This window comes from Perca fluviatilis, chromosome 15 (genome assembly GCF_010015445.1).
Source record: "Perca fluviatilis chromosome 15, GENO_Pfluv_1.0, whole genome shotgun sequence".
Taxonomy (NCBI): domain Eukaryota; kingdom Metazoa; phylum Chordata; class Actinopteri; order Perciformes; family Percidae; genus Perca; species Perca fluviatilis.
The window spans coordinates 22107990-22241753 of record NC_053126.1 but is presented as its reverse complement, the minus strand read 5'-3'; the positions used below and the strand labels follow the sequence as shown (position 1 = coordinate 22241753).

The 133764-nt window shown below is 40.2% G+C and overlaps 5 protein-coding genes across 12 annotated transcripts; 2 read left to right on the top strand and 3 right to left on the bottom strand.

Moving 5' to 3' along the window:
• Positions 1 to 2859: 2859 nt before the first annotated feature.
• On the bottom strand, positions 2860 to 12207 carry tbc1d17 (TBC1 domain family, member 17). Its single transcript, XM_039824329.1, has 17 exons — positions 12102 to 12207; positions 11052 to 11147; positions 10901 to 10978; positions 10698 to 10809; positions 10427 to 10610; positions 10136 to 10247; positions 9700 to 9870; positions 9465 to 9590; positions 9242 to 9345; positions 8375 to 8469; positions 8158 to 8274; positions 7598 to 7698; positions 6768 to 6867; positions 5693 to 5790; positions 4882 to 4998; positions 4712 to 4798; positions 2860 to 3677 (listed from the first exon to the last, which is right to left on the bottom strand). The coding sequence occupies exons 1-17, from the start codon at positions 12126 to 12128 to the stop codon at positions 3513 to 3515; spliced, it is 1890 nt and encodes a 629-aa protein (XP_039680263.1). The 5' UTR covers positions 12129 to 12207; the 3' UTR covers positions 2860 to 3512.
• Positions 12208 to 15439: 3232 nt separating this feature from the next.
• Positions 15440 to 20381, top strand: akt1s1 (AKT1 substrate 1 (proline-rich)). The gene is made up of 6 exons (XM_039824330.1): positions 15440 to 15593; positions 16192 to 16964; positions 17063 to 17345; positions 17551 to 17634; positions 17733 to 17908; positions 18598 to 20381. The coding sequence occupies exons 2-6, from the start codon at positions 16572 to 16574 to the stop codon at positions 18733 to 18735; spliced, it is 1074 nt and encodes a 357-aa protein (XP_039680264.1). The 5' UTR covers positions 15440 to 15593; positions 16192 to 16571; the 3' UTR covers positions 18736 to 20381.
• A 446-nt stretch (positions 20382 to 20827) lies between these two features.
• Positions 20828 to 29421, bottom strand: zgc:195001 (uncharacterized protein LOC567531 homolog). Its single transcript, XM_039824332.1, has 5 exons — positions 29267 to 29421; positions 23587 to 23613; positions 23423 to 23485; positions 22334 to 22473; positions 20828 to 21606 (listed from the first exon to the last, which is right to left on the bottom strand). The coding sequence occupies exons 1-5, from the start codon at positions 29412 to 29414 to the stop codon at positions 21196 to 21198; spliced, it is 789 nt and encodes a 262-aa protein (XP_039680266.1). The 5' UTR covers positions 29415 to 29421; the 3' UTR covers positions 20828 to 21195.
• A 15568-nt stretch (positions 29422 to 44989) lies between these two features.
• Positions 44990 to 49048, bottom strand: emc10 (ER membrane protein complex subunit 10). 2 transcript variants are annotated; one of them, XM_039825927.1, is made up of 8 exons: positions 48889 to 49048; positions 48681 to 48747; positions 48209 to 48321; positions 47743 to 47856; positions 47261 to 47445; positions 46847 to 46940; positions 45813 to 45910; positions 44990 to 45318 (listed from the first exon to the last, which is right to left on the bottom strand). In XM_039825927.1, the coding sequence occupies exons 1-7, from the start codon at positions 48979 to 48981 to the stop codon at positions 45824 to 45826; spliced, it is 753 nt and encodes a 250-aa protein (XP_039681861.1). In that variant the 5' UTR covers positions 48982 to 49048; the 3' UTR covers positions 44990 to 45318; positions 45813 to 45823. The 2 variants fall into 2 exon arrangements, with proteins under 2 accessions (XP_039681861.1, XP_039681860.1); XM_039825926.1 differs by lacking the exon at positions 45813 to 45910.
• A 12071-nt stretch (positions 49049 to 61119) lies between these two features.
• mybpc2a (myosin binding protein Ca) lies at positions 61120 to 118311 on the top strand. Of its 7 annotated transcripts, none has more exons than XM_039825471.1 (33): positions 61120 to 61270; positions 75154 to 75186; positions 75386 to 75394; positions 75535 to 75555; positions 79408 to 79425; positions 79722 to 79742; positions 83963 to 83977; positions 84578 to 84661; positions 84804 to 84952; positions 86087 to 86204; positions 86441 to 86489; positions 90512 to 90568; positions 90655 to 90830; positions 91121 to 91253; positions 94602 to 94726; positions 97914 to 98019; positions 98429 to 98598; positions 99908 to 100073; positions 100610 to 100716; positions 100804 to 100833; positions 102682 to 102821; positions 103087 to 103246; positions 104465 to 104569; positions 104720 to 104908; positions 105048 to 105182; positions 106522 to 106689; positions 106997 to 107085; positions 109932 to 110127; positions 111237 to 111376; positions 112925 to 113084; positions 115512 to 115648; positions 117435 to 117621; positions 117926 to 118311. In XM_039825471.1, the coding sequence occupies exons 1-33, from the start codon at positions 61249 to 61251 to the stop codon at positions 117958 to 117960; spliced, it is 3450 nt and encodes a 1149-aa protein (XP_039681405.1). In that variant the 5' UTR covers positions 61120 to 61248; the 3' UTR covers positions 117961 to 118311. The 7 variants fall into 7 exon arrangements, with proteins under 7 accessions (XP_039681405.1, XP_039681404.1, XP_039681407.1 ...); XM_039825470.1 differs by having other exon boundaries at positions 75151 to 75186; XM_039825473.1 differs by lacking the exon at positions 75535 to 75555 and having other exon boundaries at positions 75151 to 75186.
• Positions 118312 to 133764: the final 15453 nt, after the last annotated feature.

Here is a 133764-nt window from a genome sequence, read left to right as displayed (position 1 = left end):
AACACTGAATAACAAAACAGACAGCCATATGGGCACACTTTGTGATGCATAGCTGGAATTCCTGCTTGATTTCCAAACACTTAGGTTCAGTATGTCTAAAACAAAAGCATAAAGACAAATTCCAACAAGTGCCACCTAAAGACATTATGAATTCATGTCTTAATGGTCTGATCTAATGTTTATGTGCAGATATTGACTTAACAGCAGTAGTTCAGTTTAATCCAGTCTTTATTGTCCCACATGGTAAATTTGGCTTGCAGCATCAACAGACTCATCTATCAGCATAACACAACATAACAATAAATACCATAAAAAACTAAAACAGGTAAAAGCAGTAAATAAAAAAAAAATTAATACAATTAGACAAGGACACAGTCTTTTGGTAACTACAAAGGGTACACAATTAGGGGTGGATATGCAAATTAAGATATTTTATTGTTAATGTTTAAACTTATTTATCCTGGTTTATACTTGTCGCCCTAAAGGAAGCAGCTCAACTCTTTATTAAAGACGTGGCAGGTATCAGTTTACCTTCTGCAAGAAATGTTATTTGTCTGACCGTGCTGAGAAGCTGATCACCGATAATCTCACTGCAGAGCTAAATGTTTCTCCTTTAAAATACTCTTATAAAGGTGTAAATCTACCTGAAAAGGTGAACTGCACATAAAAAAGGTGTGGAAACACAGCATGTCATTTATAATACTTGTCTTCATACCTCTTGTGAGAGTTTTTAAGTTCATTTAAATAAAAGACAGTGTGAAGCATGAGTGAAACTAGTGACTAAATAATAACAAAACCTGTAAAATCCCACACATAATAACACACCACGAGAAATATAAAGTGTCATACATATTTTTCTAAACAAACCCATGGGGCAGGGCTTCAGCCACATCATTTACTGCAGATAACAGCTTTTCTAAGACACCCAGCATAATGACAACATGAAGAGGCCCTAATCCTCTAACACTTAGTCGATTGTAGCGTTAGTGAGAGAATATTGGGTTTAAAGCTGTGGACAAGGCCGTCGCCTATAAAACAGGCTTTGAGAGGGGCTGAAAGCAGATTGAGTTTGAATGAAGGGCTGAGTAAGTTTGGCTCTGCCAGTCAAGTGAGGTCAGGTTGGGGTGGACGGAGGGAGTGAGGGGGCCAGGAGACACAGGGTGACAGATCGGCGGCCTGTTTAAGCACCCTGCTAAATTCATACGTCCCAGCTGTATTCAAACAACACGGACGGAGGGGGAAAGAGACAGCGGCGAGCAGAAAGAGGTCCTGAGAAAGGGGTGTGGTTCCCCGCCCCTCATTTTCCAGCTCATTTCCCGGGACAGTGGAGAACAGAGGTCCTATTTTCCCCTCAGCCATTCACCTCGCACAGACACCTGCTGGCCAGTGGGGGAGGAGGGGGGAGAGGCCAAAGTTTAACCAGTTCACAAGTTAAGACACTACATAAACAAACAGTTGGTCTGTTACACTGGAATCATAATTTTTCAGAATCTTCATCATCTAAGCAGTATATATATATATATTTTTTTTTAAACACATTATAATGTAGTTATAAGCCGATATAAGGACATTGTAAGTGATTATTAATGTACAATATTTTCAACAATGATATACAGTAAACCTTATAGCTGCTTACGACTACAATATAGTGTTATTATTAAAACTTTGCTTAAAAGGGAAGGTAAAATTAAGTGTTTCCCTTTTGATCATTTCATTAAACGTTGCTTATATTAAACTCATACATTCATGTTTTAATACCCAGGCTCCTTCAGTGCTCAGTGACATGCTGCTACCTCTCAGGGTTTCTGGCTTAGGCCCATTTGGACGACTTTCTCAGTTCGGAGGAATGATACGAGGACTCTTTATCCACCTCGAAATGGACCATTACTGGGATAATTTTAAATTCATTAGTCATGGATGATCTGGTGCTCGTCATTGAGTTTCATGGTCATTTTCTTGAATCATTGTTTACAGTATGTTTTATGCGTATTTTCAAGTCGACTTGTGCAGTTTGTCTTGTTTCTTGCATTTTTTTTTTCTTTTTAAAGATTTTTTTTGGCGCTTTTCCATTTATTAGTAGTAGAGACTGTGGATAGACATGAAAGGGGAGAGAGATGGGGGACGACACGCACCAAAGGGCAGCAGGCCGGACCCGAACCCGCGCCGGCACAGGACCCAGCCAACATGGGGCGAACGTCCCCACCGGGCCACGTTTCTTGCATTTTCTTGAGTTTTGTGTTAAAATTAGATTAGATAAGATAAGATATACTTTATTGTCCCCGAAGGGAAATTTGTTTTGTCCGATCCGCAGCTTTACAAGGACAACACAAAATACAGAAAAATAGCATCTCTCAACACATACTTTCATGCAGCACAAAACATGCTTTCATATACATTTGACAGGTTTATGGCTGTTATGTAGGGGTTTCCTTGTTGATTTTTGTGTTTTTCTTTTGAATGCTCCCCATTTTTGTTTGATGCGGTTTTGTAAGTGTTTCTTGACTTTGTGTTGTTTTCTATGTATTTTCTTGGTGAGTTGCATGTTTTTGTATAAGGGATCATAGGGATGGGCGTTGCAAACTAGGTTTAACTAATGTTCAGTTTAAAAACCGGTGTTGATTCAACTTCATGGTAGTTTTGAAAGATGTGGTTTGTGGTGTTGTTGAACTGTATTGCATTACACAGAGAGCTGATTCTAATATTTTGTTCACCTCATTGATCAATGAGGGTAGATTGGCGAGTTTAAATGTAGTGGTATGTGACACTGGTCTGTGCTATGTACTTGTACATAAAGACATCAGATCCTGGCGGTGAGATTAACTACAAAAAAGGAAAAAATATAAAGTCTGAATACCCTGCTTCGTTAAGATTTAAACATTTATTTGGAAATAATCAGCGGATGAAAATGTTATGACATTGTGTCGATAATAACAAGGATTAAAATATTACCACATGTGGAAAATATAAGGCATGCAATAGAGTTTGCATAGGGCTGGAATGGGATCATACAGTAATAACAAGGTGCTGCCAGTGAGTTTATCCTTCATCTTCTTCCCTTCTTACAGAACAGTGGCGAGGGGACGCAAGACAAAATGCACTGAAAGTACACTGTTTCACAAGTGGCAAGCACAGATAGATATTAAATAACTTGGGAAAAGGTAAAAGAGGAGGATGGAGAGTAGAAAGGGGGGCAATACTCTGCAGCAAAGACACAGGACATGTAAACAAATGACAAGCTGTCATGGAAAGGGAGGAGGACAACATACACAAAGAAAAGGAGCACTGCAAGTAGGCTGCTATAGTGTTTAAACATCTTCAATTGTAACATTCATGGGTACTTTAAAAGAAAAACAAGCCTCAACAACGCCCCCTGCCTCTGACAAATAATAACAACAGTCTTCATTCCTTCTCATTGGATCATATAGAGTTCATATATCTCTTTTGTTTTGTTCATATATAAAGTTTGTCCATACATTTCCTGGTGACTAACAGTCCAGAGCAATAGCGCAGATTTAAGGATAGGTGGGAGCGCACGCTGAGTTAGATGAAGCAGCCGCTCCTGCCTGGGACTGGCTGAGGAGGCGTTGGGTCTCGCTGGCCTGGGAGTCTGGGCTGTCCTCCTCAGAACTGGAGGGGGTGTAGAGACCCAGAACCTGCTGCACCTTCATGGGAATCTCCTGAAAGGGGGAGAGGGGGACGACGACAGGAGGTTAGGAACCACCAGTGTTTGGGAGTAACTAGTTACATGTAACGGTGTTACATAATTTAATTACATTAAAATAAAGGTAACTGTAATCCGTTACAGTTACTGGGGAAATAGTTTTAATTACGTACAGTTACCTCTGAAAACATTCATGATTACATTGGGGGTTACATCTGAATTTTATTTGTAAAAAGCTAGGCTGTATGTTAAATAATATTAATGTTGTTGCTTTGCATGTTTTTCATATGCACAATGTCTTCTTTTGCCAATTCCAGCCACAGATTGATGCTATTCAGATGCTTTCAATTGGTTCTCCTGCTTGAATTTGCAGTGCAGCCCAACTGACAGTTAAATTGCCTCTCAAGCTGACTGAGAGATGTCGCTATGGCTACCGATAAAAGTGCTGGAAATATAAAAAACATTTCATACAAAAATCTGAGAAGGGTTCATGACATGCCTACCTCCCGTGTGACACACCGGGCTTCTTATGTGTACTGAAGACGTATTTAAGCACCATATTTTGCTTGGTACATTAAAAAGAGGTGCTGAAGTCTGACTTTGTGGTGGCTGTTCTTCAAAATTAAATTATTATAATCCTAACTCATGTGATAAAGGGTCTTAAAAGAAGTGTTGAGTACTGCTGTAAGGTTAACGCCAGCAGGTTTAACAGTAGAAATTTTGAAAAGTAATCAAAGAGTAATGAAATGTGATAAGTTACATTACTTTGATGAAGTAATGTAAATAGTTACACTGCTATTACATTTTAAATAGGGTAACTTGTAATCGGTAACCTGTTACATTTCCAAAGTAACCTTCCCAACACTGGGAACCACTGGTGTAGAGGTGTCACTGACCCTACAGCTTCTAGAAAAGCTTCTTTTTTTTTTAGATTTAGCTTTTTAAAATACAGGTATAGTTCTAAGCATTTGCTCTTCATTATAACCACTGAGACTGAGACACTCCATGGACTCCAGGCTGATTCTTATTGGCTTATGAAGCACGTCTCACCTTGCACGCAGTCAGCTGTAGGTAGATGGCCTCCGCTCCTTGGAGAACAGTCTGCAGGTCCAACTTCATCGTCAGCTCATTAATGTGCTGAAGAGTTGCACAGATGAGTGTATAGTTACAGGCAAAGTAACTCAAATGCTGTCTCAAATACACACGTATACAGTACCCACTTTTAGAATAGTGTTAAAGTCGTGGTCTGAGCCAATCAGCTCTCCTCTCTGGGACTTGAGGATTGAACAGGCGATCAGCAGGTGGAAGTTGTCACATGGCAGACGAGTCCAGAGGACCTGAGGAAGGAAAAAAGGAAGTTATAAAACATTATTTGTGAACTCATGTAGCTAGATAAGACACACTGTCACACTATGTTTGATCTGTCTCAGTGTGACGAATTGCCTCTGGCAATCTAACGTTAACGTATCTAACGTTACACGTCGTAGTGACACGCAGGAAAAACTACGTTACGCACAGAGGCGTAGTATGAGCTGAAAAATAAATACAAACATTTGTAAGATTTGATGTTGTAATTTATTTTTGTCTTTTGAAGGGAAAACCTACTGGTTCTTGTGCTTTATTGGATCTTGTGGATTCATTTATTTAACTTACGATTTTCGATGTTGGTTTGCTAGTTAAGTTTGTTTTGTTGTGTTTTCCGGTGTCTTTTTATTGCACTGATAGATAGAGGAGTAGCGCTCTTAAGGCTTTCTATTATATTCTATCTATGTTTTCAATAGTATGATATCTAAAAACAGAGCTCTTCTTTTCTTCAGACATGTTGCAGCTAGGTTTAAGTTTCACAAAAAAAAAAAAACACTTTTAAAATCAAGAAGACACCTGTAATGCCCCTGTGGTGTCATTTGAGTGTTTTTACTATTGACACGGAGTACGTTTACATGCACGCCATTATTCCAGTATTATTCCGAATATGACAATATTCGGAATAATATATATAGTATATAGTAAATGCAGCTGTAGTGCACTCACCTCCCACATGATTAGGATGTCCTCGAAGGAAAACTCTCTTTTGAACCAGATGAGAAGCCAACGGAAACAGAAGCAAAGAGAGCCGCTGTCCTGAGAGTCTGATGGACACAAGAAATATTTCTTTTTTTATATTTAGTTTAGTGACCAAGAGAAAAAGAATGAGCTGCTTTTAAATAATTAATATCGAGAGTTACTTCTTAAAGGCCCTGAACACCCACATGGTGTGTATTAAGTGAATCTGGCTGATTAGACCCCTTCCCGGGACTGTTTGGTAGAAAAGATATGTGACCTAATGAGTTCCCATCTAATGGTCCGTTCATGCCACCTGGGAATATCAGGGACCGCCCCCGTTATTGAATTTTTTTTTTACCGACTGCCAGCTTCTTCTTCATTTGCTTCATTGTCTATGCGTGTTCTTCTTCTGTTATATTGGCGTTTGGCATAACAACTTGTTGCATGACTGCCACCAACTGTTGGGCATAGCCTAGAGCATCAGGTGTGTGAAAACATGGAGGCCACAATAACAACCTAAAACGATAGCACATTGTGGACGTTTGCAAAATATATTACATGCATGCGTGAATTTTCTATATTTAGGAAAGGTTTCTCACCCTTCAACACAGTTCAACGATCGTCGGCCATGCTTCTGTACGTCAGTTGTCAACAACGCGTCACCAACTGGGAAACTGTTAGCAAAATCAAGCCCCAGTTTCCCACCTCCGATTCCCACATGAAGTGACGTGAATGATGACGTTTTGACTGGGGAAAATGTTTTTCCGATGCCCATGAACGCACGGTAAGCTCATTTAGCATACATTTGCATGCTTATCATGCATATCTACCTGATGTACACCCCATCTGCAGAAGCTATAAATGTGTAAACTTCTATACATCATCATTAATAGATTTTAATGTATGTCCTTGAGGCTACATCATGTGAAATATCTCATTTGCTTTATTTTCGTTTCTGCCCTACTTTTTGTTGCATTATCCTCACTGAATTGTGCGTAGTTTTGCCTCAGGACTTTTATTTGAATCTAATCCAGTCGGACTGTGTGAGCATTAGCTGACTAACCCAGGAAGTCACACAGCTCCGGGTCCAGAGCCTTCAGCAGGATACTGAGCTGAAGGAGCTGCTGCTTCATGGCCTCCTGAGACTCTTCAAAGTTCTGGTGCTGCAGAGGAAAACAGGAAAGACTTGTAAAGTCACTGTGCACATCAAACATCTGAGTCAAACCTTTTTGTTTTGGTTTGTGTCACTGCTGAGCTGTAACCAGCTGGACGTGTCCACAGTAAAGCTTGGTTTGTGGTCCTGCAGAGGCTCCACGCAGAGCTTTCGCAGTAGCTTACGTATGTGGCCTGAAGTTTATACTTGTACGTTGGTGTGTGTAGATCTCTTTAAGAGAATAGCAGGGCCGGCATGACTGTGTGTGTGGGGAGTGTGTGGTAGAGCGAGTGAGAAAGTGACGACGATTACCTTCGGAGCAAGTGCTGACTCTAGAGGCATAGTGAGAGAAACAGTGTCTCCCCTGTGCTTTTTTGTGGTAATTATTGTAGCAGGAAAAGTTAACCCTCCTCTTGATTTCATGTTGTTTATGGAGAAGGAGAACCAGGACATGAGTAGGGGAAATGAGTAGGGGAAATGAGTAGGGGAAATGCAACGCTACCAAGCCGAGCCACGAGTAGTTACATTTTTCGAGAGGTGCACCTCAGGCTACAGCGTAGGGTCTGAGTCTCCACGTACCTACGCACAAAGCCATGGCGTAGATTTAATGCAGAAGCATGAATCACGCTTATCACAGCTGTACAGCCTGAATGTACATAGGTAGAGGAAGGAGCAACCAAAACTAAACTTGTTTCTGACTGAAATTCAAAGATCCTTAGAAATAGAGCATTTCTACTCACCACCAGCTCCATGAAGCCGGTCAGACACCAGAAGGACTCCACCTCGTTCTGGGTGACGAACAGGAGAGGAGAAAGGAGATCACTCATCCCCTGGACATAACCTGGACGGACGGAAAGAAACAGATGCGTCAGGGTGACATGGCTATATCTGCTTGAATGATCTCGGCCAAAGCATGCGACTATTTCACAATGTAAATGCTGTGTGAATATTTTTCCAGTCAGAAAAGCGCTTTTCCGATAATTCACACACACACACACACACACACACACACACACACACACACACACACACACACACACACACACACACACACACACACACACACACACACACACACACACACACACACACACACACACACACACACACACACACACACACACACACACACACACACACACACACACACACACACACACACACACACACACACACACACACACACACACACACACACACACACACACACACACACGCCCGGGACCCCCATGACACAGACTCTTACTTATTGTTTTTCAGTACTGGTGCACCTGTTTGCCAACAGTTCAGACATACATACCAAGATCAAAGTTGTACATGCAGTATGTCATCAGCACATCATGCAGCAGAGTCAGTCCTGGATTGTCGTTCCCAGAGAAGAACGTATTGTGTCTGTCTGTCCTGCTGACGTCTCTCTCTGTCACAACAGAACAAAGACACTTTAAAGTTCAACATCTATAGCAGCTGTCTGATACCATGAACACATCTTCGGTTTTATGACGGATTGCGGGGCTGACCTATCAGGCTTCTGTATCCTCTGAGGAGGGAGTTCCTCATCTCCTGCTCTTCACTGACGGACTTCCACTGCACCTTCATTCTAAAGTACTCGTCCCTGCAGACACAGAAAGGAGTTTAAGTAGCTGACTGCCTTAAAGGTCCCATGACATGGTGCTCTTTGGATGCTTTTATATAGACCTTAGTGGTCCCCTAATACTGTATCTGAAGTCTCTTTTCTATAGACCTTAGTGGTCCCCTAATACTGTATCTGAAGTCTCTTTTCTATAGACCTTAGTGGTCCCCTAATACTGTATCTGAAGTCTCTTTCCCGAAATTCAGCCTTGGTGCAGAATTACAGCCACTAGAGCCAGTCCCACAATGAGCTTTCCTTAGTATGTGCCATTTCTGTGTCTGTAGCTATTGAGGAGGAGAGGGGGGGGGGCAAGGTGGAGGGTGGGGGTGTGGCCTTGACCAACTGCCACTTTGCTCGTTTGAAAGCCATGATGTCTCTCTCTCATGGGTGGGCCAAATTCTCTGGGCGGGCAAAGCAGAGAAAGGCGAGGTAACCTTCCAGATCGGCCCATCTGAGCTTTCATTTTCTCAAAAGGCAGAGCAGGATACCCAGGGCTCGGTTTAGACCTATCGCCATTTCTAGCCACCGGGGGACCACAGGCAGGCTGGGGGAACGCAGATTAATGTTAAAAAACCTCATAAAGTGACATTTTCATGCCATGGGACATTTAAAGGAATAGTTGGGACATTATACAGAGTTAGAGGAGAAGATCGATACCACTCTCAGACAAATAAGCACATTTCCCAAAATGTCAGCCTATTCCTTTAACCATCAAAAAGCATAGAAGGAGCTGTGCAGTAATAAAATCACTAACGTCTTGGCCCGCAGAATGTCCTCTCTTTCCTTGAAAGTGCTGTTCCATGGATAAAAGCCAAGGAGGAACTTCCATACCTCCTTCCTCAAGGATGGTATGACACCCTGCAATGAACAAGAATGGCATAAAAGCACACATACATCAGGTAGATAGAGGGTTGAAAAAGGAAACAAAGTATGTCTTTCACATAGGAGGTATACTGTCACTGTATTTACTGTCTCACCCCTCTGAATATGAGCTCTTTGATGCTCTCTGGGTTTTTCACTCGCCCCTCTGGGTCCAGAAACTCTTCCCATTTGTCCAGCGGTTCTCCCCTGGTTACGTCTGGTCTGGGACCAAGCTCTACCCCCTTAATGAAAAATTATCACGTCTCTTAACATTATGACAATCTGTAGTCTTTATGTATTAGACACGACTGTGTGCTTTAAATTGTTCTTTTTTGTTTCCTTTTTCCTTACACAGTTGATGAGTTCAAAGCCGGGCTCTTCATCAGACTGCGGGGGCAAACTAGGATCCTGAGCAGTTCGCAGGTGAGTGGGGGACCCTGGAGGCCGAAGTGCCGCCCTGAAGAAATTGGTGACTTTGGAGAATCCACCAAATGTAGTGGCATATGGGTCCTGGATAAATCTCTGTGCAGGTAGAGAGAGGACAGGATCACAAACAAGAAAAAAAAAATTTTTTCACATTGAGTGAGAATAGTAACAAGCTTGATAGAGTTCATATACTCCCAGTGATTGTGAGTGGAGGTTAGGAGTGGCAACTTCAGTGAATAGATTGTACATTTGCAATCCAATACAGAGTATGGGCTGGAGTGGGACTTTGATCAGTGAGTCATTGGTATTGATCAACAAGCTAATAATAAAGATTTGATGATCAAAAATAAAAGAAAATTACCGAAACAAGATCCGAGCCTCCGTCATCGAAGAGCTGCAGCTTATCGAAGGACTGAGACAGAGCTCCAGAGTCATGAGGGTAAGCGAGGAAGAGCCGCCCTTCAACCGGCGACCTGGCGATACCAACAGAAACCGCGTGATATTTTCCATGCTCATGTGATTTGTCAATAAAGATGTAAACAGCTCTGTCGGAGATTGTACATCAGCTGCTTCAACAACAGCCATTGGATAAATTCTAACATGTTACAACAAGACAGAAACTGCTGCTAGAAATTAGGGTGATGATACATACTGGTCCAGGATGATGTAACGTTGCAGGGCCCTAAACAGCTCCCTGGTTCCTCCTCTGTGGAAGTGCAGAGCGGGCAGCGGGTGGCCCCCTCTACTAGTCAGCACCAGGAAGTTTCGGCCCAAGGAGAACCGAGCCCTCCGAAGAGAGTATAACTCTGACAGAGGCAGAGAGAACGACCACTGACCTGCAGGCGAAATAGGCGACATTTGGTTCCATGCACCCTTTGTGGAGGTTAACTATTTGCCCAAAGTGACAGATATGTAAACGGCACCTGAGTCTTTGACTGGGACGTGTTCTCGATCTTTCTTCACCGTGCTGATGACTGCCCAGTCCGGCTCATACCCAGGATCAAAGTTTGTATCGTCCTCCCCTCCTTCTCCATCCTAATTAGGATGAAGTGGTTTCATGGAAATTATATTTAAGGTAGAAAGAAAATACTCTTATTGTTTTCATGTGTAGCAGATGATGACTGACCTTTTTGGTGTAGAGTACAGCGGGGGCACTGCGACCCTCATCCTCAAGTGGGCTCCACTCTAAAGCTGGCACACCAACCTAAAACAAGCGCATGGTTAATATGGTTTGATTTCCCTCTTTGTATCTGAACAACTCACACAGATTTGCTTACCCGCTCTACAATTCGGATGAACCCTGGGATGGTAGTGTCCTGGTTGCTCCTCTTGGCATTTGTGTGGAGGTACACTCCCTCCTTCTCAAATATCAGCTGAGGGAGGAGAAAGAAAACCCCACATAAATGCATCCAAGTCAATCAGAAAATTAAATAAAGATGTAAAGATAAATAAATATCTTCAAGAGAATCTTCAAGAGTTCCAGTAAATAAAATAAAGCTAGGATGGCTCACATGTTTGGTAAGTGATAATTACAGTATTTTCATCAACTATTAATCTGCTGCTGACTTTCTTAAATCCTATTTTTTCCACTGCACAGCTTTAGATGAGATCTTCAAATCGCTTGTTTTGTCCGACCAAATATATTCAGTATACTATATGACAAAGAAAAGCAACAAATCCTCACGTGTGTGAAGCTCATATATGGGATGGTCTCTGGCAAGATGGACTCTGGCTTGTGTTACAATTATGTTATATGGCTTAACTACCATCTGAATATGGTGAAAATAAATCAGGTCATCTGTATGATATATAACATTACTGATCACATAAAAACAAAAGAATAAGCCTAGGCCTAAAGTGGCACATCAGCTATAACCTGTGGCAGGCTAGTGAAATCACATAACAAAGAGCTTGTAAATGCCTGAAGCATATCATGTGATTTCGGTGTGTCAGATCAATCCTCGGTGAAGACAAGACAAGCAGATACGAAAACAGGTATGATGACCCAGTATCGACTCACTTTGCTGGCTGGCAAGTTGTAATATCTGTATGGTTATAGATACCGCTATCGTCGAGCTACACAACAGAGTCCGACATCTTGTATCCAGCCAGATGAAAACACATAGCTGACAGTGTGCTTTACTTTATCGAGCGTTATTCGAGAACCGATAGCTAGCTTCAAGTATTTACAATAAGCTATCACTGACAGCAAGCTCGAGTGGTTTCACCCACAATGTCCCAGTCGAGATATAGGAGAAAATGTCAACATCCACAAATTAAAATACTGACAGTTAGACATTGTTAGAAAAACAACAACCTGTGAATACCTTGTATTCCTCAACGGTTTCCTCCATTATTCCCGTCACCTCTGTCTCGACTTCGTTTTACCAAAATAAATTACGTCAGACTTCCTGCTTCTGGATAGCCCCGCCCCTACAAGAGACGCCAAGGCAGGACCGCGAGCCAATCAGACTGCGTAAACTGCTTTGTTTTTGTTATTATAATACGATTTTAACAGACACTCAAACCCGCTTTATGTCAACATAGTATATTTACATGTATAGTAATATAGTTTCTAAAAAAAGGAATATTAGTTTCTGTTGCTTCAGTTTAGCCACATTTATTTTGACAGAAGCATATCACAAGATTACAGCGTGCATACATTTGATATACTATACAGGAAATGGTGCACATCAGAATTTTTTTTATACATATAATACATTTGCCTTGGTGTTTTGGTGAATAACAATAAACAGAGTCTAAATGTGTTTACAATGTATCTATAATTGAATCTTCCTGATGGTCTTGACTATATCTTCATTATGCTTGTTATTCGGTGGTTCTGAGGTTTTCCTTATCTGAATCGAGGGTCAAATGACAGAGGGTGTAATATGCTGTACAGATTTTCCCACAGCACTGTGGAGATAGGTCTGGCAATGCGAGACTATACACACACACACACACACACACACACACACACACACACACACACACACACACACACACACACACACACACACACACACACACACACACACACACACATATACATAGATTGTAACCCACTTGAAACAAATGTGTGAATTTTGATGAGGGGCTATATAAATAAGAGTGACTTGACTTGACTTGAGAAAATAAAAAAGCAAGCACTGCAAAAGTAAAAAAATAGAAATAGAAAAAGAATACAATAAAATATGTCAAAAATACTATAAAAAAATATGTCTAGGCTACATCTGTTTTAAAATCAAAAAGCTGTATAGTTGTGTGCAGGAATGTGCGAAATATTGACCAGGGGATGTGCAAACGTCCGCAGTATGAAGTAGGATATGAAGGATATGTGCAAATCATGTACAGACATAATACAATAGATAACAGAGATTATACAATAGGGGCCAGTATGATGGATAAAAAGATAAATACTACATGACATTGCGAAATGCTTTATCGCTGGATTTTTAGTTATTAGAATATAGCTAAAGATGTCAATGGTGTTTTGAATGAGGTTTTCTCACCACTGCAATAGAATTAGTGAAAAACTTTCAAAATAAGAGCCGAATGAAGCATATATCATTGACAAAATGTTGTATGTACAAATGTACAAAGTTATAAGGTAAAAATAAAGAAACATACGAAGCAATACAAACGAGGAGATCACAGAATCATTAGATAGAAAAAAATAAATAAAAAGAGGTACATGAAAACATACATTTACAATTAGTCAGAGGTTTCAGGGGAAAACAGTTTACAGTTTCTACAATTTTAATACTTTTTTTGTTATCCAACGATCTAAGTGACTTCATTAGAAATTTAAATTCTGTGAGAAAAGGTACACAATTAGGAGATGAATTAGAACATTTCTGCTTGTGAATATAACATTTGGCATACAGAATGATACTCGAGAGCACCATTTCCTGAGTTATTGTAGAAACAGATGATATCTTTAAGGTTAAAGGTGTAGACAAAGTTGGTGGGTTAAAAAAAGAAAAACTTTCACAATAATAAAAAGGTGAGATATTGTTTCAAAATTCTGTTTACAAAATGTAATGGAAGAGTCAATGTCGTCAAATTTAGCAACAATTAGAAGGGTATATTTTATGTAACATTTTGAGGTGTACTTCCTTAGCTTTGTTAGAAACACAATACATATACGGTAGAAGCCAAGCCCTTCTCCAATTTATGTTTTCAATTTTAGATCTCCACAAAAAGTTGCCCCTTGGCACAACTGTATTCTTTCTCTGAAAAATTCTGCGAATATTGTTACACTTTATGTGCGTTAGTTCAATGGCTGTGATATAACAGTGTGCGTGTAGTGCGTGTACGACGTGCGTCCGATTGGAAGTCAGTAACATGTGACGTCAGAGCTGCAACCGGATAAGAATAGATCTCATTAGCCTTCAAATTTAAATAATACAACAATTTAATCAATTTGGTTCTAATTAAATGGAACACAGGACTTTTCTTGCCAAAAAAGCTAATTTAAACCCAAATAAAAAACTTTACTGGATTGTATGGTTGTTTGAAGATATTTTACAATTGCATATCAGCTGACCTGCTGTGCTCTAGATTACTCCAGCAGCTAACTGGAAAACAATAATTGAATGTGTACCAATTGATTCCTGCTCACATTATTACAAAAATATTAGTCAACTACATAATTCTTTCAAGAAAACTTTTTGGAAGTTTTTAGAAAATAAATCAGAAATTATATATATATATATATATATATATATATATATATATATATATATATATATATATATATCAGACTGCGTAAACTGCTTTGTTTTTGTTATTATAATACGATTTTAACAGACACTCAAACCCGCTTTATGTCAACATAGTATATTTACATGTATAGTAATATAGTTTCTAAAAAAAGGAATATTAGTTTCTGTTGCTTCAGTTTAGCCACATTTATTTTGACAGAAGCATATCACAAGATTACAGCGTGCATACATTTGATATACTATACAGGAAATGGTGCACATCAGAATTTTTTTTATACATATAATACATTTGCCTTGGTGTTTTGGTGAATAACAATAAACAGAGTCTAAATGTGTTTACAATGTATCTATAATTGAATCTTCCTGATGGTCTTGACTATATCTTCATTATGCTTGTTATTCGGTGGTTCTGAGGTTTTCCTTATCTGAATCGAGGGTCAAATGACAGAGGGTGTAATATGCTGTACAGATTTTCCCACAGCACTGTGGAGATAGGTCTGGCAATGCGAGACTATACACACACACACACACACACACACACACACACACACACACACACACACACACACACACACACACACACACACACACACACACACACAATACGATATATATATACGATATACGATATACGATATACGATATACGATATATATATATATATATATATATATTATTACCTAATGTTTTATAGATTCCTCCTGAGCTGAGAGCAGAACATATTATCATCATATTTAACTGTTGTTTCAGACATAAAACAATCTTAATTTATATTCAATTAACTACCACATAATTCTCATTTGAATGTCATACTTTTCTTCAATTATAGCTTTGCCCTACAGTTTGTGTTACTCCACATCACTGTGGAGACATACTTCGTGCAACACAAAAACGCGTTTATGGACACGGCTTTTATTTTGAAATTCCTAGCCGGAAAAACAGCCGTCATTAATCCTTGCTAGCTTGCTGTGCTGTGTCGAGTTTAGCTAGGGGAGAGAAACCGTGGGAGAATGTAGATTACGTTATGACAAAAAAGAAGTAAAGTTTAGGATTGATAAACATCCGGCAACGTGGAAGAAAGAAACTGAAAAGGTAGGTGAAAGTCTTTCCTCGTTTCTGTAATTTATACTTGCGCGTCTCGGCTCCTGCTAAAGCCTGAAAAATGGAGGTGAAATGTGGTTCCATCATGAGGAGGTTGCACACAACACTGACTAAACAACAAGATCAACAAACACCAGCTGCAGCAGCGACAGCAACCGTGCAGGGAAGTCCGTAGAATGCAGTTAAAAACGAGACAGAAACGATTGCAAAGATGTCAGTAAAGGGGATTAATAGAGAGCAGAGTCATTCTAAAGCTACAGCAGCTAACGTTACAGAAACGTTAGCATTATTTAGCATAGATTGGTGTCAAGCAGCTCATGAAGGTGGTGAAGGCTAAGTAAGACGATCTTGATCGATCAGTTTCAGCAGGTTGATTTTATATGTTTATCTGCAAATATTTAAATTTGCAATGTCTCTCAACTCATATTTTATATATATATATATATATATATATATATATATATATATATATATATATATATTTTTTTTTTTCACCCATTTGCACCCATTTACAATAAGTGATATGTTGTGCCATTTTCAAAATGTCTACAGCTAATTCAGATTTTGTTTTATTTTCAATGTTTTACAGGTATCACCAGCATCTTGGCAACATCTCTTCTCTCCCCTGGCTCTCCAGTGTGTAAGGACACCGTTCAGTGTATCATATCTTAAAGTCACCCAGTGCCTCTCCACCCGATGGATCGTTATTTTAACCTGTATCTTCACCAGTGCTAAAACTAACACCAGCAGGACAGAGGAATCACAAGTTAAGAGATTTTTCAACATTTTGAGCAAAGTCAGGTACACCGCAGCTACCAAAGTTACCTGTTAATACTGTATTAAGTTTGGTGCCCCCAAAATCCAACAAAGCTTCTTAAAAGTCTAAACCTCAAAACGCTTCATCATTCATCAGCATTTCTCAGTCCTCTCATCAGGTCGGTCCATATTGGAACACTACTTTGCACCATTATGGCCTCCATCATCAAGTCGTCCGAGCCTGAGATCCCAGACAACCACAAAGAGAGCTGGCTGGCGCTACTTTCTGCCGCGGAAAAGTATTGCCAAAAGTCTGGCTGCGACCTGGCCATACTAACGGCGTGTAAGAAGTTCCGGTCATCGGCTGGAGGCGGAGACGGGATGAGGAAATTGGAGAGCAGCAGTGCCTTTCCAAAGGAGTGTGATTTCTCCTACAATGTATGGGGCCAAGGGTTTCTGGCCGAGTCGGCGCGTCGCTACATGGACGACATTGGCGTGCTGCACTCCACCACCATGCTAACAGCCCAAAAGCACACACGCCAGGCGGGGGGAGAGGGAGGAACCAAGCTGGTGGGTGACCTCACCTCTGACACTGGAAACAGGGGGGTGAGTGGCCTGCGCATGCTGCATACTGCTCATTTTCATCATACTCATTAAAAATGTCCACATCCATAACATGGTGGATTTTGTTGTTTTTGTTCCAGAGCTTTACAGGAGACGGCGGGGTGGGCGGAGTCAGTCCCAATAGCAGACTGTATTCCCAAAGCTACCCGTCAATCTACAGCTCAGGAGCTGTGACCGGGCAGGGCGGCGGGCAGAACGACAACGGAGAGAGGGAACGGGAGAAGTGTGCACTAGAGGCCGAGCAGGAGAGACAGAGGTCTAGGATTGAGGACTTGGAAGAAGAGTGTGAGGAAGAGGAGGAGGAGGAGGAGGAGGAGGAGGAGGACATGGATGAGAGGAGACCTTATGGGAATGAAAGTGCTGGTGAGGGGCGACGCAGTTAATCTGTGTATCTAAATCGAAAAGCAGAAATATCATGACATTTTTATTTTTATTTACTTCTGATTCTCTTTTTTGTTTAGTATACTTATAAATTGAATAAATTGTGGCCTTTGACTGTTGGTTGGAAAATAAATGCTTTTGATGTGCGAGCGATTCATTCAGAATATTTCTCATCATTGTGCCTCAGGTGTATTCTCCATGGACGAGGACTCTCTGTCTCGGGACTGCGAGCCGTTCTTTGAGTCCGACGGGGAGGAGGAGAGTACTGATGGTAAGAGTTTGCTATGCTGACTGAAAGTAGTCGCATATGAGCACTCATCCACATTAGTGCATCAGCCACATAGATTTTCTTTTCTCTACCTGTTCTAGGCTCTTTAAGCGAGGATGCCCCTCCGCCAACGCGTGGCATGGCTATGGGCCAGGCTGCGTACTCGGCTCGTCACGCCCACCCCCACCCCATGGCTCTGGCCCGCTCGCTACCTGTATCTGTGCCTGTGTGGGGCTGCAGAGGAAACAGAGCTCAAGACAGCAACAGTGGAGAGCGGGTGAGCACACATCATTGTACAATAGGACAGAGCTGCTGGTTTGTTTGCAGAGATTAAAATGTTCTTGAAGATTTGTGGGTTAGCCAGCTATCTTTGGGGTCAACTCAAGTTTTCAGATAGCATGAAGCTGGCTTACTTTAAACGATTGTAGAACACCATGGTAACCTGTTCTGCGTGGCTAACCTATTCTGGAGCAGGGTAACTTTAGAAGTTCACAGCCTGACTATTGACCAATCAGATCACTGGAAGATTTTATAATATATACCGTAACCAGGTGCCATCAGCTTGATTTAAATTCAAAAGCAGACATCCTGAAAGTTAAAAAAAAAAAAAAAAGCTGTTGTTTTTTTGTTTTTGGACGTGAGTTGACATATTTCATGCTGTCTGAAGACCAAGACAAAGGAACTATTCAAGTCTCAGTATCCTGATGCGCCAACTAATGACCACAACGGCTCCATCAGTTCATGTGACCGTGAAAGTGTGTGTGACAATTGTGTGAGGTTGTGCCAGGCAAATATTTTACAAATAACTTTTTCAGAATGTCAAACACCATTTTCTTAGAGAATGAAAAACAATCCTACAAGAAGTTAGCATCAATTTCCATTTTTGTCCAGATTTCGGATGTAAACAATACCAGGGCTTGTGTTTTCCCTCCTGTGCAATGCTAACATTGTGTGCTTGTTCTTCAGGTGGGCTGTGCTGACCTGGAGCACATCGCTGCCAGTATGAAGGCCCTGCTGGCCCCCGGAGCCAATGATGGGACGGAAATGTTTGGGGCCCTGCCTCGGCCCCGTCTCAACACGGGGGACTTCTCTCTCAAGCACTGAGAGAGAGTGAGGCGAGTGGAGAGTAAGAGAAAGAGATAAAGGTTGTCCTGATGAAAGGAGACCTGGACTGGCTGGCAGATGTGGCGTGCAGTATGTGAAACAGTGTAAAAGCTAGTACCTCCATTTATTTCTCACTAACGGAAATTAACGGCACATGCTTTGAGGAGAAAACAAAAGTTGTTATGAACACTAACATTTTCAACACTACACACACACACACACACACACACACACACACACACACACACACACACACACACAACTTGTCACTACACATGTCACAATAACAGCTACTACACATCACAGAACACTACGTTAGATTTGGACCTCAAGATGTGTGTGTGTGTGTGTGTGTAGTGCCCTGCTGCACTGCACTGACCAACAAGGAAACTAAAACAGGGTGTATAGTAGTCGAACTGGCACGGCTAATTGTTACGCACCTTGTGTGCTGCTGATAAATGTTTTTGGGGAGTTTGCCCTTTGGTAAAATTACCGAGAAGTGATGAGAACTTGGGGAGCAGCCATCTGTACCTGGTTGATTGTTTGCTCCTGTGCTGCATGCTAATGCCTTAGCAGACACCGTTTTGATCAACCTTAATGTTTAGTAGCTCTAAAGCTAAATGCTAAGTTACCCTAGACGATATATGGCTAAGAGTGGAAGTTTGGTCCCTAATCTGAAACATGGTATAAAAACAGCTTAACAGAAATAGTTTAACCTTTTACTCTCTTATGTCTGCGTGTGAAGTTTGGAGCTCGACCTGGGAGATGGTTAGCTTAGCTAAGCATAGAATGGAGGCAGAGGGAAACGGATATCCTGGCTCTCTCTGAAGCTCAAAAATACACCTGCCAACAACTCTAAAGCTCACCAATTAACATGTTGCATCATGTTTTGGCAAACGAGCAGAAATGTAAAATAACAAGTTAAACTGTAACTCTTTCTTGACAAAGGGCAGTGTATCCACCCAGCATCTCCTGCTACACGCTGCATTCATAAAATGTTGGACAAACTGGTAAGAACAAGTAAAACCACCCGTTATTCTGACTTCGAAATGGCTGCCCCAACTGATAGCCTCATAGTCACATCATTTAAATACCCCAGAGAAGCTACTATTGCGAAGTTACATACTTTTTAACAAGTTAAATTAGATACAAACAAACGGTGTGTAGCTCCTTTTTAAAAAAAGAAAAGAAATACAACTTAATTAGTGAGCTTTAAAAATGTGGGTAGGTGTATTTCTGAACTTCAGAGAGAGCTAGGCCGGCTGTTTTTCCTCTTGCTTACAGTCTTTATGCTAAGCTAAGCTAACCATCACTAAGCTATAGCTCATTGCCCTGCCGTCATTTAGCTCAGTACATGCTTAACGTTTTAGCATGAAGAACAAGAGCCAGCCATCTCCCAGGACCAGATTGGATGTTTTCCCTGCATGCTCCTATCGTTTACAGGCTAAGATGACCAACAAGCCAGTTGTTGACGTTGTCCACCCCTCGCAAAAAAACACACCAATCTATTCCTTAATGGGGTAGAAACCACAGAAATGGTTGACTTAACATGAAGCTTGTGGCTTTTCAAAATGTGAGCAGAGGACACCAGCACCTCCTCACAATCTGCCTACTTTTACTTTTGCCAATGAATGATTGTAAATCAATACTGAGTTATAGTGTTTTCTTCTTTTTGCTTTAGATATCTTGTTGAAATGTGTGTGTGTGTGTGTGTGTGTGTGTGTGTGTGTGTGTGTGTGTGTGTGTGTGTGTGTGTGTGTGTGTGTGTGTGTGTGTGTGTGTGTGTGTGTGTGTGTGTGTGTGTGTGTGTGTGTGTGTGTGTGAGAGAGAGAGAGAGAAATGGGTTGATTTAAAAGAAACAAATGTCCATCTCTGACATTTAAAAAACAGATACATATTCCGTTAAGTACTTTTGTTTCAAATAAAGGAGCAACACCAAGAGAAAAAAAGACCTGTGTATTTGTGTGATATTTGTGTCTGAGGATGTACTATAATGAAGGCCTCTGGAGGGCCTCAGCACTCTACTGAAGTGGAGATCTGATTTCTGCTCAGCCCTTGTATGCAGCATTGCAAAACAATAATGCGACGTCAGTGTTATTACACAATAGTTGAATTTATTGACTACATTCAGCACATAAAAAAAGATGCAGGCTCTTAAGTTAAACAAGCACTCTGGTACATGCAAAGCCCTGCGTGTTACAAAAACATACACAAGACTGCGCCTAAAATTCTAAGTTAAATAAAATACATAAATAGATACACCATAAATAAAATAAGTAGCCATCGTTGGATACAATATGATATGAATATGTGCAATTCATGCAACCAGAGAAAGCAAACACAATCTACAAAGATGTCACAACAACTCCCAACACTTGTTCCCCAAACATCACAAGCTCTCCAACTCCCTCCCTAACACCTTAGATTTACACTACCCCCCATGCTCAACCCTCCACTTTGTCACAGATCCTTTTTCCGAAGAATGCAATAGGAATTTGTGCCAACCCAGAACCCGGGGAAAATCTTCTCCTGGATGTTTGCTTTGAACTTGTGAATCAGCCGCACCTCCTTCGTGCCCTCTCCCTCCACCGCGAGGAACTTGATGATGCCGGCGGGCTGGTCCACGTAGATGCCCATAGTGGAGGACAGGGGGAGCTGGACGTCCACGTTCTCGCTGTTGTGCCAGACTTGGTAGCAGGAGCCAGACCAGCCAGCGCCCCAGGAGCCGCTGTTCTCCCCGAGGCCGCAGGGTCCGCACCCTTCGTTCCCCTTCCTGGGTGCGCTCTCAAAGACCACCCCGACCACCACCCAGCCATCGTAGTCCACCTCCCAGTACCCCCGGTAGCCCATCACAGCCTCCTTACACAGCACCTAAAGAAGGGAGGAGGCACACAAGTGGATTTATTGATCACTTGATCGACATGAAAATAATCTGCAGCTAAAATGACTGATTGATTATTATTGACTTTTACTTGTAATAGAGTATTTTTACAGTGTGGTATAAGTAAAGGATCTGAATATACTTCTTCCACCACTGGTAATGGGATGCCAAATATCTGCATGATGTAATGCAGATTAGTGAAAATGTATTCTCAAATAACTGCAGGAAACAACCCAGAATACCCAAAAGTATTTATTAGGAGACCAGTGGTGGAAAGTACTGTAATTAAGTACCATTTTGAGATCCTTAACTTGAGTATTTCCATTTTACGATACTTTTTACTTCTACTCCAATATTTCTACTCCAGTACATATCAAAGGGAAATACTTATTTAACAGGTGTAGTTACTATTGTAATGGGAGTATTTCTACATGATTGTATTGGTACTTTAAGGACCTGAGTACTTCTTCCACCACTGAAGGAGTTCCTCATGCTTGAATAGCCCAACATAACTTTTTGAACTGAGGATGTAATAACAGCAAAAAGAACATGCAAGTCTATTGTGTAGCTAAATTTAAAGTACAATTAATTGTGCTTTTTTTGTTTTGTGTGACTTAAAAGAAATCACATACAACAAAGATAACTTTATTTCTACGACCAAGACAGTGACAGCAACACTGTAGTTGTGATTACTCCCCAAACTCAGGCCAGGCCTACCTGTGGTGAGTGTTCATATCTCTCGGGCCTGTTGGGATATGGGCAGACAGCGTCTGATGTACGGGCCACTTTGGACCCACCTTCTGAAATCCACAACAGTTTCTGTGCAGTTTTATCATCCAGAGTGAGTGGGAGCCAATCTAAGAGAAAAGCAAGCAGAAAGTGGGAGACTAAAAGTGAAGAAATTGTTTACATGAGGATGGGATCTGAAGAGTAGAAAGCCGAAAGGATGGGAATGATCAAGTAAAAAAGGAATACATTGAAAATTCAGTGTAGTAGTCTCGCATTGCCAGACTTATCTTCATAGCGCTGTATGACCAAACTGATTGAAGACAGATTAATTAGTGGTATTGGTGACGTTTGCCTTGTAACAGGTGTCACATGTACTGTACTAATCATCCTGCAGGCTATTTTATTCTGCCCTAATATATTTATTCTAAAAAGAAAAGAAGTTTAAGCAAATAATTATTATGGAAGATCTTTTGTCCAAAACACACTTCTGTAGCGTGTCATCTAATTATCATACAGTTATTGGTAAATGTATGATATGATATGATATGGTGTGGCCAGTCCCACACGGAATTACATGACACCTCTGCAAAAGACCAAATCATCCAAAGCTTCCAGTCCAATGTCCACAAACAACATGCTCTACTTTGCACAAAAGAAAGAATAAAGAATACATTTTACAGCAGCAACACCATAGTGTAACCCATACATTGTCCAGCTAGAACTAAACGTTTCATAAAACAAAACTACAGCTACAGAAAGAAAATAAGTACAATAAATGTAAATAAATGTGTGAAAAAATAATTTAATTTCATTATTTTCATTAGTTCTCGATTGGTATTTTAATGTTCTATTAATCTTTTTATTAATTGTGGCTTTAAACCTGAATTTAAATGTTTACTTTCTAAATAGTTTTAATGAATTTTGCATAATGTATATTTATCTTTGCACAACTAAAAGACTCCACTCTCAAGTTTCCATTTATAGATTGAATTTATATATCGTGTTGCATTAATTAGTGTCAAAACCGGTTTCTTTTTCTTTTACATGAGACATTTAAACAAATGAAAAAAGCCTCACATTTCATGAAGTCTGCTCTGGTGGTGGGTTCAGGGATATTTGGCTCATATGGCGGTGGCTTCACTGAGGTGACAAACGGGAGAGATAACCAGAGAATTAGCACCATGTATTTAATTTAATGAATGAGACTTCCCAACAGTAATACAGCATGTATAGGTCTTTACCTTCCCCAGCACTGCTGCTTTTTCTTCCTGCAAAAGAAAAAGGTAGTATGTCATTTCACTGCAATAATATAATGTATAAGACAAAGACATACTATATATATATATATACAGTGGTGAAAAGCAACTTAGTATGTTTACTCAAGTACTGTGCTTAAGCACAATTTTGAGATATTTTTTTCAAACAGGGAGTATGTTCTGAGTATATGGGTACATTTTCTGTTTCAGAACAGAGAACAATTCAATTTAAATCGATAGAATAAATATATGGGTATAAAAAGAAAAAACATTCTGTGGGTCCTCAAGGATGTGAGTATGTCTTCCACCACTGTATATATAGAATATGTTTTATGGCCTCTTCTTACAGGTTCTTCTCAATGCACAACACTGTTCAGGGTGGCATCGACAAAAGAAACTGCAGCCAGCTACTTTAAACCTTCACATTTTCCTCTGTAGCCTCTCCCTTCATCAATAAGGCTTCTGTCAGGCATTGACAGTAAATCACCTGCTACTCTCAATATACACAGACGTATGTGTGCTATGTCGGCTCAGCGCTGATTCATTTAGGTGTTAGATTTCAACATAAGGAATCCGAAGGCCAGCGCATACGTCTGAAGACACACATCACGGCCACTGACAGCATGGTGTCTCATTCTGAGAATGATGCTGTTACTTCACACCGCCGAGGGCATGTTTGTCATGGTGTGGGCTGGTGTATAATCTCTGTTCGTTTGTTCTTCCTTCAGTGTGTGAGTCTTTTGACATTAGGAGAAAACTGCTATCCAATCCTGGCCAGTCAGGTCAGGATTGTGTGTACGTAAGTCATCCGCGCTCATGTAACTGTTCCTCACATTTCACACAGACAACTAATGCCTCATCGTTCTTACTCACATATCAGACCGTTACATCATCACATTAGCACATATGAAGTGTCCTTTGCCAAGATTAGACAGAACAGCCTCAATTTTCCTTATTCCATATAAGGGCGTTTCAAAGTATAATTTTCACATAGCTCATGGCTGTGTAGTAACAGGCTTTCTATTCTTAATATGTGACATATTTACTTCCAGTGTTTCCCATATGTTTTCCCTTTAATGTTAAAAATAGCATTTTCCCACTAAGTTTGAGAACATTCCACATATATATTCTGTATCAGCATGTTCAAACTCATTGAAGTCTCATTGAAGATATGTGTCGATTCAATTGAGAGAAATATTTGAACCAAAGATTGCATATTTTTATGGCTACATCACAACAGCAAATGGAAATATTCTACATTTGCTTGCCATTTTATACACTTCTCTCTACTTCAGTTGGACAGAATTGATATATTTATGAACTATGAAATGTATATGGTAACGATTTGGGGGTTTAAACAGTGTTTGGGCCATTTGCTGGCGCAATGCTGGACTGCCACATGGTTCAGGGTTGTTTATGTTTTTTTCTCCCATCCCGGAATGCTGTGTGGACTTGCCAGACCCTCCATCACAGCGCTGTGGAGGAAGGTCTGGCAATGCGAGACTAGTGATTTGGTAACTACAGTTTGAGCAGAATGGAAGCAAATGATAATCAGGATAAAATATCATAAAATAAAGAGCTTTTCGTCTTCTCAGGAAGAGCAGATGGGAAGAATTTAGCTTAAAAATCACAGACTTTAAAAAGCTATATGACCTGCGATAACCCTGCAACACCAATCACTACATGACATTTACACATTTGTGAAAATCCATATTATTGTACAGTCCAAAAAAAAGCAGTTACATGCTGCAGAGAACTGGCAATAATATGGACCCCTACAGAAAACAATATCCCCAACAGAAGGGAAATAAAGAAATAGACATTAAAGTTGAACAGATCAACATAATGGAGAGAAGATATTTTTTACTGCGTTCTTGTAAAACACCAAAAGACATCTTGCAGTTTATACTGAACACATCACAGTAACTTTAAAGCTTTAGAAGCAAGCCAAGTGTATTAATGGGCATGTCTACTCTATTTACCTTCATCTGACTGTGGAGGAAGTATTCAGATAATTTACTTCAGTAAATCTGAACTACCACATTGTAAAAATAATCTGTTACAAGTAAAAGCCGTGTATTGTAAATGTTACATAAGTAAACGTAAAAGTGTTATTAGTAAAATATACTAAAACATGTTATTACAATTTAATTATCATTACTTTTTGCATTCATGTGAAAGCAGCATTTCACTGTTTTAGTAGCTGTGGAGCTGGTTTAACTATTTTACACACTGTTGGGTATTTTAATCAATGCATGATATTTTAAAAACTCATCATGTATTTCATATGTAAAGTCTGAATTTGTTATGTAACTAGTAACCATATACTATGGAGTACAATATTTCCCTCTGAAATTAAATGGAGCAGAAGTATAAAGTAGCATGAAATGGAAATACCAAAGTACAAGTGTCTCAATTGAGTACTTTATGTATAGTACTTGAGTAGAGGTACTTAATCCATATTATATTACATGTCTCATGCTTCAGCTTTAAGGAGAACACCTTGTTTGTCTGATATATTTTGTATTTATTGTGTTTCGGCATTTTTGAGTGTTATGTGACATCTTTATGTTAAGGTGTTTACATGCAGTATGTAAAGTGTGGCCTTTATGTGGTGCTATTGGATTATTAATATGGATGTAAATGCACTGAATGCACTTTTTAAACGTGACGGCTGGCCTTTGATCACAGCGCTGCTTGTGCTCATGTGCCTGTAGAGGAAAGTTGGATAGTTTATCCCGGAACATGTCTGAGCCTGAGGAAACATAACCTCCCCGACCTGCATGGCCCCTCCGCAGGGGACGCCAGCAGCATTACAACCAGGAGGGTAAACTTGGAGTCTGGTATAACATCTGCAGTCATCGGATGCGATTGATGGGGTGGCATTGCTTTCCCTGAATTGTGTTGGCCTGCGGTTCTTCTAAGTGTGGCTAATGTGTTGTGAGAGGGACAACTTTCAAACTGTTGGCTTTGAAGGCAGAGCCTCGGCTCCTCCTTTAGAGTCTTAAATACTGTGCTGTGATTGAAAATCTAAATATATACAGTATTACTATTGTGCAGGAGACCATTATGTCAAACACAATTACCTGACTGAAGCCACTAAGACCGGACAATTTGATAATTGACTGGGCATGCAGGAATATTAATTGGACCCTACTGAGGCTTAGGGTCTGATTACAGAGCAGATTTGAGTTTGGATATTGTCCAAGAGGAGGACAGATTTGGCAGGACAGAGAGGGGTAGAGTGAAGGTCACGTGGTCGTCTTTGAAATTGGTGGAGCAAAAAGACACTGGTGACAGATCACTTCATTCGTCTTTCTTCCCCTTCCTTCTCTGAGCATGTGCATTAAGGAGCACAGCGGGTGAGACGCGATGAAAGAAAAGCCTTGTGGAATAGTGCTGGGTTCAGCCAGGCATTAAGAGGAATTACTGAGGATAGATTAGAAGACAGATGTACCATATATCATCTTCAAATCTTTAGGATGTTTTTTGCAGGGAAATGAGGCGAACACCTCGGATAACCTCGGAGTGAGATATCAGGCTGGCAGTAAGCGCTGTGGGTGATTGGAGATATGTGAGCTCTGCGGCTGCTCTGTGGAGGTTAAACCTCAGTCCACGCTCAGCGGGATCAACAGGAAAGCCCCGCAGAGATAAACAGAACAGTCAAAAAGATTGATGACTTGACATCACAGCAGTAGACACATGGAGTGGACGGATGGGGATGCAAGATTGAGGTGTGAGGCATTGAAATGTGTCAGGGCAGAGGGACCATAAAAAAGACACCTCATGAATCAAGTCGGGAATATTGGATGAATTTTTGTGATGAAGCTGTTGGAGTTTGAGCAAAAACTGTCAAGTAACTGAGCTCGAGTTGTGTTTAATTTCAAAAGGATTCCCACCAATGACAGGACACAAAACATGAGTTTTGTCCTCCTGAGCACATGTTTAAAGGAGTCAACAGCTCAGCAGTACCCTGTCGAAAGGTCAACGTTGGATCTGTTTGTTTTGGACGGCCATTTTAGACTTTTTCCCTTCCCAGATTCCGCACACAGTGGTAGAGAGCTACAGTATCTGTGCAGATCAGGTTCGAAACATCCCACTGAGACAGCAAGATCAAAAGACAGGTGGAGGGGGAGAGATGAGCACAGTTGGCATAGGCCCAGGCTCATCCCTCTGGTTCCTGTCAGGACTCCCTGGCTGGAAGCCCTGAGCACATGTGAGGTTGGAGATGGGAAGGGAATAAAACACATGGATAGACCGATGGATAAAGGATTCTTGACAAAAGGAAGAATTCAAAAGGAAAAGCCTTTTAAAGGGCCTGGTACGATTTATAAAATGTGAACTCTCCTGTGGGCTTCTGCACAGAGTCGCCACGTTAAATTAACGTTAACGTCAATAATGTTTAGTGTATTTTGTGCAACTAGCTAATCACATCAGACAGAGACCAGTGCCGTATGTTACATAATGGCGGAATCAAACAGCCAGGGCTTTTGCATTTTGTGACTTGAATTGCTGTGCAGCATTTCACACTTCATTACTGTGACTGCCAGAGGAGGGATTAATATAATTTGGGCTGGGAGTGGGGGGAAGGGGGGTCTGAGTTATAGAAGCTTTTATGGAATAGGAAACACTGAGCGTGGATTAGAAATATCCAAAAGAAGCAGGAGAGGGATGATAGATGTTCATATGAAGAACTACCTGCAGTAGTGACAGAGCTGAGGCAGCTGTGTCATGTTGACCGGACAGACAGAAATACGAGCTCTGAAATTGCAGCTGGCTTTGACTTAAAGGGGAATTTGGTAAGCGAAGGGACAAGTGCAGAAGAAACCATAACCACCCCGGGAGATGATCATTCATGCACTTTGTTGACATGAGTAATGATCCAGAGAAAAGTGGTAGAATCCAAGGTGAGGAGAGAAGTTTGGCTCGGTGCTGACTTACAGAGATGGTCAACATAAGGTTACTTAAAACCATAAAATCAACGACATGTGTAACATAAAATATATTGATTATAAAACAATGTGACAAGCAATAAATCACTTGTATCTGCTTAAGTGGTGACACACTTTAAATACAGTAAAAATGGCTAAAATAACAGTATGGTACGTCTCTGCGCCCTGTAGTTATTGCACGATTGATGTCATCTTAATGTGACATTTGGACAAAATAGAGAACAAAATAAATAACAATTGTGATTTTGAATATCAAAACCATAATGATTTATTGCTGCTAATAGTGAGAAAAGAGTTCTAATTTGTAGATGCATTTCAGTGCAGAAAGGAAGGAGAAAAAGCTCTGAAAGGCGACTAAATTAAAAACTGAGCTAAGTTTAGAGGCAACATGGTGCTAAACAATCAAAGGCAGGAAATAGCACAACTTTTTCTCAGATTGAAATTGCCAAATTTGAATCACAGAATTATAAAAAAACAACAACAACACATATTATATCTTTAAATTATAACAAAGATTAGATTTTTACTTCTATATTTGCCAAGAAATATCAGTACAACTTAGCTGTACTTTGTTTGATATAGTAGCAAAGGCAAATTATAATATAGTTTCAATGATAAATGACAAACAGGTGATGCTTTCACTCTCATGGCACATGATGCAATGGTCACATGTAACAGGTCCCCATAGAGACTCAGGTTGAGTGGTTTCTTACCTGCTTTCTTGGGCACAGGCATGATTCCCTTGGCGCTCACGGGTGTGATTGGCATCAAACGGGGAGGTCTTGTGATAGTGTGCCTGTGCGTCTCTGGAGGCTCTCTCTTATGGACTCTCTCTCTAACTCTATGGGGGGGGCGTTGCATATGTTTTGGTTGGATGCAACGGCCACGCAAAGGGATGGTCCTGTCACATAACACTCCAGTTCCTTTCTAGGGATCAGATAGTTGGAGACAAGCAAATACCCGGTATATCCCAAGTATACATGCTCATTTGCATACACATGGACTGAGCATGTGCCTGATGCACACACCCCAGATCTAAGGAACACATTCATGTGAAATTACATAAACTGATTTCAGTCATTAAGGGAAAGATGATTTTACAGCCATGTGGGGTCAAAGATGATGCCCACATGTGTGGAATATTTAGATTCATACATTTTGGCGACTGAATTCACATATGTGCAGTACATGTACTTGTGCTTTGTTTTTGTCACCTCAGCAACAGGATGACCCCCCTCCAAGAATGAACGGCCACTGATTTTAAAACTGCAGCTTAAAGTGACCCTGACTCAAGCTATAGGTGTTTGTGTCTGTGTAGAGAACGCATGGGGGGAGCGGTCAGTATTTAAGATGGCGACCAGCTACTCACCAGAGAGCTGTCATCAATTTCAGATCCCATCAATCAGCAAGTGCTGGGAGTGCACTCTGGCAGATAAGTTAGGGCAAAGTGTACCGAAGTGCTGGTGTGGTCAGAGCGTGGAAATAACAGCCTGTAACCAGTCTGTCTGTGTGCGCAGATGTTGCTGACATTTTCAGTCATCTCAAGTAACTACTTTTTAATTGAGCACAGATTCATTTTTAATGAGCGTGTCATTACTTTGCCTTTCATCTCTCACATTTCATACTTACATAAAAAAGAGCAATTCTTAAATCTTGTTGGAAAACAGTCCAAAACAGTGTCAATAGTTTAATTTATGTCTTATAATAATGCACATCTTTGTGGTTCCCTATTCTGTACTTTGTATGCATTTATTTAAATCAGGACATTCATTTAGAGTGAACAATCAATTTTTATTCAACTGCATGACAAAAAGAATTAGAGAAGAGTCTTATGGTGATTAGACCCCATCGTAACTTGATATATTTAGGGGGGTAGTGATGCCGTGATTAGTTCAGGATATTTCCCACTGGGGTCTAGACACAGGTGGTGGTGGTGGGGGTGAAGAGAGTTGCTGAAGCCCTGGATGATGGAATGTGGAGCAGGACTGGTCGCTGATATTATGAAGACTGGAGGTGAAAGGGACAACTGACAGCAGTGGAGAGGAGAACTGATTTTAAAGGTTGACAGCAAGGATATGATTGGATAAGATAGATTGAAGCAAGATCTGGTTGGACTGCTTACTAGAGGGAACGCCCACAGAGTAGAAGCTGGAGAGAGACGAGAATAAATAAGTAAGTAAAGGGATTCTTCCTTTCACTCAGCTTCATGATTTTGCATTTGCTTTTTTCCTTGTAAAGCACTTTATCTCTGGTTTTGATGAGTGCTAAATCTTTCTTTAATTCCATTTATTTACTTAATCTAATGCAAGTGTGCCCCTACCCTTGCATTAGAACATTAGCCTGTGAACAATGCAGTGGTGGAATAATTCAGATCCTTTACTTCAGTAAAATAACCCATGCAGCAATGTAAACATTTTTATATTGCAAGTAAAAGTCCTGTATTTAAAATCAAGTAAAAGTATTTCAACTAAATGTACTTTATTAAAGGTAAAAATAACTCGTTCTGCAGTAAAAATAACTGATATATATTATTATTACACAGCAGCCTTTTATTGTTGTTGCTGCTCGAGGTCGAGCTAGTTTCAATCATTTTACATACAATTAGTTTAGTCCAGTGGTTCCCAACCTAGGGGTCGGGCCCTCCAGAGGGTCACTAGATATATCTAAGGGGTTGTGAGGTGATTAATAGGAGAGAAAGGAAGAAAATAACATTTAAAACAATATTTGGACATTTATTATTGTTTTTAACCACTCTTTGATGTTTTATGTAAATACATTTCCTGTTGCTGAAATGTGCTAGATAAACATAGCTGTCTTGCCTTGCCTATAGCTCTACATCAGTCACGCACACACACACACACACACACACACACACACACACACACACACACACACACACACACACACACACACACACACACACACACACATACAGTACAGGCCAAAAGTTTGGACACACTTTCTCATTCAATGCGTTTCCTTTTATTCTTTTATGACTATTTACATTGTAGATTCTCACTGAAGGCATCAAAACTATGAATGAACACATATGGAATTATGTACTTAACAAAAAAGTGTGAAATAACTGAAAACATGTCTTATATTTTAGATTCTTCAAAGTAGCCACCCTTTGCTTTTTTTATTAATAAGGGAAAATATTCCACTAATTAACCCTGACAAGGCACACCTGTGAAGTGAAAACCATTTCAGGTGACTACCTCAGGAAGCGTATTGAGAGAACACCAAGGGTTTGCAGAGTTATCAAAAAAAGCAAAGGGTGGCTACTTTGAGGAATCTAAAATATAAGACATATTTTCAGTTATTTCACACTTTTGTTGAAGTACATAATTCCATGATGTTCATTCATAGTTTTGATGCCTTCAGTGAGAATCTACAATGTAAATAGTCATGAAAATAAAGAAACACATTGAATGAGAAGGTGTGTCCAACTTGGGCTGTTACTTTGTATATACAATATGTATATGTATATATATATATATATATATATATATATACAGTATATATATATATATATATATATATATATATATATATATATGCAAAATCTTAATCTGCAAAGTTATTATTAACTATCAGGTAAATGTAGTGGAGCAGAAATAATAAGCGGAAGTACTCAAATAAAGTACAAATATGTCAACATTGTACTTAAGTACGGTACTTGAATAAATGTCTTGTTCCCTTGTTATTAATTCAATTTTCAATTCAATTTTATTTATAGTATCAAATCATAAGAGTTATCTCGAGACACTTTACAGATAGAGTAGGTCTAGACCACACTCTATAATTTACAAAGCCCCAACAATTCCAATAATTCCCCCAAGAGAAAGCATTAGCAGTGGCTATTGCGACAGTGGCGAGGAGAAACTCCCTTTTAGGAAGAAACCTCGGCAGACCCAGACTCTTGGTAGGCGGTGCCTGACGGGGCTGGCTGGGGGTGTGATGAACAGTGGCGTAATAGTCACAATAAAGATAATGGAACAGTGACTACAATGGTAGTCGTAGTAGTTCATGTCATAGCCGGGCACAGCAGGGCGTTACGGGATGTAGCATGACACAGCAGAGCATGGGTGGATGCAGTGGACGCGGCAGGACGCAGCAGGACGTAGCCGGACATTGCAGGGAATCGCAGAGAGTAGCTGGGTGTAGCCGGTCCACAGCGACAGCTGCACCCAGGACCCAGATCTTGGTGTCACCCTAATCCGAGGCGATGTTCTGGGCGAAGAAGAAACATAAGGACTCCGGGGAGTAAACTCCCCAGAGCTAGGTTAGGAACAAGCATTTCTGGGACAGGATGCACATAAAAGGAAACAAGAGAAAAGAGCAACCACAGGCAGTAATACATGTTCACCAAATGAAAAGCAATAAAGAATCAGATAACGTTTGGAGGGTTTCCTTTACTGGCGTGTCTTAATTGATATAAGTTAATAGAAAATAACTGCCTGTCACGAGACACTGTCTCACTGCTATTAGAAGAAGAATTTTAATGAAGTGTAACTACCTGCTTAGCGCCGGCTCTTATAATACCAGATATGCTCTGTGTGAGGCATGAAACACATTTCAACACCTGCTGCTTACTGCTGTCAGTAAGAGGGCTTAAATAGTATTGTAGCCTGACCTTTGGGTGTGTTTAGGGGCGCTATGCATATCATCATACAGTCAACCATCTCTATATAATATTCCAGTGTACATTACCTCCCAGTTTGGCCATCAGATGTCCTATTGTGTTACTTCATTAACATGGTGGTGCTATGTTGACATATGGATACAATAGGTGTGAGGCTGTAATCTGTGAAGGCCTGCTGTGATGCTTTTCAGAGACTTCTTCTTGGAGTTTGCCGGGCTCTCCTCTGATTGACAAGGCAGGTGCTTCCTCCTTCTCACTCCCCTGTTTTTGTCCTGTTCAGTGGCTCTCAGTATGAATACTGTGGAGTGTGTTTACGTCACATGGTTGTGTTAGGTCCGGTTATTAGTGCTGTCAAACGATTAAAATATTTAATCACGATTAATCGCATTAATGTCATAGTTAACTCGCAATTAATCGCACATTTTTATCTATTCTAAATGTCCCTTGATTTCTTTTTGTCCCATTATTTTTTCTCATTTTAATGCTCTTATCAACATGGAAAAGTGGATCGGCTTGCTTTGTGCTTTTGTCGCCTGACTTTGACGAGGGGGTGGAGAATTCGCATTAGCTGTGTGCTTGGCCATCAGTTGGTATTTCAGACTGGACGTGCTGTGATGATAGCTCAGTTCACAATGACAAAACACACAGATCACTTTGGTCTTGTCAATGGAACCATTTGGAAACTTTTTAAAAGTAAACTTTCCATTCAGAATCTAATTGGCATCCATTTCGGCGTCTCGCACTCGCCATCCACTCAAAACGTAACGTTAGCCTACTACTCTTTGGCCGGCTCACAAGCCCAAACAAGTGTGTGCTTGAATGTGTTGTTTTGTTTCCGGTCTAGCTAGATCCGGTGTGGTGTTGTAGTTTTTCTAACGTTACTAGTTGTTGCAACAGCATGTGAAAAAAAATACATAGTTTGCTAGGCCAAAAAGAACGTTAATCTCGTAATAAAAAAATTTACGCCGTTAAAATGGGTTTGCGTTAACACCATTAATAACGCGTTTAACAGACAGCACTACCTGTTATGCCAGCAAAAAAGTGTTTCCACTGTTAAAAAACGTTCCACAGGATGACTCTTAAATACTTGATTTAAAATAAAACAGGTTACTTCTGCATAAAACCAATAAAACCAAATGCAAAATACACACACTGCTAAAACTGGGCACTAAGCAAAACATACAAAGTTGGGATCAAAAATCCAAAGCTGCCTAAAGTCACATTCTGACATTTATTCCAGAGTGAAACAACGGTTGTTTTTTACTTATTGTGAACAATGCAGTGGTGGAAGAATTCAGATCCTTTACTTCAGTAAAAGAATCCATGCAGCAATGTAAACATTTTTATATTGCAAGTAAAAGTCCTGTATTTAAAATCAAGTAAAAGTATTTCAACTAAATGTACTTTATTAAAGGTAAAAATAACTCGTTCTGCAGTAAAATTTCCCCTAACTGATATATATTATTACACAGCAGCCTTTTATTGTTGTTGCTGCTCGAGGTGGAGCTAGTTTCAATCATTTTACATACAGTTAGTTTAGTCCAGTGGTTCCCAACCTAAGGGTCGGACCCCTCCAAAAGGTCACTAGATATATCTAAGGGGATGTGAGATGATTAATTAGCCTGTCATTTTCCTTCAGTACACGTCTGGTTTTGCGGTATATTCTTGGGTTTTCTCCGATCAAATTTTAACAGGTCCAATCAGCGAACAGAGGGAGTGGCTGAGAACAATGACGTTGAGGTTTGGTAACCTTCGACGAGTTCTGTAATGGCGGCAGAGAAAGATACGGTCCGTTGTGGTAACGCTGCCGAATATTATACAGAAGTTAAAGCTCAAGCTAGAACAATATTTGCTGAGTTGTGTTGGTGGCCATGATGTTGTGGCTCTCCTCCCCACGGGGTTCGGGAAAAGTTAGATTATCCAGCTCGCTCCGTTAGTGGTGAAGGAGTTAGCTAAGGCAAACGCTAGCGATGCTAAGCCGATAGTTGTTGTTGTCTCCCCTCTTGTTAGCCTGGTCCTACCAGACAGTACATAGGAGGACGGAGCCAGGCTACCAGAGTGGCTCTGGGCAGATCCAATAGTTTTAAACTTCAACAGAGTACCCACCTTCACTTGTCAACACTTGATACTTTTCAGTGGAGAGTGACCAGACTCTCTGTACAGATGAAATGTACCAGAGTCTGGTAGGACCAGGCTAATGATTTGATTTGATTTATTGGGATCTCCATAGCTGGTGCCATAGCCACAGCTATTCTTCCTGGAGTCCACCCAAAACTTGTGCAGCTTTACATTGCCGTGCATCATTACATTAAAAACAACCACCAAAAAAAAACATTCAATACATCCGTGAAAGAATAACAACGAAAATAATAATACGACATAACAACATTCAACACAACACACTACAACACAGAACAACACAGGACCTAGTTTAAATTATTCACAGAATGTAGAGATAACATTATGACATTGTTCACTGATAATATGACCAAGCAAATGCACACAGAAAACCCTCAATGATACTAACAGAATTTATTATATACAGAGTATATAATACAGAGTACTGCTCAGCTAGAAGATGTTCTTTAATTAATACTTTGAATTGAATTGATTTTCTATTTTCTTGAATGACATGACATTGCATTCCAATTAATCATGGCTCTTTAAACTATGGTGTTTTTCCCTTTGTTTGTTCTTACCTTAGGTAATTTCAATCTGCCCTCTGTATAATAACGTTTCCCTTCACATTTTTATTGAGAAAATTTTAACATCTCCTTATAACTGAGAGACCTCTAGCCATTTTTTTCACCACCCCATCAATATGTTGAGACCAGGATAATTTACTGTCTACTATAACACCAAGAAGCTCGGTCCTTTGTACCTGTTCAACTGCCATACCTTCAACATATACATTTTTTGTTCCAGATACAATGCTTGTGGTTTTAGATACATTAAGAACTAGTTGATTATTTGTTACCCATTCCAATGCTGACTGCAATTCCTCATTCAAGACAGTAGTAAGCCTCTCAGCTGTGGATGCCGCCATGTATATTGTTGAGTCGTCAGCATACATTGCCATTTTTGCATCTGTTAAGGTTAAAGGTAATTCATTGGTAAATATAGAATATATCAATGGCCCCAGACAGCTTCCTTGTGGAATTCCACAGCTTACTGTTTTTACCTCAGAAAAACTCGCATTAAAGTACACCGCCTGTGTCCTATTTGCTAAATAGCTTTCTAGCCAAAGTATTGCACTTGAATCAAAACAATAACATTTTAGTTTTTTTAATAAGAAATTGTAATCAATGATATCAAAAGCTGCAGTGAAATTCAACAGCACAGCTCCTACTCATTTCTCATTTTCTATCTCTCTGTGCCAGTCATCTGAAATTTGAGTGAGGGCTGTGCCCTCTATGGGCATGTTAATAATCTGTATATAAATCATTTACTGAAAAATAACATTGTATTTGTTCAAAAGCAATTTTCTCCATGATTTTACTTATAGCCGGCAGCAGGCTAATTGGTCGACTATTCGGGCTACTAAATGGTACAGTTGCATTTTTCGGTAAAGGAATGATTTTAGCAGTTTTCCGTGTTGGTGGAATCGCATTTTCATAATACATCTTCTTTTTATTTTTATTTAACTTAGTCACATCATTTCTTAGCTTGCAGTAAACTTTCCAGTCCGATTCATAATTTGAGTTATTTGCCATTTTCTTTGCTTGATCTCTCTGTGCCATACAATCCTTCAATTCCTCATCAATCCAAGAAGATCTCACATTTCTAACAGTTCTCTTTTTCACAGGTGCATGTTTATCAACTATTTCTACAAACAACTTATTAAAAGTCTCAACAGCATCATCTGGATCTTCCTGCCTCAACACACTACCCCAGCAAATATTGCTAACATCTTCTATAAAATGGTTCTCATTGAAGTATGTATATGGTCTCTTAATAATGATTTGTGGTCCGGCTTTTGGGACCTTTGTTTTCCTTACTACAGCCACTAGGTTGTGATCACTACATCCAGTTGGCAAAGACATTCCTTTGCTGCATTGTTCTGCTTGGTTAGTATATATATGATCTATACAGGTTACCGTTTTGGATGCATCCTTTTTTAAGCATACTCGTGTTGGTTTAGTTATCACTTGTGTTAATCCACATGCATCTGTAATAGTTTGAATCTTATTCTTAAGTGGACAATATAAAGACTTCCGATCAATATTTAGATCTCCAAGGAGATACAGTGCCTTGCGAAAGTATTCGGCCCCCTTGAACTTTTCGACCTTTTGCCACATTTCAGGCTTCAAACATAAAGATATAAAACTGTAATTTTTTGTGAAGAATCAACAACAAGTGGGACACAATCATGAAGTGGAACGAAATTTATTGGATATTTCAAACTTTTTTAACAAATAAAAAACTGAAAAATTGGACGTGCAAAATTATTCAGCCCCCTTAAGTTAATACTTTGTAGCGCCACCTTTTGCTGCGATTACAGCTGTAAGTCGCTTGGGGTATGTCTCTATCAGTTTTGCACATCGAGAGACTGACATTTTTGCCCATTCCTCCTTGCAAAACAGCTCGAGCTCAGTGAGGTTGGATGGAGAGCGTTTGTGAACAGCAGTTTTCAGTTCTTTCCACAGATTCTCGATTGGATTCAGGTCTGGACTTTGACTTGGCCATTCTAACACCTGGATATGTTTATTTGTGAACCATTTAATTGTAGATTTTGCTTTATGTTCTGGATCATTGTCTTGTTGGAAGACAAATCTCCGTCCCAGTCTCAGGTCTTTTGCAGACTCCATCAGATTTTCTTCCAGAATGGTCCTGTATTTGGCTCCATCCATCTTCCCATCAATTTTAACCATCTTCCCTGTCCCTGCTGAAGAAAAGCAGGCCCAAACCATGATGCTGCCACCACCATGTTTGACAGTGGGGATGGTGTGTTCAGGGTGATGAGCTGTGTTGCTTTTACGCCAAACATAACGTTTTGCATTGTTGCCAAAAAGTTCGATTTTGGTTTCATCTGACCACAGCACCTTCTTCCACATGTTTGGTGTGTCTCCCAGGTGGCTTGTGGCAAACTTTAAACGACACTTTTTATGGATATCTTTAAGAAATGGCTTTCTTCTTGCCACTCTTCCATAAAGGCCAGATTTGTGCAGTATACGACTGATTGTTGTCCTATGGACAGAGTCTCCCACCTCAGCTGTAGATCTCTGCAGTTCATCCAGAGTGATCATGGGCCTCTTGGCTGCATCTCTGATCAGTCTTCTCATTGTATGAGCTGAAAGTTTAGAGGGACGGCCGGGTTTCGTAGATTTGTAGTGGTCTGATACTCCTTCCATTTCAATATTATCGCTTGCACAGTGCTCCTTGGGATGTTTAAAGCTTGGGAAATCTTTTGTATCCAAATCCGGCTTTAAACTTCTCCACAACAGTATCTCGGACCTGCCTGGTGTGTTCCTTGTTCTTCATGATGCTCTCTGCGCTTTAAACGGACCTCTGAGACTATCACAGAGCAGGTGCATTTATACGGAGACTTGATTACACACAGCTGGATTCTATTTATCATCATTAGTCATGTAGGTCAACATTGGATCATTCAGAGATCCTCACTGAACTTCTGGAGAGAGTTTGCTGCACTGAAAGTAAAGGGGCTGAATAATTTTGCACGTCCAATTTTTCAGTTTTTTATTTGTTAAAAAAGTTTGAAATATCCAATAAATTTCGTTCCACTTCATGATTGTGTCCCACTTGTTGTTGATTCTTCACAAAAAATTACAGTTTTATATCTTTATGTTTGAAGCCTGAAATGTGGCAAAAGGTCGAAAAGTTCAAGGGGGCCGAATACTTTCGCAAGGCACTGTATATTTCATTGGCATGATCACATACTGTGTCTATCATATCACACAATTTATCTAGATAATCAGAATTTGCATTAGGTGGTCTATAACAACAGCCCACTAATAAGGGCTTCAAAAGGGGGATATGAGCTTGAAGCCATAATGCTTCTATTTCTGCTGAATGATTAATGGGAGAGAAAGGAAGAAAATAACGTTTAAACAATAATTTGGCATTTATCGGCCTCTAAACACAGAGGTTTAGAAGGGAAAGGTGAAATGTGCCAAGGAGACACATCTAGACTTACTTCTTGTAAAGGGTCACAAGCAGTGGTGGAAAAAAGTATTCAGATCCTTTACTTAAGTAAAAGTACTAATACCACACTGTAAAATACTCCATTACAAGTAAAAGTCCTGCATTGAAAATGTTACTTAAGTAAAAGTATGTAAGTATCATCAGGAAAATGTACTTAAAATATTACAAGTAAAAGTAATAGGCGCAGAAAAATCCTCACATTTTAGAAACTGGAAACGATCCATACAGTTTGGTTAATCAACTAAGTGATTAATCGGCTCATCATTTCAGCTGGACTTGTAGGCCTGTATATTATTGGATAGTTTAATTTATATTAAAACATAATATTTAATAAAGTACATGTATTTGTGTGCAAAAATCTTAATTTGTAAAGTAACTAGTAACTAAAGCTGTCAGATTAATGTAGTGGAGTAAAAAGTACAATATTTCTCTCTGAAATGGAGAAGTAGAAAGTTGCATGAAAAGAAAAGACTCAAGTAAAGTACAAGTACCTCACATTTGTACTTAAGTACAGTACTTGAGTAAATGTACTTAGTTACATTCCACCACTGGTCACAAGTCAAAAGTGTTGGGAACCAATGATTTAATCTTTAACAATGTGTTGTATTTTAGAAGCTTATCATATATATTTTATGTCAAATATTAATCTGAAGGACAACTATAACTGTAAAATAAATGTAGTCCCTCTGAATTGTAGTGGAGTCGAAGTAGAAAGCAGAAAATGGAGATACTAAAGGAAAGTACAAGTACCTCAAAATTGTACTTGAGTAAATGTACTTAGTTCCTCTCTTTATTAAACCACAGCAGCTCTAAGAAGCAGCATTTGTCATTTGGATTCCTTAATTTCATAAAGCAAATGACTGATTTGTGTTATAAATCATCTTTAATAAAGCGTGCGTAGTTAAAGTGTCCAGATTTACAGTGTGATAACGACAGGCTAAAATCAACTGGGCCCCCACAGCTTTAGTGCAACATAAACCTTGTAACTGCTCTCCTAAATCACGAGATGTCATGGGGGTAGGGGGTGCCTATCAGGGTGTCATGCCATGACATTGGTCTCCAAGCGAGAGAGATCCATGAGATTTATGAGTAACTGCTGCTATGCAAGCGGCAGCCTGTTTCATGTGTAACCTCCCCTATTCTCCTCAGCCCCCTCCACTCTCTGCCATCATGTTTTCTTCTGCAATATTTCTCTGCATTACATCATATACCTTTTATCCTCTCTCCGTGTTGTTAAAACCATGTGAGCACTTGGATTTCTTGTCAATTAACTGTTACAGGTGATACATAGCATCATATCAATAAATCATTTCAAATGATGTGCATTACATTTGAAATGATTTACAGCATCTGCTGGACTCAACTGCATTTTACTTTGTCTATCACACTTTCTGCATTCCTTTATGACACAACAGGAAGTGTGTTCTAAAGACACTGGTGTATCTACCGCTGGCGTGTGGCTGGAGTGAAGGGCAACGCATCATTTAATGTTTATTTTCTTCAGTAAAGCCAAGGATGCAATGGCAGGAAGGAGAGACACAGTTTAATTCACTTTGTAAGAGGAGGAAAAAGATTATTATTATTACCAATAATAATGCTGCTGGTATGAACAAGGCTACCAGCTACTTTAACCACAATGTAATTTATTTAAAGTGATTAAACGGTTGCACAATGACGTAAAGCCAAATTAAATGACTTTTCTTTTTTTGTGTTTACATCCACAGTGAATTAAAATGTGTTCTGATGAACGTAAAGGTTTTCAGTTAGTTCCATAGTACTGAACCCACTGAGAATCAACAGCCATCTCTGCAGACTGATGAAGAAAGAGGATAATTTAGCATCTAAAGAGGCTAGAACAATGTAGAATGTGAGTAGAACAGACACTGAACTGTTGGCCGTGGTCATTTGACTAGTTCAAGAGAAAAGGGCGATTGTAGTTAGTTGTTATGGTGACAAGACACGTCGGTGGGCTGGTTTGAGAACTGTGTTTTGGCCTATTATTTAAAGGTCCTATGACATGCTGCTTTTTGGATGCTTTTATATAGGCTATAGGATCTTAGCGGTCCCCTAATACTGTATCTTAAGTCTCTTTCCTGAAATTCAGCCTTGGTGCAGAATTACATCCACTAGAGCCAGTACCACAATGAGCTTAACTTAGGATGTGCCATTTCTGTGTCTGTAGCTTTAAATGCTATTGAGGAGGAGAGAGGGGGGGGCAAGGTGGAGGGTGGGAGTGTGGCCTTGACCAGCTGCCATGCTTCGCTTGTTTTCAAGCCATGATATCTCTCTCTCATGGGTGGGCCAAATTGTCTGGGTGGGCAAAGCAGAGAAAGGGGAGGTAACCTTTCTCCTTATGACCTCATAAGGAGCAAGATTCCAGATCGGCCCATCTGAGCTTTCATTTTCTCAAAGGCAGAGCAGGATACCCAGGGCTCGGTTTACACCTATCGCCATTTCTAGCCATAGGCAGGCTGGGGAAACTCACATTAATGTTAAAAAACCTCATAAAGTGAAATTGTCATGCCATGGGACCTTTAAGGAATATGGCTTGATGACATATCAATAGAAGTATGAAGCAATTAAACCCAGCAATCCTCAATTCCTCTCTAGCACTAGCAGCAAGCCAACAGACATAGTGCACAAAATACGCCTCTCCATGCTTCGTACTACTCCACTGCTCATTTGTGGCAAAATCTCAACTCAGTGAGTCCGTGACTTGCCGCAAGATGGTTTAAATGGAAGTTTATACCCTTACAACGGGTTCTACAGTAGACTACACATAAAAATGGCCGCCGCTCTGACCATCCTGCCATGTTGATTTGAATAGTCAGTCAGTTCTACTCTCATTCTATTTCTAAAAGCTAGTTGGTTGTTACCAAAACCGAGCTCAGTTACAATCTCGAAGATCTCCCTTTGGTTCTCTTTGGCAGCACTTATGGCGATAAGCACTAATTGCAGGTGTGTTTTTGGATCACATTTCCCAGAGATCCAAACAGTGATTAGGGTTGGACACCTAATTCATAATACTGAAAATGCAAGGGATTTAATTAGGGGGCCACAGGCTCAATCACCTTTTTTGTTACTTCATTCAGCGATAGATGGTGACTTACAGTAAAAATCTGTGAGATTAATACTTTAAAGAATATTTGACTCAAGGCAGGGTTATGCTAAAATACCAAGGACTCCAACTGAAAGAGAGACGGAGTTTCATATTAAACTGGGCCTACAATGACGTGTAGGACGGCCTAAAGTCTTTATACATACCGTTCTTTTGCATAGAATACTAAACTATTAAAATAATAATTGTTGGCATTATTTTATAAATCATCTTTTAATGTAAACATACAGTACATGTGGCACAGTGAATCCTTAGGATTAGCTGTATCTGTGAATGGCTACCTTAGTGACTACTACTTAAATCACATTCCATGCCATTCTAATACTATAATTTGTCATTGAGTCCATTTTACTTGGCTATAACTTTGTTATTTTTTAGGTGAATGATCATTTTAGCCTGCAGTCTGTTATACACTTGTTAAAAGCAACATGTGTTCACTGTATGTGGGGCCTCGGTGTAACTGCACATGACACACATGATTCCAGTGTCAGTGTCCTCCGGCTTCCTGGTAGAAGAAGATACATCACATTCTCTGCTGAGAGGCCTCCCATGACTCATAGTTTGTGCTGAAGGTAGAATAGCTGAGATGGTTGAGGTTTGTCAAGTGGAATAAGGAGCTGGTTTCTTTTGGTAGGAAACCTTTTAAAACATGTTCTCATGGCTCATCGTGTTACTCTGATGATATCAAATGAAAACACACAGACTCCTCTCGCAGCCTAACCTCTGCCCCGACGCGACAGAAGCAGATCTCTTTACAAACTGATGACTTTTGTCGTCCGGCTCACTTCAGTCTAACTCTCCTGTTTCCCTCAGCCGTTGTTATCACCTTATTTCTCACATTGTACAGCGAAGCAGCAAGAGGAGGCGATTGAAGAGCAGCCGCAGAGCGTGGGACTCGGTGGGTCATTCTGAGAAAGGCCTGGCTGGCGATTGGACGGGGCCAGAGGGCACTCAAGTGTTGAAGCTCAATGCTGAGCCTCCTAAAATAAGAGGATTTTCCTCACAGTTTGACACGGCGACTAAAAACAGCCAGACTGACTGACTGACATGAGGAAGAGGATAGGCGATGTTGACACAGGGACTTTAGGACATTCTGTTTCTAAAGCCATGCTGTTTTGAATATGTGATCTCTCTTCCTGACTCATGATTATAAATACACAGATAGGTGGCAGGAGGACGCAGGGGAGACACGGATGTTCACATTGGTTCCCCAAAATGGCTGTAGTCAGGATCCCAGGCAGGCCGGTGGCTGCCCTTTAGTTTGGACTGTTGGCTTGCCTTTGTAGGATTTAAAATGTTACTGTTTGTCTTTATGATCTTGCATTTAAATCATCAATATAAACAACGGTTGTCGTCTTAAAGGTATGAGGCTCAATGCTATTTTTTCTTCTTTGTTTTTACTTGTATATGTGCATTCCCTTGTTAAGGACGATGCTTTTTTTCTGCGCAGAAACCTAAAAGAGTAAAGACAGTGATGAAATTGCCGACAAGCAGATGGTGTGGTCCTTAGTGGCTCCTGGCTTGAAAAAAAAATAATAAATAAATAACATGCAACAAAAAAGTAAAGCAGCAACAGATTTCCCCTTGAGGCTGTGATCTAGTCTACTGTGTTCTATAATTCTCTTTGAAATGTTTTGTATTTTCTCTAAGTAATTTAACAAAAGCAAATACATACATTTAAATAATTGATGTATAATCAAGTACATATGGAATAGACGCTTTCAAAATCTCATTACTGTATTCAAGGAATTCCAAAACCATCAGAGGATGGGAGAGACCACAGCGCTTTAGAACAGGAAAGTAGAAACAATCTATATACATGATGATATGAAGCATTTGGAGGAATATTAGGACAACATTTCTGTTGATATAAACAGTATTTACTGAATACTGACTGCCACAGCAGTTGACACTCGTTGGGGGGCCGCAGCAGCTGCGCTTATCCCAACGGGGTAAACATTGTGGCTGTATTAAAAAGGATTAAACAGCTGAGTGGAGTCTTTCCAGTTCAACTGTGACAAAATGACACAGAAGTGGTTCAGGTTTCCTTCATCAGTGAGTCCGGAAGAGGCCTTTTTATTTCATCTGACTTGAATTACAAATGTTCTTAAAATAAATGTTTATCTAGTTTGTATCACAGACTTCCTCGAGTTGGGCCACCTCTCTAAAAATGTGCCATCATTATTAACCTGTTAACACCAATTAGTTGTATGAATAATGAATACGTGTCATTTTTAAATCTTTTCTTTTCTATTTTTTCCATTTGCAATATAAGCAAATCTATTCATTTTGTACATGGTTTAATTCAGTTTTTGTATTTCCAAGGATTAAAGACTTTTGCACACATTTAGGAGTCCTGGATGGAATTGGTATGTATATTTCATTAATTTAGAGTTTTACATTACTGTATTGGTGTTACAACTAAATCACAGCATCAAAGTACAACAGGAACTGTGGCTGAGAACTAAGAGTCTGAAACTCTTCAGTCTGAGTGACATACAAAAAAGGCAGTTCAAGTAATAAATACTTTATTTTCACATTAGTATTAAAAATGCAGTCACCTGCAGGGCACAATATCTCCTTTATGATGTACAAGTTTAAGTTAAGCATGTGTGTGTGTCAGACATGTATTCTACTTAAATAGCATTATGTACAGCAATTAAAATCTGTTAAAGAGAATTATTGTCCAGGAAATGTTCACCAAAAAAAGAGAAAAAGAAGCTGTTGCGTGTTGATCATCGGCCGCCTCCATTGGCTGCTCCACCCCCGGCTCCTCCGCCTGATTGGTCCTGAGCCCCAGACATCATGAGGAAGAGAACGAGAGGCACGATGTACATCCACTGGAGAGAACAAGAAAAAAATGGAAGTAAATACAACAATATTTGATTTACAAGACAGTTTTAATTAGACAGCAAATCACAGAGATCAGTCCCTGATTGCTCATCCCAGATTACTGTATGTTATATTTATTTTCTGAACAGAAGAGAAGAAAAGTTAAAAGTGGGTAAATACAGAAGAAATCTGAGGGTCAACACCAAACACATGCTCAACATATCCACACCAAGAATTAAGATTTAGGATTGATTGATGGTTTAGCATGGAGGCCTTCTCATACAAAGTACTTTGAATTCAGAAAATTCGAGCTTTGACAGTCATTTATCAGTCTGAAATGTATTTGGCATTGAACTTGGGAAAAAAAACATCAAAGACTGGATAAGAAGGAACAAGAGGGAAACAAGGCAGTGGGTTTCAGTTAGTCATGTTGCTTAGAAGTTAACAAAATGAGTTGACAGAGGAGGAAGGACAGAACAAGTCACAAGTAAGAAAACAGTACTTCAGCGGGAATCAGCTCTGCTCTCTGCCTCCCCCTGCTGGGGGCTGTGCTGAGTTGGTGACCATGAGGAAGATTGCACCTCCCAGAATCAAATACCACTGGAACACAGCACAGCACCAAGTCAACACACTGTCACTGGATGCAGCACAGCACAGAGTCACCACAGGTCACTGAACACAGCAAGATACACAGAGATCATTAAAAAAAAAAAGCGATAGGACTAAAGCCCCGGGTTCTCTGTGGGAATGTTTCAAAACATGGAGCTTACGCCAACTGACAGCTCCAAATGTCAAAAGACAAACAAAATCTCACCGCTGCTTTTAAAAGAGGGCTGATTTTCAAATTTAACTTTGTGGGCAGAATAATCTTGGATGACTATGACTGCATGGCAGTACAGAGCTGGGCTTGGGCTGGTGTGACAGCTGTCAAACAAACTCTGGTGCGGGCCCCCCTTTTTGAGCCCAAGGCCTCCTTAAAAGGGTGGTCTGGCACCAGCTCCGAACGGACTCTGATGCAATTGGTTGAAATTGGTGTGAAAGAAAAGCAGACCAACTGTCTGTGTGAGAATGTTTTTATTTTATATATATTTATTTATTCCGTATAAGCGACGTATAGGCTGTATTACTACAAGATTATTTGGTAACATATACATTACACACGAGTGTGGGGATTTTCCCTAATAAACCAGAAAGTGAAAAGGGGGAGAACAAAAAAAAAAAATGCAACCATTTAGACTTTTTTGGAGACATTCCTCCTTTTCTGCCAAAAGTATTGGCAAATGAAATAGAAGGAAAAATATCATTTGCACCCCAGTGTTGATGTTCCCTGTACACTATATTTTAACACGTGCTGCAAGCATAGAAAAAGTTAAGGTGGGCCTGGTGGAGCAAAAGAAAATTATGAGTTTAATATGCATGTTCATGTACCCATTAAGTATATGGGCCATTGCAACATCAGAGCCCAATTACCGAAAGCAGAGAGAGTATATCTTAGTTTAGACACAGCCTGCTGGCCTTATCCGTATGAGTACTTACATATTTAGCAAAGAAAGATTTCTGCTCTTGTGGATTCTTCCCTTTCTTCTCAGATTCCATTTCCATTCGCTCAAGGAACAGAGCTGTCTCAGGTCTGGAAGAAAGTTGGCAATTAGTATTCAAACAAACCCCAAAAAAGTGTATCTGAAAGGCAGAACAGTGCAGAGAGACTTGGTCTACCTATGGGGAAATTATGTAAAGCTGCTACGCCAAGGCAAATAGAACTGAATCAAAAGACATCTGAAAAAGCTACCCAAGAGGATTTCACTAATGCATAGACAGCTACAGATACTAGCAATGTGCTACCATAAAGCTTTATGAAGCAGCTGAGATTGGAAGGAAGAAAACCAAAACGAGAAACTGAAAAGCAGCAAGAAGAACGACAATAATAACAAATCTAGATGTAGGACTGACCCTGGTGCATTGACAGGAGCCATTATGCTGAGTGTGGTGTTGAAAACCTCAAGATCAACTTCATCCTCAACCTCAGTGCCCCTGCAGGCTCCAGGTAACGTCACTATGGAGACACCGATGAGGTAGCCAGAGACGTCAGTGTGGAGGGAGATGACATCGCTCAGATGAGACTCAACCATGGCACACTGAGAATCACAGCACAATAAAGGTCCATGTTAGAGTTACACCACTATTAGCCAGTTAGTATCACACACACATTCATATTACATGATGGATATGATGCGGCTCAATCTGAATTCATTCAAGATATTAACTAGATATTTCAGATTTCACACAGAGCAGACATATTTCTAAAATACTGATGAAACTCTTCATTTACTAATACTCTCTCAGTTCCCAAATACAGTCTGATTGAGCAATTTTAAGTCGGTATTTTAGTGAACATTATTTCATGGCGAAGGTAAGTGAAATACTGTACATACGGCTCTGACAAATGCTGTGAGGTAACCTTCCATCTGCCGCTCTGTCTGTCTGTCTGCCTGCAGGAAAACACGAGGCACTCTGACCCTGTACAGACCGTCCACTGCAGCCACTTCCTGAAGTTCAAAACAAACAGATGTTAAGAGATGCAGGTTGGATCACACCATACCATAATACCACGCTGATCACACTCAAATCCTCTGGCTCTCGGACCAAGGATTTTATGTCTGTTACTCAAATCTGCTTATCAGTGCTCATTTCAAAATTGGAAACAACTTTATGCTGCAGCCTTTTGGTCTGTGGTTGTCCGTGAGCAAAACATGTCCAAAAAGATCTTACATTTGTTGTTGAAAAAGGAGGAAACACACCATCTCTGTGTGGTGTTAGTAGTATTTATTTTGGACACAACTAATTGTAACTACTGTACTCGTCAGTCCACATCCTGTAAACCGTATCATATCCTCTTGCCTTCAGTTTGGTTCTGTCTTCCTCTGATAGCTGGCTCTGAGTTAGTGAGACGCTGGGCTCCCTTCCAGCTTTTAACACCAGTGCTCCGCGCACTCGAAACTTTGCGACATCATCTGAAACAAGGAGGACAACAGACTGAACAGAGCAGATAGGCTGAATGAATGACTAATTAGCTCTATAATGTAAATTAAATAATGTTGCCGTTTACTCTAGCTAGCTAGCTACATGCCGAGTATCAAAGAACACGTTGGCAGTTCTGAAGATCTCCACTTATGTTGAAACCGGTAAATTAACTTATCGATATATCCAAAAAGATTCAACTGACAGATTTTTGAATGAAGTTTGGTGTGTAGCTAGGTTTCTCCATTCGGATATGGCGTTAGCGCTGGTAGCACAAGCCTGCTTAGTTAGCTAGCTAGCTTAGCAATACTGTGTCTTACAACATAATAAAATAATAATAACATTTCCTCACCGACTTCAAATGAGTGTTCAAGAGGTACGGAGAAACCACTTAATTCAGTGTCCATGACATCGCCAACCTGACAACAAAAATAATAGGAATGGAATAGAAAACATATTGTTAGCCTTCACCGAGTCAAAGCTAATGCTAATTGCTTGGTGCAGCTTTTGCTTTACCGCAGTCAAATGGTAGGGTTAATTTAATACAATTTCCCACTTACCTTTCTGCCGTTATTACAACGTACAAAATTCGTGCATACGATAAACAAAACACTGGAAACAACGGCAATTTTAAATGGTAGCGGACGAGCCATTTTGACAGAAATAGACACCAGAAGACAGTCAAGCGTTCTACAACAGTAGCACTTCCGGAGTGTTTTCACAACAAAAGGCTCAAAAGTCTCTAAAATACATGACATGATGTAAATCGTATTCTTTTTTTCTTTTCTTTTAAAATGCTAATTTGGGAGCTTTTTGGGTAGTACAACACCAAATTATTACAAATTATTATTAATAAAAATGTTAAGATATGCATAATACATTTTAGAGTTTGAACAAACATTTTTATTTTAAGCTAAAAGTCACGCACGCACGCACACGCGCGCGCGCGCACACACACACACACACACACACACACACACACACACACACACACACACACACACACACAGTTAATATGTGCATCCTGAGCTATTTAAGGTATGTGCTGACCTACTTGTGCGCGTTGTTTATGCATCTATCTATGATATCTATCAACTTACTTTACTTTTCACTACTGTCTGTTTCTGAACATGTCATCTGCTATTGCCAGTGCTTCTGCACAGGAACCATATTTAGTCCTTGAATTAGTATTTTTAGCATTTTGGTGTTTACATTAGTTCCTTGTCAGTTGACAGAATGCAACTAATGAACCAGGTCTGTATGTGTATGTGTGCTGTCTTGTAAGTGTCAGCAGCATTGTCTTGTGCATTTTTTCTTGGTGAATTGAAGAGTTCTAATATTTGGGCTGTCTTAATTTCTGCTTAGTGTTGCTCTAAATGTAGCCATAGCAAAGTATGTTAAAAACACATAACTGAGTTGTTGAGTGCCCACACAACTAATGTGCTAATATGATCATTTTGTTTTTGGACAGCTATTTAACGATGCCTTTATATTTAGTAATGAAACAGTGAGAGAAAGCGTGGCAGACAATCGCAAACCGACTGTATATATGGACCATAGGAAACTGAAGAAATTGAACTCTGAAATCTAGAAACTATAAAGATAATTAAGTGATAAATTCCATGCACACTATAAACATGAATGTTACAGAGTATATTCATCAGTTATTTCCCCCCCAGCAAAATATAAGGTCAAAAGCCACTGGACAATTAAGATATGTTCTTAAAATTGTAAAATCCTCTAAAATTATAGTCCCAGTTTACTGGACAACACAAACTGTGTGCTCAGAATGCCAAATAAAATGCACCTGGAAGAGGAACATACATGATCCTTTATTGTTAAAGACTACAAAAGAATTAATTTAAGGTGCATTGGTCCACTATAGAAACACACATGTGCAGCATGTTAATGTACTGTATTGCCCTTAGTAACAGACTTCATTTAAAACACATTTGCAACTTCATCAGCCTTTTCTAATTATCTCAACAACTGCCGTACTATATTCATCAAACTTCTAACAACAATATGAACAGCAGTCTTCATACAGCAATATAACAGTAACGATGACTGTCAAATGAATAATTATAAAAAATAATGGTCAACTTTAAATAATAACAGTACTTAACTGAACAGCAATACTGAACAGCACCAATATGCACCTGTTGTATTTTAATGCAGGCTGATAATAATAAGGTAAAACCACTGCTGAGTGAACAGAAAAGGCTCCAGGATTAATAAATCTTAGCTAGCTGCACAGAATACATCTCCATGGTAATTTACTGTAAGTACCTCTGCTTTTGTGAAACCGAGTCAAGGTTAAATTGAGCCAGGATAACTTCATCCGCTATCTAGGTTTTGTGAAATAGTCCTCTGGACATTACCAGCTGAACTGAACATAATGCAGACCTGTTGTGAATATCTACAGATCTCCTCTTGATGGATGCACTGACACATCCAGGGCCAGCAGAGGCTGCTAACAGACCAGAAAAGACCCTCAACCTTCCTCTCAACCCACCCCTCTCCAAAGGCCTCTAAAAGTGCCTTTTATCCGCTGAATAATACATATTTAGAAAAAGGGTTGTTTGTGTTTTTAAATTCTTAAAGTCAGCATTCTATGTTCTACCTTAGCCTGCGTTTATTTAACTACATGTTAACTCACACAGAGCAAAAAAAACACTGCAGTTGCACTTCTCACAAGATCAGCGTCTTATATTCATTTTGTGTCTTCATCCAGCTGGGATTCACACTCGCTACAAAGATGACCTCTTGTGATCAGATTTGACTTTCCTGCTCAAATGCTGTTTGTTATCTGTGGGAAACTGTGGCTGCTACTGAGCAGAGAAAATACTTGATTAGTACAGGCTGTAAAACTGGAGAGGAGGATTTCAGTGGCTGTTTGATCTCTTGCTTCTGACTTTAAAAAACTTGTCTGAGTTGTTTAACAGAGGCACATCTACTGTAACCCAGTGTGTCCGAGAAGCTCCTGGTGGCCTAGGGCTTTAGATGCTGTAACCATGTAATCACAATTTTCCCTGTTTGAATCCAGCCAGGGCCTCACTGCTCATTTCTTGTTGTTTCACTGCTATCCAAGTTAAATAAAAAAAATAGCAGAAAAAGAAAAAAACTATACAAGATTATTGATATGTTTGCTAGTTGTCAAGGGAGGAACACTTATTTTGTGATGTACAGTATCTCTGAAATAATAAAGCATTAAAGGGATAGTTTAAATTGGTAAGACAGCCTTAAGACCACTTGAATCATTATAGAGAACAGCCCTTAAGATCCATGATAAAAAAAAGTCAATATCAAAATAAATAAAAAATAAAATAATCACTAAGTATAATATTTTAAATTTTGAAAATTTGATAATGCTTTGCTTACTTTTTTTAAATCATTCATAATGCTGTCGCTCCTCCTCTAAAAAAATGTATTACGCCACTAGAGGAGAGTGCAATATTCCCAATCGCAAAACTTCATTTGGGAAATCATCCTTTTCTTTTGTGGCCATAAATCAGTGGAATACTCTCCCCACACATCTCATTATGTGTACAAATTCTCAAACCTTTTCGAGTTTGACAAAAGCATGGTTACTGTCACAACAAAATTGCACACATTTATGAGGTGTGTGTGTGCCTCAGCCTCAGCGGGCCAATGGAAGGTGTGTGTGTGTGTGTGTGTGTGTTGTGTGTGTGTGTGTGTTGGGAGATATAAGGATTTTGAGTGCATAGCTTTGTTGGTGTGGGGTGGGGGGAGTGGGGGTGGGGGTTGGTTTTAGGAAGGGGGAACAATTGTTGTTGTAAAATTGTATATTTTAATGTTTTGTATTTCACTTTCATGGCATTTTTATTGTGTTAATGACCTGTTAAGGGACTACGGGCGGAAAATAGCACTTGTGCTACAACCTGGCACAATGCATCTCTCCTTGTTTTTATGCAAGGTTAATGTTAACTTGTGCATTGTCCCTGTTTTAAATAAAATGAATCTAAAACATATTTTGAAGTGGGGTTGTATGAGGTACTTAGTCATATGGATGGCCAGTTTGGAGAAGCAGACAGAAACCCAATGTGTTCCCAGTGGTTTTGGGGTATTTAGAGCTGCCTACATGTGGTCAGATCAAGACGCATTTTAGTACTAAACTAGACAATCCGTTTTGACAATGTGAATGTACCAAATATCGTTAGAATGGGTATAGCATTCACAACTCTGAGTTGCACAGACACGTTTTCTCCTCGTTATATGGCAGCGACTCAGGCCTAGTTTGTTTGCAGCGTTCCCTGAGCTCAACAGGTTCAGTGAATGTGGCTCCAATATTTTGCACCTCCAGACCAGAATCTATGGATCGTTGTTTGTCTGGGCCTGTGTGCAATGGATCCTGGCTCCAGTTACTAATTTAGCTAAGTTTCCAGGCGCCAAATCCCTGTTTAACGGTCCAAGGGTCAACTAAGGGGCAGAACGTCTGTGACTCCACTTATCTGGGGTTGTGGCCAGAAGAGCCCCAAAACTTAGATGTATCAACTGAGAGAGAAAAAGAGAAGCAGCAGCTGCAGGTTTCTGCCAAATGTGATTGATGTGATATATTTCTCAATGCTTATTCCTGGCTGAGGAGATCTGCTGACATGCAAGAAAACCTCTGTGGATACAAGTGAAAGGCATCCATCATTTTAAACTTCAACATTTATCCATCAAAGTGCTGAAAAGAAGTTTTGAATCCAGTTTTAATCCTTTAAAGTTTAGAGTATCTGGAAGTCAAGACTTAAAGTGCTCATATTGGGCTTTTTGGCTTTTCCCCTTTCCTTTATTGTGTTATATATCTTTTTGTGCACATTATAGGTTTACAAAGTGATAAAGCCTAAAGTCCACCCCAAAGGGACTTACCATCTCCAACAGAAAACACTGTTAACAAACTGCTCCAAACAGCTCTATTGTAGTCCAGCCTTTACTTCCGTGACAAAAGTGTGTCACTTTGTAACACACGTTATAATGCTCGCCTAGCTGCTAGCGTGGCACGCCCTCATACTCTCCAACTGACAAGCTAACAGTACTTACTGCGCATGTGCGACTTCCAACAAAGATATAGAATAGAAGTGAGATGCCTCACTCTGTAGCTAAAACAGAAAGCTCAACACACAGGGTGAAAGGCTCGGGAAGGAACTTGTTTTGGTGGAACATGTGTACGTTAAAAAGTTGTTTTAATTGTGCAAGAGAAAACTCAGATTGGACAGATAGTCTAGCTAGCTGTCTGGATTTACCCTGCAGAGATCTGAGGAGCAGTTAACCATAGTCCTCATAAATCCACCGGAGTTTAGAATACAACGAAAGAGGAAGGTACCGTACATCCGTCCAAAAAGAGGAGAAATACGGGGGAATTCCCGGAAGTGGAGCATTGTGGATATAGACCAGAAGCACCACAACCGAATGCCATCTAGTTTCATCATATTTGAGAGAAGGCAGACATCTCTAAGTCTGATATCTCCAACACTAGACAACTCACACCAAAACAATCTAGACTGATAAATAGCAGGTAAAAAGGGAAAAACAGGCAAAAGGAAAAATATGTATTTTTGATTTTGGGGTGAACTGTCCCTTTAAACTACAAAAAATATTCTTAAAAATTTGTCCTCCATTACACAAGTTCAAGCCCCATCTCCTCTTGAGACAGTCAGTTAAACTAATAATTATAAACTAAAAGAAGCCAACAACTGATGATATCAACAAAAAACACCAGTTTTTCCTTTTATTTTAAACATTCAATTACACTTGAATGGTTATATCTTTTGTTTTTGATGTGCATCACTGTTATCATGATACTGTCTGTATGAAACAGTGTGTCTCTCTTGAAGGTGGGGGTGCTCTGCTTGGAGCATATGGTGACTGTGGCATGTGATTCCCTGGGGCGCTGCCTTTGAAACTATATACAGGCCTATACAGTATCTAGTCCCCCTTACTGGGACAGCCCATTACTCTCTGTCACCGCCCTAAACAACGGTGTCAACTTACTATTCTTAGTCAAATATGAAAGCATGTATATTTATGTGAAATGGCAACAGGACTTTCACTTTGAAGGAAGACACTGTCATGTCATATCTGCCTGTGTGCTGTTTAAAATGGAGCATTCTGAAAAATGAGACAGAAAGTCAACAAAATATTTTCACGTCCTGAAGTTTAAATAGGTTTGTGGTTAATCACTGAAAAATCATTTTCTCAGCAGCCTGTATAGACAGAGGTCTTTGTTAATACATTTCATGCTTTAGTGTCGACAACTGATCAGACGAGTCAACCAATACTGGAATTAACAAGAAATATTTTACCAAAGTGCAAAAATGGCTCATCCTGAAAAGTTTAATTCAAACTGAGCCAGCACTGTCTTGTATATCCCATTTTAGTTTGTATTTTCTTTACCATAATGACCCCAATTACAGTATGAGAGACAAACTGAACATTTTAGGTCAAATGTAACCCCTAATACAGAAACTGTCATCCGTCTGAATACTTGCCTTTTTGTACATTAACATTTTTAAGCACCTTTAGTAATCCGATCGTAGTTGTTGGCTTGATTTAAACCACAGATCTTTCACCATATTAACTATATATCAAACAATTTGGTGAAATAAGGGTACAGCAAAAATACCTTTGCTCACCGATAATAAGGACTTTTAACGGTATATCTACTCACTGCTATGCAGATATTTAATACTACATCTCTTTTAACTCTCAAAATGTAAAATGGGATGGCTATATATTTTCTTTAGCTTTTAGCTGTGATACAGTAGACACTTTATTTTTGGTATTGTTGGGCAAAAATGCCATAATAACCTATCAGCATATTGCAATTCAAGTGGTCTGAGAGAAATCTAGACTGCTGCATCTGCCCTTGGCTCTGTTTTCAGGCTTTAGAAAATCTAGCCTGTGACGGGAGACTTTGGCCAATCACAGGTCATTTCAGAGAGAGAGAGATGCTGTGTTCGAAACTGTTCCCTCATTCACTCACTCACTATTCCCTATATAGTGTTTATTAAATAGTAAAATATATAGGGAATGACCAAATGAGATTTTGGACACTCACTGAAAACACATTGTTGCGTGGCTTGCATCAGGAGATGCGCCCGTTGTTTGTGTTGTGACAGAGGCTGGCGCAACCAGCATCATGTAAAAAAACCGAAACTAAAATACTTCCAATACGGCCCTGAAACAAACACAGCATTCAGGAGAACAGTTAAAGGTTGTATATGTTGCATGTTATATTTCCACTGTTTAGAAGCGAAAGCCTGCTCCATTTTTCCTTTTCAGTTTTTGTGGTGATTTCTGCTTCTTCTTCTCCTCCTCCGGGAAAACACGGCCACGTTGCATTGTGGTATACGGGAGTGAAATGTAGGGTACATCGTATCAGAGATGCTTTAGAACCAAGACGCCCCAACTCTAGGTAGTTTCCTGTATCTGTGTCACTGCCACGCCTCTTTAGGAGACTAGCGGCAGGTCCTGAGTGTAATGATTCCAACGGGAGAAGTGAACACATATTGTGAGCGATCCTTTCGTCCCCATAGTCACCAAAGTAGATATTGGACCAATTTCACACAAGCTACATATCTCCAGAACATTCTGACACTAAAATGGCATTTTCAGACGGACACATCAGGAGAAAGTTACTTAGTTTGAGACCTGTTTCTGTCTAAGCACCAAACTCTCGCGAGATTTGGCAACACAGAGAAGCTAACGTCAGCTAACGTTCCTGAACGCCCTAACAAAACTAATCTCTGTGATGCTAAATAGGTCTTTTAGCTTTGTAAATATGTAATGTTAGCAAAAGAACATATTAATAAATTATTCAAATATAACTTTTCATTCATATGACGTTCACTACACGTTCAAACGAGGCCACGCCTCTTTAGGAGACAGGAAGTGTGTACCGTTTCATACCATTGGTGCTGCTTGAAATACGCTATCTTTAGTATAGAGGATCTTTGATCGTGTGTACACTCAAATTAGCTGTGCATTGTGGGTATTTTATAGTGACTATATAGTGAATGAAATTTACCTACGGAGAATTCGAACATCACTACAAAATGGCAAACACACTACATGGTGCACTATTTCTGTGATAGGGAACGATTTCGAACACAGCTAGAGTGTGTTCCTTTTAGTGGTTCAGTGCATGCATACACCCGTGCAACAAAGAGGGGAGAGGAAGAGCTGCAGGAAGAGGTCTCACTCTACTTTAAATCCTTGCGTTTCTTTGCTTTCTACCCACTGCAGCTTTATAGCTGATAAAACAGCGGTCCCCAAGGTGCAGAAACGTATTGGTTCCTTCGCCTCATCTGTTAAATTTATCTCTGAAATGCATGTGTCACTTTTGACCAGGCGCTATCTCTTGACAAGTAAATTGTTTCATTTGCTCATGTTTTTTCTTTTTCCCAGCTGAGGAATATTACTGACCTCAGGCCTGTTGTGTATTAGGCAGAGATGGAGATGATAATTCATCCTTTAATTTCATCCCATATTGTAACTCCCTCTTCACCTGTTTTAGCAAGCCATCCCTAATCTTGATCCCTTTAAACTGGCTCCACATCTAATTCAGAATCCTATTGAAAACCAGTTTTAGAGCTCTGCATGGTCTGGCACCTACCACAAGTCTCTCAGGTCCTATGATCAGGGTGCTTGTTCCTCGATCCAGACTTAAGGAGACTGTACTTTTGAAGTCGTGGCTCCTTTGGGACTCTCTTGAACTTAAGATCTATGGACACCTTTAAAAAGCAACTCAAGACCCACCTGTTTAGATTTCATTTATTTCTTATTTATTACTTTCTGACTGTGTCTCTATTTTTCGTCTTTTTTTAAATCTTTTATTGTGAAGCAATTCATTATTGAGGAAAGTGCTACATAAATAAACTTTACTGTTGCATGGAGCTGTCCCAAATCAGGCCTATTATTGAAAAAGTTTGCCTTGGTTTTTGCACAAAAGTTGATGCACCATTTCGATTTGTTATCTTACTTTTAACAACCACAGTCTATAAAAACAAATCAGTTTGAATGCTGAATTTAATTAAGTAAAAAAAAAAAATGCTTTAAAATGTTGGATTTCGACACAAAATACTGTCGACTGACTGCTTTCATCTCTAAACTGGTGTGTAAGTCAAAGTGATGTGATGGAGAGGACCTGCTTCAGTTGGCTTAACGTGTACTGCAGTGAAGCTTAACCAATGCAAGCGTTAAATAACTCTGGTGTCATCGGTCAGCGGATCACTGGATCATGAAGGACACCTATAGTTAGTCTCCTATATGCTTTAACTTTAAAGCAACAATATATGCATTTCAACATTTCCAAAGAGTCACAGTATACATCACCACAGATGAGCTGTGATTGCATCAAAAGGACTTATTAAAGACAATTCAGTGTAATGTAACGTTAGAATATACAGTAGGTCTAACAGACTCAAGGACCTTTTATGTCCTATTCAAAAAGCCCTCCATAATCATCCTTGAGGGTATTTTGTTCTCCTTGAACATCTGAATCTCAAGTTGCACTTGCCTTAAATAGCCGTTCTTCAATCTCTGCCTCTCTTTCTGACTTAACTTCTCTCTGCCAAATTAAAGTCTCAAAGAATGTTTATTGTTGTCGCCAAGGTTATGGCAGCCCGGGCAATTTGTGCTGCAAGAAAACGAGCGCAGAATTAAAAAATAGGGACGGCTGTATACAGACGAATGAATGGAAAGTAAAAAGCTGCTTAAATGCATAATTTAAGACTGATGCTTATAATATCCATTTTGGGTCTGCCTTGTCATTTGGAATCAAAGGAAGGAGGATAAAGGACATAGTCGTCCATCGTTGTTTTACGATACTAATTATACTGTTTATTTATTCCACAACACGTGAAATATATGGCAAATAAGCATGCATGTGTGTGTATAGTCATGTTTGTGGGTTAGGGAGTTTGTATTGTACCTCTCCAGAAATTCATAAGGTCAGCGACCTCCTTCTACTGCCTTTGACGGTGTTTCTCACATTGCTGCAGAGGTTTTGGGTCCCATATAAAATACTCCCTGTTGACAGCTACGGCTTCTGGAGAACAAATGGGATTGTCAGAGCCTAATGGAACGCAAGGCTGCTGCTGCTGCTGCTTTGCTCTCATTTTTATTTCTGAGTTTTTTTTCTATCTCATCATTTTCAGAAATGGACTGTACAAAGTTATTGGGGTTGGGATCTTATTTAACTTAAACTTTCACCCTCTTCAGGGTTATGGATAGTTGGTTTGGACATGAAAAAATGTTGCAACACAATTTCCACCAGTTTCTCTACTCAACCCTGATTTCAAGCTTCATATTTTAATATATAGTTCAATATTTATTTTTAACAATTATTTATTTATGAGAACAATGCACATTAATGAATAGCCTACATCTTCAGTGTTTGGGCTGGACTACAAACAAGGAAATAAAGCCCTAATGCAGAGACATGATTGTTTTCCTCTGCATCTGATCCAGGGTATATACAGAAATCCTAGAGACAAATTCAATACCTTTTAATACCATTTTTAATACCATCTCAATATTTTTTAAAACCAACACGCCATTAAGTTGCAGGTTTATACGGCAACACGTTTTCTAACCATTAAACAGAGTTTGAGATTTATAAAAAAAAAAAAAACACCCTCTAGGCCAATAGAACAACGCAGATAGGGAAAGTCAACACAATAGATTAGACTCACTGACTTTCTTGCAACCCTAACCCATCTTGCATTCATTTCACCTTTAGAATAAAATTAATAGATTAAATAAAATGATAAATTAAAGCAGTTCAAAGAAACAAGCATTCACTGATGCCATTATAACCACTTCAAACTAAGTGAACCTTCTTCTGTATGTACAGACACGCAAATGAGTACACATAGAAAATACTCCATGAGGCAAGTGAAATACAAGAAAACAGACATACACAGACATGCATGCCATTCTAACCATTTGAAACTAAGTGAACCTGTGATCTCATGGGAAGTGCTTCAATTGAATTGCTTTTTATTCCCCACTAGGGGTGCATACTGCTCAAACCAACATGAAAGACGTAGCTAGTAATGTCCACTCAGCGTTTTGTTTTGTTGTTAAACTGTGTGTAAAATGAGCGGTGACGTTAATCACCTATTTGCTGGATGGTTAAGCTAACGGTCGGTAGCTAACATTAGCAGATAAGCCCGTTGACAGCGACGTTATTGTTCATATTTTGGCACAATCTATGTTTCTGACCGTAGTAGTAGAGGTCATAGTGACTGAAAGTGTAGCTAATGTGAGATGCTAAAAAGAATCTACACGCTGTTTTCAGGTAACGTTACTTTTTGACGTTCAACAACCCCGCTACTGAAAACCATTCTAGAGGAAACACTGTCAGCCATCACAGCATCTACATTGAGAGCTAGGAGGACATAGTAGAGCTTTTCAGAACTTGTTCAAATAAATTATTTATGTAAAAGCAATGACACTTCCACACTGTTAAGAGAACGCACAAAACCACCTTGCACACTGAGACCACTATGTCCTTAATCAATCTGAATAACCTATCACTTCTACTGTCCCTATACAATATTTTCTTACCAGCGGAGATGCCACCTGCTTGCCCTGGAGGAATGTTTGCACTATAGGCCTACTCTTCATCTGTGTGATGCACCACTCAGGATCTCGGTTCATCTTTGTGGGATACAAACAACTTGAAAACAAAGCAGAGCTTCTGCTGTTGGCTAACAGCGGTCTTTGGAATCGGCTTTGGCCGCGACTCTGGAAGACTTGGAGTTGAGCTTTTCTTTGTGAAAAGAACAAAGAACGGCACAGAAATCATTCTTAAAAAAGGAAGATGTGTTCGGAGTTTTGCCGACCCGATACGCAAAAGTTTAATCTATCAACTAGCTCCGCTATCTTCTTCGTTGCTCTGCCTGGTTGTAGCGTGCAGAGGGAATTTTAAAGACAACCGTTTATCCCGCCCCTCAGATTGAGCCCTGTCAATGGTGTGAACCCAGACCCAACACCTTGATGTGGGTCTGGATTGTCAGGCTAAAATAGGCTATCACCCGATGCGGGATAGGATATAATATCACACAAACTTTACAAAATTAACTTAAATACACATAATAAAACAAATGGACAACTCATAGTTTGCAAAAAGTAATTCAAAAATTAATACCTCGTAAAATGGCGATTAATACCATTTAATAGGCTACCTTTTAATGGCCTTAATTTTTACTAATTTGATTTACTACCTTTTAATACTTTTTAAAACCCCGCGGACACCCTGTGATCTGATGTCAATGCATCTATTCAACCCTCCTCTGCTCTCCCAAAAAGAATCTGATTACCGTCCCTTCAGCAACAACAAAAATACCCACAGTAACTCAGAGGCCACTTTCCTTTCTAACAATGTCTGTGCAGTCCACTAAAGAGATTTAACATGTCAGCTTTTTTCTGTCTGAGTTAAACACGAAACATATCAGAGCACTTTCAGCCACTGCTGCATCACTCCATCAAATTGTCAGTCAGTGGTGATTAGCATCAGTCAGTTTGTTAATGTTCCGGCTCCGGGGCCAAATTAGTTAATCAGTTGGCAGGTTTCCTTGAAGGCTGGACTTTTTGTTAATGGCTCTGGACCGCTTTTACCCCTCATGGTGTCTTCCTTCTGCTCCTCAAAGCTCTGCAGCTCCTGCCAAGGTTTCAAGTGACAGTCATTTTGTCACTCTCTTCCTTCCTTGTTCCACTTGTTGGAGGGGAGGATGAAGTCACTGACAGTGGTAGTGTGTGAGTGTGTGTGTGTGTGTGAGTGTGTGTGTGTGTGTTGGGGGGTGGGGTGTTGCAGTGATAAAAAGGGATGAAGAAGGAAATGCAGGCAGATCCACAGACAAGGAGGGAGGAAGACGCTGTCAGAGGAATCGCTATAAACAGACAAAGACATGCCTGAGCCCCAGAAGCCAGGTAAGATGGTCCAGCCTGTAGGATTATAACCAAAAACCCACTGAGCAAAAAACAAAAGTGGAAGCTGTGAAAAGTTCGGTTGAGTCAAAAAGAAAACAAAGCAATTTGAATCCATCATTTATTCTTGATAAGAAATGCTTGAAATGTAGACAAATGAGACTGAAATTGCATCATGATGCTTTAAACAAGTTTTTATAAGATCATTAGAAATTATTTAGTCTATAGTTCACTAATACAGACATAAAACCAAGATGCCATTTGACTTTTATTACCTCTACTATAGTCAAGATATGTCTTATCTAAAATTCATTAGTTGGCATGTGAATCAAAGCTGTCAAGCATGAGCGTTACTCTGTGGTATGAGTTTTAGCTTTCAGTAGTTAGTGACAAGCTCATGTCTTCGTAAACTCACCTTCAGAGTATCTATGTTGCTCAAGTTGTCTTTTAGGGGGACAAACTCTCAAGCTGCTTTTCAAGTAACGAAGACATAAATGCAAAAGGATGAAAGCAGCGTGTAAACAAAAGAATATTTATTTATAACGTTAAGAGAGTAAAAAGATGATGTGATTGGTTTTAGTATTTACTCTGTATTTGTTTCATTTAATTAAACATTCATCAAAAAGTATGGATCGCTCGAAAAGGTATATTATAGTCACTAATGGTAACAATAATGGATCCTTTAGGCTCATATAGGGACAAATGTGTTGTGTGAGGGGGAATCCTCTCAGGTCCTCGTGGTTCATTAAGCTGAGGAAAGCAGGAATGGTGAAGGGGCAAAAGTCGTCATGCCTACTGTAATGTCTGACGTAAGGTTAGGGTTATAACTGAAGAAATTAATTAGCTGTATGTGATTAAGTTTTATACAGAAACCTATTATTTGTATTAATATCTTGTACAAAGGCCTGAACAAGTATGAATAACCCAATGCTGCAAAAAGAACCCAATGACCCAACAGTTGCAAAATGTGTTGTGCAGAAAAAGCCATATTGCTGATTTATGCATGTAGTTTTTAGTTTCCTGTTGACCTAAAGTGATGAAACAGTTCAATTGAATGAAATTGGAGGATTCCAATTTGATAAAATGAAAAACAGGGGTATACAGTATACAGTTTCGTCACTAATATGCCCTGTCATTGCACTGTAAACTACACGTGAGAGTCCATCAGCATAGCATAATAACCTAACCATATACTGTACATGCCATTAATACAACACCGTAATATGTGGCATTAAACTGTACAGGCTGTAGTGCATGTCGTAATGTTTGTGTCAGTCTGAAATATGCTCTGCTGCCTTTGTCAACGCTGACCTCAAAGCACCGTAAATCAGCTGTTCGCTTGAAACCCGAGAAACAAATGCATGCATGAGGAGAGGTGGGAATGAAGGCAGAGACGAGGTAACAGATAAAAGTGGAGAGATGAGCAGCATGATTTGTTAGAGGGACCTCTGCCAAGTCAGGTGTAACTACCTTGCGTCGTATCTCTGCACCTCAGACACCTAATCTATCTGACCCCGATTGCCTCCCTCATTCTGTTACGCTGTCTCCTCCGCTGGCATCCATCTCCTCTTGCCAATCTGCAGGAAGTTTACCGTATCACTGTTATTGTGTGGAAAAAGTCAGAACCTTTTTTTTTTCTTGTGGATTTCGGTCGAGGTGTCACATTCTCTGTCATGGGCTGAAAGGAATGCAGTGATCTTTTTCTGCTTAGGGAGCAATTTCAAACTGTACCGGATAAAATCAAAAGTATATTTTGCTGAAAACAAAAAGGTGTCTTTCTTAGTTCCTTAAACCTTCACGTTGGAGACACACGTCATTGTTGACGTGTGATAAAAGACGTTCATTTGATAGACCTGAAATCTTTCCCCTCCAGAGCACTTTATACCCTTTGCCTTTTAATTCTCCATCATGCAGTAATTCCATCCCTACATTGCATTATATCTTACCAATGTGTCGCCAATCCAGCATCCTGACATCACACATATCATATTTCCAACAGCACATTAGTACCTTCTCTCAGGCTCCTCTTGTTCTTGTGTTTCCACCCATCCCAAATCGTTGCCCCTCTCTTGAACTTCATCACACTTTGGAGCCCCTCTGCCCCTGTCTATCAGCTGGTTACAGTCTCATGTGACTCCCCCCATGGCGTCTTGCTCTCCATGGTTAAGGACGCCCTGGGACGTGAGGATCAAGAAGAAGCACGCATCCCAAATAAACAGTCACAAGAATAGTTCTCAAGTGTAGGGGCTGTGGCCTTTTGGATCCACGAAGGAAAAGACGCCTCTGGGTATGAGGATGTGTGTCTACTTGGTTAGTGGCAAGTTGACCCAATAAAACAGGAAAAAAACAGCGCAGCAAAATCATTGTTTCTCACAACAGCTATGGATTATTGACTTGTTTCTTGTGATGAACCAGTGGGCTCTTTGGAACGAGCCAGATGCACAATAATTAGACCTCATGCACCAGTGTTGATGCTGATAGTTGCAGGGTGCCAGGGTGGGCGCTCGCTGGCGCTGCTCCATTGCTGAGCGTGTGCAGAAATAACAACCCAATTTTTAATTACCAGTAATACTGCTAGAGGCCAGCATCTCTATCCAAAACACACCGCCCTCCCTCACTCCCCTCTTAGGACGGGGCGGAGCAGGAGCCAGTTGCACAAAGACGGACTTTAACTATGGCTCAGATCAAACAGTGAGACTTAAGACGTTGCTTTAGACAACATGTTGGCAAACCACAAATTATGAGCCAGGTTTTTCTATTTTTTTTGTCGTTTGGTGCCGCTGGTCAGCAGGCAGTGATGGAAGTACTCAGATCCTTTACTTAAGTAAAGGTACTACCATGCTTTGAAAATACTCTACTACAAGTAAAAGTCCTGCAGTGAAAATGTTACTTAAGTAAAAGTGTGTAATTAGGAAAATGTAGTTAAAGTATATTATCACTAATTGTTACCATGAAAGCATGGCTCTTAGTTCTGAGGTTGACTAACTTCTAAGGCTTAAAATAAGTCAGTATTGTTTGTCTAGACCAGATATCTTCAACAGGGGGTCTGAGACCTCTAGGGGGTCTTCAGAGTTACTGCAGGGGGTCCACCAAGTGATGTTTTCTTTTTTAAATAATATTTTTTTTGTCAAAACTTAAAATATGTCTGAAAATATAGGCTACATAAACATAAGTCCAACATATTAATAGGAAAGCTAAATTGGCCAAATGTGATTTATTTTTATTTACACAGTATTGATGACAGGTTTACTAGCCTGTAGTTAAGGTAGTCATCCACAGATACAGTTAAGCTTCAAGGATTCACTGTGCTATATGTATGATTAACATTAAAACATGATATATAAATACATATGAATATGTCAATAATTATTATTTTAATAGCTTAGTATTGTAAGGCACCGTAAAAAGGTATGTATAGAGGCTTTAGGCCGCTCTACGCATTATTGTAGGCCCAGTTTAATATGTAACTCAATTTTATACAATATATGTAGTAGGGGGTCCCTGCTCAGTCTCTCTTTCAGGTAAAGGGTCCTTGGCCTAAAAAACGTTGACTAGACTAATCTAATGGTTCTAAGTTCTGAAAGTTAAGACTGAGGCTGGTTACAAAATATTTAAGACTGGTCTATAGTGTTAGACCAGTTTTTTCCCTTAGATTAGAATTCAGCACTGGGTTGCACCAGCACCAGCTGTGTAAGTTCAGCTAGTTTGAACGTAAGTTCAAACTGAGGTCGGAGTTTAAGCGCTACTAACATGTTCAGGGTTGCACCAGCTGAAATGGTTTCCATGGCGCATAGTTTTAGAAAAGGATGAGTGACCGGCTGTTTTGCGTTCTCCGGGATAGATTACACCCCTTGGATATCTATGATGATTTTGATTAATACATAGCTCGTTTCCACGAGCGGAGAGACAGAGGATTACTGACCTGCTGGCAGTTGACTTGGGTTAGATAACCTTCTAATTAACAACGTTCATCAATTTGAACAATCACCAATCAGAGACACCTGTGTCAGAGACACCTGCTGACCAGCTGCACCAAATGACAAAAAAGACAAAAACATGGCTCATGATTTGTGGTTTTCTAACAATGTTGTGGAGTGATCAGAAGGGAAAGAGTTTTTAGAGGCCACAGTAAGCTGTTAGAAATATACAGCAGTGGGGACATCGTCAGTCATTTGTCCAAAGATATTCTGTGTTCTGAGGAGTGTGAGGAGTTAACAGAAGTCCTGCTACGCGTCTGCACTGCTCTGAGATTTTATACTACCAGATTAGTTTTTGTATTGTCACAGTCTTCAATGAGTTTTACCAGTAAAATGTTCTTGTAAGTGTTGAATTCTTCCAAAAGGTCAACATTTTCTGCTGGAGTGAACAGGGCTGAGCGGCTTGACGCGGTTACTCCGTCAGCAATGTTTTTTAGTTTAAAAAGAGTCTTAATTTACACAGAATTTATGGCAAATTAGTCCCACATGACATCTAGAAGAACTAGACAGTTTCCAACAGATGAATCTGGACGTCTATCTGGAGTGAATCTATCTCTGTGACACACTATACTGTAGACCCGTCTAAAATATGTTTGTAAAACTGAGCCCGCTGTGAAACATCTACGAGTCCATCATCTTGTTTTTGGGGAGTAGCTGTTGTTCAGTGGAAGGTTAAACCTCTTGTCCTGCTGCAGGCTAGAAAGAGACATCCTATAACCCCCCCAAAACCACCATCTCACAACTGGTCCAGTGTTGCATTACCTTATATCGAGGCTATCATCAAGTTCCCACAGGTACAGTATGCACCCGCTACTTGATGGATTACAGACAGATGCAGAGTCAAGCAACTGCGCCATGAGGTCCCACAAAGAGAGGGGTGAAAAGTGAGCCCTGATATATCATTAACAAAGTCTCTCTAAACACAGCCCAAGTAGCATGTTGTGCAGCAGATACACAGCCAGAGTGAATTCCTTATTCCAAAAGCTTCCTCTGTGATTTGAGAGAGGCCTTGGCCTATTTGGAGTGCAGGCTGTGTTAATGCAAGTTGGAAGACTGAAAGCTGAAGTGAATGACAGCTTAATACGGTATTTAAAGCCGCCTTTGTTTACCGAACACCACAGTTTCCTCATCCCTAAATTAGAGTTGCATTTAGCAATTGTTTTTTCTCATGTTGAGACTGCTCTGTTCACATAATAACAATTCATTCAAATCGCCAGGAAAGTTTACAGCAGTGCCATAAAATCTAATTTTCAGTTTGGCAACCCTTTTACCAACCCTATTAACTAATCCTTTTCTTTTCTCCTCCCTGGTTCATCCATAAATCTTCCTCCAGAGAGACATCACTGGTGGAATCCAAACAAGCCATAATTCTTATCATCATCACTATAACTAGTGTTATATACAGCCGTCCAATCCCTCACATTCCCTCCACGGGCGCACGTGTCTAATCCCTCAGTCCTCAGCCACAACAGGCTTATTGCATGACAGTAACAGCATGTATACATTAAATAACAGCAATGTCAACACCTTTAAAGGTTTATCAACTTGTCTCAGTGGGACAAACATTATTAATGACCTTTTTCTTTGAGGGGTATATCTGCAGAGCTCAGTGTATTCTTCTGAGATCAACATGAAACAGAGTAGTATAATGTCATATATGTTTTGGATTCTATCCCTCCTGCAACAATAAAATAAACACAAAATAAAGATATCAGTTCTATGAAAAAGACAGCAGAACAATCATCTGAAGACTGAATCTCCAATTAATCTTGGCAGTTTGGTGTCCTTCAGTGTAAGGACTGCAACAAACACATTTTTCTATTATTAATTCTTAAATCTGCCGATTATGTTCTGGATTAATTGATGTATCGTTTGGTCTACAAAATGTCTTCAGAATGCTTGTTATGTTTGACCAACAGTCTAGTCTAGTCAGAGTCTACAGATACTCAGTTTGCTACCATAGAAGGCTCGAAGAAACAGCAAATAGTCAAATGTTTCACATTTGGAGGAAGACTGAAGAAATTCAAAGCATTTTCATAAACAGCAATTATGATACGAGCTTGTTTGTCTGACAGTTCCTCACATTTTATCTTCTCAACCAAATAAATCCTTCAAAAAAGTGGTCTAGAATGACAAATTTCACCAGTCATTGCAGCTTTTTAAGCTGTCATTTGTCATGAAAGAAATTATAATTATAAACTGTATAAACAATATCTCTGTTAGTTCTATTGTCAATAAAAAAAATGTTTAATCCACACAGGATAGAATAGACAATTTGGATCAGAGTGTTCTACATTTGTCCAGCTTAACCAACAAGTTTTAATGGAGATTGGGAAAGGAAAAATATTACGTGTCCCCCCCTTTATCATCCAACTATGCAAACACTTCTCCTGTTCCATTCCTGGTCAGTGTGTTTAAAACCGGGAGCTCTTACACTGTAAGCAGCTCACTGACACTTTTACTTGCAGGTGGTTATTATTTTTGATGTTTAACAGGAATTACTGAAATATCTGGTTTTACAAAACCATTACGAATCTGCATGTCAAGCTATATTTAATCGTGACTCTGAATGTATCCCCTTACCTCCTCCTCCTGCAGGCAGTGACATGATGTAAGTCAGATCATCAAGACTGTCAAATTAACTTGGCAAATGATTGAGTGATAGAGAGGGCAGAGGCTTAAGTGTACCCGATTTTGCCGACAGCACCTCTCTTCATCCTCATCATAAAATGGTGAAACTCCATCAGTCACGCATGCCCCCCGCATGGATGCCAGCCAAGTGCCAATAATACCATTGATACTCATCCACACACTCTGGCTTATAAATAGATTGTTTGAATATTAATCTTCTTTTTATGCTCCACTGCCAATATTCCCCATTTTGATGTATATTTAAATATTATGCAAATACAAAAACACATCTCAGTCATCGCGTGGTTTAAGTACAGTAGCAGCAGCAGCAGCTTGGCCACACGTGATCATGGGGTATAATAATAAAATGAGTTGCTTTGAAAGTGGGATTAAGGTGCTTTTAAGGCATTGAGGGATTCCCTGTTGAATAGCGCTGCTAAATGTGCGTCGAAATTGGAGCGGATGTTTTGTTAGTTAAAATATCACTCAGAAGCAGAGCTGCTCTTAATGCGGAGCAATCTGATTGGTTGAGTTCAATCTAAGTAGGTGGAGACAGTTTTCAGCTCTGAAGTTCATTATTAAGTTTGAAATCAAATTCTGAAATCTAACCAGTTAATGGCTAAATTATGTGTACCAAGACAGCTAGGCTGAAAGGGGCTTTCCAGCAATTTAGTATTGTACTTCCATAAAATTTGGGGACTCGTAAGAGATAGAAATATTAAAACCAACACAGTCCAAATTGCTGGACCTTACACCTCCCACAATGCAACTTGATAGCAGGCTTCAACCTAAGATGATCCTGATGATACCATTGGGGTTATTTTTACTAACTTTTGAATGCTTGCTCCAGAGAAATCAAAGCTATTTTACAACCATTTTATACGAGCTGTTAATCTTGATTTGTGGAGTGCCCCTTTAAAAATAATCCTCTCTTACAATTTATTCTTTTTCACTGGGCTTCAGTTTACTTTAATGTGAAAAAGAAAAAGAGCAGCTGGATATCAATTCTCAAAAGCTGATTCTGTGTCTTGGTGGAAAACCGTCTTGGAGAGAACATAAGCGCGGACCGACGTGTATGTAAGATGGTTTCAGCTTGATGTTGTGTGATCAGTCAAGATGCACAGATGTTCTTGCGTGGTTGAAAAAGACAAACCTTTTTTTCTGATATACCTCGGGGCTTCTCTTCATTCGGCTTTTCTGAGTCGCCATCTGCCGACAAATAAACTTTTAGCATCTAAAGGAAATATTAATATTGGTTCTTTGGCTCTGCACTTTGAGGTTTACCTCAAACATTTTGCCTCCGGAGCAGATCGGACTTCTAGAAGTAACTTCAAACTGCGACCTGCTACTTGTTGGGTCTGCATGTATACAGCTACACATGGTAACATGAGCTTATAGTTTCACCTGTGACTGTCACACTTCAGTTCAGTTTAGAGTGGTGCAACTGGGTTGCTGTGTAAAATGGCACCCTGCGGGCTGCATTAACAGAGTGTGAGCCGTGCGAATATGTTACCACCAATTGGCGTTGTGCTCAGCCAGAGAGGAGGCCGCGCTGGCCCCACTCTCTAGTTAACACATCTGCTGCTGCCATAGCTTACGGTTGTAGACATGCTTAAGTGACTTAATTTATTCAGCAGTACTCCAACATCAAGCTCCATCAGAAACAAAACCACTTAAGTGGTGCATTCCTCAGCAGCAGCATTATATGTCCTTTAAAGACACAGGTGCTCGGTTTCAAAACACACATTCAAACAAATGCATATGCGGATATTGTGCCCTTTTTTTGGCCTCATTCAGCGATAAGAGAGAAAGATTTCAGGTTTCTAATGTTTGGCTTGGCCTGACTCCTTTGGCTTAACCGACTGAACAAGCAGGAGACGTATGCAGCAAAGGAAGACTGGGAAATGTCAAGAGAGATTAACGAAGCACATTCCACAGAGGTTACCCTTCAAAAGCAAACTGGAGAGAGAGCAAGAGAGGGAGAGAGAGGGAGAGAGGGAGAGAGGGAGAGAGGGAGAGACTGTGGAGACGATGAGCACACAAATGTAAATCTACTCTTTGTTTTTCAGTATTTGTGTTGCGGATGTTTGTTTTCCGGTAAAATAGTCCAAAAGAAACATGATACAGGTTGTCGGTTCTCATTGTAATAATCTCTGGCATGTTAATTCACAAATGAAAACAACAAAATATTTTATCAGATGTGCCTTTTGTTTAGACGGCGACGGCGTTTTTGGGGCTTAAAAACGAAAAAACAGTGAAACCACCCTCCATAGTTGAAATCTTAAAAATGCTCCACCGTCGCGTTCCCGTCTAAAGGGTAACAACGCAAAAGTCTGCTCCGATCTGCTCACGGTGGCACCCCATATTTCTTTACATAAATTAAAATATAGAGTGATTACTTGCCCATTGGCCACTCCGCCGTTGGGTATCCATGGCCTGCCTATACTTGGTCAGATGGCTTTCAGCTTTGATGATATCTGACGTTTACAGATAGCGTCTTTCTCATGTGGATATGACGTCCCTCCAGGTACAGGTTACTGCTGAAGAAATTCGGTCCATATGTCTATATATTTTGACTGGGAGGACTCCCAGTCCACACCCTGTTGTGGCTTTGTGGCTTTATAATCTAAGGTTGTTTGGAGCATTAACTCCACCTCCTCCTCTGTCCAGACAAAATTGTCAGCTTTTTTTGTTCGCTTCGCCATGTTTTGGTTTCACTTTTGCGTTTTCTCTTCAGATCATTTCGGTCTAAACACAGCCGAAATGTCTGTTGAGCTGTACAGTATATAATATGATGTGTATATGATTATAACATGATAGAAGAAATCATGATAAATGAAAGTTGGCTGGAGAGACTTTGTGTCTGGTACTGACAGATGCATTTTGGGAAGTAATGAAGACTGAACAGCACTTAAATATGTTGGTTTTGGGGTGATGGGTTTTTATGTGGTAGGCCACAGTTGGAAGTAACTTCAATCTATTTCCATATATTTGACAGTTACACACTATAATTAGAAAACATTTTAGAAAATCTGGTTAGAATGAAAAATGCATTCTGTCAAACACCATTATGGCATCATAAATAATGGAGGATATGTTGGTTTCCAAGTGTACCAACTATAATAACAGCTCAGCGAATGTCAGGGATTCCTAAAGCGGCTATACTAAATATTTTTATATCAACGCAGCTTTGTATAAGGTCTTTCAGCTAAAGGTCAGAAACAAATCCTCAACCCAGGCAGTGTTTTAAAAACCAACACATTGTTATTATTTCACAAAAGAAAATTCCCCCTATGTCTCTACTTCGGTATTTTTACTTTATCTTAATCAGTTTATGGCCGGAGTCATGTTGCAAGGCATTAAAACCCTCAAGTTTAAAATGATATTAGTGATAAGCTTTTGGAAATAAAAACGGTCTATAATTACGATGCAGAGAGCATCAAGTAATATATGTATTTAAAGGCAGTATCGACAGTGGCGGGGTCAGCGAAAACTGAGTAAATAAAATCATCTCACATATTTGTTAAATATAAACGGTCTCATCTTGCCCACTTAAGAACCCAATCCTCAGGCTCTTAACGTGAGACCTCACACCATCCTTGACCCGTTTTGGCCTGGCTCATTCTTCTTCTGTCTCCCCTTTTTAGTTCCCACCTCTTGGCTCACCATCTTGCTTAACTCCTTTTTTTTTTTTCTTTCTTCTCTTCAGAAGTAAGTGGAATCAGATTAAAGTAGGACAAAGAAGCGGTGGGTCTAAAAAGTGCTGAGAGTAGGGATTTGCATTAAGTGAAAAGGAAGAAGGAATGGAGACTGCAAGAGATATTATCCATTTAACAGATACCTAGAAGACAGGGAGACAGACGTCTGAAGAGTAAAATGATCTAGGCCAGTGAGGACCGTCGATGAAGCGTGGACAGTAAGAAGAAAGGAGATGGATCCGCTCAGACGCCGTGTTCATCAGCTGTGCATTACCTTCAGCATTAGCGCCAAGGGTTGAAGGGCCACAGTTGTCCTGGTTGTGACTTAACGGCTGCTTACGGCTTTTCTTACAAAGCAGGACAGACAGACAGGCCTGTGATAGAGGAAGACTTTAGAGAGAGGACCTCATAAAGTGGGCTGAAGGAGAAGCAGGTCACTTGTGGATAATTACAGGAAAAAATACATTTTTGAAATACATCTTATCGACCTATCAAGTGGAGCTTCAGTAGAGAACAACCTTCACTAATTGAGATGCTGTAGATTTGCCCTATCTGCCCAAATTAAAAATCAGCGTCGAGTATAGAACTGATGAAACTTAATACAAAACTTTCAGCCCTTTTGTGATCCAGATCATAACTTTCTATCATTTCCTTTTCTATTGGTCCATCACTTTGGTCCAACTTACTTAATTATCTTGACAACTATTGGGTGGATCGTGATGAAGTTTTCTACACACATTCATGTTCCCCAGGGGATGAATCCTACAGACTTTGGGGATCCCACGACCTGTACTCTAGCACCACCAGCAGGTTAACTTTGTGATTCTGAGTGAAATATCGTGCAGAAATTTGGATGGATTGGCATGTAATTCGGTACAGATATCCATTGTTAGCATACTAACATACCCAGCGTATCCTCATATGACATCTTACGAAAAGTTATGCACAATTTTCCATGCATTACTGTATCCTACAAATGCACAGCAACATGAGGGATCAGGGTGCCTTCGCAAGCCCCTACAGTGCAGAACCCGTTTAGGCAACAAAACTAGTTGTTTACGTTTTGGAAAAGATTGTGGTTTGGGTTCAAGTAAGTACGTTTGTTAACTCACGTAAGTTAAGTAGGGTACATAAGTTAAGTAGGGTACGTAAGTTAAGTAGGGTACGTAAGTTAAGTAGGGTTTTTTAACTCTTATCCCTTTCCATCCTTTTTTGTAAATACAAGTGTTTTGTGTGCATTTGACATCACATCTCGTCCTTGTTATTTCTGGATATTTAAATTCTTTGAAATGCCAACATAAAATGTGCTTTGAACGACTTTAAATATTTTCTCTGTGTGGTATTTTTGATGTTGCTTATTAATTTGCATTTTATTTTCTCTTGTCATCTGCATAAAATCTTTCACCTGGGACATACAGAACCTCATGCTGTAAACTATTTAAACCAGAAAAAATACACAAGACTGTGCAGTGGAAATCTTATAAATTAGATATGAAAGGATGATCCTGATAACATCTATAAAATCCATGTGTTATCATCTGCAGAGGAGGTAGCAGCAACATTGACGTTTTAAAAAGTATTTTGTGGAAACTCAATTTATTGCACACAAAATATTGCTGGAAGTACTGCACAGTGATTGCCGAGAATCTCACTTTATTTATCTTACCTCTTTACAGTGAGACAGCACTCCGAGGCATGGTAGAAAGATCTTGCATCTTATGTTTGTGATTTTTTTCTCATCATATATTTTATTATTTTTAAGTTAGGATGTAAAGAAAAAGGTTGTCAGTTAGAATATGAATTAAGCTTTTTTACCATCTCTCAGAAATTAGCACATCTAATCTCCTATTAACTCTTTAAGGTGTTTTTCCAGTGTATCGTGTGAACAAAATATATGTTTTATTCATGTATTGTTTAGGAGAGCTTGCACTGGTTTTTGAGACTGCAGGATTTTGGCATCAGACACAGTGACCGCTTAAATCAGCACTGTTAAAATAGTTTAAAATATCACACACCACATACACCATTCCTAAGGTTGAAGACAGTCAAATAAGAGTTTCTGAGCGTCAATAACTTTCTCTCAAATCTTGACACTGAGAAACCAAAACTCTCATCTGAGATCTTATATTGATGTGCAGCCGCTCCACTGAAAATAAATGAGGCCCTGACTGGGTATTCATGACAATTGGGACTTTTACATCGAAAAAGCTTTATAGAACCAGTTTGTGACATTAGTTTAACAGCCCAGTTGTCTTAGAGTGAGGGTTGTTTTCAGTGGAGGGGTGGGATCGATGCTTCAGCAGGAACCTAAAGAAAGTTTTTACTGCCTGGTGCGTCACGGATCCCCTCTTGAAGTGCTGACAGAGGCATTAAAAGATTACGCCCTGAAAAGCAAACCTTATCCAAAATAGAAGTGTTGCCCCCCCGACCCCCCCCCCCCGCCAGTATGCCAGACAGTGTGCCAGCCTGGAACCCATGCAGAGTGCCAAGGCCGGGCCTTGATATCTTAGACCCACTGTTAAGTAGTCTCATGGGACACTTGCTCTGCAGTTGTGGCTTGTTGTCTGTGGTTTGGAGAGATGATAGCTAAAAAATGATGTCCTTCGTCATTTATGTGGCTCAGCCCTTTGATGTACGTTTTGCTTTCCTCTACAGAATATCCCAAAAAAGGGAGGGATAAAGGCACTAAAACCTTCTTCAACATTTAAACAGTGATAGAGGAAGACTAAAGAGGTCACAGACCTGTGAAATTATTGAATTAGATGGTTAAGATGTAAATGCTGCCAAAGTTGAATTATTGCTCAACAGCTGTGTGCTTTAGTTTGTCTGGCAGACAGAAAGTCATGCCTAATCTACCATCTCATTAGACACCCTTGAGCTTCTAAAGTAACCTAGATCTGGGATCCTGGAACTTTGATGTACTTATCCTATCAAAAGCATTTTTGTCTTGAGGCCGCCCCTTTCAGAATTTTTTAAGCCCAATTATTCCTCATGATCTCTGAAAAACGTACTTATATTTATCTCAGCCTCACTGTTTCTGTAAACCTTGCCTCATTTGAATCATGCACTATTCCCCTGCTGAAATCCAGTATTCTCTCTTTTGCCAGAGGCAAACCCTACAGAAATCAAGAAGAGATGCATAAAGCAAGGTTGCCTTAATGTAGTTTTCCTGTGCGGGTACTTGTCAATGTGTGTTTATGTTACTGAAATGAATCTGTTCATTATAAAGTGTATATTTTGTGCAGTTATGTATTTTGTACAGTTTTGTATATTTGTTAAGGTGCCGGATTTCTATTTCTATATGTTGTGTGCTTTCTCAGATTATATATATATATATATATATATATATGCATAGTAATGCAGATAAAGAGTGATGAACAAGTGCCCTCAGTTATGTATAGAAATTATTATTAGTTATTGTCTCCTGAGGATTCAGATCACAAGATGCGGCTCTTCAAACAGTTTACCAAGTCTCAGCTCTGGAAGCCGTGACTATCCAAACACTGCTGCTGGTGTTGTATGATATGAAATAATGAGGATGTACATATTATTTTACATAATTGTTGTTTAATTGCAGCAGCCAAGGGCGATAAGGCTGCAGCAGCACCTGCTGGTAAGTGCCTTCATGACATCTAATCTGAGCCCACAAACTGTGCTCCAGAAATCCAATTTAATCCTGATTTAAGCATAGAATAATCAACTATTATACAGTTGAACTAGAATAACCACTGAAATACTAATACTTTAATACAAGCTTCTTATAAAGAGTGTTTAATGTTCTAATAAATGGTTCTTCTCTCTCTCTTTTTCAGACAAAAAGGGTAAGGAAAATACTGCATTCAGTGTTTGTATGTCTGTGTGTTTGTGACTGTATCACAGACATCATCCTCATCATCATCATCATTATCATCACTGTCATTATCATCCTCATCGACAAAATAATGTGTTTCCCTTCATTCAGAGAAGCCAGTGGAAGAGAAGGGTAAGATTTGATGAAAAATACACACAGAAGCAGTAAACTTCTGTGGTGATGGGACTGAGTGTGGGGATATGAATGATGCTACACACACACACACACACACACACACACACACACACACACACACACACACACACACACACACACACACACACACACACACACACACACACACACACACACACACACACAGAGTATTTCTCCAATATTCTTTTATCAGCGCTGAGGACATGTTATGAGTTTATTTTAAGCACCAGAGATGATAATTAAATTAGGTGGTAGGAGCAAAATAGAAGGTGTTTAATTTATGGGTAAGCATCACACTGTATGCAAGTACATGTATGTATGTATGCACTGTATGATATATGATGTATGTGCATGTATTTGACTTTCCTATTTTAGCTTGAGTATACTTAAATCTTCACATACACACAGTCCATGCAAATACATTTTTCACATTTGTCCTTCAGCTCTCATTGTAAAAGTGTCTTGTTAGCAGTGTTAGCTTTCCGCATTTAAACCTTATGGCTGCTGACTACAGATCATGTTTTTTTGGCCAATTCTTAGTTACAACAAAGTGCAATTTAAAAAAGTTGCTCATCTCATTGAGACAGCGAGTTATGCACTTTATGCACATTACCCGCTTTATGACCAAAATTTAAGTTTGCATCGAGTGAAAAACTGTCTTTATTTAAATCCTTGTCTTGAAAGACGAATCTCTTAATCATGAAATAAAAATCTGACTAAATTTTTCATCTGAAACATCAGTAATAATTTAATTAAACTAAAAGAGATCTGTCTCATTTCCCTGTAATTAGTTAATCTGACGTGCCAGATGCTTTGTTAACACAGAACCTTCTGAGAAGCCGTCATTGGAAACTGTTTGGGAAAGGGCAGGCACTTTCAAAAAATACCTGCCAGGTGAATGGATAAACCATCTGTCTATCACATCCGCCATTGTTTTTTTTAACAGTCAGGCGTGGTAAACCATGCCCGTAGAAGACAGTAGTTCCTCACCGGACGCTGATTGGTGTGGTACGCTGGTTGTTCAGACAAAAATGCATTAGGTTGGAGCTTGACAAGATGGATTTTTGTATAATACGTGATCTTGTGATTCCCGCGTGATCTTGTGATATCGTGAGAATCCAGCAGCTGTGCAAGGTAAGTAATTAGTACCAAATTACATAGTTCTTTCCAGGACACTCCTAGGAAATTATGGTATTGAGAATTTACAGACCTGTAGAATGAACCAATCATTTAATAATGGGTCATTTTGATGATGTGGGACCATAGCAGCTCTAATGATATGGAGGACGGATGCTGCCAAAATGTATAAAACCAAATCCATACAGAAATAAATAAGTTTGGGAAATAAATAAGGGGAAAAATGCAAAGAGAAAATAATACATTAGTAAATACATTTAAAAATAAATTAATTTAAAAATAAATGTAAAATAAACAAAAGATAAATGCAAGATTAAATAACTACATTTTAAAACTTAATATCAATTAATGTCCCATTTTATCAAATAATTAATGACTACAATTTTTTTATATTATTTTTTGTCCATTTGATGGCATGTGAATCTTTTATTATTTATTTTTTTGTTAGCTTCTCTCCTCCACACAATGATCCTACATTCAACACAATGCCTGAAATACAGGAGAACTGACATGGGAGTACTGGCTAGTTTTTTGAGACATTCGCCAGAGATTTGTCGTTGTCTGGACCTTTGTTGTGTGATTTTAACTGCGGTCACTTCATAATCGGTGTGTCACTGAGTGTCAATATTTTCACAACCTGCAGTAGGTCGCACGATGATACTGTTTTGTATGTGTGAGAAAGAAGTCTGAGATAGATTCAGAATGGCAGATCGCTCCTTGCATTTCTCTTCCCTGTGTTCCTAAAAATTCTGTCCAAACCATGTTGAGTGTAATGCATTCAGCTAAATGTGTGAAATAATTATGTGTGGGGGTAGTAGCCCACAGCGAGTAGCTACATGATATGTGATATATATACATATATATATATATATATATATATATATATATATATATTTATATATACTCTATATATCAGTGTGCTGCAGCTGCAACACTGCACGCTTTTATAGGATACAGAGTATGTTTATGGAGATTTCCTCTGCCAGTGGCACGCATTCAGTTATAAGTAATGAGTCCCCTGAGAGAGAGTAAAACATACTTTGTTGTACATTTAGAGCCTATTTGTGTACAGTTTCAGTTCACCTTGTTGGATTAAATGTCAATTCATATTATGGAGCAGTAGCAATACGGTACGTGCAAGAAAGATGAACACACGTTTCTATGTGTGTTTATTTTAGTGTATGAGCAGACTCTTCCATTCAAGATGAATTATTGCATAAACTTTAAGTGGCTCGCTGAGAGTGTGTGAGTGTGCAGGTGCAGTGACGAGGTAGAGCATTAAGTTATACCACTGCTACTCATTTTTGCATAGTCCCTGTCTTTGAAAGAAGGGGAACACTGGACAATAGTAATATATAAAAAAACAACAAAGATCAATGAGCTAAAATAACATTCGACTTGAAAGAATATGGTTGACACAACTTTAGTTTGCTTTTAACACCCTGACCTTTTGTTTAACCTGCTCTAGTGTATTCACAGCCCATATCATATTCCAATTAAGTCCTAAACAGCTAGTATGTCCCCTTAATCCTCCACTGTGTTGTGTCCACTGTGTTGCAACAACCTGCTGCCACCACCTCCCTCTGATCAAATCTACAACATGTTCTGCCGTCTTGTTACTGGTAGCCCTGGAAGCGTAACATAGATCAAAGACATTAGCTCATAGTGATATACACACAAGGTTGGCGGTTCGATCGCCAGCTCCTCCTGTCCACATGTTAAAATGTCCTTGGGCGAGACACTGAACCCTGAATTGCTCCCGATGGTCAGCCAGCACCTTGCATGATGGCTTGTTGCCATCGGTGGGTGTGAGTGTTAATGGGCGAGTGTAAAGCAAATTATGCTTTAGATAAATGCGCTATAAAAATGCAGCCATTTACTATTTATATACCAGAGCAAGACGTTTATGAGATAGTGTAAGTGTTGGCTTCAAACGATCAGGGCTACTTGACCACCAATCAAAGGGCTACATGGCAGATTATGGTGTTAGCGGGTTTCTAAATTAGCAAATGTAAATTAGCTGCTGTTAGCAGAGCTACATTTTGGACTATATGTAATGGACCAGAGGAAACTTACCTGAACATGTTACTACATCAAATCTCAGACTTTCTTCTGAATTTCTAGAAGGGAGGATAGTATGAATAGAATACTATAATATTAAAGCTAGAAGATGAACCGAACTGTGGCAATACAATGTGACCCTACCCAATTACCTGAATATTATTTGGATCCAGCCTGCCTCGGGGTCTCTGATCAAGTATCAAATACCAGGAACAAACTGCAGTCAGTGCAGCAGTCTAGAGAAAAGATAAGATAGGAACTGTCTTTGTCCCAAGGGAAAGTGTTGTGCAGCAATTGTAATATTGCAAATATGAAATATCAATAGGTACAAGGTACAAAGTGGACAAAAGCCAAAATATAAACAAGGTTGAGGATTGTGTGTGTGTGTGTTCTGTGTGTGTGTGTGTGTGTGTGTGTGCGCGCACTCATCAGCTAATTTAAACACATTGATTTATCTCTAAAATTACCAATATCATTTACAGAACCATTGCTAAGCATTATTCTGTCATAGTTGTGTGTGTGTTTATGTTCAGTCTGTATATGTATGAAATACTTATATTACATCATATCTACATTTCCACTCATTTGGTCCTCTAATCTGCTTAACCTGTGCCTATTCTTCATTAACAGATGTCCAGCCTGCTGTAGGTAAGCGCTTTGCTTTGTCTTGTTTGTCTGTGTAAGTGTGTGTGTGTGTGTGTGTGTGTGTGTGTGTATAGAGTTCCAGTCTGAAGATATTGTAGTTGTCTCAATGAATAGGTTTACACTGTATTGTCTTTAATCCGATCTTTGATGAACAGCTTGGAACACACACACACACACACACACACACACACACACACACACACAGAGCCTGAGGTGATCAGCATCACTGTAGGAAGTATTTTAACCCTTCATTGTCCACACTACTAATTTCCATGTACCAACTGTTTCTTTTCATTCAGCGAACAATGAGCCTAGGGATGGTAAGGAACACAGTACACTATTTCCCAGCCTGCTTGTGCTTTCCATTTCTCTGCTTGTTTTGTGTCAACCACTTTGTAACATGTAAATCTGTTACTGAGTGTGACAAACTGAAAGTGTTGCTCCCAGAAGCCTGGGACTGCTCTGGTGACGGCCATCATTGGTGGATAAGATCGAAGATTTTCTCACAGCAGATGGATTTATTATTGCTTATGAACGTGATAATTATTTTTTGCAGAGATATAGCCTTGAAGATTTCTGGACATTGAGTATAATAATGATCACAGTAATAACTTTATTTATGTAGCAAACAAAAGTGACAAAGTGCCTCACAGCAAATAGATAAAGGGACGTAGAAGAAAAGGAGGAAAACAATTCAAAGACAAAACTTGAAAGCAGCCATCAGATAAACTGTTAGATGAAGCAATTAAATAAAATACAAATATAACAGACAACAGAGACGTTTATGACAGCAATAAAACCCAAGTGATTAAAGTGGTTAGATTGCTTCCACCAAAGCATCCGAGAGAACGTTTGAGAGTGTTTTCAATGTGAAATGAACTGATAAGGTCTGGTTTATAAAAAGTGATATATGCTGCCTATACTTATGCTGGGTATATATCAAATGTGTGTGTGATATGTGGATATACTACAATATACTACTACTGACTGATATAACAGTGCAAGACTGCTGGTAACCACACTGGTAATATGATGTATGTACAACATGAGATTGAAGGAGTTTGAGACACTTATCTGGTGGTGCTCTGATCATAAATGGAGAATATACTGAATAAGTAATGACTGTGAAATTACACTACTATACGTTCTATGAATAGAGTATATTTTATGGATGGAATGGATAGATATGTTACTATTTTAGTGCAGTAATTCCCAGTCAGGCATAGAATATTTAATAATCTCTGATTTTACGAGTCCATAAATTCCTAATCCTTTCCTAATAATTCTCTAGGAAGGTTCTTAGAAAGAACTATGTAATTTGGCATTAATTATAATTAAATAATCAATTCCAATTGAATGCTTTTAGTCAGTGAGTAGCAGGTAAAGCTGAACAATGTGCAATTTGTCGATAGGCAAAGCAGCAAAGCAAGTATTACAGGGGCCATAACACGTGTACTGTATGTAAAAACAATAAAAATAAGTAAATAAACAATAAATTGTCATGGTTAAAATAACAACCACTCAGTTAAGATTAGGGAACAATTGTGGTCATGGCTAAAAGAAACCAAGGTTGACTGTTGAAACAGGAAACGATCCGCAGTCTCACGTGTTATAGTCCGACATCTTCTTGACCCATCTATCCACCTGAACTCCTCCTTGATGTGAACTTTGCTGCTGTAATAATTTAACCTGACTTCCACTTTTTGCCAAATGGATTAAAGAGTCACTAAAGGACTTTGTCACCTTAACAGAAACATAATTTGTTCTTCTTGGGAAGACAGGGTTAAACTAAACTAGTCCCAAACTCTGTCTCTCAATTTTTCCTAAAATAAGTTCCAAATAACATTTATTATTTCCAGAAATGTTTCGAGAAATTATAAGGAAGTTATCAGGAAATTCTGGGCCTGTAAAATCAAGTTTTAGTGAATACTTTAAAGTGCTCATATTATGCTCATTTTCAGGTTCATAATTGTATTTAGAGATTGTACCAGACTAGGTTTACATGGTTTAATTTTCAAAAAACACCATATTTTTTGTTATACTGCACATTGCTGCGGCTCCTCTTTTCACCCTGTGTGTTGAGTTCTCTGTTTTAGCTACAGAGTGAGGCATCACACTTCTGTTCCATCTTTGTTGGGAGTCGCACATGTGCAGTACCTAGGTAAGGACTACTAGCCAGTTAGAAGCAGAGTAGGGCGGGCCCTGACAAGCAAGCTAGTGTGATCCCAAACAAACCTGCTTCAGCCAGTAACCATGGCTTTGGGTCAGCCGTTTATGTTCGAACCCGAGTCTGATCCCGAAACACAGGCAGAACAAACCAAACCAGCTTCGCAACCTAGACTGGAGCAAGACGTTTCAGAGTGGTAAGTTATTTAAATGTTAACAAATTAGTCTTTCATACATAACGTTTTAATTCTGCACTGTCTCCTGGACTTGGCGATACAGCTGTCTGAACTCTTCGGGCCTCTGCTCTAACTAGCTTGGTTTGAGGACGTGCCACACTAGCAGCTAGTCGAGCGTTACAATGTGTGTAACAAGGTGATGCAAAATGACGCGCGTTTGTCACAGAAATAAAGGCTGGACTACAATAGAGCTGTTTCGAGCAGTTAGTGAACAGTGTTTTCTGTGGGAGATGGTAACTCCCTTTGGGCGTGGTTTTCACTTTGTAAACCTATTACATGCACAAAAAAGATATGTAACACAATAAAGGAAAGGGAAAAAGCCAAAAAGCATAATATGAGCTCTTTAATGTGGGTTAAAATTGCTGTCCTCATTATCCAAAATTTCAAAACTTCCCTTCTCAGAACCAAGGACAGTGTCTGGAGATAATTTCACCATGCAACCCTTATCCCAAACACAGCAACTGTCCAATGTAAAACTGTAAGAGCGTAAACATTCAAAAGTGTCCCGTGGGTGCCATTCCAGGATCGGCTTTACCCATTTAGCATTCTAACTGAAACCTTTTAAATCATCCTGAACATCTGAACTTGGATCTGTCCTCGGGGGCACTTTTGATTAAAAGATCAAATTAACTGAGCCCATAAAAGCAGAGAGAGAGAGAGAGAGAGAGAGAGAGAGAGGAAGAGGAAGAGGCGCCGACGGTGTAGCTCTCTGAATTTATGGAGGCGCATGACCTTATTTGACACGTGACCCTGGCTCCATTCTCTCAGCAACTGCTCTCGTCCAATAGATGTCCACCCAGGGCCCTACTCACTCTACGTGATTGGTGGTCTGATGTTATCTTTACCTGCTGCTTGTCCATAAACCCTCTTTTCCTGTAACACTTAAGGCTCATTTATGCTCCCTTACAAAAACACATAACGTCTATTTTAAATGATGTAACTGTCATTGCCCACATACTTCCATAGGTCTTTTATGTTGGCATGGATGTTAAGCAATACAGTACATCTACTAGAGGAGGCTCGAGCAAATTGGTCTCGCACGGACCTCCACTTAGCCTTTGTTACTGTCCAGCTCACATTTAACTTCCGTCCAATCTCCTCCCAGCTGTTCTGTAGTAACTTGTTGTTCATTTGCCCAGGCAAAGTAAGTATAATGTAAATGTTTTAAATTTCTGACCAACTTGCCCAGCCTCTCCTCAAAACGTTTTTAAAATATTGTTGTTACCTATGATTGTGTCTCGCTTGAACTACTGGCTACATTGCCTACAATGCCCCCACAATTTCCAGTGGTAGTGCTCCGTTTTGTCCGTATCTGTAAGATTTCAGAAAACATGCATAAATACGGACAAAATGAGCGCCGAGCATGGACAGAAGTCTCCGTCTGTATCTAACGTTGAGCATAAATAGCCTTTACAGTATTCTGACCCTGTTTACACTTGGTTTTAAAATGCATCTAGGGCGATTGGATCACAAGTGGATAGTGCTAAATACAAGTGTAAATTAACAACAGGCCACATTGTGATCTGATTACTCAAACCACTTGACGAGGTGGTCTAGGAAGCATTTGACCACATATCTTTTGTAGGGTTAACGCTAACATATCCTGATCCCTGTCAAGGATGTAACAGGAAAATACCTCATCAATGCAGGATGTGGTGGTTGTTTTGGTGGCAGTGTGCCAACACTCTACAACCTACCCATTTTATGACGAGTTGGACGAAGTGTTGGGTGGTCTTGGCTGTCCCCTTGTGTTCGGATCCCTGAAACGCATTTTAAAACCAAGTGTGATCAAGGCCTCGACTCAGAGAAACAAGAGTTTATGCATATTACATACAGTTAACAACCCTCCTGACTTTAGCACAGTCAAAGTGATTTTTGAACTTGATTGCTGAAGACATAACTCATTAACAGTAGTGTTTTTTTTTTGTAAAAGAAAAAAACAGGATTTGTTAATTAGACTCAGAGAAAGAAAGATGTGTTCTTTTGGAATGTGAAAGCACATCGATTTAACGTGTGAGTGTTCCTCACCTGAAGTCAAGATTATCATTGGGCCTATTAACGCTTGTGTTAAACAGCACAGATACTGTACAGACTGACGTGTTCCTCGCTCTCTCTTTCTTTTCCCCTATCTGATGTAGAGTTGCCTCCTGATGGTAAGAGAAATGAACACATTATCGTATCTGTAAAGCAAATCAACTGACAAGCAAACACCTTACAGAGGTTTCATCAATTTACCTGCAAAAGAAACAAGTGAACGGATTAAAGACCAGCTCGTTTTTTTTTTTATCACCAAGATAAGAGTGTACAGCCTCAGCTTATGTTCAGTCAGGGTGGCAGCAGATTGCAGAGTCAACCCTAATGTGATGTCTTCAGAGGTGATCTGAGGAGTTTCTTTATTCCCTGGGGCCATTCTGTTCCAGGGTACTCCTTGGTGGCCTGTCATTTATCAGAGGGTCCCAAATGGTTTATGCAGTGTAACACCAAAGGCATTGCTTGCTGAATATTTTTTCCTCATGGAAAGACTGTTGCTCAGTTTTAGTGCCAGATAACCGTATAAAAGTAATAGCTTCTGAGTGGAATTTATTGGTTTAAGACATCTCATTAACAAATTGATGATGATTAAGAAGACTGCTGATTAGGTGGTTTGCTTGGTCGACTTGTCTCCTGTTGTCATCCGTTTGTTGTGTCTTTATGTGAGTCGTTCCCATCATGATTTCTGGCTTTAATTTGTCTTCTGTGATTCATCTATTCAGAACATGTAGCAGGGGAGGATCCTCAGATGTCCGAGCTAAGCGGCATGTTCGTGCTGAAGCCGGAGAGTGTCACAGCAACAAAAGGTCTGGCAAGACGATCTGCCATAAAAATCCTGAATTATATCCCAAATGAAAGGAGTTGCCCACTTAGTGCCAAATTCCCTCTGGAATACAGACAGCTAATCTATTTGAATTAATTACTGTGTCTAATTCTTGTTCGTGGCAGGCAAGGACATCACGTTTGTGGCTAAAGTTGACTCCTCAAGCCTGCTGAGGAAGCCGAACATGAAATGGCTGAAGGGGAAGTGGCTGGACCTGGGCAGCAAAGCTGGAAAGCACCTGCAGTTCAAAGAGGTCTATGACAGGAACACCAAGGTGTGTGTGTTCATACTGTATATATGTACATATAACCTTTGTACATTCATCGTTAGGTTAGTAGCCGTGCTAACACTGTGGCTCTAAGCAGAGCAATAGATTGATAAGTAGATTATTAACTGTCCTGTCCAAGGAGATGTGTTGTCATAGCCAGGCTGAATGAGTGAAATCCGGTGGACTTTCCCTTGGAAACGGAGCAATCCCGGAAGTGGAATGTAAAGGAAATAGACTACCCAATCTGTTTTAAACCTATCCTGATCCTAACCATTCTAGGTCAAAGCCTAAACTCAACCATCTTCGCACATGCCTAAAACAAATCGGTTTTCCGGTACGGATCGGGCAGCCACAGTGTTTACTGCTAATTATCAATGCTAGCATGCTAACCGGCTAAATAAGACAATGAACCTGGTAAATATTACCTGCTAAACATAGCACCTTAGCATTGTCACTGTGAGTACAGTATAGCATGCTAATGCTAACATTAAGCACCACTGTGCCTAGGTACAGCCTCATAGAGCTGCTGTTGGCTGTTTTTATATTTGTGAATTTAAAAACATTTTCTGAATAATCAGGTTTTATAAACTGTTTCCTCCACCATCTTGCCACCTCTTACCATCTTGTTTTATATGTCATAGCTGCAGCTTCAACATTGAAATCTCAAACTAAACCAAAAGATATTCTAAGATATTCCAATTATTTAGTTTAGTTTGTGTGTGTGTGTGTGTGTGTAAGAGAGAAAGAGCGAGAACGTGTCTCATGCTCCCTCTCAACTTTTAAATGAATCTGAGACTGCAGGACTGTAGGTTTGCATTCTAGCACTTATTTTATATCACAACTTCCTCATTCAATGGATTTCCCACTTCTGTGACACAGATATTTTGTACATTAACAAAATGGAGGGAATGATGAGTGCGTAATCAAACAAACACCACCGACCAACCAGCTAATAAAAACCAATATTGGCTCGATGGCTTGATCAGCAAACCGATATCGGTCAAACTGTGTTATGTGTACTCTGAGCTTGTGAGCACGTCCTGCATATCTGTGCATGCACGTGTGTGTGCACGGGCGTTCATTTAACTGCATATGTTTCTAGCACATCATCCCCCCCCCCTCTCTCTCTCTCTCTGTCAGATCTACACTTACGAGATGAGCATCATCAAAGTAGTGGATGGAGACGCAGGTGGCTACCGCTGCGAGGTCACCTCCAAAGACAAGTGCGACAGCTGCACATTCGAAGTCTCCGTGCAGGGTAGGTCTGGAGACAGACAATCTCATTATTGTCATCTTCCATTCTGCGTATCCACCATTACTATATAACCGGCTTTGTCAGCCAATAACTCAGTGAGTGCGATACGCATTAGGTCCAATCATTTAGTGGCTTAGCGAGGTCATCAGTCCATTATTCCTTTGCTGCTCAAAGCCCGCTGTGTAATGAATTAACCTAGCCGGGCTCTCACCAGTCTTTCTCCTACTGTCTGCTTTCAGCTGTACAAGAGGAGCAGCAGGACAACATCTTGGAGTCGTTTAAGCGATCGTGAGTGTCAGTGTCGGCGAGGGTCTACTCAACATGTCACCCGTCACACTGTCTCCCATATGCTCCTCTGTAGATCGCTGCCTCTGGGCATCTGTCAGTCTCAAGGAGTGTCTCTGCCTGTGTGTCTGTCTTTCCCTCAGTTGTAGCCGACTTTATACAAGTCAGTCCGTCTGCCTTCTCTCTCTTTCTGTCACGTCTCAATGCGTCTGCTGACTTGGTATTGCTTGCTTCACCTGGAGTCCCTCATGGTTTAGCATCTTATGTACTTCCTCACATGTCTCGGTGGCAGTGAGACTTTATATATATATATATATATATATATATATATATATATATATATATATATACTGTATGTATGTATCTCTTTCCCTCACTGGCTATTTCTGTCTCTGCATCTGCATGTGTGAAGTGTGTATTCTGTTACTTTGTAGCTTTTTTAAAGAGTTTTTATTTTTTTATTTCAGCTGTTCTCAGCCTGTATACTGTATGCATCCTGTGTGATCGTAAATCAGCCAACACTTTCGCACTGACATCTCGAGTCTCTATGTTTGTAATCTGTTTTTAAAAATATAATTTCCCTCCCTCGTTAGAGCGCGAGCAGAAAGGTGCAGGTAAGATGAGAAACACAGCAGGCTAAAAGACAGAATCATATTTTGGTTTAGACAGGATGTCAGTCTGCTTATTTGAAGAATGCTCATATGAAGGGGACAGAGGGCAAGGGGAGAGGTTGGTGTGATGAATGGAAAGTGAAAAGTTGGTTAAAACTCAAATTTGTTGCTGAAGAGATAATGAATGAAACACCTTGTTGTGTGGAGGTCATGCAGCTCAACCTCTAAAAGGTAAGCATGGAGAGTACTGTCTCCTATAAGATCCTCTGTGTGTTTCTCTAAACATGTATTACTGTCAGATTCCATTCTTTAGGATATTCACTTCTGTTCACTGCTTATGTCTGTGGAGTTTGGTTGACTGGTTGGTCAGCTGAAAAGACTACAAAGGGAAACAGAAAATATTCCATGGAATACATACTGTACGATGGCAGCCACCTGCCACTCAGAGCGGCACACTCTTAATTATGCAGAACATCAATATAATTTAAACGGGTGAGTTATGAAAGAAATTCACCCCCCGTATGTTGTCATGAAGGAAAAAACTAGCTATAGAGACCAAAAACTTTTTTTGTACCAGGCTGTAAACATGCTTATTTCTGCTGTAAACAGGGGCGGAGTGGGACCAAAAAAATGGGGGGGGGGAGGGTTCGGATGGTCCGGTGAATGAATGAACACACAGCACAGCAACACGATCCACACTAGCCCAACGCAAGTAGCGCATTGGAATTGACTGCCACTCAATATTAAACTATTAATTTGTCTCATATTTACCTCAAGCTCCCTTTTGGAGACAGCCTCAAGTGGCCATTCAAGAAAGTACAGTTTTTGGTGCCTCATTTTTTTTAACCCTGGAAGTTGCCACTTGGTTTGTTTCAGGGTGGGCCATGATTGGCTAGATTCATTGCTGCAACACAACACAAGAAAAAAAAGAATGTGGATATATGTTCCAGCCACAAGGATGGAAGTCAAAGTGGTTCAGCAGGGTAGAGGTGGGCGCCATGTATGTGTTTTTTGATTTTTGAATGTGAGTAAATAAAAGTTTAGATAGAAAACAGCCCTGCATTAAACAATGTGACGCATAGGGCTGGGCGTTATGGAGTAAATCAGGTGTCAGGATATTTTTGACAAAATACCTCAATATTGATATTGTGGCGATATTCTAGGGTTGAAAATTGGTGCTTTAACAAAACATCTTCACACTTAGATTTTAGATAAATAATCATCAGTAATGTGGACATAATGTCTAAGTGGGGAAAAGGCAAATAATAGAAAAGCTAGAACAGGCTGGTAAGTTCAGAAAAGTACATCACTTTACTGTAATGCAGCCTTTAAAACCAGTAAAAGACAACACTTATCTCATATCATGATATTACGATATCCAAAATCTAAGACAATGTCTTTTCTCATATCATGATATCAATATAATATCAATATATTTCCCAGCCCTAGTGACGGACTGCTTTGGTGGGTAAGACATTAGAAATGATCAAGGAAGTCCAGTTTGAGTAACAGATCCATGGGTTTGAAAGCTTATCAGACACTGCACAATGGTTTATAATACCCAAGAGACAGGATCTTACAACCCTAGAAAATTATCATTGGCGGCAAAGATTTTAGTTTTGGTCGCAACACTATGGTCGCAAAAACATTAAAGTTACAATGTAATGCACCAGGAATGTGCGCTTCCATGACGTTGGGTTGTGCCAAATGTTGAGACCATTTTTTTTCGGATGACCCTGCATTGACCCTTGCTGTTATGCTGTACTGGACTCATTCAAATAAATAAGGTGGCTTTACAGTCCCTCCAGGATTTCGCGATGTCGCGATCGCGACAATTCACGCAAATTCAACCAATCACCGCGAATTTGGTACGACTCACAATTTTGACCAATCACTGCAACTTTTCTGCAAATTTGACCAATAACCTGAAGTTTCCCGCAACTTCAACCAATCACAGCAGTTCCACGTGCACTCTGAGAACCAATGACCAAGCGGGAGTCAGAACGGGTTTATGAAGGGTTTCTGATGACATCGGCTAATGTGACAGAGATAAGCATTTTGTGCTATGCTCTCAATACACATGAAAGAGAGCTCATCCCCTGAGTCCCATTTTCATGTGAATTCTAGTCCAACTGACTTCACCACAACAGATTTGGAAAATCAGTTTTTTTACATCGGTGAACTTTAGTGTAGATGATGAAAAGATGCGTTAAAACAAACTTAATGTAAAAGCTTCCTGGAACGCCCTTCTTCCATCATTTGATGGTGCTATCTCTCAAAAGTGCGCAAGTAGGTTGAAATGTAGCAATTGTTGCATGCAGTATACTGCTAACATTGTTTTCATGCTTACCCGATCATTTGGTGATCACGTGCGCCGCGTGAATGAGGACATTATCACCCTGGGAGAATTCACTGGCTTACAGCATGGCAAGGACAAGTTGGATGGATGTTATCCTTGGATGAACCGTTCATCCATAGGATGAACACGATCGCTCGGAATGGCTTTGAATTTATTGCCATTTACGTTTGTCTCTGAGGGGTTCAATGAGCCTCAACAATGCAAGGAAAACTGTTCCAAGAGGAAAACAACAAGCACTTGAGTCTGTAGACATTTATTGGCGTGTGCCACACACAGTTTTGTCACCTTGTTGAGCACAAGAAGGTGACTGATGACTCGAGACCACGTGATTGCTTCTCATCACTTGGAAATGTGCATGTGAGGGGGGGTAATAAAGGGTTTATGCAGTGGAACACAGTCGTAGTTTGCCCCCCTGTGAAGTTCTCAACATACAATTCTGCATGAAAATGCATCGAGTGTGTACGTCCATTTACTGATGTCTTAGACTTCCATATAACATCACCTTGAGCCACATCTGTACTAACAACATTTTAGCCATGCTTCAGAACTTGTGCAATCAGCTCAATAATGCACTTGTGCTTCCCGTGATTTACAGTATGCAATGTTTGTGTTTGACCGCTATGTATTTTGCTTGTCTGCTGCTTATATGCACGTGTCTGTCTGTCACTTGAATTTAGGGCATGATGGTAGCTTGTAGTCCTCATCAAACGCTCTGCTCTATGTTCTCACTCATCCTATTATTGCATCTATCCGAACACAGGATGAAAAAAAGGGTAAGCTTTAACTACAGCCACTAATTCATTAGAACTCTGCTGTTGTATTTGTTTGTGTTGTCTTTCTTGGGTTTATAATTGTCTTTTAATTTCTGTGTGTATTTATAGGTCTGTGTAATGTGGAATAAAAAGGGGGATGTATTATTATAAATGTATATCTCATAATGCTCTTTTTTCACTAACCAATTCACTGGTGTTGTAAATAGCACAGGTTTATAAACATACTGTACCAAGAAAATCCCCCCCACCCAACCCCCGCCATCTCTTTTCTTTTAATTCCAGTGGAGATGCAGGTGAGGATGCTGGTGATCTAGACTTCAGTGCCCTTCTTAAGAAAAGGTAACAGCATCTACAAAGTACAACAGTCACAGGCATACATCATAACTTAAATGTGTGTCTCTTAAATTTGGTTCTCTTTCAAAAAGGGAGAAGAAACGCAAGGAGGTTGTTGTAGAAGAAGTAGATGTGTGGGAAATCTTGAAGGCGGCTAAGCCATGCGACTATGAGAAGATTGCCTTTGAGTATGGCATCACAGACCTGAGGGGCATGCTGAAGAGGTTGAAGAATATGAGGAAGAAGGTGGAGCCCAAGAAAAGTGATGGTGAGGAGCGAGGGAAGAGACAGGACAGGTGTTACGAGGCAAAAGAAGACTAGTGCAGTAGGGGTGAGGCGGCTGGCAGGAAACGAGCTCTTAAATGCAGGAGGCCGTAAATACCAGCAACGTTTAAAGGTCTCTGGGGGGGGTTGTCCCTGCAATGTCCCTGCAAGTTACATTGCAGGGACAACAGGTGGAATGTGTGTTAGCATAAACTTGCTGCTGGTTGGCACTTATGGATTATCTGGCTGTTAAAGCAGTGGTTGAACTATACTAACTGGATACTTTCTTGTCAGCTTTCCTGAGGAAGCTGGATTCAGCCTACTCAGTGGACAAGGGCAAGAAGATTCAGCTGTCAGTGGAACTAGCTGACCCCAACGCTCCAATCAAGTGGCTCAAAAACGGACAGGAAATCAAACCATCAGCCAAGTGAGCAAATTACCATTTTAGGTGGTGCACTGAACGGTATATGTTAAAGAATATACTACAGTAGTACACTTAATTTTGAGGTCTGACTACAAAGTGAGGACAATTGTGGTAAAAAGTTGTGAACCGTTAAACTGTAATACTTTTTGAGGGCCCTTGAGTGCCAGCTATACTTTAAACTATAAACTCAAAATCATGGACATGTGTCTATTACGTTACCTGTAGGTTTTCACGTTCATTGCTGATGTATTGATGGAGGTTTACCACTCACTGCAATCTTGGTAGTGGCCAGAAAAAAAGAATAATTTAGACACAATGCACACACAGACTATTTCTTCCATTGTTAATACATAACTGAGGGTGATTTGCTGAGACTCCCATCAATCAGGTAACATGGTGTTTTGGCCTCTTGGGGGCATCGCAACAGGCTGTATTTCAAATATTTCTATTGAGGCAAAGAAGATTAGACACAGTATATTGTTGTGTCAATGCTTATTTCCATTTATAGGAAAGAATTATACAAATATATTTAATATTATACAACCACAAATATAAAGCAAATTAAAAAGAGAAAGGAAAACATTTCAAAATAAAATAAATAATTGCAACAAGCTGTAAACATTGACAACTTCAAGTTGTTATGGCTAATGCGTTAGCAAACAATTGCCAATTTACACATCCAGACCACCTGAAGCAATATTAGCAATTATTAGGAGTTGTGTTTCTGGTCACCATGTCCAATATTTACTCTCCTTTTAGATCTGTTTTGGAAAGATAGGAAATATCTGGCTTTTGCTACAATGCTTAATTATTTTAACCAGCTAGTAGTTCATTTTGTTTGTGTGCCACTTGGTGCTGGGTAACAAGATTATTAAAGCTTTTTTTTGGTGCCAAAATCAGCTGCCTGCCACTGCTGGAAATGAGGTCTATGAAAGTGGTGAGATTAGAATTAAACAGTTAAGTTGTGGAGCAAAACACAACTACAACCCTTGAACTAGAAGACACTAAAACGCTTTGTAGTGATTGAAACCTGCAGAGTTGGTTGATAATTATCTGAGGTTCCATTGTTAATACAAAATATTATCACGATAACACACCTCAGACGTAGTAACATTTGTTACGTCTTGTGGAAAAAATGCACTTTAGCGAGGTTAAAAGTTGTTTCAGTCATGCCATTGCAAGTGGAGTTGGATAGTAATCATTCCTATACAGTCAATACATGTGTGCTTCATGTAAAACTGTATTTTTATGTTCACTGGAGTGTTGGGTTGTTATGTTAGGTAGTCACTAGGTAATGTTACCTAGCAGCTGTCCAAAGCGACTAGCATTAAGAGTAACTTGTAAATAGTTGGACTAACTAACATAATTAGTAGTTTTTTAACTAGCTAGACATGATGATTATTATTACACCTGGCATTGTATATGGACTGAAAGCCCACTGAGATCAGTCGCAACAATACTCTATATAGAGAAATAAAAAAGAAATCTTTAGGAGCTCTGACTTTCTGACTAACAGACAGTAAATATAAATGCTAGTTTTGAGCCTCTTTAGCCTGCTGAGCTCTCCTCAGTGTCTCTCGCTCCCCTCTTTGCTCTTTCCCCTCCTTCAAAGGCTTCTTTTGGTGTTTTATTGAAGAGGGTACAGCTGTTGCGAGTGGTGTTTTTTCAATGGCTTCACCATCTGCCATTTTGAGTATCTTAATGCTGTTTATTGAAAGTAAGGCAGTCCTATCCTGTTTTGATGAAGACAGTTACTATGGGAAAGGGGACTTTTTCCAGGCTCTGCACTGTGACCATCGAGAGCTAAACCAATCAAATGTTTTGGGTTAGAGCCGGTGGGATTAAGGCTTTTCCAGTCAATCTAGGTCTTCTTTGTTTCATTTCAAACAAACCACTGCTGTGGTTAAGATATACCGCCAATTTTTTTCTTTTTTTCACATTTAGTGTGATACAATATGAATATTGTACAGAGAATTATGTTGTATATAATTTATCTAAAAATCAAAGATCGTTATGTGCCCAGCGCTGCTATTTTACCACTAAATGTTCTGATTAGGATTGATAGATGAAAATGAAAGATATTATAGGAGTGCAATATTGAATTGGTGGAGTACTGAATGAATGAATTAAATCTTTATTTCCGAATGATTAAAAGAAAGAGAAAATATATACATATTAAATGTATAAAAGAATAAGAAAAACAAAAATGTATTACAAAAAAACTAAATTTCAACATAACAACAATTAACTTGAAGAACCAGATCTACAGCCCTTTTAAATAAAATAAAAAAGTATTATGAGTATGAGTATATGAGTAAACAAGTGTAAACACCTAAATCAAGACTACATAAAATATAACACTGCAATCATCAAACATTCAGCTCTGATAATGTGTGTAAAGATCCTTTTTAAATTAAAACATGCAACCGAATAAGACACAGACATAAAAGAGTAGCTTATGCATAGGCTAGGTGGTGCAGGGGTGTAGAAGATTAGTTGAAAGTTGTTGAAAGTGATTTGGATCGCTCGTGTGTCACTTAGCAGCCAGCACGCGCCCTCGGTGATGGGAAGCGGAGCGCGCAGACCAAATGTCCTGCTAAATTGTCTGCTGCGCGCTCTCTCTGTACTTCTTCTACAAACCTGTACCTTATACAGTCTATGACCTGTACAGGCGCAACTGTTGCACAGTTGGCAGTGGCACAGTACCCCAGCCACCAGTGTTACAATATAAAGGCATGCCACCCGCCAAAGTGGCTAGTGAGATTGACCGTGTTACCCGCCACTGCCGAAATCTACGCGCATTTGGCAGGTTGGCGGGTGCTAATGTCAAGCCCTGTATATCTGTAAAATTATATATATATATATATATATATATATATAATTTTACGACGCAGACATTTTTGTCCTCTATGGATATCCGATCACACGTACTGTGAATGGCAGTCACCACCTTGAGTTGTCCGATGATGTGAACATATGTAACCATGGGAATATTTCCCATCACTACCTTCCATTGCGTGTGATGATCAGACCGTGGCATTACTAATCCTTTGATGTCTGTCACCATATTTGTACAGCAACTCTGGTGCGTGTCTGGGTGTGTGTGTGTGTGTGTGTGTGTGTGGGTGTGGGAGCATACTTGTGCTCTGAAGGTCTGTAGAAGAATGTGTGGACTCTTTTTCTCGGTCTATAACTGTGAGTCACTCTCGTTGTCTTCAGGCCTCTCTGCATCTGATTGTGGCCGGATTGGCTGAAAGCAGTTATTCATTATTGTCTTTCTCTCTCTTTCTATGTCTCTCTCCCCTTGTTTGTTCTTTATCGCCTTTGTATGATCTTCCCCCGTGCGTCCAGGTATGTGTTTGAGAGCGTGGGTAACAAGCGGACACTCACTATCAACAAGTGCAACCTGTCTGATGACGCAGCGTACGAGTGCGTGGTCGAGGAGGAGAAGTGCTTCACGGAGGTTTTTGTCAAAGGTACATGAGTCACTGTCTTTGGAGGAGTCCTTCTTTCAGCAGCAAAGCTTTTTCTGCTCGGTTTAGCAAATGCTGTCATTTGAGCGTTGAGAGGCTTGACAGCTCTGTTCCCTTCTCGTGTCTGTGTTTGTCATCTATAATCTGTTTATTTCCATGCTTTTATAGCATGCTGCTCTCTGTTGTCTGCTCACTCATTTTTAATGGGTATGTGGTGACTGAAAGTCTGATGTTTTGTTTGTCATGTAACACTGTTGTTGTGCTGTGTTTATGTGTCATATTTATCAGAGGTTGACTGATATGTGTGTTTTTAAAGGTCACTTTCATACTGTTCAATTAAAATATTAATAATTTGTGGTAGCATTCAGTATATCCTAATTTTATAACCTCCCAAAATAATCTAGTACAAGTATTAATTGTTTCTTGTATTGTTAATAATAATACTAATAATCAAAAGTACTACTATCCCTTCTCTTGTTTTAATAGACAAACATTATATTATATTAAAATATATATTATATTATATCTTATACTGTTTTTTCAGTCTAACTCTGGTGCTTCAATATGACCTCATGGAAAGGCATATAAATAGCACAACACTTTTAAGTGTAACCTTTAAGCATTCTGCCCATCATGTGTGTGCATTTTAATCATTTTTATGTTTTGTAAAAGATCATGGTTTGGGTTTAAAATAAGTTGTTTTTAACGTAAACAAGTTCCGTACGTAAGCTGAGTAGTCAACTGAAATACGTCAACGGTGACTTTTGGTTTCACACGATACATGGACAGAGTTCTCCTGGGTGAAAGTCCTGTTTGTTTGACCCATTCCTCCCTCCTACGCTGACTTTCCCACTCTTCATACTACATCAAAATATAAGTCAGTAGAGGCTAAATGACGTGAAATAACACACGCAAAAAGAAAAAAATGCATAGTAGAGGGTAAGCTCTTCACTGTGCAGCTTAACTGTTTGTGCCCACACAGATTTCTATGGACACAAAAACTCTTTGTTTCCATAAAAAATATAATGCATGTTGCTGTTTGCAAACATTATCAGCTAACACAGGTGTATCTGTAATTCAGGTTAACTGTGATATTAATTGGGATGCTAATTTTGGCTAGCGAAAAATGTACTCACCGGAAAAAATTAAAAGCCGACCCTTTAGAGTGTCTTTTAGTACAGCCGAACGCTTAACAAAACATCTTTAGGCGACTAAAGTGTTACAATTAACGTTCATCAACTGAAAAGGGCTGTGAAAGGGTCAAAGTTCTAACACGAAAACACGAACAACACCCAAAATCAGGTTCATGGCTATTTGAATGTACAAATTTGCTTAGCTTTGCTAAGCTTGTACAGGTGGTAGCAACTTGTCAATCATAAGGTAGCCAAGCCCTAATACATACCCTTCTTTATCGTCTATTTTAAAATAAATGGGACATCATGCTGTATTGAAGAAGACTTGAAAGTAGCAAATGAGTACACAAACTTGTTAGGTAAATGTTTTTTGAGGTAATAAATTGAAGTGAGAAGTAGGGTCATTTTCTTATTAGTCTATATCCACGACGTTCTACTTCCGGGATTGCTCCAGTGCTGCAGGAAATTCCGCTGGATGCATGTCTTTTCGCCAATGTCCGTTTCTTTCCACTTTCTTCGTTGGCATTTTAAACTGGATTTGTGAGGACTATGGTTAACTGCTCCTCAGATCTCTGCAGGGTAAATCCAGACAGCTAACTAGACTATCTGTCCAATCTGAGTTTTCTTTTGCACGACTAAAACAACTTTTGAACGTACACATGTTCGACCAAAACAAGTTCCTTCCTGAGGCTATTTTGCAGCGGCTCCATGCGGAGCTTAGTGGAGTCGGCACTTCCGCATTGGCTTTACTTATCAGACCCGGAGTCTTCGTCCACTTCTTGGATAACAGTCTATGGATTTTACGCAGAGAAACCACAATTTATACTGACGACATCAAGCTCATCTCATCAAACGATTGTGAAGCCTGCAGTCACAGTGCACATGTTCCTGTGGTGCTGTGACTGTGGTTCAGAGAGTTTCTGGGCTCTTCCGCTGAGGTTGAAGAGAATTGAGACGTCCAGAGAGGAACTGGATGCTGACGATGACAAATAGCTGAGGCTAGCAGAGCATCGAGCATCGCGCCATGTGGTTACACAACGTGACTCCCACCTCCTCAGGAGACTTGAGGTACCTTCCACCTCTACAAGATGGTAGGGTTTGGTGGCATTGATGAAGGAGTTTGAAAGTATATTGTGCTAAAAAAAGGGCATGCACATGCTCTTACGTGTGTTTGACAACACTAATATACATGCCACCCACCACCAATTCACAGAGGAGGGAAGAGTACAAAAACACCTGGATTACAGCTGTTTTTACTCAAACCAGTTTTGTCACAAAAACTTTTTTTTCTATTAAAGTATTCAAATTCATATTCTGATTAATGAAGTTCTGATTGATGATGTCTAATGGATTCCATGTTCCATTTACATCAGACAAAAGTCTTTAGCACTTTAGTATATAATTTGGTTCACTTTATAAAGATTATTTTTAGGCCTTTATTTCCACAGGACAGATGAAGACATGAAAGGGGAGAGAGAGGGGGAATGACATGCAGCAAAGGACTGCAGGTCTGAGTCAAACCCGCGGCCGCTGTGTTGAGGCTTAAACCTCTATATATGTGCGCCTGCTCTACCAACTGAGCTAACTCGGCCACAATTTTGTTCTCTTTTAATTACAGAATGCTCAGAGTCATCAATTAAATTGAATTATGTACAACCATAACATACTAATAATGCCCTGATACAATCTCACTGATAGACAATAAATAATGTTGAATTATATCCAATTTGAGTAAGGTGCATTTCCACGTTATTGTGCTTGAAATTAAGACTTTGCATGTGCTACAATTCCAACAAGTACCATTCTTGTTGTTTTGTCATGTCCTGCACAAGAAAAAGCCTTACTCGCTTTACTCACACACCTTCCAGCTCTGTTTATCCACCACACTGCTTTCATCCCCCGCTCATGTTCCTTGTCAGTTTTACTCTGGTGATTTAGATACGTACAGTGTACAGAACAGTAAGTGATTCACATAATACAGAAGTACGGTTTGCTAATGACTCAGTATCACTCTGCTGTTTCAAAGTTTGACTCGAAGCTTTGCGTTTTGTCTCTAGAGCCTCCAATCACCATCACCAAGCTGCTGGATGATGTTCACACCGTGGTGGGAGAGAAGGTGGAGTTTGAGGTGGAAGTGTCCGAGGAGGGAGCCAACGTCAAATGGTGAGGCAGTATATCATGCGTTATCATTTAATAATCTGTGTGGTCGGATTATTGTCGGGTTTACAAATCCCCCTCTACAAGTAAGTAAACCTAGTGCATTGAGACAAAGACTTGCAGGTCTCATTAAAACTCAAGTAGTAGATTATTCACCATGAGCACAAAGTACATTAAGTTGAGGTAATAACAGCAACATTCACACAGTAAATGCCAAATATGAAACTGTATGACTATTTTGTATAATCATGACATTGCCAGATCTTTTCCTGCACCCAGTAGTTTTTTGTTGTGCCAAAGCCTTGTGATCCCTGAAGGCTGTAGCCATGTAGACCATTGCAGACGTATCAATCAACTCTTCCTCCCATCTCTGTGTGTTGAAGTGTCACTGAAGCATGTGTGTTTGTCTCCTCAGGATGAAGGATGGAGTTGAGTTGAACAGAGAAACAGCAGGTTCAAAGTACAGGTTTAAAAAGGATGGGAAGAGGCACATTTTGGTTATAAATGAAGCCACTAAGGAGGACATCGGAATGTATTACGTGTTCACTAACGGCGGAGAGTCGAAAGCAGAACTGGAGGTTGAAGGTACAGTGTCCTCTATTAAAGTAATTACACTACAATACAACACAGTCTAATCTACAGCAGGTGCAATTTACGGGTGATCAGCTGGTGTATAAATTATAAAGTTAACAAGTATTTCAGACATGGCTACTCAATTAGGAACTTAAAGAAAATTTACACATCAGCATATGTTGATGTCTTCCATCCTGACAAGCATGAAAAGCAATAAATTAGTCATTACTCAAGTCAAAATTAATATTCATTCATTAATCCCCTGTATCAGTAGTTCACCACACATCATGCTAATTTTCTTTTACACCGCCAAAATTGATGGTTGGATCTCGTCTTACCCCTCAGACATTACACTGTCTCAGACGCTGCATACTTGCACACCAGACGAGTCTCCTAAATTGATTAGAGTGTGAGAAAATGTGTGTCTTTCCTCCTCAGTGGACACTACAGTCACCAGGTGATCAATATGAACATGGTGTTGCAACCTAAAATGCTAGACTGCTCTAAAAAGGTGTTGTGTCCCACATGTGGCGTTATAGCTAACATCCACAGTAGTCACAAAAACATAGCTCAGAGTGAAATTACCATGCCTTTTTTTCTCAAATCCTCAAATATATAAATATATGACCTGCTAGCCACCAGTATGAGGAAGCTATCCCTTTTCAATTCGTTATATTATAACATAAAAGTAATTTATTTATTTATTTATCAATTTTTTTTATTGAGTTGTCTACAGACATGGCAAAGTCAGTATAGCAAATGCAAAAACTGACAAGAAAAAAAATATATACTGTATAGAAATAATAATATAATATACAGTAATAAATGCATTTAAATAAATAAGTAAATAAAATAAAATTTATAAATACATGTGATCTACTACAACAAATATAAAAGTAATTTTAAAGGAGCAGTTAGAAATGTTGGGTAATACGGTAATTCCGTTTCTTGCCCAGAGTTTTTCAAGAATATTGATGCCACTCTCATGTTTGTATGGTAAATATGATGCGGCCTGTTAGCTTAGCACAAAGATTGGAAACAGGTGGAACAGCCAGCTATTATTTCTGGTTCAAGTTACTGCCCTCAGCCAAATATATATATATATATATATCTCATATCCCAAAATGTGAATGTGATTTCTTTTTATAAAAACAGAAGAGATAAAAGTTTTGCTGAATTTCGCCATGACTGCATGCATTTCTTGCCTATTGTTACACATTGCCATCTGCCACCACTGCACTGGTCCGAATAAAATTAATTGTCTGCGTGAACAAACATCTGTATGCTACCTACTGTACTATGTTGGTGTCATTTTCTTCAGATAAGGAGCTGCAGGTTCTGCAGAGCATAGCTGACCTGACAGTGAAGGCTGCTGAACAGGCTGTGTTCAAGTGTGAAGTGTCTGATGAAAAAGTGACGGGGAAATGGTTCAAGGACGGTGTCGAAGTCCTGCCCAGTGATCGCATCAAAATGACACACATAGGAAGGTATTATATCTGACTGTTGTTGGTCAAAGTTTGGATGTCAAAAAACAATGTATTCTTGTTCTTTTTCTGAACCATCAGGCCCACACAGATACACACACACGCACGCATGCACGCACGAATGCACACACACACACACACACAGACAGACAGACAGACAGACAGACAGACTGTATAGCTATCACAATAAGCACTGTCTGCCACACGGCTTGGCAAACTATTACCAAAGGGGTTTCTTAGTTATTTGACCCAGTTTTCGGATAGGCTGCAATCTGTAAAGCTCTACCCCCTTAACACACACAGACACACACATCATACACACCCCTAGGTCCTGGGCTTTCTCTCAGTAATCCCTCCATCAGAGCTGCCTATGGCAGGAGATACGCCAAGGCAACAGCGGTCACACAAGGTGAAAGCCATTTAGTATGTTTCTAACTGCGATATTGCCTCATGGAATATGTTGCTAGGGCAACTGTCTCATGCATAATCGCGGGCCACGAGTATTGTCTCCTTGGTAACATCTGGTAACACCTCCCCAGGACCCACAAGCTGATGATTGATGATGTGAAGCCTTCGGACGCTGGAGATTACACTTTTGTCCCTGATGGCTATGCACTTTCTCTATCTGCAAAACTCAACTTTCTGGGTAAGAGCAACACGTAAACGCAACTATGAAGCATTTGATGAGCTAAGCATATTTGAATAAGACTGATTCATATATTTTACCCCTCAGAAATCAAGATTGACTATGTTCCCAGACAAGGTAAGTGTTGTTTTTTTGTACAATATGTTTCTGAAATTGTATTCATCATCTTGCATGTATATGCTAGAGCTATGTGACGGTGCTGATACTCTGCATAGGTCCAATATTGAGCTAAAGTTGGATATTGGCACTAGGCAGGACACCTAGTGCCAATTGAGAGGGTTACTCATTTTTCTTCTTTTTTTTTTCTTTTTTACTCTACAACTTTAATGCTCTAACGCTGTAAAACCTGAATGGAAACCTTCACCCTGCTAACCAGAAAGTTTCTTACTTACTACTTAAATGTTGCAGTATTCAAAGTATAGGCATGTTTGAATGAATTAATGAATGTATTGGTCATAACCAAAGGGTAGTGTCAGAAGCTTCAGCTTATATAAGGCCCCCCCTTGTCACATTGTAAAACAAATCAAAAGTCATGCCTACATCTACCTACATACATACATACCTACATACATACCCACATACATACATACATACATACAGACATAAATACACAGCTACATACACCATTAAGGGTCAGTGCTTATATACATTACAATTGCCACCTTAAGGTAAATAATATCATAATTAATGATGACAACCATTATGGTAATGATGTTTATCATCATCAACATGATTATTCACCTTCGCACACAATAATATTACTCAATTTCTATACTTATCTAGTATCATGTCTTTGAACCCTTTTTTAAATTTAAAAACATTCCCAATATGTTTTAATTCCCTTGGCAATGCGTTCCATAACTTCACGCCACAGACAGAAATGCACCTGCTTTTCATTACTGTGTTACAGGTAGGTTGTTTCCAATTAAGGTCGCCTCTGAGGGCGTAACCCCCTTCTCTTTCTCTAAACATGGTTTGAATGTTGGGAGGAAGTAGATTATTTTGGGCTTTATACAGAACTAACGTAGTATTTAGGTTCACCAGGTCCATGAATTTCAGTGTGTTTGACTTAAGAAATAAAGAATTGTATGATAATTGAAGCCTACATTATTCACAATTCGTATAGCTTGTTTGCACTATGTGTCTTTAAAAAGATAGATAAAAAGATAGAAGTGCTGGTGCAAGTACCTGAAAAACTGCTCACAGGCACTGGAGTATACACATAGTAGCTTTATAGTTGAATCTCGGAAAACCAAAATCTTACTGAAACATTTCAGTGTCCAACCAATGTGCTTTCATAAGATAGCCCTCTGACAAAAACGGTAATTATACCTCGATAAGTTAGTTTGTTGACTTTTGTGTTTGAAAGGGTTAGTTTGGATTCACCAAAGTCACACATTAACAGAAACAAATGAACTGGCAGGCAGGCAGCAGTGGTAGACCAGCAACTCCATTGTCTTGCGAGTGAAAGTTATTGTTTTTGTCAAAGAGTGTTTTTTGGCTTTGAAGAAAGCATAGATGGGTAAAACGTCTGCCCAGAGCAGTACATTACTTAGTTTCCTGTCTGCTTCATTCAACCTGCTTCATACAACCCCACTTCAAAAAATTCCAAACTATCCCTTTAACACAAGATTTTTCAGCTGCTGCTTCTCCCTCCTCAAAATTGAGTAGTCTGCTCAGGAAATGCAAAACTCGGTGAAAAGATAAAGACAAAATATTGAACTGAGGCGCCTGAGGGTCACAACACACACAAAAAGTAACTTAAATTTTGGAAATGTTAGTAGCACATATTCACCATGTCAATGCTACATTTCATTTCAGTATTCTATCAAGTTTATAACATTTCTGATCAAATTTAACATGCTGGTTAATAGCACAGAATGTCATCTTCAAGAAGCTCTTCCCTCAAAACATGTTATGCTTCTCACCTGAATGACCTCTCTCTCTCCTCTCTCATAATGAAAGACCCTCCCAAAATACACCTGGACACCAGTAGCACCGGCAGCAAGAACACCATCACCGTGGTGGCTGGAAACAAAGTTCGCCTTGACGTTGAGATCACAGGAGAGCCTGCGCCCACTGTGTGCTGGATGAAAGGAGGCGAAGTGAGGAAGAATAGAAAGGATTCTCACCATTCACCTCATACACACTCAAACATACATCAGATACTCTCTACCTTTGTGCATGAATCAGAGTATTCGGGCCGTTAGTCACTGAACAGCACAAAGGAAGAATGAAACATGAACTAGAGTGGGAAGGTTGAATCACCTGTCACTGTGGCAGCTGTGCTGTTGTCATGGGACACCATTCTCTTCAACAATCCCCTCTGTTCTGTCCGTCTCTCTTGCTGTGTCCCGCCCTGTGGGGTAGGTGGTCTCTGAGGCCGAGGGAAGGGTCCGCGTGGAGACGAGGAAGACCCTGAGCAGCTTTGTAATTGAGGGGGCGGAGAAAGAGGACGAGGGCCGCTACTCCATCACTGTGACTAACCCTGCTGGAGAGGACAAGGTTGAACTCTTTGTCAGGATAGTGGGTCAGTGGCTTTTTTATCTCTTTTGCCTTTTTTCACCTTTTGCCTCATTTTTATTTTAATTGTTGCTCCTTTTCTATTTTTCATGGCTGACTGAGAGCTACAGGGCTTTGCTCAATTTGAAATTTCAAATTGGGTAGAAATTGGGTAGAATTGTCACAGTTGGTGCCATCTTTTAAAACCCTATATCATCAGAACTTTAGGTCCATACAGCGCTTTTGCATCTTGTAGCCAGTGTACTACAATTTGTGTATCCAAACTGCATGTATGAATATTTCAAGGCAGCCATTGTTTTTTCATTTATTTCAATTCACAAATAAACTTTTAGAGCCATCAAACGTGAGTTTGACAGTTTGCTTTTATTATGTTTTATAAAAGTTAGGTTATTGTGTTGCATTAATGCAGTTAAAAGTGAGAATGAGTTTTACACCAATAAAGGCAGACAAGATGTTAACTGTAAAGAATTTCATGCAAGTTTCAGGGTTCTACTCCAAACAAAAATGAATAGAAAGCACATAACTTAAAATAATACTGCATGCTTTGAAAAACTATACCTCAGAATGTGGTCAGCAGTAGTATACAAGTATAATGATTTACCATGTCAATCATTTTGGCACCACATTCTGGGTCTTCTGCATCTGCGCTCTCGGAGTCTCTGGAGTCATTGGAGCCGGGGAATGACTGTAACAGTATTAGTAGCAGTTCTTGAGCCTAGAATGTAGCTCAGGGCTTGTGCCCTTTTCTATCAATAAAAACAGATGCAATGTGAGGGAGGAGCTGGAGAAGGAGCTGATGGAGGAGGAGCCTGACTGTAACAACACTGTAGCAGCATCTAGTATAGTTGTGACATCACAACCGTACGGAAGTCCTGACGGCTCGTTTAAAGGGACAGTTTCTGAATATCGACTGGGTGCATGTCTTTGTGGATTGAGAGCTTTGATACTTTCACAGTATTTGTGGCACGTTGACCTGGTTTCTTATCAAAAATCTCACTTCTTGCAATATGGGGCCTCTAACTACAAAGTTACTTGGCAGGAAAGTGGATATGACCAGTGTTATGAAAGACATCATTTAATTAGGGTCAAAACAAAGCTAAGAAATAAAAGGTTTGAATACTGTTTAAATACAATACTTACTCTACTGCCCAAAAAAAACAATTCTGTCATACTCATGTTTCATCTTTCCTGTTTTTCCATTTCCAACTGTAATTTGCCTCTCCAGATGTGCCCAACCCTCCTGAGAATGTCAAGTGCACATCAGTTGGCGAGGACTCTGGCACCATCACATGGGACCCTCCGGCATTTGACGGTGGAGTTCCCATTAAAGGTACCCCTGAAACACACAACAGCTCAGTTCACATCTGATGTCTCCCTCCCTGGAGTTTAGAATCCACTCTGTTCATCAATTTGTCTACACTCTTCTAAAGAACACTGATATTTTAATGACTTCATTGTATGTTTATATCGCTTCCTCCAGGATACCTGATGGAGAGGAAGAAGGTTGGCTCATCTAGATGGACCAAGCTCAACTTTGATGTTTATGACTCCACCACATATGAGGCTAAGAAGATGATTGAAGGTGTACTTTATGAGATGAGAGTGTTTGCAGTCAACGGCATTGGCATCTCTCAGCCAAGTGCAAACTCAAAGCCCTTCATGCCCATTGGTGCGTTGTCATTTATCATTAGTAGAATGGTTAATTAACAGAGGCTTTTCACACAATGCTCATTTTAAGGCAGCTTAACCTACCTCCCATCCCATTTACACTGGGTATTAACGTATTAATTAGCTCCTGTCTCTCTCAGCCCCCACCAGTGAGCCCACTCGTCTCATGGTGGATGATGTGACAGACACTACCTGTGCACTCAAGTGGCGTCCTCCAGAGAGAATCGGAGCAGGCGGCATCGACGGTTACATCATTGAGTACTGCATAGAAGGAAGTAAATACATGCAAAAATGTTTGGCACTTTATACTAAGGCATTATAGAGAGTTTATAAGCTGTAAAAGTTAAATACATTGATTATTGATGATTTATAGACCTGTATATTATTATTATTATTATTATTATTATTATTATTATTATTATTATTATAGGACATCATTTGGGTTTCCAGGTTGTAAGAAAAATGCATTTGGTTGATGTTCATCCTCCTTCAGCGTCTTTACAGTTAGCTAACGAGGCAACGCCAGTTATGCTAAAGGGGGATACAGCAGCCAAATAAGTTTTTATAAACCTGGCAACCCAAAAGTAATTTTTACAAACGTCTTTGAACATTTGCTAAACCCTTCCCTGAACTAGCGACTGCCTAATCATAGCTCAGCAACCGTAACTTGGCACGGCAGATCTGTCAAGGACTTTGCATTTATAGAGTTTGCAGGGTGGTGTCTCTTTTTAGCCTATCCAAAACCCGAAACTACAAAAGAAAAAGTATACAATAGCAACCAAGCATTACTTTCATACCATTAAAGTTGCAATCTTTAAGATGTTTTGTTCTCTTTGGCAGCACCTATGGCAATAAGCAATAATTGCAGGTGTGTTTTTGGATCTCACTTCCAAGACACCCAAAGACTGGGAATGTCACCACAGACACCCAGTTCCTAATACTGCAAATGCAAGGGCTTTCATCAGTGGACCATAGGCTCAATAACCGTTGAGTTAGCTAATTTGGTGATAGATAGTGACTTAACAGACATTGTTTTAAACAAAACTCTTGAAGATTATTACTTTAACTAACATTAGTTTGTGTGGTTATAGGTTAGGTTAAAAAAAGTCACATTCACGAGTATATATCTACTGCGTAGTATTTCTCAGTCTTAGCAGGAAACTTAGTCTTTTCGTATTATATAATGCATGCCGTCATCATGTGTTTATTTAAGACCCCCAAAAAATTCTAATTTCAAAGCGAGTCAAAGTCAGTAAAAAGTCAGCCATAGATAGTGTTTTCAAACAATTCTTGGAGCTAACATTAGCCTAATTAGCTACCTTGCTTGAAGCTTGTTTAAAATTACTTTGAATTCTGAGTGCTAATTCAGTTATTACCATTGACATATATAAAAGGTTATTACTCAAAACAGCATAATATGCTGTGAGAGAATGGAAAGCTCGACAGTCGTAGCAACAGTAACTAAGGGGGGCGGGACTTAGCGAATGGTCAATTAGTGAACAATAGGCCTATTTACACCTGATTCCTGATTCTCAACATTATCCTGAGATCTTTGGATCGTTTTTGCTTTTCTGATCTGTTCCTTCTCTTCTTCTGCTGTGACTCCTTCCTCAGGTGATCAGTGGGTGCAAGCTAACGAGGAACCAGTGGGAAAGAACCAGTACAGGGTGAAGGGTCTCCCAGTAGGGGAGAAGATGCTGTTCAGAGTGGTGGCTGTCAACATTGCTGGGCGCAGCCCCCCCGCTACTCTCACCCAGGCCGTCACTATCAGAGAGATCATGGGTCAGAGATGTTTGTCACCTGTCATTTTTAACAGAAATGCATATTTAAAAATTGCTTTTGTTGGAAGACATTGTAAATATCCAAATATGATAAAGCTGTAACAGAAACCCAGCATTGGTACCACTGTTAAAGAACAATACTGCTTGGTGGAAAAAAACACAATTTAATTATCAAGCTTCACATTGGGTCTTAGCTGTTGTAATATTAATGTAAACCTCATGAAACCTTAAGTACGTACAGTCCCCCACCTCCCGCTCAAATTCTATTTATCTTTTCCTTCTCTGTTTCTCATGTGTCCACCACCCAGAGAATCCGAAGATCCGCCTGCCTCGTTCTCTGAGGACCAAACTCGTCACGTTTGTGGGCGAGAAAGTGAATTTGGTCATCCCCTTCCAGGTTAGTCTGAGTCTGGCCAAGCTCCGGCTTTTCCCATTTTATTTTAGAGTATATTCACTAGATTCGTAAAAGCAGAGTAAAACCAGTTCCGCCAAGAGTGAACAAAACAAGGTGCTTAAAGATTACTGCTTCCACATCGAACTTGGAAATGGATATATTTGACTCTGAAGCATTTAAAATTAACTCTTAAGTTTGGGCCCCTGGGCACATACTGTATACATGCAAAAGACCCCACCACCTTTACAACATAAGAGCAAGACAAATACTTTGTGGTGGTTTTGGATCAGTGTATCTTTTTTTGTTTGATTTTCATTTTAAAATACTAAATCTTAAAATTGAAATACAAGGTGTTTTTTCCTTTTCATGGTCAAAAGGGGATGAGAGATATTTAAAATATTCTTTGATTTTAATTTTCTATTTCATATTACAAAAATAAAATCACTAGAAAACAGAAATGAAAAAAGGCAGTTTTTTAAAAATATTCTGAGACCGGATGTTGTCATTTCCAAGGCTTGATGATCAAACTTGATGTGACCATTGACTGTATGGACTCATCTGACACCATGCTGAAGTTAGCTTCTGATTCACAGCATCTGATTCTGCAGTTAAGGGAAACTTGTAGCCCAACTTCCTGAGCGACTAAACCTCAGTTTTTTTGCACCTCTTTACATAAATATACATAAATATGGCTATAAAATACATCCTGAAATGAATAAATGAGGCAATACATATAAAGATATGAATTAGTCAATATAGTTCAATAGCCTAAATACATATGTTTTACTTTTATTTATTTCAGGGGACTTTATTTTATATGTAATGTTACACATTTATTTCCCTATTTGCACGTTCGATTTAAATTTAGTTTGGTTATCTTACAGACTCAGACTAAAAGCAACTAGCTAGCCTCCCTGGCATAGCACATCAAATCATATCACTATCTGCCTAAGGAAATAAAACCTTAATTCGTCTGATACCGAGCTAATGTAAGCTAGTCACAACCAATGGTCACAACGGGCTGATGGCTAGCTGCTAGCTAGGTGCTACTTGAAGAAAACAGCAGCAGCTAATATTAGACCCAGCACCAGAGATCTGATCCCCGTGATCTGATCCCGAACCGCCTGTGTTGTAATACAAGAGATTATTGTCTTAATGTAAATAATTAACTGGGGAAGTTTAATGGAGATATCTGTTAGTTCAAATATTTTCCCTATTCTTTAACATAGGCTGCAATGGGATTTCTTAGGACTTTTTTTGTTATAGAGGAGACTTTTATGAGACTAAATCAGTTGAAAGAGTTGCTGTTGCAATTTGTGTGGGGTCATGTTGCATAATGCCGGTACTAAGAGACGGAGAGTTGGAGGGAGGCAGGGAGAGGGAAATAAATAAATGGGACATTTTGAAATAAAAGTCCGCTCAAGCATCATCAGAGTAGGGTTCCAAAGCATAGACTGTAAATATTAATATTAACAGTCTATGTTCCAAAGTCATTTTAGCCTGTGCTGAAAGCAACACTGGTACACTGGCGCTGTTGCCTTGGAAATGACAACATCCGGTCTCTGAATATGAAAAAACAGGCCTTTTTTCGTTTCTATTTTCGAGTGATTTTATTTTTTGTTATATGAAATAGAAAATGAATATCAAAGCATATTTTTAAATATCTCTCATCCCCTTTTGACCATGAAAAGGAAAAAACGCCTTGTATTTCAATTTCAAATTTTGTATTTTAAAACGAAAATCAAACAACCATTAGTTTTTATTACCTCTTTATGAACTGAAAATCGAATGAGCAAAAGATACACTGACCGTTTTGCCTCTTTTTTCGTTGTTGTTTTGCATCTCTCTTTGTGTCTCTTTGTAGTAATGTTGTGTCCTTTTGGGTTGTTTATTGTCTCTATGTAGACATTTGTGTCTTTTTGAGGTCAATTTGGGTCTCTTTGCTCATTTTGTGTCTCTTTGTAGTCGTTTTGTGTCTCTTTGTGGTCATTTTGTGTCTCTTTGTGGTCATTTTGCATCTCTTCATGGTCCAAAGGTGTCTCTTCGAGTGACATTTTGCAGGTGAAGGCCAGGGGGCCCCCTGACATTTTGGGCCCCAGGGCTTGTGCTTGGTAGGCCTGTTCTATAATCCATCCATGTTAACTTTGTCTGTATAACATGTCCAAATGCACTTTGCTAGTAAATTTTTTTGATAGGTGAAGTAAGCAAATTCATGCCTAAGATTTACCCCATAGCTGCTTTTTCTTCTTCTTGTGAAATGCAAATCAGATCTGTAAACTTTGCAGACACAGAGAGAGCAGGAGCTCAAAGGGCACAGGGAGCATTACAGCACTTGACAGGAAATACAACATTTGACAGGACCCTGAAAATAATGGCATTGGTAAAAAGAAGCTAACCATACAGTAAGGGGAAGCCATTGTTACAAATAAAAACAGACAAGAAAAACATGATGTTCTCCTGCGAGAAAAGAGCACCCACAGCTCTGTCATCTTATCCAAGAGCTGGACGGAGTCTGTTTCAATGGCTGTTTTCACACATAGGAATATTTGGTATAACTAAAGCTGAGACATGTTTACCCAGAATAGGATGCCCCAAAATATTTCACGCCCAAAACATGAAAGAAATGTTCCGTCGCAAATAACTAAAAAACACATTTCAACATATTCAGAATGGTGCTCTGCAGAGATCGACTTGCATGGTACCTTGATAATCACAAGCCAACTGACAGTTATAAACTTATTGCACCAAGTTATTCTGTTATTTCACAGATTCTTTTTCTTTTTTTCTCTCTCCACGGAATGTGTCTCGCAGTACTTTATTTTGATTCCCTTCCATTACTCTCACTGCAGGGTAAACCGCGCCCTGTGGTGACCTGGTTCAAAGATGGTGTTCTCCTGGAAGACAATACAGTGGGAACTCGTACCAGTGAAGTGGACACCATCATCTTCATCCGCTCAGCAGAGAGAACCCACTCCGGAAAGTACACGCTGTCCGTTCAGATTGAGAACATGTCGGACAGCGCTGACATTTACATCCAGGTTGTAGGTCAGTCCCATCATGGCACCAACACCTCTCAGCTTCACCTAGACAAGCGTACACTCCTGCCGCATGTTCTCGGTTAATACTTCACAAGGTACACAGTTAATAACCTGTTTGGAAGGGGGTGATGGCTTGAGCCCAAATCTGTGACATGTCAAGAGTTTTTTTCCTTCAAATTTGATGATAATTCCTAATTTCATACTCCCAGGGATCTGTAACCCAAAGTAGCAAATCATCAAAGCGCTGATTCCTCTCTCTCTCTCTCCCTCCCGTATAATCCTGGCTCCTGCACTGCCACTGTGGCCGCCAGCTCATTCCTCATCTTACAGCTCGTCTCCCCGGGTCAGGGTGCCGGGTGGATTATTTGGCGGGGCTCCGCTGGGATTATTTGCGTGTAGACCGGGATTAGGTTTGGATTTTGAGGGCTACTCTGTCACTTCCTCTGCTGAGAAGGTTGAGCTAATGAGAGGCTGCAGCTCCTCTGATCAGCACCCTCTCGGCTGATTTGTCACCACACTGTTACAGCAGGAGACAGAACAGGAAGGATTAACGGGCAAAAACAGTAGCGCTGCTCCCTGTTTTTGCTGTACTCCACAGAGGAGAGCACGCAGAGCAAGATTAATGACAAATACATTACTATGTTGTACAGTATTTCTGTACAGCGCTGTGTATAGTGCAGGCCACACAGAAAGATTGATGATAAGCACACTGCATTCTTCTGCTCTGTAATACAGGCAGGCAAAGCATACTATTTATTTCTTCAGTTTGTCAGTTCTATGCCAACACAGTTTTTCCAGTAATGTATGCATCTCCTCCTTTCCTTGAACCTTTGTCTTTTGCTGTGCTAATTTGTCAATCTTTGCCAAATCTCTACCGCTGCGAATGTTGATTCTCTCTGTGACACTTTCCTGCGCCAGTTTATTAATCTACATCTCTCTCTTTCTCTCTTTCTCTCTCTCTCTCTCTCTCTCTCTCTCTCTCTCTCTCTCTCTCTCTCTCTCTCTCTCTCTCTCTCTCTAAAAGCTTGCCTACATGTCTACCCAGGCAGTTATATCAACCAGCTATATAACAAAATCCTCCCACTCTATCTCTGTCTCCTCTCACAAACCCACCAGAAAAGCCCGGTCCTCCAATTGCTGTGCGTGTCACAGAAGTCTGGGGTTTCAATGCTGCGCTGGAGTGGAAGCCACCCAAAGACGACGGCAACTGCGACATTATCGGCTACACTATTCAGAAGGCAGACATGAAGACTAAGGTTTGCGTGGTGGGAGAGAACTGTCTAGGAGTGTACGGAAAGGTTTCAGGGATATAACTCCCTGGCAGCCATGTTGGAGGTCTGCAACTCTTGAGCAATAATGGCTGTAAAGGAAATTGCGTCAGTAAATTATTCTTAGGTCAAGATCTGCTTGATTAGCACTGACCAAATACAAGGGCTGTCACAGTTCGAACAAAGTTAAACAAACACAAAATGAAGTTGAATGATTTTGGATGCAATCCACGTAGCCTAATTCTTAACTCTTTGTAGAATTAACAACGTTATGTACAAGATAACGGTACAGTAAGGCAGTTCCATTTTACATTTAAATCAGCAAACAGCTCTATCCATTATTTTGCCATTTTTGGTGTCAAATCCAAAATGCCTCCTCACATTGTCAGACAATCAGATGTTTGGTGCAACGATTATCTGCTTAGCATGGTTTGAAGTTTTCTACATTTTGCACTAATGAGAGAACAATAGCGCAGGTTAGTGATAGGACAACAGGGCATGCACTAGGTCAGGCGGACAGGCTTTTTTTGCTTACCTAAATTAGTGTGAAGCTGCCTATCGAGTTAACAGTGACGTAAGCAGGTTTGTTCCAGTTAAAGTTGCAATCTGTAACTTTAGACATTAAGGCCTAGCTGTAAATGGGTAGCTTTTTCTAAGTCTTTTGGCCTTTCGTCCACATGCAAACTGCGTTTCAGGTCACTGAAAACTGATCTTTTGGAAAAAAAATCTGGCCAGGGTGTTGTTGTGTAGACAGGGAAAAACAGAGTTTTGGGCTTGTGAGGTCAGAGTGTGCGCCGTGAGCGCCTTTGTATGGCGTCACAAATAAGGCAATATTTCGTGCAATGGCAGACATGGCCAAAATAGTGCTGGTTCTAACCGCTGACAGGACTTTTAACATGTTTACACATAAATGTACAGTTACTCTTCCACTATATTGAGAGGAGAGACCGATACGCCATTGCAGCCAGGTAGCCTTCTGATAATAGCTTTTTTGTAGGATCTGATTGGCCAACATGACAATATCTGGGTTAGTGTTGGTTTTGCACCTAATTTTTATTGATGTGAAGACACAAATGGCAGGTCCCACCTGAGTATAAACACCATGTTTTTGTGACACAGATTTGTGAAGTGTTTTGGAGTAGAAAGCGAAACAAGATTGTTAACAGGAGCCACTTTCAAGATTGCTATTTCCCAACATCAATAAGCGTCCAGTGGACCTTCGCGATGGGTGTAGGCATGGCTGCTGGGAGATTTGTCACTGTAAAGCCTCACGGTACTGTCATGGTCATTATGTTGTATGAATCGACAGGAAGGTGGACCAGAAGAACATGGATGCTGGGGATAGCAGATTCTTCACCTTATATAGATCTCAACCTCGGCTATAAGCCTCTTTGAACCTCTGCTTCTCCTCTCTCCCTCTGTCTCTCTATCTCTGTCTCTCCCTATGTCTCTTTCTCTGTCTCTCTCTCTGTTTCTCCCTCTGTCTCTCTATCTCTGTCTCTCCCTATGTCTCTCCCTCTGTCTCTCTCACATCAGGATTGGTTCACGGTCTATGAGCACAACCGCAGGCCCAGCTGCACTGTGTCTGACCTGGTCATGGGGAACGAGTATTTCTTTCGAGTGTTCAGCGAAAACATCTGTGGCCTCAGCGACGAGGCTGGCATCAGCAAAAACACCGCACTCATTACCAAAACAGGTAATGTAATCCCTGCAGAGCAGCACACTCTGTAACGTAAGGGTATCGCTTTTGATGCCAAGGAACATGTAGTGCATGCTGAACTGTAAGCTACACTGTATTCAGTTAAAACATAAAGTCAACATTATGGCATGTAATGAGCACAATGCTAAAAAGAAAAAGGTATGGTGGTTACTATTACCCATGCAAATATCTGTAATAATGATTTTTATTTATAGAACACAACATTAACATTAGAACTATTCTTTTTTTGGATTGTATTAATTACTTAATGAAAATGAATTCACACTGATCATATTAAACAAAAATATTAAATAACATTTAATACTGGCCGTGGATTATGAAAGCAACTAGGCTGGGAAATCAACACCTGCCACCAGCCAAATGCTGCTACTGTTGTTGTGTTGTTGCCTTTGCTTACTCTACCAGAAAATGTGGCAGCCAACCAGCCAATCTCTTTTGTGTTCCAAGCACTAGTCTGTCCTGTAAAATTGTGAGGATTGTTGATTATAGTACCCACCTGACATCACGATGACACAAAAGTCTGTTTCCTGTCTCAATAATTCAAGTGGTAATCTACTAATTGAAACAATTTGCTAGTTTAGCAGCCTGTATGGATATGAAAGGCAAAACAATCCCTAAGCAGCTGAAAGACACAACAGTTGATCTCTGTTGAAGCGATTCAGTCGATGTTTTACATAATCCTGGAACAGATGTGACTTTAAAAGTGTGACACGAACCTAGTTTGTAAAAAGCATAAAAATGTAAAAAAAAAGAAAAAAAAAAAAGATGTCCATCAAAACATGTCAGAAATCTGTTCGTCAGGACAGCATGATTTATTCACCACAAATGTTTTTGGCTATTTGGCCTTCATCAGGGTGATGTCTGAGGTTATTTTAGGTGTCCTTTTATATTGTCTATTGATCAGTGATGTGACTGATTAGGGATAGACCGATTATCGTCCCTGGCCAATTATCGGGCAGTTTTTTGGCAGTTTGCAGATTATCTGTATTGCCGTTTTATTTGCCTGATAAATAAATCAAGTTATTGAATTAAAAAGTGCGCTACTTTGGCTTGGCTACAGCTCTGTGTCTGTCCCTCTGGTTCGGTTTCACTCACCACTGAGTCTGGCTTAATGTCCCGCCCACAACACTATCTGACTATCATTTACTGTGTATTATGTTGAAAGTTTCTCATTTATTAAATACTTGCTTAAAGCATTTAAACAAAGTTTTGTGTTGGAGATTGTAACATTTCAAAATCTTGATATTGATTTAAAGATTGTCATTTTCACGGTAAATGCATATCGGTTCCAAATATCGGTTATCGGTTTCATTAACTACTAATAATCGGTATCGGCAGTATTGGTCGATCCCTACTGATAATCATCAAAGATAGCAAGCATACAAAACAACATAATCAACATGGTTTTCTTCTTCTAAAATACTTGATGTGACGATCCCTGCTGTGTCTGGCTCTTCACCTGTCTCTGTCTCTGCAGAACACCGGAGTGTGCCCATGCTATGGGCAGCTCTGGGCTCTGCTTGTGGCTGGTTGCTGCTGGGTCTGTTCTAGTTTCGTTGGTTTCCTTTTTGGTTTGTTTATGTATTTTAGTTTATCTATATGTGTTGCTTGCACTGTTCACTCACGCACACACACATAATCCCTCATGCGCACTTACAATACTGACAACCACACTCCACACCTTAATAATCCTTTGATTTGGTCTAATTCGGTTTGATTTGAGTTAATAAAGTACATTTTTGGTTAAACTTTGTCATGGCGTGTCTCCTCTTTGTCACATGCTTTGAGCCGGTTTGTGACAAGTGGGGGCTCATCAGGGAATTGAACCCGGGACCTCTCGCAAACCCTCATTTACCATTACTCTTAGTGGTTACACAAATGTACAAGATTGTGAATATTTCAATTCAATTCAATTCAATTTTATTTATAGTATCAAATCATAACATAGGTTATCTCGAGACACTTTACAGATAGAGTAGGTCTAGACCACACTCTATAATTTACAAAGCCCCAACAATTACAATAAGTCCCTCAAGAGCAAGCAGTGCGACAGTGGCAAATATAAATACATAACCATCTTTTCAGAATATGCTCAAACAAGTACAATCTTTCATCTTAACCCATCAATGAGTAAAAAGGTTGAACATACATTTTTTAAAACCAGGCAACAAATTTTGTAATCTTCCAACCTCACACACCTCATATAAGGAAACCAGAAACTACCCTAATGAAGGCAAGACAACTGAGAATGTTTGGTGAATATAGCATGCTGTACTGAACAAGAGTTTTCATTTTAATAGACTTGAAGCTCACACTGTTCTGCACCTTTACAGCGAGGTGTACATGCATTTTTTTTAAAGTAAGAAATACATTGAGACGTGTAACACTTCTCCACCTGTCCAGGTTTGGACTACAAGCCTCCACCCTTCAGGGAGATGGATGTGAACCGTTCCCCAAAGTTCACAGCGCCCCTGGTGGACAGATGTGTGGTTGCAGGTTACGCCACAGCCATCAGCTGCGCTGTCCGTGGCTACCCCAAGGTATTTACATCTTTACAGTTACCCAGTGTGCGTCAGTGAAACTATATTTATTTTTTATTATTTAATAATCAGCTTGAAGATTATTTTAGCTGAACTTCAGCTGCAGGACCACACCCCAAACACTCCTCTTCTAATTCAGTCTCAGAGTTGTTTCTGCAACAAACTTAAGCTACGACCAATAATTAGTACTGAAATATTTCAAGACTTTGACTCACCTCCTTTAGCCAATCGTCTCCCCAACTGCAGCACATCCACTTCACCATTCCTCCACAACCTCCACAAGAACACTGTTTTAATTAGCAATACTGGTTGCCAGTTACTCATTTGGCTAGTCTACCTTATCTCAAAAAAAGTATGCCAGGTTTTCGGGCAATCCCAATATCCTCCAACCACCCACTTTGCAATGCCCGTTCTTAGTTACGTTGCTGCCCATACCTCCCACCAACTTTCCAGTCAGTTTTACAGCCCTAGAACGCCAGTTTCCAGCCTACACAGACAGTTTTGGCAGGAAATGCTTCAGCCATAGCTAAAACCTAATCCTTTATCATCATTGCCCCCCCATCTCTAGCTAGCCCATTTTTGCAGCATGAACTGTCTATACTCAAGACACCTTTCTCTCTTTCTTGTCTGCATACATCAATGTTTCTGCTGACTTCTTTGGTCCCCTCTGGCATTCTGAGTTTACATCTAATGTATATCCCAAGCCTACCAGCTGTTCATGTACTCTGGCTTTGAAGACCTGTGCCTCAAGAAGGCTTTTTGTTGGTCTGCAGAGTACGAATCCAATGGTAGACCCTTCCCGAAGCTTTCCCCACTCTGCGGCCGCCATCCAGCTCCACCATTCCCCCGTGGCATTCACTACTCATATGTTTTATATTCAATTAACTCTTCATTTGAATATCAGTAGATGGTGTGGTCTTTGCTTTTGAATCAGTGGTTAAGCCTTAAGATTGGAGTTAATTTCTGCCAAAGTGAGTCTAATTATTTATTTGTCCGTTTGTTTATTCGTTATCAAGAAAAACAAAAAAGGATTTTGGTGGCAAGTTTGTCCATCGGACATGGAATAAGCCAGAAGCTGTTGTTGCAGATCCAAGAAAGTTTTAAAAGATCTCTCTGAACGCTCTGATATATGACATTTTCCCAGAAAGATCTCCCCTTTTACTTGCATGAATGAAAAAAACTGCTTATCAATAAGTGTATTTTTTGTACTATATTTGTAATAAGGATGTATTTCTGTTCAAATATAGGCAATGGGTAAAGTACACATATTTGGACTTTGGTCATTTAGTGTAGAAACATGCAGAATATAGGCAGTGTCCCTACTGTACCTGCTACTGTATCTATCTGTGAGGAAATTATACATTACAGCGCTGCAGCACTACCCATCCAGCTTACACTTTACCTGTGTTGGCCCCTGATAGCTTTGCTGCAAGGGTGTACCACAGATGTCATGTTTTGTGTTTTTAGAGGGAGTTTTTGAGTGTCAAACAGTGAATGTAGAACAGTCAGAGAGGATTTTGATGCCTTTGCAGCACGAGTGTATTTTTATGTCTGAAGCTAGAACAAGAGGTGGAGCAGAAAGATCTTTGAACACACTTTTTTTTTTTTTATCCCTCCGAATCGGCAAAGATTTGTTAAGCCGAAATGATGACCTAATTTCACCTCTCCCTTTTCCCTCTGCTCTCCCCCCCTCCCAACGTGCCTCGCTCTGTTTATACGCTCCCTCCTCCTCTCCTCTCCTCCATCCCACCAAATTCTCCTCCTCCTCCAACACACTGTGCTTCAGCCAAAGATCATTTGGATGAAGAACAATATGATCATCCGTGAAGACCCCAAGTTCCTGATGCAGAACAACCAGGGCGTGTTGACTCTGAATATCCGCAAGCCAAGCACATTTGACGGGGGCAGATACTCCTGCAGGGCCATCAATGATCTTGGGCAAGACGAGGTGGAGTGCAAGCTGGAGGTTCGAGGTATGCTGAACTTCACTTCCATAGAATGCCATAGTTTCAGAGTAGGGAGTGAACATGTCCTGGGTCAGGGCCAGTCTTCAATAAAGCTCTGCATGACAAATCTCCATCTCCCCAACCCCCTTTCGACTGATCTCTACTCGAGAAACTTCAGTTAAAATTTGAGCCGCTTGCGCTAAAAATAAAACCACCTTATTGTATTTGTCATAAAGTCTCAGAGCCACAGAAGACTGAGTGCTGTAGTTTCTTTAAACAGGATGATCTACTGGCCTCTCATGCTGATTTAAATTTCTCTTTTTCTCCCCAGTTGTACAAGAGAAAGGAGTGGAGGCGAAGAAATGAGCGACAGCACGAAACAGCAGAGGATACAGTCGAACACGAATAGTAATGGATTATGTATAATGGGATAGTCATGAATAAATATGATTAGAATAGATCACTGGTGAGGCTTTAAAGAAATATCCCCCCCCCCCTTCCTCCTATATGCTTGCCTCTCAACGCTGCTATGACGAATGCCACAGTAATATGCCATAAATTCTTACAGCAAGCTGCCACCTTGTCACATCCTGACTGAGAGAAGCTACTAGTAGTGTAGTAGCAGTGCCCCGCTGTGACCACACACAGATGGATCCTTCTTATCTGTGAAGTGGACCTGTCACTGAACACACTTATAAAACAGCCTTTCATCCATTACGGCTCCCTGTGTTGTCTGTTTTGTGTCCGGGACGTTTTTATAGGTTGGGATGAATTTATGATTGGGATGCATAGCACTGAAACCTCTGCAGTGTGACTGACACAGCTGCACACCCCTGTGCAAGGTGTGTGATTAAAGGGTTTCTGATACACAGGTATAGACCTGCTGCGTCCTTTACGTGTGCGCACACGCGCACACACGCACACACACACACACACATACCGAGGGCGCCCATTGTAACTCACAGACACACTCTCCCTGTCTTCACCCATTCCCACATGCTCTCATACATTCCTCATGACATGACCTATAGTGGTAGGCCTTTACACATACATGGCTTACACTCATGCACATGCAAATACAAACACACACTCCGAATCAGGGTCTCATTAGCATCACACACTAGAGACTAATTAATGCACCCATCAACACTGCCCTAATTAGCTCTCCCACGTCATTACTGAGCAAACGAATTACCGCTAATTTACACACCCGCAAAACAAACACAGCACCGTCTCTGCTGGGAGAGTCCGACGCGGCTCGCCTCGCACACCAAATTAAAGCCTCACCGATGTGCTGCAACCCAGACCGGCGTCCCAAGTGACCCTGCCGTTCCTTACACCCACACCCCCTATAACCCAAGATGAAGTTGAGATTGAACGCACCAGATGTTTGTGGAGTTATATTGAGTTATGTGCAGAATAAATACGTCACCCTCCTCTGGAGACGTGAGGGACTTTACTCTCCAGGCCTGTCCCACCACTGTCTGCATCAGGTCCTGGTCTCCTGTCTCTCCAGCAGAGGGGGTAAGAGAACAGAGACAAAGACCACGACTGCCCATCATTAGGGTCTGGTGGTGTAATCGTGAGTGGCAGGTTATAAAGAACTATTATATTAACCAATGCATCTCTGACTGAAGCTCCAAACCTGACTGCTTCCAAAATATGCTAGCCTGATCCTGACTCTTTGCACTCACTTCAAACATTCAGCACTTCTGAGTCCAATAGATTGCTTTTCCTCCTTTACATTGCAGCATGTTGTTAAAGATGAGTTGAAATAGGGTGAGGGCATAAATGTCCAGATAAAGCAGGGAGAATCCTCCAGATACCTAAAAGTAGGCCACGATTGGTTGCACAGTAGACCTGCGGTGCAGCACAAATCTTAAATGTTGAACCCTGTGAAGCAGTAAATGACTCTGCAAGCGTGTGTGTGGCTGTGTGGATTATGTGTGGTGTTGATATAATCTTATTGTCAGTTAACCTGAGACACAGCGTGGCGTGTTACTCTTCTGATTGACACATGAAAGCGGCGCTGAAGATACACCGCATGCTACTTTGCATGGAAGTTTGGGGAAAAACAGATTCTTCAGAAAAACAGCATGTAACCTTGATACTCCACCTGAGCTTTACCCCCTGTTCCCTCTCTCAAAAGTGATGTTCAGTTGCTAAGCAATCAAACTAATTGTATCTACTGGCATCATCCGCGAGCCTTATGAAACTTTCAAAACATGAGGTGAAGGTTTACAATGCTAGTCAGTGATTGTGTGTGCCTCCCAACCTTCTCACACACAAAGCTTTAAGTAGTAAGCATTTTGTTTTTTGTTTTCCCTGTGACACACCTTAAGGCTCTTTAAGTTTGTGATGTCTGAATGAATAATTAATGAGGAAGCGTGGCAGCCCAGGAGTAAACCATCAGCTTCTCCTTGCACACTGTATCTGCTCTGCTGTCTTTCCAATATTAGAACAGGCCTGCCTCAGATGAAGACGAGACAAAAGAGAGTGACAAGACATGTCTTACCACCGGGCGAGAGGGAGACAAAGGCACAGACCTCCTGAAACAGTAGGATGGAGGGAACTATAATTATGCTAGTAATTATACATGAAATCACAGACTTGGAGTGAGAAAGGAAGAGAGAGACAGAGAGAGAGAGAGAGAGAGAGAGAGAGTAAGAGAGGAAGAGCACTGGAGGGAAAGAGCCTTGCAGTGAGTCTCAGCCATGTAATTACAGTATAAGAACTAAATGAAACAGAGGGAGAACACACACATATCATATAGAACCATCCACTTGTTTTCTCTGCAACGCACACAATGTCTGTCCACCTCCCTTTTAAGCAACATCCTGACCATCATACTGTATCTTTTACGCACATAGGCATTCTGTCTTCATTTTGTTGCTTTTTGTGTGTGTGTGGTTGCCGTTGTATGCTTTATTGAATACCAGTGTGACTTATACCCTGTGTCATCGTGTTCATTGATTAAAGAGCCCAAACCCTCCCGGAGCTCATGACCCATATAATGAGCACAATGTATCTAGGGGGTGGAGGCGTTAAAGGACAGAGCTGCCCTCACATTTCACAGTAATGACAACTTCATGACTGCATGTGGCTGACAGAAACAGACAGCTTTGTCTACACTGAGGGCGACTCTGTGATGTTGAGCTTCTGTCTGGGAACATCCTCCAAAGTGAAAACATTTTGTCTGGGTCTCTTTTTTTTAACACGGAGCTGGTAAGGGTCACAGGTAGGGCTGCACGATACGAGGAAAATATGCGATACGCGATAATGTTGTTGAATATCGCGATAACGATATTACTTGCGATAAAGTAACAGATATTAAAATGTACTCAGTTCTGCATTTCTGCTGCTTTCAGTATTCTTCTACAATAGAACAAGTCGCTTGTTGAATTTAAAACAAATAAAAGGAAATCATTTCTAACATTCTTTTATTGAACAAATTGAACATTGAATTGACAATAACAGGCACCGCTAAAAAAGAATGACAGTTACACTTTAAAGTTTTTCTACTGATATTTTCTTTCAACTAACCCAAAAAAATCTCATAGTGTCTAGTGCGATATGTCGCAACCTTTCGCGATATCTATATTGCGGCAGTTGATATCGCGATGACGATAAAAAAACGATATATATTGTGCAGCCCTAACAAAGTGTGTGTTTATTCATTTTATGTAGATTCCATACAGTAGATACTCATGACAGACTTTTTGGTACAAAAAAAAAAAAAGCTGGAGCCGCATTAACATGACATTTTCATGATTTTCCGCAATAAAACAAAGCAAGTGTTTTGCAACTAAATCAAAACCAAGTAGAGAACTCAGGTTTGTTTTGACACTGTTTTCCATCATTCTTTTTAGTATATCAAACATTTTCCTTCCACTTAACATGTTCCAGGTCACAGGAGAAGCAGGCTAAGCAATTTAGCTGAGACGTCCTTCTCCACAGCCACATCCTCCCAACTCCTGGTGATCCAGGCATGTATCCCAAGGCATTCTCACGCCAGATGGGACATATAATCCCTTTAGTGTGCCCTGGGTGTCGTCTGGAGTCTCATTCCACTCATTTGGACATGTCCAGAAAACCTCCTACAGCGAAGCATCCAGATCAGATGCCCGAACCAAAGTTGGCTCCTTTCAAAAAGCAGACGTTTTTTCAGGAAATCTGAACTCCTGATGATGCCCCCAAGGCTGAGCCAAGACCCCTAAGGAAGGCAACTCATTATAGCCACTTTGGTCCAATCTTTTTGTTTTGTTCACCACTCAGAGCTAATGACCAAAACTGAGAGTTTGAGTAGTAAATCCACAGCTTTGTATCAGTTCCTTCTTCATTATGACAGTCCTGTACAATGCTATGCCTATGATCCCACACCAGCCTCCTGTCATTCCACTTTTTCATCTTACATTCCCTCACTTATGAACAAAACCCTGAGACACTAGAACTCCCTCACTTCCCCAACCAGATGGAAGCAATTCATTGATTTTTTTTCTTTTTGGCAGATACTGTAAAATATTACTTTCTTTAGACCATATCCATTAAACTTGGAGGTGTGGAGTGCTATCTTATAGGACAGGTTGACATTTTTTCTGTCTTGAAACTATACTCACATGCCCATATGTAGGCATTTTGTTTCTTTTTTTTTTAAAGTAAAGGGTTACAGGGTGCTGTTATCATTATTCTGGTCCATACTGGTCTTACGGAGATCCCTACAAAAGCTGTTGTAATGCAAGTGATGGTGTACTTCAGTCCTCTTTCTAAACTAAAATAAACCAAACCGAACACTTCATGAAAAAAATACGGACTGGTGACAAGTCACAACCTTCACAGTACAACACCTACTACTAAGATGTCTGACTATTCTTACCAAAGTCTCACCATTTGATTTGAGATAAAGCCCCTTATTCCTCACTGATCCCTAACAGGCTGCTCTTAAAACCATGCATGTCTTATCTAGTATTTTGATTGCTCTCACTGTAATGAAATGTCTGCTGAATTAGACATTTTGTTCAGAATTGATTAATATTATAGAAAAGGGTGGAAAAGATGCAAGTTTAACCCTTTATAGTTTTAGGTTGCTACTTAGCGGTGAGAATATGGTTTTAGGGAATAAATATAGCCAACAGAAGGTTCTCAAGTAACGTGTGTGGGTGTGCACATGTACACACACACACACACACACACACACACACACACACACACACACACACACACACACACACACACACACACACACACACACACACACACACACACACACACAAACACACACACATATGTGTGTAGGTGTTTAATGTGTTGGCACACATAAATGAGCCACAAATTGTGTATGTAAATCCATCTGCATAGTGTGAAAAGAAACCGTCTGGATAATCATGAAAATATGCAAAACACTGACAAACTGCACTGATAAAGACAAAGAGTGGTCAAGACAGATACTTTAAAGGATGGCTGGTACACAGTACAAAACCACAACCACCACGTATTTAACTCCTCAATGACAGCAAAGGCTCAGTGAAACGATACATTGAGCCTTACAAATCTTCAAAATAGAAAAGAAAGATGGCTAACTTGATGTAATAAACTAAATCTAAAGAAAAAGATTTTGGTTGGTTGTCATTTCACTTTTTCTTACAATTTGAGAAAGCCAAAAAGGCCCTGTATCAGTTGTCAAATGTGAGACATGATGGTGGGTCTGTAAAAGCAACTGCGGTCAGTCATGCACTGGCATTTAGTCTAATGATTGATCTGCATGGTCATGTAACAGACAAGGACTATGAGGCCATTTCAAATGGCAGATGCAGCCTGGGGTATAAACACTGCTCCATCATGATTTCTCCACACTCCACAAGACACTACTGCATCCATCCACACAGCTACATGAGACAAATGCATGGTGAGACTTTGTAAATATACTGTGACCCAACCTGTCATGATACTATCACAGATTGGGTCACAATCATATATCATAGTCTTTGTATTCTGCATCCTAATGTGAATTGGATTGCATTCAGCAAAGGCTCAGATGATGTGATGCTATACAGTACACCAGTGATTCCCAACTATGGATGTGTTATATTAACTGGATACCGGATCCCAAAATGGCGCCTGTTCAGTTTAATGGAGTTGTACGGCTGGGGCATACACCAAAAAAGTTTTGGTGTAAATGGCACTATTTTAGCTAACAGTAATAAAATAAACAGGTAAAATTAATTAATTAATAGCTGAAATAGAAACCTACAACTAAAAGTAATGGCTAAATGGATGAACCGTCCATCTTCTGCCACTCTTTCACTGTAAATCCAGATTTAGTTGTAAATAAACTTTTTAGTGGTGTCACTACTTATTCTTTCATGTTTAACAAAAAAAAAACATATTCATTACTTAATCACATTAGTTGTTTGTAATAATCAACTTAAATATGCAGTGCCCAGATCATATTAAGCAGAAATAACTAAGGATAAGTTTCTGTATGGGTGGGGCGGGTCGTTTGAACTGTTATGTGCTGAAGCATTGCAAAGGCTCATGGGAAGAAAAACAATTCTGAACGGTTTCTGTCCTGGTTAAAGTGTATTTTAATAATGTTTTTGGGTGTGCATTTATGTTACCTGGGTTTTAGCTTTATATGGTTGATTTAGTGTTCCTGTTTATGTACATTTATTGTTGCACCATGACCGAGACCCAGGGGAGGACTGATAGGCTCTGGGCAGTGGGAGTTATCACAATCACATACACAGATGGGAAACTACTAGTGCTGACTCTTGAGTGAGCCTGTCCTTGCTGTACAATACATTGAAGAGTTTCAATGTTGTGTGAATGTTATCTATACTGTTCTTATGATCAATGTATTGAATGTGTTGTTCTTAAAATCATGCTGACTCAAAGGATAAAACCATATTTACATCAACAAATGAATTCCCTGGTAGTGATAATTAGCCTAATGATTGTATTTGTCATGTTTCTTTGCATGTCTAAAGCTATAGTGCGTAGTTTCTGTCTCCCCCATGAGAACTTCTAAGTAATGACAACCAAACTGTTGGTGCATCCACATGATACAAGTCTTTCGTGATCGCACACCACACCCACCCTTCCTCCACGCAGTTGCTAGTAGCCAAGGAGGACACAGAGGGTAAAATAAAACATGATGGACTCTCCAGAAGAGGTAATTATCTTCACTTGATTTTCTGCGAGCGAAAGTCGCCGGACGACACCAGTTTATAGCCATACTGAGAAATACAGAGAGAATTGTGGAGCTGATAGTCTTAATTAGCTTTGTAGCAACTCATTTGGCAATGGCTTTAGTGTAACGGATGTTCATTTATTAAAAAAAGTTACGCACTAAAGCTTTAACATGCTTATTTTAGACAACATGACTCCAGAAAAAAATAATTTATGTTTACTAATGATTTTTAGTAATGACTACTAATGTAAACTTGATTTGTCTACTGCATCAACTTACCGCTCTGTGTTAATACAAATTGACCTGTTAAGTTTCATGTGTCAAACTCAAGGCCCACGGGCCAAATCCGGCCCCTCGCAGATTTGGATCCTGCCTGCATATCAATTTGGGTTCACAATACCACAAACCAAAAAGATGGTAAACTGTTTCAAACTGCAATTACGCGACACTCAAAGCAGAATTTAGCTGATTCGCCGACTTTGAGACGCAGAAATTCCCACAGAACTAGAATGTTTGCATATTCAGGCTGTGAAAGGCATTGTTTTGCTTGATTAGCTAAACTCTTTGATGGCTAAGGAACTTTTTTGCTAATCTTTTAGGGCTTTATGTGGACCAAACTGCGAGTGAGAAGGCTATATGAGACATCCAAAAAAACAGTCCAAAATATTGGACTTTCGATTAATAAAAGCAGTCAATAAACTATATATGTCAGGCCCTTGATATGATTCTCATTTTCCACTGTGGCCCTTAGTGAAATTGAGTTTGACACCCCTGGTTCAAGGCAAGTGGTTTCCACGCAAATTTCTAGTAAAGTCAACTAATTCGGGATAACAATGTAGAAGTGTGACTGAAAACTCGACCAGACTGACCTAAAACTTGACAGTTCAATTGTATGAAAAAAACACTATTATACAAATATAATGAATTGTGTTAAACGACATCCGGTTTAAAATCAATTCAAATGAACACATTTGGAGCATGAGTGGTTGTGATGATCAAGGGGTAGGCCTATTGATCATTTGACAGGTCTGAGGAAAATGGTTGGGAATCATTACTGTTGGCTATACTGGGGTAATCATTTATGGAACTTTGTCTCACTGTAAAAACTTAGAAGGCCTGATTGCTCATTGGAGGCCAGACAGCGCACATTGCAGACACTTGTAAAACATTTTTTTTTCTATTTTTTTCTAGAAAAATAAATGACTCAGAGAGCCTTGGACATTTTTGTTATGGGAAACAACATGTTTTGAACAAAAAACAAAAAAGTGAATTGCAGCATTGTCTCAACCAGAAACACCACTGAACTTTTATCAGAAGGTTTTCACTTCCCTCGTCCCTTTCTTCCCCTCTTGAAAAAAGCTCCCAGATCCCACTACACGCAGTCCAAGACACTGCATGAAAGCTTCACAGCGAGGACTGGAGCTGTTCTGAAGGCAGCAAAGGGTGGTCGTCCTCCTTATTAGCTGCTTTATATTCACATATTGTTAGGGTGCCTCTGTTATTTTGTCAACCCCCGAATGTGTTCAGTTTGTTCTCTCTGCATGTGTTTGATCATAATGTCCTCACCTCTGCTGGCTCCTCATCATTAACTTCCAGAAATTCTGCAACTGTTGAAGTTTGCCTTCTCAGCCTGCCACAGACCGGATCGGCATACGTTACAATCCAACCTCCCTCCTCCTACACACACACACACACACACACACACACACACACACACACACACACACACACACACACACACACACACACACACACACACACACACACACACAAGACTCTCCAGAGAAGAAGAAACTGGCAATACTACCAACTAATCTCTGCATTTTGGGAGTTTTTCCCCCCTCATAGGCTCCTCTGCAACGGCAAACCCTCGCTGTTGAATTAGATTTGCTTACTCGACCTCACCCATCTTCAAAGGACTCAGATAACTGAATATACCTTTTATTCATTTCATTCCGCTGTAATTGTTTTTTTCCCCTACTGAGCAAATCCTGAGCAGTTCTTTGGGGAACAGACTTGTGTATATGACTGTGCTTTCATCTGCATTATGTTTAGTAATAGTATTATTATTTTAGGGTATTGTTTTGGTAATTTTTCTTCGTACTATTTGTTATATTTTTCTGCTGTTACTGTGGTTTTTGTTTTCTGCTTCCTCTATGATTTTGGGGACAGCCTGGCGCTTTAGGTGAGAGGGACTCATCAGCTTTCACAGGGTGGAGAAAAAATGCCTTGAGGTCTTTTCATTAAAACAATTACGCTAATTTCACTTTACTTGCTAAGAAAAAAATGGAAACGTTTTATTTTAAGGAATGCGGGGTTGGAAAAATTGCAAGCAGAGAAAAATGTACGTAAAAACGGGGAGGTGAGAAAGAAGGTTGTCATGATTCAAGCTGAATAATGCTTTATACAGTTGCATGGCTTTCTTTGATGAAGACAACAGCTCAACGTTAAAGGGATGCAGAGATTTCGTTCCACATATCTGCACTTCCTTCTGTATCATTAAGGAAGGGAATTGTTTTATCTGCCTGGTTTCGTGTTGAGAGTGATGTTATTAGTTTTCCTCTGCTTGTATGACCACAGCCTTACAATTAGATCTTTCAGATAAAATCAAAGCCTACTGTCGCATCAGAGCTGTGGTGAGATATCAATTATTACAGACGGATCTAAAATAGGACAGATTAAATTTCACAGTTATGGCACTTTTTTTGCCCTTCCCTTTTTGGCACACAGGAGAAGTCACACAAAGCATTGTTGGTTGCATTTCTGTGTAAATGTTTTTCTCACATCTCTTTTCTCAGTCAGCACTGTCACATTCAAAGCCACCTGTGTTAGAGAAAGTACTCTGATATGGACCTCAAAAAAACTAAAATAAGCAACTTTTAATAGCTTTTAGATGATAAGTCAGATCCAGCTCACTGTAGTCACAGAGTCCAGTCAAGCCGGGACTTCTTTTGGTTAAACTTTTAGTTTTGGAAAAGCTCCAATGCATTATCACACACACTAAACCTCAAGCTACAGTGAGCATCCCTGGCTCATCTGAAAAGGGATCTATCATAGTTGGTAAATGAGGCAGTAGATATGTTTGACAAGACAGTCAGTGGTGAAAGCCATTTCAACCTAAATGTCCCTGCTTCATGCGCTCCGCTGTCATAAAGTAAGCATCGCCTTTCACTGGAACAACATAATCAGGTTCTCACACTAATTGGTGCTTTTAGGATGCATTTGGCAACTCGGCATATTCACAGATCCAAATGGAAACAGGAGGTCGGTTTTGATCTGTTTCAACTAAACGGTACCCTATGTTTATAAGTGCACATAGCACCGTCATGTTTACCTAATTGGTGCACTTTCCGTGGGCAAAATGTGCATATACCTGACATCAAAATGTCATTTGGGACCACATACAGGCAGATCAACATGCATATTAACAGGAGCATTGACATCCAACTTCTTATCTCTTTCTTTAGCCCTCTTTCTTTAAAGATATTTGCTTAATAACATATTCATATCTGCATATTTCCTTATTTGTAACTTTAAATCTTTCTTGTGTTATGTATAATTGAATGGTATCACATACACTTAGTTGCCAGTCTATTAGGTACACCAAGCTAAAAGTAATGCAGTCTAATGCAACAGTTCTGCAGTAAATCCTCCCTTTACAAAGACATTTATTGACAGGTGTTTGTTTTATTTTATCCACCCTCTTAATATCAATGAGGGTAGACTACAGTAAATAGACAACAGTAACAGAAAGACCTCGCTGTATAACATGTATAATTTTCATGAAGCTAGGATTTACTGCAGGACTGTTGTATTAGACTGCATTCTTTTTTAGATATAGGTGTACCTAATAAACTGGCAACTGAGTGTATATTAGCTATCAAAATTTAAAGCTACAGTGCCCCCATGCCCCCATGAGGAATTCTAAGTAATGAAATTCTGTCGGATATCCACATGACACAAACCTTCCGTGATCGCGCTTCACCCCACCCCTTCCCCACACAGTTGCTACGTAGCCAAGGAGGACACGGAGGATTAAAAAAACATGATGAAGGAGAGGTAATTATCTTTACTCGAGTTTCTGCGCGCGAAAGTCGCCAGACGACTTTCTAAACACAGCCATGCTGAGAAATACAGAGAGAGTTTTGTGGAGCCATAGTCTTAATTAGCTTTGTTGCAACTCATTTGGCAATGGCTTGAATGTAACCAACGCTCATTATTTAAAAAAAGTTACGCACTAAATCTTTAATATTCTGTATTGTCCTACTCACAAAGAGTGTTAAAAACGCAATTAAAACACGTCACTTTAAATAGGGCTGATCTATGGTGTAACCCTAACCCAACCTACTGCAACTTTAAAATCAAATAAAATTGTAATTTTTGGTGGATGTCTGGGTCTGGCTGGATGTATGTAGAGTAGCTGCAGTAGTGCCAGGCATAGTCAGGAGAGAGCTGCTGTGACTTGACTCCCGAGGCAGGCAGCCAGTCAGTTCAGTCCTACTCCGGTTCACATGATCAGGCTGCATCCCGGGGAGGAGTCAGAAGTTTGACTGACAGGCATGCTACTGAAACACTTGAAAGGACAAGCTCAAGGTAAGTAGTGGAGGAGGAGAGGAGGCTTAGGCATTAGGCACCGGCCATAATCATGTTTGGTTCCTACAGAGAGTGCACATGGAGAGGGTGCAACACGCATGGACATGCATATCGTGGTAAAGACATCCGGCTCACACGGCCACACGGCCAAAACCTCAAATCATTAAAGCACATCTAATCAAAGCTCAAATCCATGCATGTGGAGTTGTGGACATAACACAAATAAATGCAGTAATGGCATGCTGGGTTGCATACATACACGAGTGCAGGTTAACTGCGACAACAATGTTGGTGCACTTTCCATGGGCAAAATGTGCATATACCTGACATCAAAATGTCATTTGGGACCACATACAGGCAGATCAACATGCATATTAACAGGAGCATTGACATCCAACTTCTTATCTCTTTCTTTAGCCCTCTTTCTTTAAAGATATTTGCTTAATAACATATTCATATCTGCATATTTCCTTATTTGTAACTTTAAATCTTTCTTGTGTTATGTATAATTGAATGGTATCACATACACTTAGTTGCCAGTCTATTAGGTACACCAAGCTAAAAGTAATGCAGTCTAATTCAACAGTTCTGCAGTAAATCCTCCCTTTACAAAGACATTTGTTGACAGGTTTTTGTTTTATTTTATCCACCCTCTTAATATCAATGAGGGTAGACTACAGTAAATAGACAACAGTAACAGAAAGACCTCGCTGTATAACATGTATAATTTTCATGAAGCTAGGATTTACTGCAGGACTGTTGTATTAGACTGCATTCTTTTTTAGATATAGGTGTACCTAATAAACTGGCAACTGAGTGTATATTAGCTATCAAAATTTTAAAGCTACAGTGCCCCCATGCGCCCCACGAGGAATTCTAAGTAATGAAATTCCGCCGGATATCCACATGACACAAACCTTCCGTGGATTCCGCTCAACCCCACCCCCCCCCCACACAGTTGCTTGCAGCCAAGGAGGACACGGAGGATTAAAAACATGATGAAGGAGAGGTAATTATCTTTACTCGAAGTTTCTGTGCGCGCAAAGCCCGAGACGACTTTCTAAACACAGCCATGCTGAGAAATACAGAGAGAGTTTTGTGGAGCCATAGTCTTAATTAGCTTTGTTGCAACTCATTTGGCAATGGCTTGAATGTAACCAACGCTCATTATTTTAAAAAAGTTACGCACTAAAGCTTTAATATTCTGTATTGTCCTACTCGCAAAGAGTGTTAAAAACGCAATTAAAACACGTCACTTTAAATAGGGCTGATCTATGGTGTAACCCTAACCCAACCTACTGCAACTTTAAAATCAAATAAAATTGTAATTTTTGGTGGATGTCTGGGTCTGGCTGGATGTATGTAGAGTAGCTGCAGTAGTGCCAGGCATAGTCAGGAGAGAGCTGCTGTGACTTGACTCCCAGGCAGGCAGCCAGTCAGTTCAGTCCTACTCCGGTTCACATGATCAGGCTGCATCCCGGGGGAGGAGTCAGAAGTTTGACTGACAGGCATGCTACTGAAACACTTGAAAGGACAAGCTCAAGGTAAGTAGTGGAGGAGGAGAGGAGGCTTAGGCATTAGGCACTCGGCCATAATCATGTTTGGTTCCTACAGAGAGTGCACATGGAGAGGGTGCAACACGCATGGACATGCATACGTGTGTGTTAAAGACAATCGGCTCACACGGCCACACGGCCAAAACCTCAAATCATTAAAGCACATCTAATCAAAGCTCAAATCCATGCATGTGGAGTTGTGGACATAACACAAATAAATGCAGTAATGGCATGCTGGGTTGCATACATACACGAGTGCAGGTTAACTGCGACAACAATGTTGTCCATAGTGAAGAGGTGAAAAAGGAGAGAGTAAAGATAGCGTGAGGGAGAGGGAGAAAAGAGGTAGAGCAGGGGGACGAGTGCAGCAGTTTTGAAAGCGTTTGGCTCCGTTCAAATAGTTGCCATGGTTTCGAGATGTTTCCATGGAAATGCTAGCTGCCAATAAAATGAATTTGAGGAGGATCTTTGCAGCAGGTTGGCAGGAAGGTGAGAGCGATGCGGGAGAAGGGGGCAACAGGAGAGGCATCAGAGTTGGGGGGGGGGGTTAAGGGGGACACACCTCACTTTGGTAATGCACTAGTCAGTTGCATGGATGGACGACAAGGGGTGGGGTGGTCAGGGGAAGAATTTAGAGTAAACAAGGTATGAGAAACATGCCACACAATGAAAAGCAAAAGACACTGAGACTATTTCAGTCCAAATGGGTTGTCATAGTAACCATGGCTTCACAACACAGAGACCAGGTAAAAACATAGGAGCCTGGCTGGCTACTGATTAACATGTGTGCGATCACATTCACGTTTGTGTGTGTGTGTGTGTGTGTGTGTGTGTGTGTGTGTGTGTGTTTGTTTTCGCACACAAACTCACTCAAAACACTTTCCACTAACTCTCTTTCATAGAACCGGAGCCAGCGAAGGGAGCTGAATGCATTAGCGGGGCGCCGACTCTGACGCACATTTGTTTATGTGTGTACACGAGTGTTAGTGTAAGATCACAATGTTTCATACTTTAGCTGCTCCTTCAAGGGCTAAACAAGGCTTTTAATGTGCGCTCAGCCAGTGAGCGATGTCTGCTCCCCCACCCCGAGCTCCCCTGTACAGTATCTTCTGTCCCCCCTCTTCCTTCCTCCCTTTCTTTCTTCCTTTCTTTCTTCCTTCCTTGCGTCCTTTGTCTTATTCCATCTCTTCCTTCTCTCTCTTGTACTCTCTCTCTCTCTCTGAAGGACAGAGGTATTCCCACATTTCTCGGTCGCCATGGCAACGCTGCAGCAAGAAAGAAAGAGAGGCCGCAAGAGGAAAGGGGTGGTGGGGAGCTGGGTGGGGTGGGAGGGTGTTTGGGTAGGGGGGGTGCCGAGGCTGGGGATGTGTGAACAATGCTAATGCTACTTCACTGATCATCGATTGTGTGTTTCTCCCCCCCCCCCAAACTCCTGACACAACACCCTACCACCACCCTCCTCCTCCCTCCCACATTTATTTCCCTCTTTTCATTTGTATCGTTCTCTTTCCATCCTCATTACTCTCGCGCTCCGGCCGGCGTCCTTCTCCCTGTGGTTTAAAAACTCAATCTCCACATAGTGCTGTCATTGTTATCATTATTATTATTGGGTCATTTAGCAGGCAACGTCGGTATCCACGGCAACCCGGAGAAGTGGCACCGGTTCCTTGGTGAATACCAATATAGACAAGCATCCATCAATATCCCAGTGACTCATTATCAGTCTAATGGTGAAGCCGCTGCTCTCTCGCCGGACTATAAATAATGTCGTCTCATTAGGCACCACTGCTGCCGCCACCGGCCCATGCGTAAACAGGTCCAGTGTGTGTGGTGCGTGCGCAGAGTTGGCGTGCCCCTGCGTGGTCAACGACGCTTGCATGTGCACAAGAAAGTGCTTCTGTGGTTGCGCTCAACTGCAACTGCAGAGGGGCACGAACGTGCTCAAGCGTGGTGACTTAGCGCACAGCAGTGGCAGAGGCAGCCGAGCCGAGGGGGCAGGCAGACAGCTGCATCAGAGCCTGACTGAGGGGGTTGACTCAATAAACCTGGTAGTGGAGTAAATAAGGCTCTCACACTCCCTCGCATAGGTGTGCACGACTGCAGGCTCTGCCCCCGTGTCTGCTGTCTGTATCCCTATCTGTTGTTCACAGTCGCAGACCGACGCAGGCACGCACGCACACACACACACACACACACACACACACACACATACACACACACACGCACACACACACACACACACACACACACACACACACACACACACACACACACACACACACACACACACACAGGCAACCCTGCAGGACCGCAGTGGCTGGTGCCTGTCAGTACTCCTCTGTAGCTAATCGATGGATTGAAGACGCTGATGAGACTGAGAGAGGGAAAGAGAGAGAGAGATTCACCTCAACCATTGCCTCGTTGCCTCAAGTCATTAATGCAACTACTTGAATCGTTTAGCCCTGCAGCATAGGGATCGGAGGGAGTGGTGGCAGCAGGGACCATGTGCATGAGCGAAGGTTGCACGCCGCACAGTACATGGATTTTAAAATGTACTACAAGTGCACAATCTCGACGTGCACCATCAAGCCAGTTAATTCACCTTGGGGAAACATACACAGCACCTTTATGTAAGCAGGTGACACAGAGTGAAGAAGTTGGGGGTGAGTGCAGGGTTAGGGTTAGGTTGGGAGGCGAGCTGACTATCCTATACAAGCTTCTGTTTGCATGTCAATCATCTCCAATGAGTTAGAAACCTGAGAGGACTCAGGATTCTGCAGGGTTGCGCGACAAGACATTGCGTGTTGATTGCCTGTCTGCTGGATGGTAATGCAT

Coding starts and splice junctions, on each gene's coding strand:
- akt1s1 (XM_039824330.1), top strand. CDS start 16,572: ATGGCCTCCATCATCAAGTCGTCCGAGCCTGAGATCCCAGACAACCAC. Junction 16,965..17,062: donor CTGACACTGGAAACAGGGGG/GTGAGTGGCCTG, acceptor TTTTTGTTCCAG/AGCTTTACAGGAGACGGCGG. Junction 17,909..18,597: donor ACAGCAACAGTGGAGAGCGG/GTGAGCACACAT, acceptor CTTGTTCTTCAG/GTGGGCTGTGCTGACCTGGA.
- tbc1d17 (XM_039824329.1), bottom strand. CDS start 12,128: ATGGAGGAAACCGTTGAGGAATACAAG. Junction 4,999..5,692: donor ACATCCTAATCATGTGGGAG/GTGAGTGCACTA, acceptor TTCCTTCCTCAG/GTCCTCTGGACTCGTCTGCC. Junction 4,799..4,881: donor ACTTTAACACTATTCTAAAA/GTGGGTACTGTA, acceptor GCAACTCTTCAG/CACATTAATGAGCTGACGAT.
- mybpc2a (XM_039825470.1), top strand. CDS start 61,249: ATGCCTGAGCCCCAGAAGCCAG. Junction 86,205..86,440: donor ATTCGAAGTCTCCGTGCAGG/GTAGGTCTGGAG, acceptor GTCTGCTTTCAG/CTGTACAAGAGGAGCAGCAG. Junction 90,569..90,654: donor AGTGCCCTTCTTAAGAAAAG/GTAACAGCATCT, acceptor TCTTTCAAAAAG/GGAGAAGAAACGCAAGGAGG.
- zgc:195001 (XM_039824332.1), bottom strand. CDS start 29,414: ATGCAACGCCCCCCCCATAGAGTTAGAGAGAGAGTCCATAAGAGAGAG. Junction 23,614..29,266: donor GCCTGTGCCCAAGAAAGCAG/GTAAGAAACCAC, acceptor TTTCTTTTGCAG/GAAGAAAAAGCAGCAGTGCT. Junction 22,474..23,422: donor CAGAGCAGACTTCATGAAAT/GTGAGGCTTTTT, acceptor CTTTTCTCTTAG/ATTGGCTCCCACTCACTCTG.
- emc10 (XM_039825926.1), bottom strand. CDS start 48,981: ATGGCTCGTCCGCTACCATTTAAAATTGCCGTTGTTTCCAGTGTTTTG. Junction 48,748..48,888: donor GTTGTAATAACGGCAGAAAG/GTAAGTGGGAAA, acceptor TTTTGTTGTCAG/GTTGGCGATGTCATGGACAC. Junction 48,322..48,680: donor TGAACACTCATTTGAAGTCG/GTGAGGAAATGT, acceptor TCCTTGTTTCAG/ATGATGTCGCAAAGTTTCGA.